Source organism: Pogona vitticeps, chromosome 4 (genome assembly GCF_051106095.1).
Source record: "Pogona vitticeps strain Pit_001003342236 chromosome 4, PviZW2.1, whole genome shotgun sequence".
NCBI lineage: Eukaryota > Metazoa > Chordata > Lepidosauria > Squamata > Agamidae > Pogona > Pogona vitticeps.
In genome coordinates, this window is record NC_135786.1 from 53,487,918 (window position 1) to 53,632,096 (window position 144,179).

The 144,179-nt window shown below is 40.8% G+C and overlaps 3 protein-coding genes and 2 long non-coding RNA genes across 5 annotated transcripts in view; 3 read left to right on the forward strand and 2 right to left on the reverse strand.

Annotated features, from left to right (window-relative positions):
- Positions 1-2,124: 2,124 nt before the first annotated feature.
- On the reverse strand, positions 2,125-2,696 carry LOC140706592 (uncharacterized). The gene is made up of 2 exons (XR_012086324.2): positions 2,559-2,696; positions 2,125-2,177 (listed from the first exon to the last, which is right to left on the reverse strand). It is a non-coding gene; the product is annotated as an uncharacterized LOC140706592 (long non-coding RNA).
- A 996-nt stretch (positions 2,697-3,692) lies between these two features.
- Positions 3,693-12,304, reverse strand: SNRPC (small nuclear ribonucleoprotein polypeptide C). Its single transcript, XM_020796094.3, has 6 exons — positions 12,207-12,304; positions 11,249-11,291; positions 9,783-9,891; positions 7,856-7,945; positions 6,411-6,515; positions 3,693-4,046 (listed from the first exon to the last, which is right to left on the reverse strand). The coding sequence occupies exons 1-6, from the start codon at positions 12,212-12,214 to the stop codon at positions 3,922-3,924; spliced, it is 480 nt and encodes a 159-aa protein (XP_020651753.1). The 5' UTR covers positions 12,215-12,304; the 3' UTR covers positions 3,693-3,921.
- Positions 12,305-16,036: 3,732 nt separating this feature from the next.
- On the forward strand, positions 16,037-74,752 carry ILRUN (inflammation and lipid regulator with UBA-like and NBR1-like domains). The gene is made up of 5 exons (XM_020796082.3): positions 16,037-16,325; positions 44,487-44,641; positions 58,136-58,333; positions 60,085-60,413; positions 72,022-74,752. Exons 1-5 carry the CDS (start codon positions 16,168-16,170, stop codon positions 72,055-72,057), a joined length of 876 nt encoding a protein of 291 aa, XP_020651741.1. The 5' UTR covers positions 16,037-16,167; the 3' UTR covers positions 72,058-74,752.
- On the forward strand, positions 16,570-23,024 carry LOC144588990 (uncharacterized). The gene is made up of 2 exons (XR_013544798.1): positions 16,570-17,263; positions 20,505-23,024. It is a non-coding gene; the product is annotated as an uncharacterized LOC144588990 (long non-coding RNA).
- Positions 74,753-138,141: 63,389 nt separating the features above from the next.
- SPDEF (SAM pointed domain containing ETS transcription factor) overlaps positions 138,142-144,179 on the forward strand; it is a 54,118-nt gene continuing 48,080 nt past the window's right edge. Inside the window, exon 1 of the mRNA XM_072997413.2 lies at positions 138,142-144,179. This exon is cut by the window's right edge and continues 1,890 nt beyond it. The gene's annotated coding sequence lies outside the window, so the exon portion shown is untranslated.

A 144,179-nucleotide genomic window follows, 5' to 3' on the forward strand; every position in this document is an offset into this window, starting at 1 on the left:
TTCTGGCTGTTTTTTTGTTATGTAGAGGTGCGTTCGTACACTGAAGCATTAGTTCCCATAGGAACTAATGCAAAGCTGGTTAATACGTACTCTACCACTAAGGGGAGAATTTTTTTTAACCTAAGATGACCTAAGGTTAAAAAAAGAGCAGGAAAGGGTTTTTTTTCCTGTTCTTATCTAGGATTTCTGTTCTCAAGTAGAAGCAAAATTTAGCAAACGGAGCTGTTCTTAAGTAGAATTGTTCTTAAGTAGGGACGTTCTTAAGTAGAGACCCCACTGTAAATGCTGTCAGGTTGCATCTGGCTATGTGCCCTAATAGGTTTTTCAAGGTAAGTGAGGCATGTAAGGAGTGGTTTTACCAGTTCCATACCATCTCAGTTTCTATGACCAAGTGGAGATTTGAATCCGTATCTCCTGAGTCCTAAGGTAAAGGTTCCCCTTGACATTTAGTCCAGTTGTGTCCGACTCCGGGGCACAGTGCTCATCCCTGTTTCCAAGCCACAGAGCCAGCATTTGTCTGAAGACAGTTTCCGTGGTCACGTGGCCAGCCCGACTAGACACGGAATGCTGTTACCTTCCCACCGAGGTGGTACCTATTTATCTACTGTACTGTACTTGCATTTTCATATGCTTTCAAACTGCTAGGTTGGCAGGAGCTGGGACAAGCGACGAGAGCTCACTCCATCATGTGGATTCAATCTTACGACTGTTGGTCTTCCGACCTTGTAGCACAGATGCTTCTGAGGTTTAACCTGCACCACCACCACATCCCCTGAGTCCTAATCCATCATTATTCACTACACCACACTGGGTACAACAGATTACAGATGGGAGGGGTATGATCACAAAAATTGAACCCAAATAAACTATCAATCAAAAAGGGAGGGGGAAATGAGTTGCAAAATGTCAGAAAATTTGGATATGTAGTATGAAAAATGTAAGATTAAGGGAGACATGTCAGCAGTTTTTCAATATCTGAATATCACATTGGTTTTCTTATTGTGACAGTTGGATGATAATCCATTAATGGGAATTGTCAGGAAGGAAATTTTGGCTAAACATTAAGTAAAGCTTCCTGTTCATAAGGACAGAATATACTGTCTTAGTAGATGGTAGGCTCTCCTTTGATTGAGGTATTTAACAAAATCTGGATGAGCATCTTTCAGGGATGTAGAAAGACAGTTGTTTTTCGTTCAGAATCTTCATGTCAATAGTGGGCAGGGCCAACCTGAGTAGGTTTTCTCTACCTTTCTTTCTCCTTTTCCATCCCACCCAATGGGACGGGACAGTTAAGTCTTGCCAGAGGTTTGAACCTGCAGCAAGGATTTGAAATTAGACCAAGGATTCTAGCTGCCACATACACATGTACATGCCAACACTGTATTTACAACCTAAGCAAGGGCTTGAATAAGTGGCCCCCATATTCTTCCATATCAGTGAATCTAATGAAACTATGCTTCATTCTCACAAATGTATATTTCAAGTCAGCACACAATATTCAATACAACACACATTAACTTCTAACATCCTTATGTAGTTGCGGAATGTTACTATGTAATCTATGTGCTGTGGGCGTAAGAACTACTTCCCAAAAAGTTTAGAAAAATCAGTTAGGTTGACAATAAAGAACTATAAAACAGCATCACACACACACAAGCAATTATGTGGATAGCAAAACTTAATCTATACTCATTTGCTATTTACTGTATATAATTGCTTGTGTGATGCTGTTTTATAGCAGCTACTGTCAACCTCAGTGATTTTCTGAAACTCTTTTAATTATTTTGGGAAAACTGTTGCTAAACTCATAGCACAAATAGGATTCACAAGTCATAAATGTCAAAGATGAAAAGGGGGAAATAAACAGGTAAATCAGTTGCTATTTGGTGCTCTAACTCTTCAAGTGCAGACATTTAGGATTCCTTGAAAAACAAGGCAGTATGCGGGAAAATGCTAGTGGGAACAATAAATTGACAGGACTGAGTGGAAACCTACTTTCCTTATAAGATATAATCAAAGTCAATGCATAAAACTTGCAGTCCTCCCCCTCAAAAAATTCAGAAGTATTCCAACTTCCTAATGGATACTTTTGCTTTTTGATTAATGGTATAACTATCCTACATGGGGGAAGGCAATCAGTTATTGTGTCTTCTGCTGCTTTAGAAACTGCTTATCACCTGCAGAAAAGAAAAATAGAGTTAATACGTCCCTGACAATTGTGACAACAGTCTTCATATACATACTCATTTCTATACACAACTAACATATTGACACAGTTTTGCTGCCTTAGTCAATTAACAGAAATATATATACCAAATCATGCAGGCTGTTGTGCTGAACATTTTCTTGCACAAGTAACCAATAGTTGCATTTCACATTAGGCAAGCTTGGCAGAAATTCTTTAGCAAATACTGAAGGCTACATCTCTGACCACATACTTCAATGCTTAAAGGAAGCAAATGTGACTCATGTTAAAGATAAGTCACATGCTATTTTGATCAAAGTAGGAGATATCCATTATCCATGAACAAGCCTCCACAATGAACAATTATGCATACCTCAGATCAGAGAACATGAAGATTGTACCAAGTTGATTGCTCAACAAATTGTGTTTGTCCATATAAAGATAGGTGGTAGCCATGGAGTCTACCTTTTCCACAATGCATTCCTTTAATCTACAAAAACAGATTATAAACAGTAAAATCAAGCTTGATATTGTAGCTCGTTTTTTAAAAAATGTTTCAAGTGTTATTTTGTTTTAATTGAATTATTTGCTTTTCCACTCCATCTCCAAGTTTGCTGGAAATCAACTTATATATTCATTTATACAAAAAAAAAGTTTTCACGTGTTGTGAAACTGACCCTTTTGAAACCAAACAGGTTTACATGTAAAATACTAACAGTTTCCCCAAAATCATTAAAGGTAACAAAATATCTGCATATACAAAAAACATTTTAAAATCGTGAACCTAAAACTTTTCTGGATGTAAGGAATCTAGTTACCTGGAAAAATGAGAACTTATAAAGAAAATAGAACATAATTATGATACCCAGCACAGCATGAGTCACTAGCCTATGCTAAAAAATTCAACTCCCTGGCATGCTATTTTAAGGAGTTTTGTTGGTAGAAAACTCAGTCTTGCCCTCTATATCCTGCTTGACAGGCCAAAAACACTGCTCACTCCTACACTCACTACAGATTTCGCTTTCTTCTCCTCATCTGCTTTGTACACATGCCCCAAAATAATTTCTGGAGCATCCACCAATTCTCCAGAGCAGTATTCATAGGAGACTGTAGTATGAAAGGGAACCTATTTCAACCGCGCTGGTCACTCTGTGCCAAAAAGATGCTTTTGATATCATTCACAGAAGGGAAATAGCATTAGAGAAAAAAGTTATCCCAGGAACACTTCCTGATGGAAGGAAGCCTCCAAGGCAGTAGATCACTAGAGATAATGGGCCCGAATCTCTAAGGACACAGAGCAAGGTAGGAAAAACAATAGCAATAGATGAGAGAAAAGGAATAAATGTGAGAAAGAAAGGAAAATTAATACCAACACTACCAGAACAAGGTATAGTTTGAAAAGAAGTATAAACTGATGTCTACCCATGGAATCTGTAGCATGAAATTCTTTTAAGGTTTGTCCTACTGCACTTTATACAGAGAATGAATTAGACACCAAGACTGTGTGTAACAAGTATCAATATTTATTCCAACAATGCAAAAGAAAAATGTCTTTGAAATCTACTATAACACATTAGTCTAACACTTCTCCTCTTCCACCTGCCCCCTCTGTGAAGATCATGAGCTGAAAAAGCAACAGTTCATTTGATGTTTTGGCCAATGTATCTCCTAGGATTCTCCGTCACAGACGAGCATATATAAAATCAAGGTGGGATGGTGAGCTGGTCACTTCCGATTTATCTGTCTGGCCGAGCCATTCCTGGCCTAGTTGGCACCATCATGGGTCTGGAAGGAGGTCTCATCATCGGTGGCCCTGGCATCATTGGCATATGTCCTCCCATGGGTGGTCTCATTCCTGGTGCTACAATACGCAGAGCAAATTTAAAGCATAAAGAATGTATCCATCAATTTCTCAATAAATACGTCAAAATTTATATCAGAGATGATTAGAAAAAGATCATCTCCATTGCTTTGGAGAAGATTCAAGGAGCAATCCTTACTAAACAAAAATACATTTTGAAGGAAGCACTTCTGAGAAAGCACTGAAAGTGTTCTGTGACTTGGAAAAATTGATCTTTCTGTCCCTACAGAAATATGACACCAGCTTGAATCCTATGCACTTTGCACAGGAGGATGACTAAGTTCACACAACTCACTCTACATCTGTAACCTCCCAACATGCCTTGCCAATCTCAAGTCCCCCCCCCCCCCCACTCAGTAGGGAGCAGATTTCGGGGACCACAGATGTGTTTCAGAAGAGAGCTCCGAAGCCCCTAAACCATGAAAGAACTCCGTGAAAAAGAAAGTGAGGCCCAATCCATTGTTTTTATCTGTCTACAGACAATATGATTTAGAAGCATTTGTTTCTAAATTAGATTGGATGGTCTCCAGCAACTGGTAATGCCATGAAAGTCTCAGAAGTGGCCAACAATTTAACAACATACCCTTGCAACCTGTTACCTGGTCTTTTCTTTCAAGAGTCACATGTAGCCATTTCAAATCCCCATTGTAGGTCTGGTATTTCAAAAAGGTGGCAAAATAATTACTTAATTCATACTAAATATATAGAAATTGTTTCAGTGTTGGCAAGCAATAATTTTGACTGGGAACTGACATGCTGAAGGAATGCACAGCACGGTCTGTATCAAGATAAAATGGCCAAAACATAATTCAGCATTCATAGGCTTTCTTCAGACTCATGCACTCTTTTTGAGATTCTCTCCTCCTTTCCTGACATTTCCAAAAGTCAGGCCAAACCATGACCAAGGAAAGGGACAGTTTTCAAATGATGACTTAGACATGGCATCTAAACCAGGCTACTGTTGGGTCAGCAGTACTGGAATGAACATAATTATTAATACCATTTATTTTATCTCTGTTCATTGTGTTGCATGGGGAACACATTTTAAGCAATCAGCAAATGGATAAGCAATGTTTACTGATTGACCTGACTTCTGAAACAAAGTTACAGCCAACGAGAAAAGCCTTCCAACCGTGATTTCCCAACACAGTACACTTCAAACTATGGAGGCAGTGGTCAGTAACATATTGAGTAGATCTCACTGTACGTTACAATACAGGAAAATCAATAAAAGAGGAGAGAATCTCCAAGGAAGGAGTGCATGAGTCTGAAGAAAGCTAGTAATCATCAAACATGGTGATCAGCTATCCAGCCAACATCCAGATCTATAACTATACATAAATATGAGTGTTTATAATTAGAAGCTTCTGAAAGATCTATGAAAACATGTAATATCAAAATTTAAATCTGTAGTGATAATAATTTGGCAGGAAGCTTCTTATCTGGGGAGAAAATTTTATTAAATGGTGATTAGAGAGTCTGTGGAATATAAATGTTTTCTGTGTCAGTCAAGGACAGGAAAGGAATGAGCCTGCAGAAGCTATTCAATTGCAGCTCCTATGATCCACACCACTTTCTTTGGCAGCAGTGGTTCAGAAAGATTTCCAGGGCCACATGTTCCCCACCCATGGAGCAAATAAAACATAAGGGAGATGAAGCTGTAGCAAAAAGCCAGCATTTTTAGGGGTAGGTGAGGCAAGCAATATTGCAATTATTATGTATGCATGTAGCATAAATAACTACAACATGGCTATACATTTTACTTCTGACTATGTACGCATGCTTTGAGCCTTAGTCTCACATTAAATTAATTTAAAAATAAATTAACAGTGGAAAGAAATTCTGTATGCCCCAGAATCTGCCAACATTAACACAAAACATATGAATGCCAACTGAAGGTTTTTGAGGTAAAATAAAAAACCTTAAGGCACAATATTTTGGATTTTCACAGATGAAAACACACAGCACCTAAGAATGTATTAGGTATATTTTGGTGTCACTGTCTTTATTATAATACTGGCGAATTCACATAATTCATAAAAAAAGTTCCTATGTTTATAAAGGCATTCTTTGTTTTTGGAGTACTGCTATACACTCTGTAGGGAGTAGAAGTTGCGTCTACACAGAGCATCTTTGGTAGCTGAGGAATGAAGGAATCGCTACATGTGATCATGATTGGGGATTTAGAGGTGGTTAGTCTATTCATTTTATTTTTTTTTCCAAATGATTATCAGTAACATACATGCATACATGCTGTCACTCGCCCCACCCAAAACACAAGAAAAGGTGATGTGCACATACCCCTAAACATTATAGTGCATTTATTAAAATATGAAGTAAGTATTTACATGATTGAGAACTTACCAGGTCCAACTGGCATCATTCCTGGCGGAGGAGGACCCATCATTGGCATCATTGGAGGTCCACCCATATGAGGTGCTGGCATCATACCAGGCCGTGGAGGACCAGCTAAGGCATGACAGGACAAATCAAGTATGTCAAAAGCAGTTTTACATCAGTGCTGTATCATAAGAGACATAGGTACGTAAACTGAAATTTTGTTACATATCACTGTCATACAATCTTTGCAACTACAGTAGTGCCTCACACAGCGAGGTTAATCCGTTCCAGATCAACCCTCGCTGTGTGAAAGCATCGTTGAACGGAACGTAAAATGCCATTGGCCGAATTCGGCCGAATACTCACCGTTCAGCGATGCTTCTTAATGGCCGGCAGCCATTTTCGTGCCCTCCCCTCGCTTAACGAGGGCGTGAAAACGCTGCGCGTGGCCATTTTGGGGCTTCTGGCGGCCATTTTGTAGCCACAGAATAGCTGATTGGCGGGTCGCAAACTGAAGGTCGGTAAGCGAACTGCTTACCAACCTTCGCTCTGCGATTTTCCCCCTATCTAGGCACCGTTTTGCGATTGCATTTGCGATCGCAAAAACGGCATCGTTGCGCGGATTCGTCGCTCTACGGATCGACCGTTGTGCGAGGCACCACTGTATCTTGCTGTTCATGACAAGAAACTATTTCACTCCCTCTGAAAAAAAACCACTGCTTACAAACTTGACATTGTTGTGGCCTGTTCATACTTGTAAGATTTCCATCAATCATGTACCCTAATGGAATAGAAGCAATTTCATCCTACCCAATAAATGGCTGCTGTTACATTTGTAATACTGGCCTACAGAATACATTCCATATTCTTTCTAGGTCACATATACAGTGGTGCCTCGCACAATGATTGCTTCATACAACAATGAATTCACACAGCGATGGGTTTCTTTGAGGAATTTCCCCCATCGTTTAACGATGTTCTCTATGGGGGAATTTCACTTAACAATGTCCCTTTTTCGCTCCTGTAAAGGTGTCTTAAACTGTTAGAAACCTGTTTTAAATGCTTGCAATCGTTAGCCCACCTCCTGAACCCTATGCAACCTTAATTTGGTGTTGTTCTGAGTCGTCATTAATTTTTGGTGATTTTTTTCTCTCTCATTGAAAAGCATTGGACCGTCCGTCCAATGCTTTTCAATGAGAGAGAAAAAAAATCACCAAAAATTAATGACGACTCAGAACAACACCACATTAAGTTTGCATAGGTTTCAGGAGGTGGGCTAATGATTGCAAGCATTAATCTGTTCCAATTGGAACGGATTAACCGGTTTTCAATGCATTCCTATGGGAAATGGTGTTTCACTTAACAATGTTTTCACATAACGATTTTTTTAATGGAACCAATTAACATCGTTAAGCGAGGCACCACTGTATTAAGGAGGACAGAGAGAAGACATCACTATTCACACTTACGGATGTTAGGTGGTGGTGGTATCATAGCTCCTCCTGGAGGTGGAGCAGAGAATGGAGTAGGTGGAATTTTCCCTTGTTGAAATGCAGCAGCTACATCAATGCAAAAGGAAAATACAAGAATTAGTTAAAAGAAGCACAACAAAATTCTTTCATATTTTCTTTTTGATTCATTAGCTAAATTTTAAAGCACCTGTCCTAAGTTGTCTAGTGACACAGTTTTTCTAACTTTGCAAATACTTGCATCTACTTTTTCCAGCCAACATGCCTAATCTCACAAAGTGCCAAACTTGATCAATTCCACTGGACAATATTTTTAAGTCAGCATAAAAATGGAGCAGTCTTTAATAGGCAAAAACATTTTCTATCAGTCAAGTCTATTTATAAACTTTGCAAAATATACAGTGCAATCCTTTGCATGTCTACTCATAAGCAAATCTCATTTGAGTACAACGGAGTTTACTTCTAGTAAGATTCCAATTTTTGCAGTTGGCATACACGTAGGAGCAGTCTTCTCAGTATATAAGAGTGTTGCCTCTCAGATTGCTGGGCAGTGTCCTGCTCAATGACAATGACTGAGGATCAGTGACGAAAAAGAGGACCTTTTCAGTTGTGCCTCCTCATTACGGAATTCCCTACTATTGGAAATGTGTTAGCATCCTCAGTAAGCAGTTTTGCTGATGGTCAAGATGCACCTCTTTGCTGAGGCCTAGTTGAAGCTGTTTGATGAAAAGTTGTGTTTCTTTTAATAATCTATGGCACATGTGTCAAATTCAAGGCCCATGGGCTGAATCCGGCCTGTTTCATGTGGCCCTCGCAGTGTTGCCTGCTCCTATGCAGCACACAATATGTAGATGCTTATTTGGTCACCAATAATGCTCTGCAAGGATGCTGGGAATCCGTCCAGTGGGACTTCTAATGCCAGCATTCCAAGCAGCGAAGAGTCAGAAAGTGATAATTGAACAAGAAGGATTATATTTAATATGCTAAAGAGTAGATACATTTATATAGTCTTACAGATACAACCGGCCCTTTGAGGGCAACCATAATGCCGATGCGACCCATGAAGAAATTGAGTATTACACCTCTGATCTATGGTGTATGCTCATGGCTGAATACAGTAAGTTTTTACAGATCTAACAGTATTCTTTTATAAGAGCACATGACTTCAATGTTTATTTTTATTAACTTAACTGTTTTCTGATCTTTTTTAATGAAAAGTGATACGTAATTTTATAGTAAGTAAACTTCTGAGCTAATAAGTCTCACTGAACATAGTGTGATTTACTCCCAAGCACATATGCATAGGATTGGACTATATGGCAATTCAAGATAATGGACACATGAAATGGAAATGCTTTTAAAAGCTTCAGGGCTAGGGAAGAGCTAAAATAAGTTAACAATCCAAACCTGCTTCCCAAAATCCATCTTCAGGATTGTCCCATCAACTATAGATTTCAATGATATGTAGAACTGGAAAAATTCATGAAGGCAAATTCAAACAAAAATGCCTATGTGCTAAATAAAGTTCAACTTTAAAAAAACAGTTTTACAAATGTTTTAAAACCAACATTTGCATGTATCAATTTAGTGGCAAAAATAATGGATAAACTTAATAAAACATTGCTTTTGACCAGGTTCTGCTGGTGGTTATAAAAGATATATATTCTGAAATTTTCAAATGAAAATTCACAACCACTTCATACATGTCATGGCCTATAAACTTGATGGGTCCAGTTGATCTACAACATTTTAATACAAAAAGCTGATGGAAATTAAACACAATTTCATCTGCAGATATGCAATTTCTATTGCATATCTGCAGATGAAATTGAAATCCTAGGTAACTGCGTACTTTACCAGCAGGCAAAAGAATCAGGCTTAGAAGTGGTAGGTGAAACAGTCATTGTACTGCACTGCTACAACTTACTTGTTTTATCAATCAAGCTCTGAGCTTGTTCTTCCATCCATTTTTGATAGTAGTCTTTTACATTCTCTTTATGCTTCCTTCCACTGCAATGGGTTTTTCTCACAGATGGCTGTAAGACAAAGAAATCTCTTGTTGAAATACTAACCATACCTATAGCCCCAAGATTTACAATATACGAAACTGACTGCAATCCCATATGTTTACATGGGAATAAGTCCCATTAAAGACTCAGGGGCTTTGAGTGGATATGTGCAACATTTATAGACAACGCAGCATGATCAACACATAATACTGTATAAAGCAATGTCAGCTAAGAGACTTCCGGCATTTAAAAGATTAACATATTTAATTTGGCATAGACATTCATGATCTATAGCTTTCTTCTTTGGATGCACAAAGCAGTTACCTCAGTAAATGGACATATATACCATGCAAGGAAACAGGATGTGAAATGTAGTAGAAATACAGGACAGAATGCTGATGGTCTTCATTAAAGGTCAATTAACATTTCTTGAGAGGTTACAACTATGGGTCTTAATAGTAGTCAAGAATCATTCAAAGATCATTGTTGAGTGACAAGTATAACCAAACAGCAGATTAGCAAGTGAACAGTGGAGACCATTCTTTGTCTAAATTAAGTGTTCAACTATCTCCCTTGTCTTGAACAGAGACAGAACTACAACGACACACGAAAATGGCTACCCCTATATATTTTAAATTATTTTTTTTCAAAAGCAGCTGTAATAGATACTTACTGATTCAACAAAATAATTTTCCCAAGCTCACTGTTGGCTCCTACACATTTTCCCAAGGAGTTCTTGTTAATATTCTCCAGTTATGGTCCCTGATTTCATACTCATACACTTTTAACTTCTACTTTTACCTAATTGTTTTAACAGTAATGAGATTAAGTATATGCACATATCTCGATGGCATCCTTCTGTCTCGAAAGACTATGGTATCGTGCTCTGTATCGAGGACTTGAAACAGCATCTAGTGTGGCTGAGAAGGCCAATTCGAGAGTGACAATCCCTTCCACACTGAAGACAAATCCAATCTGTCCCCTGTCCAAGTTCCCTGATTTTGCTGCTTTCGTAACTGCCTCTTTGCCTCAGCCTGCTGGACAAGGGTCTCTTCAAATTATGCACATATGTACACGTCTATATACACACATTTGCAGCAAGAGTATTTAAAACAGCATTTCCCAACCTGATGCCCTCTAAATTGTTGGATTATAACTTCCATCATTACAACCTAATAAGTTCACTGAAATGTTATCAGTGGGCATAAGCTGTAGGAAAGCATTTTGGGAAGGGCAGACTTAAATGATCCAGATTCAGCACCAAGTTTCAGACATATCAAAAGATCAATTAACATACTAGTGTTAATGTATGAAACATTTTCAGCAATAATGTCTGAACAAAAGAAGTTTTAACTTTCACAGCATTGCATAATTTACTACTTACAGAATCATGAGTAAGGTAGGTATCACAGTAGTCACAATAAAACCTAGGAGGTGAGGAAAATATGCATTAGAAGAAGAGTAATGACCACTTGTTTTGTAACATCTGAGTTATAAAAAGTAATAACATGCTTTCCCATCAGTCGAACAATTAGTTCTGCTGCATCTACAACACAAAGCTATTTCCACACAAGACAAGTTGAACTTTCATCTGTGATATGCAAAGCCATTAGTTTTTACTTCAAATATGTAATATTTACTCATCAATATGTTAATGGATGGTTTCTAGCAGTAAACCCGAACACTATTACAAATTGTTTCTTAATCAAAACTGAAAAAAGAAAACATTACTATTATTACTAAGAATTAATGTACCACCAGATGCTGGTTAAGATCATGATACATCAACATCTCCAACAGGCAGGACCTGACATCCTTGGGACAAGCAGCTAACGCCCTGAGCCGCCAACCATTTTAAGGATGATGGGACACAATCTATCCCCAGATCATTATGGGGGCGCCCATCACACCTGGAGCCAGCTCAGCTGCCAAGTAACCGACTCAATCCAAAAACCATGATCAATGAATCTTGGCTCAGGCTATACAGACAGGCAACCTTAAAGTGTCCGTAGAAGCCAGGGAAGTGGGAGAGGACCTGAATGTTCAAAACAGAGCAAACCAATACGGACATCAACTCCTCCAAATAATAATAGGTCCAATTCTCGCTAACGAAGATCCTACACACTCAGAAAAACTCAACGTGGGAAAAGAGAGCAACCTGGGAAAGAAAATATTTTCTATACCAGACTTCTGACTCTTTAGTTTCCCCCCCCCCCCCCCGCCTAGCTCCTTCCATGACACAATTCTCCACCCCATTCAATCTCCACATCCTTGACCCTATACTATCCTACTTTCCATCAGGAATCCAGCGCTTTACACCGCAAAATCCCCCTTTTGCTTACTTCGGCATGATGCACCCAAAGGCACCTCGCGCAAACGTCTACAGGAAATGACGTACAGGTAAGACCCGCTCCTTCTTTGTACCATAGAGATACAAAACAGACGGTATGGACTTCCGTCAAAAACAAAAACGCGCCATTGGCCCTATCTCTGGACGGTCTGGGAAAGCGGCGCTCCAGAGTTTTGGGTGTCTATTGTAAAAGTCCTCTGTACTGTATTTTGCTTCGGAAGGAAGAAGAAACCTCCAGATAATTTTTTACATAGGCGATCCTAACGAGGACAATGATATTACCATTTTATAACAATATACAAACAGAGGAACGACATTTACGATATGCAATTCAATATGCAAAGAAAACATAGAAAAGAGAGGGAAATGGAAGCATGCTGAAGAACGGAATGACTTGTAACATATAAGAATTTAGAAACAAGTGGGTATAACGATTAAAGTTTCTTTTTCTCTGCCCTTATTTGTGTCTTACACATTTCACACCCGTGTTTGAGTTTATATTCCCTAAAGGGATTGTACATGCACCGTTATTCCGGACCAGGATGATTAAAGAATCAATTATTTTTTAAAATCAAACCGATTTCAATCACGATTTAAATAAAAGAATTGGGTTTTTTTAAATCGTCACAAAATCCCAATATTTAAAATTTCAATCGTGATTTAAATCAAATCCATCCTGATCGGACACATACAGTTGGCTCAGCAAGCAAAGTGCAAGCGAGGAAACGTCACACTGGGATTGTTTACCCAAGACGTGGGCGACCCACCTTAGACGAACGCAACTCTTCTCCTCCCAGTATTTAAGTGATCAAAGAAAAGTCTTTGATTCCTTTAGCGGGAAAACTTCCCCAGCAAGAAAGGAGATTTGGGAGAGTAAGCTCTTACAAGATATTTTCCTTCAGTCAGGTAAAACTAATTGTTGTTGGTGATACACACCAGTTTTTGATCTAGCAAATGGATTTATATCATATTAAAATCATGGGCACCTATAGCCTACTCATATCTCACTGCCAATAATTTGTTTGCTTATTTTTTTATGTTTAGTTTCTGGATCTTAGCTCACTGTCCAAATACTGTACAGTACAAATGCACTGCAAACAAACAGCCCAGAGAAAGATGGATTCCTCTATGCTGTATACATTGGTAGACTACAACTGTCCATACATTGCTGATGTACACAGCACACAGCAACATACCATTTTAACTCAAAAGCTTATAATCATTTTAGCTGCACAATGGACCCTATTCTTGTACTGTCCAATTAATTCTACTATGAGAGAATGTTTCCTTGAAATGGCAATTGATTTGCAAAATGAAGTGCAGAATCTAGAGAACTGTAGACTGAAGTGGTACAGCCTAGAAAACGACAGCCACATGATTTTGCTTAATGTATAAGTAGTAATGGTAGTGATCCCTATGAAAAGACAATGATCCACTCATAGTATATACATGACACTGGAGCCCAATTTATTTGTGATAGCCTGGTGAATTTATAGTGAGCAGTAATGTTTAGAGAATCACACTACAATTTAAATGTCTTTACATTAAGTAGAATCACAATGGAAATATGATACAATACAAAGAAGTGAATGGAATTTAGAAGGGAATACTAAAAGCATAGCTATATGCTTTGAGTAAAATATGCGTGATTTGCATTATGGTTTACCTCATATTTGCATCTCTCTTTTTTTAACATAAAGTTGCTTCATCTGTGCAGGGCCTGTGTAAATTGTCCTTTCTGGCAAAACCATACCATTTGCAATTTACAAAAATTCTCATCAAAACTTTCCATCTTCTCTAGTTTTAACAATTAAAGCTTCAATCTTAGGTATACTTTTTTATGGTCAGAAGATATTCCAAAATTAGTGCAGCACATTTCGGAAGAACCATGCATTGTATTATTCGCCTAGAGTGGTCGAAATGACTAGATAGGCAGGGTATAAATAAATAAATAAATAAATAAATAAATAAATAAATAAATAATAAAAGTATGTGTCTCAACCACATCACCATCACAATTTTCAAATTTTATATTAGATACAGGTGAACCGGTGGATATTGTTTATCTGAATTTTCAGAAGGCATTTGACATGGTTCCTCACCAAAGGCTGCTGAGAAAACTCCACAGTCAGGAGATAAGAGGGCAGGTCCTCTTATGGATTGGGAATTGGCTGAGAACCAGGAAACAGAGAGTAGGTGTCAATGAGCAATTTTCACAATGGAGAGAGATGAAGAGCAGTGTGCCCCAGGGATCTGTCCTGGGGCCGGTGCTTTTCAGCTTGTTCATAAATGACCTGGATAAGCCGTGAGGTGGCCAAGTTTGCAGATGACACAAAACTTTTCCGGGTGGTGAAGACCAGAAGGGATTGTGAAGAGCTCCAGAAGGATCTCTCCAGACTGAGAGAATGGGCAGCAAAATGGCAAATGCATTTCAATATAAGAAAATGTAAAGTAATGCACATTGGGGCAAAAAAAAAAAATCAAAACTTTAGTTATTAGCTAATGGTTTCTCAGCTGTCCGTGATGGATCAGGAAAGAGATCTTGGTGTGCTGGTGGACAGCTCAATGAAATTGTCAACCCAGTGTACGGCGGCAGTGAAGAAGGCCAATTCCATGCTAGGTATCATTAAAAAGGGGGTTGAAAATAAAGCAGTCAACATTATAATGCCATTGTACAAAACACTGGTAAGGTTGCACATTACCAGTGTACTGTTCTGGTTGTTGCACCTCAAAAAAGACATAGTGGAACTGGAAAAGATGCAGAAGAGAGCGACTAAAATGATTACAGAGCTGGAGCACCTCCCTTATGAGGAGAGGCTACAGCATTTGGGGCTCTTTAGTCTAGAGAAAAGGCACCTGAGGGGGGAACATGACTGAGATGTATAAAATTATGCAGGGGATGGATCAAGTGGATAGAGGGAAGCTATTTTCCCTCTCATGCAATACTATAACCGAGGGGACATCGACTCCAATTGAGTGTTGGGAGAGTGAGAACTGACAAAAGAAAATATTTCTTTACCCAATGTGTTGTTAGTCTATATAACTCCTTGCCACCGGATGTGGTGATGGCATCTGGCCTAGTTGTCTCATGTGCCCCCAGAGGCATCTGGTGGGGCCACTGTGAGATATAGGAAGCTGGACTAGATGAGCCCTTGGCCTCTTCTTATGTTATGTCAACCACTTCTGAGCACTCTCTAGCTAGAAACCCGTAAAAAGGTCCACCATAAATCACAATGGACTTGGTGGCACACAATTATTATTTTTAAAATAGTTGCCAGTATAAATCACAAAGCAAAATGTCCATGTTCAGTATTTATTTATTAGCACTGCTTGCTATCTATTACCCAAGAATTTCATTTTATTTCATCTATTACCCAACAATTTCAAAAAATTGTTTCAAAGGCGTAAACACACTATAATAATAGAGACAGAAAAACGTGGTAAGGTGAGAGAACGTTAAACCAAAGAAACAGAGAGAAGTACAAATCCTCACGTGGGTTTATGTGGAATCAATAGCCCCCCCCCATCACCCCAGTAAGATTTATTTCCAAATAAACATATGCCGGCTCGTTTGATATAAGCTCAGGTGCCAGATTGGGGGGGGGGGGGGAAACAAACGCACAAAAAAAGCCCTCGCTCTACCTAACCGTACCCTCTTCGTACACAAGTAGTGCTCCTCCTCCTCCTCCTCCCTTTCCTGCATTGGGATGTTTATATTTTGGGCTCCTCCGCTATGACATCACCGCGTCTGTTAGGTCAAGGTGCGTGGCGACGCTGGGGACGTCAGCGTGCCCTGCGTGCTACTCTCTTGCCTTCGCTCGCTCGCTGGCTGGCTGGCTCCCCCCTCCCCCTCCCCCCATGCAGCTTTGAGGAGGCGGCAGTGGCGGCTCACGGGCAGCCCTGGGCCTAGTGGAAGGGGCCGGGCTGGCGCGGGTAGAGAAGCTCCGGTCGCCATGGAGGGGATGGATGTGGACCTGGACCCCGAGCTGATGCAGAAGTTTAGCTGTTTGGGAACCACCGACAAGGACGTGCTCATTGGCGAGTTCCAGCGGCTGCTCGGCTTTCAGCTCAGCCCGGCTGGCTGCGCCTTCTTCCTGGACATGACGAACTGGTACAGCCCGGGGGGGAGCCGGACGGAGAGGGGAAGGCGGAGTGTAACTGAGGCGGGGGCGGCAGCGAGGGGGGGGGGGCGTCCTGCCTTGCCTTGCCTTGCCTGTAGCCTGCTTGGGATGGCTGGACGTAGGCCCCAGGGGCTCACTTAGCCAGGCCCGACTTTCTCTCCCAAATCTCTTCTCTCGCTGGAGAAGTTTTCCCGCTACGAGAGTTCGGCTGAAGTCTTTGGTCACGAAAACAGTGGCGTCTTGGGGGGGGGGGGGGAGTAAAGCAGCGTTCCTCTCGAAGGTGGGTCGCCCACCTCCTGGGTAAACAGTCCCGATGTGACGCTTCCTCACTTGCACAACAAGTTATACAAGTGTCGCCGTCAGTCTCCTCTATCTGTGAAGATGGTCTGCCAGGCGTCCTTGAGGGCAGGTTTTGTCTTGGGTTCAAATTCCAGATCTTGCTGAATACCCTAAAGTCTCCACTTTGTGGCAAGTTATGCCACACTGTGCTTTGTTTTTCTTAGCTCTCCTTTTTGTTTTTCTATGCAGCCCAGGGACAAAATGATGCGTGCAATTCAAAATGTAAAGTTGTTTGTTTAAGACTAGAATAGGGCTTTTCCATAGTGAGAAGCTGAGTGCAGTACGTGGTCTCGGTGTGGACGTTTTCTTTTAATATTATTTTTCATCCTGACAGTTGCAGATAAGTGATTTGCAGTCCGTTATTTGTACACAAAATGCTGTAATTTTGTACTGAAAATATGAATTATTTCCCCCTTCCACAATCTGAAGGGATGACATTGCCATACTCTCTTTGCCTGGTATCACTTCCCAGAATGTTATCATTATCAATGTCAATACCTTCAGGCTTCTAATTGAAAGTTGACAAGATGTGAATATACTGCATCAATTGTCATGGGCTTAATAGTCTTCAGACCTTGGTACCTTTTTGGTTGGATTCGTTTCGTTTAGTCGTTTAGTCGTGTCCGACTCTTCGTGACCCCATGGACCAGAGCACGCCAGGCCCTCCTATCTTCTACTGCCTCCCGGAGTTGTGTCAAATTCATGTTGGTTGCTTCGCAGACACTGTCCAACCATCTCATCCTCGGTCGTCCCCTTCTCCTCTTGCCATCACACTTTCCCAACATCAGGGTCTTTTCCAGGGAGTCTTTTCTTCTCATTAGATGGCCAAAGTACTGGAGCCTCAACTTCAAGATCTGTCCTTCCAGTGAGCACTCGGGGTTGATTTCCTTTAGAATTGATAGGTTTGTTCTCCTTGCAGTCCAGGGGACTCTCAAGAGTCTCCTCCAGCACCACAATTCAAGGCATCAATTCTTCGGCGGTCTGCTTTCTTTATGGTCCAGCTCTCACTTCCATACATCACGACAGGAAAAACCATAGCTTTGACTATTCGGGCTTTTGTTGGCAAGGTGATGTCTCTGCTTTTTAAGATGCTGTCAAGATTTGTCATCGCTTTCCTCCCAAGAAGCAGGCGCCTTTTAATTTCGTGGCTGCTGTCTCCATCTGCAGTGATCATGGAGCCCAGGAAAATAAAATCTGTCACTGCCTCCATATCTTCCCCTTCTATTTCCCAGGAGGTGATGGGACCAGTGGCCATGATCTTAGTTTTTTTGATGTTGAGTTTCAGACCGTTTTTTGAACTCTCCTCTTTCACCCTCATTACAAGGTTCTTTAATTCCTCCTCACTTTCTGCCATCAGAGTGGTGTCATCTGCATATCGGAGGTTGTTGATGTTTCTTCCGGCAATCTTAATTCCGGCTTGGGATTCCTCCAGTCCAGCCTTCCGCATGATGTATTCTGCATATAAGTTGAATAAGCTGGGGGACAATATACAGCCCTGTCGTACTCCTTTCCCAATTTTGAACCAATCAGTTGTTCCATAGCCAGTTCTAACTGTTGCTTCCTGTCCCACGTATAGGTTTCTCAGTAGATAGATAAGGTGGTCAGGCACTCCCATTTCTTTAAGAACTTGCCATAGTCTGTTGTGGTCCACACAGTCAAAGGCTTTTGCATAGTCAATGAAGCAGAAGTAGATATTTTTCTGGAACTCTCTGGCTTTCTCCATAATCCAGCGCAAGTTAGCAATTTGGTCTCGAGTGCCTCTGCCTCTTCGGAATCCAGCTTGTACTTCTGGGAGTTCTCGGTCTACATACTGCTGAAGCCTACCCTGGAGGATTTTGAGCATAACCTTGCTAGCGTGTGAAATGAGTGCAATTGTGCGGTAGTTGGAGCATTCTTTGGCACTGCCTTTCTTTGGGATTGGGATGTAGACTGATCTTTTCCAATCCTCTGGCCACTGTTGGGTTTTCCAAACTTGCTGGCATATTGAATGTAGCACCTTAACAGCATCATCTTTCAAGATTTTAAATAGTTCAACTGGAATTCCATCACCTCCACTGGCCTTGTTGTTAGCCAGGCTTTCTAAGGCCCACTTGACTTCACTCTCCAGGATGTCTGGCTCAAGGTCAGCAGCTGCATTGTCTGGGTTGTCCAGGATAGCCACATCTTTCTGATATAATTCCTCTGTGTATTCTTGCCACCTCTTCTTGATGTCTTCTGCTTCTGTTAGGTCCCTCCCATTTTTGTCCTTTATCATGTCCATCTTTGCGCGAAATGTTCCTCTAATATCTCCAATTTTCCTGAACAGATCTCTGGTTTTTCCTTTTCTGTTATTTTCCTCTATTTCTTTGCATTGTTCATTTAAGAAGGCCCTCTTGTCTCTCCTTGCTATTCTTTGGAAGTCTGCATTCAACTTTCTGTAACTTTCCCTATCTCCCTTGCATTTTGCTTCCCTTCTCCTCTCTGCTATTTCTAAGGCCTCGTTGGACAGCCACTTTGCTTTCTTGCATTTCCTTTTCTTTGGGATGGTTTTTGTTGCTGCCTCCTGGACAATGTTACGAGCCTCTATCCAAAGTTCTTCAGGCACTCTGTCCACCAAATCTAATTCCTTAAATCTGTTCTTTACTTCCACTGTGTACTCATAGGGGATTTGGTTTAGATTATACCTGAGTGGCCCAGTGGTTTTTCCTACTCTCTTCAGTCTAAGCTTGAATTTTGCTATGAGAAGCTGATGATCAGAGCCGCAGTCAGCTCCAGGTCTTGTTTTTGCTGACTGTATAGAGCTTCTCCATCTTTGGCTGCAGAGAATATAATCAATCTGATTTCGATATTGCCCATCTGGTGATTTCCATGTATAGAGTCGCCTCTTGTGTTGTTGGAAAAGAGTGTTTGTGATGACCAGCTTATTCTCTTGACCAAACTCTATTAGCCTTTGTCCTGCTTCGTTCTGAACTCCAAGGCCAAACTTCCCTGTTGTTCCTTTTATCTCTTGGCTCCCTACTTTAGCATTCCAGTCCCCTAGAATGAGAAGAACATCTTTCTTTGGTGTCAGTTCTAGAAGGTGTTGTAAATCTTCATAAAACTGTTCAATTTCAGTCTCCTCAGCAGTGGTCGTTGGTGCATAAACTTGGATTATTGTGATGTTGAAAGGTCTGCCTTGGATTCGTATTGACATCATTCTATCATTTTTGAGATTGTATCCCATTACAGCTTTTCCCACTCGTTTGTTGACTATGAGGGCTACTCCATTCCTTCTACAGGATTCTTGCCCACAATAGTAGATATGGTAATCATCTGAGCTGAATTCACCCATTCCTGTCCACTTTAGTTCACTGATGCCCAGGATGTCGATGTTTATTCTTGCCATCTCCTGTTTGACCACCTCCACCTTCCCAAGGTTCATAGATCTTACATTCCAGGTTCCTATGCAGTATTTTTCTTTGCAGCATCGGATTTTCCTTTCACTTCCAGGCGCATCCACAGCTGAGCGTCCTTTCGGCTTTGGCCCAACCACTTCATTAGCTCTGGAGCTACTTGTACTTGTCCTCCACTCTTCCCCAGTAGCATGTTGGACGCCTTCCGACCTGAGGGTCCCATCTTCCAGCGTCATATCTTTTAGCCTTTTGTTTCTGATCATGGGGCGTTCTTGGCAAAGATACTGGAGTGGCATTGCCAGTTCCTACTCCAGGTGGATTGCGTTTAGTCGGAACTCTCCACTATGTCCTGTCCGTCTTGGGTGTCCCTGCACGGCATAGCCCATAGCTTTTCTGAGTTACTCAAGCCCCTTCGCCACGACAAGGCAGCAATCCATGAAGGGGTAGCAATCCATGAAGGTTGGATTACAAAGTACTTTTCAGTATTTGTATTTCACTTGACACCTATTCTGTGAAGCGATTAACTATTCCCATATTTCTGGTGGGGGTATAAAGTAGGAGGTAGTGAAATAGTGATGCCTCTTGGTTGTGCAATGTCTCTATGGTAGAAATGGCGTATGAAGTTCATGTCCATGCCTATTTCTTTGCCTGTGGGAGTATACTGTCTGATGTCTAAAATTTAGTATGTAGTTCTGAGCCATGGGTTGGGCTCCTCATGGTTGTATACAGTCAAAAGTTTGGAATCATAGAATCTCAACTTTAATTACTACCTGTTAGAGAGTTTCTAGTCACTGGGTTTGTAAACAAAAGCTTTAAAAAAACAACAACAAATCTATGGATGTGGTGTACATAAAAATCTGGTGGTGGTGCTGTGTCAAGGCATGTTTTCAGTAGCAGGCCTTTCTCATATCTTCCAAATCGAATCACTTCTGTTCTTCCAGCCTTAATGACTATATGCATAAATTGTTCTCAATTGCTTAACCTATGAACTCAATTTTAAAAAAATCACAAAGCTGCAACATATTTTAATCGGGCCAAAATAGAAGAAACAAATATGAGTGTTTCTGATATTCACATAGAATTTGGTTATTTTGATCACAAATTAATTACCATTGTTAAGGCAGGTGAAAAATCCATTTTAGCTAAAATTCAAACCTGCTTGGAAATAAATTTAGTTGAGGTTAATGATGCTCCATTCTGCACAAATGATATTAAGATCACACTATTAAAATTAGTGTACTACAGTATATAATTTATTTTATTTTCTGTGAAGTTTATATTCCATCTTTTCTTGAGGCTGTCCGGTTCAAAAGGGGTTTACATTTTCTTGCCAAGAACAATAGGAGGTAGGTATTATTAGCTTTGAGCTTAGTTCTTAACTAATGAGGTAATGTGTATGCAATAAATATCTTCAGAATGTAATTGGGAATACACTTAATTTGTGTGCTTTCCATGGAAGTGATTTCCATGGATTTCCAAAAGAAAGCATGCCAGAAAGAAAACTAGAGAATTTTATCCTGGTACCTACTTTGCTGTGGGGTGGGACTTATTTTGGCACAGAACAGAACTGTTGTTTGAGTGTCCACTTGCAATCTGCAGTTGTATACTCCCAAGGGAGATTTACCACCTTATCTACATTTTGTGAGTACTCTGCCATTCTCGAGATGACTCCACAGGTTTTAGAACCAAATGGTTATTTTTGCCTGGATTTCTTACATACTGTATATATGTGTTACTCCAGCCACCAGACTCTATTGATTCTCTTTAACATATGCATGGTTAAAAGGTCATGTCATCCATAAGTACCTGCCACGAAATGTGAATTGTCCATAGATTTCTTCACTCAGTGACATATAAATTGATTTATTGGTATGTAAGATTTGGTACTTTTGAAAAACAAAATTGTATGGCAACTTGGTGCTGTTGTGTACCATGGATCATGTAATTTATCTACTTGTAATGTTAATTAGGAGTTAAAGTGCTTGAGGATATCTAGCAGAATGAGATGCATGGGATGAGAAGTTCCAGAATCTCATTGGTCTGACATTCTGGGAATTGCAGTGTAGAGGAGTAGTTTTTCCAAACTCTGTGTGACTAAAATATTATGATCATATACATAAACAAACTTGCAGTAATGATTATTTTGGTCTTAATTAGTGTTTCAAGTAAGTGACAATAATGGACATGCCGTACACAAGATGATCATAAGGAAGATACCACATGGAGGGAAGAAAAATTCATCTCTTTGGATGTATGTTTTTTTATTTTGGCGTCTAGGATAATGGAGATGAGTATTTTCATTACCCATGTCATGATAGGAAGCAGTCTTCTGGCCCCTTGGTTTGTGTAGCCTAGCAATTTTGACATAGACTCCAATATTTTGGGCTGGATTCTTTCATAACCCTGACTTGAGATGCTAGAGATTGAACATGAGACTTTTTGAAGACTCCAGCCTGCTTTCTGTTCTTTCAAGCTTAATTTGTTTGTGTTGCCTCTCATCTGCATTCTCATTCTTGTTTGAATAGTTGTACTGTATAATGGAAAAAATACCTTTCAGTAAAATAGTTTGAAAAATTCATTCTGAACTCTTGTCTTAGTCTTAGAGAACAGTGTTATAACCAATCACCAGTAGCAGGAGGAGGCCTGGTAGTTTTCTCTAAGCATTGGTAGAAACATGTTCTTTACCTTTTCTGGACTATGCACAGGTTTTCAGATTTCCTGTCTGTGCCTCTGAGTAGAGCCAGCCTTGGACAAGCTGCACAGTTTCAGGGCACCCCCTGAAAATGGAATGATTAATCATTTCTGAGCATTTACCAGAGAAATGCTGAAAAGGGTCACCGGAAGTCAGAATTGACTTGACGGCACATAAGAACACTGTTTAGGAAGTACTGCCCATAGGTATGACCAAATTCTCAGGCTTAATTCTTACACTTCTTGTTAAAGGATCTAAATTAGATGCCTTCAGAAGGAACCTGTACTTGAGATACCAGATAGCTGATTTAAGTCTGTGTAGCATGTAGTGGGTGAAGTAGTCTTTCTTATACAGGACACATAGGGCCATTTTGACATGTGTAGAATACAAAAGTTTTCACTTTTCATTTTATACTAAGTTACATCTAGTTTTTGCGATTGCTGATAAAACGCTGGTGAGTGAACAAGTTAGAATCATAATCTATGGTTTGAGCCGACCTTATTTGAACGAACCAGAATTCCATGAGTAGAGGTTAATGCAGTGGTTCTCAAACTTTTTCAGTTTACGGTTCTCTTGACTTACTGGCCACTGGCTGCAGCTCCCCAATAAGATACTTTGAGGGAAGGAGGGGAAAATAGATGAAAGGATTCCATGGCGTATGAGAGGATTCTGCAGCACCTCTGGCTGGTTTTGGTGGTACTCTGAGGTGCCATGGCACACAGTTTGGAAACCACTGGGTTTGTAGCTGATGAAGTGAAATCACAGTGTTGATCTCCTCATGGACAGGGCATATATCTCATGGTTAGTAAACAAAAATGTGTTCTGCAAATTGCGTTAAGGAGGGGTAAGGGCTTCTTATATTCAGATTTAAATTGTTCATTGATTATTTAGAACAGTGGTCCCCAACCTTGGGTCACCCAAGTGTTCTTGGGCTGCGACTTTCAGAAGCCTTCACCATCAGCTGTGCTGCCCATGGTTTCTGGGAATTGCAGTCCAAAAACACCTGGGTTACCCAAGGTTGGGAACCACTGATTTAGAATATTCCTTGATCTGTGCTAGTGTGTGCTATGATAGTATCACATTGAAACGCCTTCCATTTTACCCCTCTCTGCCTCTGAAGTGAGAAGGATGCATTATGCATAATGATTTGCATGTGCAAGTTGAAATGTCTTTTAAAGAAAAGACAGAAGGTTTGTGTACACTTGTGATTGGGGCTGAATGTGTCTTTCTGTACTCCACAAGCTTTAGATTCATCTTCTCAGTGAGTGGTACTCGCTTTGATCTTCATTTGAGAGATAATCTATTGAATAGTAGGAGAGTGTTGTGTTTCTTTGTCCAGTGCGGGTTATGAGTTTTAAACCTATTTCCTGGCACTTTTAACCTACTTGTTTCTTAGGTGTATTCTGAAATGGGATAATTGGGCAGAAATAGGTGTTTGGATAGCAGTTCAAATTGGTAAACGTTCCCACAGCGTTCATGCCTGCCCTTTTTAGTTCTCTTCTCAGATGTAAGATAGGTATAACCTTTTGCAGTATTTGCCCGAATAGGCCTCCAGCTGTTCTATGTTTGTATTGTGCGGTGTTTGTTGAAATCACAGCATCTTATTCCCCCCCCCCCCCAATCACTGGTGTTCTGGGGACTTCCTTTGTTTGTTACACTAATTCAGGAAGAGGTACTGGCTGTACATAGGCCAATGGTGACTCCCTGAATATAGTCACACTCTAGCTCTTATGAACCCAAGCCAGTATGATCAAGGATAATGGGAACTGTAGTGTTAATAGTATCTGGTGTGCACTAGGTTTCCCATCTCAATAAAAGTGAACAAAATCAAACTAAGGTGGCCTTATTTCTTACTTATCCCCCCCCAAGCTTTTGAATTTGTAGCTGTCCCAGTTTAGTTGAGCTGATGTGCCTGTTTAGTCTTCACTGTGACGCCTTTCTGTATGTTTGGTATCACATATGCTCCTCCAAGTCCACATGAGAAGTTCCTGCTGCAGCTCCTCAGCTCACCCACTGTCACCATAACGCAGTTTGTTGCCAAACTATATAAAACTGCAGTTTTGTACAGTAAATAGGAGTTGCAATTTTGTTGCTCGTGGTCAAATTTTAGTTTTGTTTCATAACGAAAGCTAACTCTTTCAAAACAAGTTTAAGAGTTTTTTGAAAATATATTGTAGGAGATGCTGTATTTGAGCAGTACAGTTGAATTGCCGCTGTATTATGGTACGTGAATTCTGTCATTCATAAAACATCATGCTTCACTAGTGTTGAATATACATTTCATTTTCTTCCCCATTAGATGTCATGCAATCTAGAAGGCCTGCTGACTTTAAAATAAATCTAGCACCTTACATAAATGTAGTAAGATCAGTGGACTGTCTTTGACCAATTTATTCTTCCTAATTTTCTCTCTCCTTAAATGTATGCTTGAACATGTCTGGGCATATTCTGGTTCTCTAATAGCATGGCTGAACTGAGGGATTTGCTTTCTTTTAAGTGAGATTGATAGTTCATTGTAAAGAGGTAATCAGTGGGTGTTTTTCATATGTTTAAATAGATTACTATACATATATCTATGCACATGAATATTAGGGTGGGTGAATGGAAATACAGTAAAGCAATCTTGCAGTAAAGCTTACTGGTTTTTCAAGATACTGCAGTGGTTATGGGAAAAGACATAGGCTACATTTTCCTTTTCCATTCATGTTGCTTCAGTTGTTTAAGTAATGAAAAAGTTTTCTTTAGAAGTTTTATTGTGAGAAAATTCATTTGTATCCAGATATAGTGTGGTGCAAATTTGAATAGTTTGGATTAAGTGTTACATTAATTCATGAATTGTTCATCAAAAAATTCATCATTAATTTGGTTTTTTTGTTTGTGCTGGGCAGAAGTAATAGGATGTTAAATGACTGAATTTGCTTATTGCATATCTTTCAGTCACCTTGATAAAGGAAGTCACCAAATTCTTTTGGGTTATTTACACTAGTGCAAATACAGTGGCATAAATCACAATGAATAGCAAATAGTTAAAGAGTCACTTCCTTTGTTCTGTATTGCATCCCATTCAAGTGACTTCACGTGCAACATGGAATGGAAGTGGTGACTTGTTTATTTGTGGCAATTTGTTCTGTATGCCATTGCACTTACATCAGCATAAGTAAGCAAAAGGATTCTGGCCACCGGCAAGAATTACTGCATGGACAATGACAATTGCAGAAATGGTTCTTGGCTAATTGATAACTTGCAGATCCCACACCTAGTCATGTGTCTGGCAAGAGATTAGCACTTCACAGCTTAACCAGATCTGGTTCCATGTTTACTGTTGCATGTGCAGTAACACACAATAGGTTACTGACTTACATATTTTGGTACAGTTGTGTGCTATAAAGAATTGAACAAATGAAATGGAAAAATCCATTTCATTCAGTTCTGGGGGAAAAATGGTATTGGCATCATAAAATCTAAAGTATTTGTCCAAACCTGGTGATAACAAAAATGTGATAGTAATTTGAAATAGCATTTGCTGAGGCAAATGTAATGAAGGATTTATATAAATTTGTTTCATCCAATTGTGGGAATGTAAGTTTGCTTAAAGCAGTTGTGTGAAGAAATATCCAAGAACAATTTGTGGATCCACTATTCACATCGGCAAACAAAATGTGTCTGCAATCCATCTCACAATGGGTGTTTTGATTTAATCAAAGTATTATGGTGTCTAGCCCATGTTTATGTCATTGTATTTTTTATGGCAAAATGTATTGCATGACCAGTCTTGCCAAATAAATTATTCTATACATTTGTTCTTAATATTGAAATTGTATCATATTTGTCCTGTTCAATGTATCAACAGAATTTGTGCTGTTGTGCAATATGATTATGTAGTCCAGTGGTTCTTAACCTTTGTTACTCGGATGTTTTTGAACTGCAACTCCCAGAAACCCCAGCCAGCACAGTTGGTGTTGAAGGCTTCTGGGAGCTCCAGTCCAAAACTCCTGAGTAACCCAAGGTTAAGAACCAGTGATGTAGTCTACTGTCTTAAGAATTTCGGGTTACCAATAGTGACAGAAGGGAATCAATGGATATACAGTACTCAGACAGTGAACTTCTAAGAAAAATATAACCTATTTCAGAATAATCTGAACATGACTACCCTGAGCAGATGATTAGCAGTACCTTTCTGTTTCAGCTAAGGTTCCCTCTAAGTTGTGTGTGTGTGCATGACTGCTACTCCCTCCATGCAGCTTTATTCTTCCTCCACATAGTGATCACATCACATTGAGCCCCTTTGGTTCCAGTCACAATGGAACCTTGTGCATGGGGGGTGGAGTTGCGCGCACACAGAGGGGTGAAGTCATGCCCCAGCGGGGCTGAAGATTAAAGGGTACATTGGTTTCAGCACTGAACATAAATTTTCATCCTCATCCAGTATGTCATAGCCTCCTCATTTGTATGACCTTTGCCTTCCGATGATGTCTAAACTGGGAGCCAGGAGTGACAAGACTGATCCCCCACTGTGCTTCCTGGGAGAAGAGCCAGTGTTTCTATCCTTGGGCAAGCTCTACAGTCTTAGAGGGCCACCAAAACGAGGGACTGGTAAACTGCACTGAGTATTTTATTCTTAGGAAGCTCTTGCAAAGTTTTTTTAAGATCTGAATCAACTTGACATCATATCATCATCATCAAAATAGTAGTATTAACCTTATTCAGTAATTCCAGGTAGATCAAGTATAGGTAGGCTCCAATTTTTCACCCACAAAAATCACCGTGGTCCACGGCAGTCATCAACATGTCAAGGAAAGAAAGAAAAATGAAAAATTGAAGTGGCTTTGCATCTTGTTTCTATGCAAACCTGTTGATCCTGAAGGCTTTCACAAGTACAGATTGATATTTTGGATAAAAAAATATTTTTATGGAGGTGTGGGGAACAGATCCAGAGCCTGTAAAAATAATCTCAGGGATCATGTGACACAATTCCAACCCTTCTCTAAGCAACTGAAAAAACAATTGGGTACAGTATTTTTATGACTGCTTTGCATAGCTCAGTAAGATAGCTATCTGACTACAGAGCGTGATGTTGGGAGTGTCCCAGGAGAAGAGCCAGCCTGTGTAACCTTGAATAAGCTGCACAATGACAGGGTGCCTTCCAAAAGAATGATAAACAACTTCTAAGTACTCTATAACTTGAAAACTCTGTAAAGGCTATTTTTTTATATATTTGTGCTGGATGTTCCATATAGGAAGGGATAACTCTTGTTGTGCTCCACCTCTGAAATTTTTATCTAGTTCATGCTGAATTCTCCTCCAGTATGCTCCTTGAGCCTTTATAGATTTCTGCTGAGAGGTGAGATGACTTCATAAGTCAGCCTTATAATGAGAGAAGTAATATTAACTGAAGCAAGATCAGTTGCTGTCCAATGTAAAAGAATGCCCCCTTAAATAACTCTTTTTTATTTTATAAACTAAACATTACGAAATAGTACAAAATTAGGAAAGAAGAAGAAAATACACTAAGCAAAATTGAAACACAACACAAAACATATCTTACGTCCAGTGCATCTTTCCAACCTCAGAATATATCCCATGTTAGATAACAATAAATAGTGTATTGGCTCATAAAGCTTTTAGTATGGTAGTAAGCCAAGTCTGAAGTGATTAAAAATATGCTTCTGTTGTCTTTCTGGGCTGAGTTCAAGATGCTTAAGTTGACATTCAAAGCCTTTTCGGACTTTGCTACTTGTCTGAATGCCTCTTCCTCAGAATGACCTCCCATCTTACCTGCACCTCACAGTCTGGGCTATTACAGGTGGCCACCCTGAGAGAAGCCTGGAAATCAACAACCCGGAACCAGGCCTCCTCTGTAGTGGCCATCTCACTGTGGCATTCCTTGCCAACAGAGATGCGACAGGCCTCTTTCCTCCTTGGCTTCAGAAAACAAGTGAAGACATGGCTATTCATATAGGCCTTCCACAGCTTTACCTCAGATTAGTTTTGTTTTTAGTTATTGATATCCCATTATTTTTTAAACAATCGCCTCAGTTCTGCCTCCATTTTGTATCTTTTGTATCAGCTCTTTGTATATTGTTAGTACAGTATAGATTTGCTTTTCTTTGTCTGAGGTTTTAATTTGTTTATTATGGAAGTTTTATTCTATATTCATGTTGTTATATTGTTAGCCACCCAGAGTAGTGGCTTGGCCAGTAGATGAACGGGCTAAAAATTTAGATACCATGTTTCCCCAAAAATAAAACCTATCCTGAAAATAAGCCCTAGTATGATTTTTCAGGATGCTCGTAATATAAGCCCTACCCCCAAAATAAGCCCCAGTTAAGTGAACCCCCACTCTCCACCATTGTGCAGCAACCAGAACAAGATGACATGACTGTATTTGAATAAATGTAGATTGCTGTACATGAAAAAAATAAAACATCCCCTAAAAATACGCCTTAATGCATTTTTGGAGCAAAAATTAATATAAAACCCTGTCTTATTTATGGGTGGGTGGGTGGGTGGATGGATTGATAGATTTTTTAAAAAAAATGTATTTCAACTGCAGGTTAGAAAATCCCAGGTCTTGTCGCAAGGTGTTCTGAACGTTGAGAGAATTTAAAATACGTACATCTATGCATTTATATAGTTAATGTTGGTTAATATAGCTGTAAACTGTACTTGCCTATTCTGCTTAATGAAGAGTTCTGTGATGCAGAACACAATCACTCCTGTAAATAATACTACCTTATCTGTCTTGTTGTTTTGGTATCAGTATGGCAATATCTGTTTCAAATAATTCCAGCCCTTTCTTGAGAGTCATAGAGATGATTTGTTAAACCTTGTGTGACTGTGAGACAAGTACCTTAATGTGGGTTAATGCTAATGTTCCCTCTAAGCCAGGCTTGTCCCACCATGCGGCCCAGGTCAGCTCGCAATGCGGCCCAGTGCAATTTTTTATTTTTAAAGAAATTCCAATGTTTCAAGTTACACTGCCAGCGCTTGTGGCCAGAATGTGGCTGGGGCATGTCACAACAGTAGAGGGGGAGAAAGGGAAGGAAGGAAGGAGTGGGAGGGTAGGGGACAGGGGGGCTGCGTGACTACATTGTGTCGTCCCCGTCAATAGGTGGACCGCCTCCCGGCCCCATAAAGCCACCGGAGTCGAAGCTGGCAGCCTCTGCTGTCTGAGATCGCAGCTGCTGGTAAGTGCGCTTGGAGCGGGGCTGTGGAGGACGGCTAGGGCTGCCCCCCCATGCGGCCCAAACCAAATGTATGTGTGGCCCAAACCAAATTTTCATCTTCTAATGTGGCCCAGGGAAGGTGAAAGGTTGGACACCCCTGCTCTAAGCCAATGGTCCTCAACCTTGGGCCTCCAGATGTTATTGAACTACAACTCCCAGAAGCCTTCGCCACCACCTCGGCTGGCCAGGATTTCTGGGAGTTGAAGTCCAAGAACATCTGGAGGCCCAAGGTTGAGGACCACTGCTCTAAGCTACGCACACTTGCCCAGCACTCCATCAGGGTTGCATACAGGCAGCCGGTTTCTTTAGGTCCTGTTTCAAATGAAGCCCTGTCCACCCATGCACACAGAGAGTAAGGCTCCTGTGCAGAGAGACAGAAACTTATAGGGAACACTGGTTGGTGGTATCAGTTGCTTTTTTTCATGTGGATGCAAAGCACTGCTTGCCCCCAGAATGTTGAGATCTCTTTATGTTACTCTGTTTGACATGGTATACTACACTGATTTTGTACCACTATCTGAGCTGTTTGTATTGTAATCTGTCATCTTCTGAGATATTGTATGCTATGTTAACACTTAAGTTTCTTTTACTGAAAAATGATTGTTTAAATGTTTCAGAAAATAGTTTCCCATTGGTAACCTGTCTTTTTCCTCATAATTTCTTTTAAGGTATATCAATTTTTTAAAGTAACTGAACAGTCTGATAAAATTGGCTAATTCTCAGTTTTTGCAAAATAAAATTTCTTATTTAAAAATAATAAAACCAATAATGTCTTATTCTGCTCTCTGTTAAATGCATACAGAGTACTGTAGCATTTATCTGTTCATTAACTCCTTTAATTTGTTATAGTTATATTTTACCTATTATTTATATCCCCCATCCAGCATCTTCTTTTTTGTAATTACTATATTGAAATTAAAATTAAAGGCCTAGGACTCAATATCAAGTATCCTAACCAAATTTTCAAAGTGTGTTTTAGGATTATTGTAGCATGTGTTAAGGTTTTTCACTGTTTTTCTATTTCCAAGTTCTTTTTCCACCTAAAGCAGCTTGCCTAAAGAAACTTTGTCAGGTCTTTGGCTTTTAAACTTGTTTTAGAACTTGATGTCCATTCTCCTACTGCTTTCATCACTGGACCTTTTCATCCTTGAAACTTTTTCCCCCTCTCTTATTTGTCTCTCTGTCCTGGTCTCCAGATTGTCTCTTTACATTGCAAAGGATTGATCGTTACTTGTTGTCAGAATTTGGAACATTCCTTTTTAAAAAGAAACTTGTGTAACTCATTAAAAGACCTTCAAAACTACTGTAATTTGCTTCCAGTTTTAATCTCTCTTCCATTTCTGGAAATACAGTGGCGCCTTGCTAGACGATTGCCTCGTGGGACGAAAAACCCGCAAGATGATTGGTTTTTACGATCACTATGGTTCCCCGCAAGACGTTTTTTCTATGACCATGCTTCACAAGACTTTTTTTTATACCAATGCTTTGCAAAAAAAAAATTTAGACTGATGCTTCGCAGTACCTTTTTTTTTTTTTAAGACCGATGCATAGGGAACCTCGCAAGACAATTTTTTCACAAGACAATGATTTTTGCGGAATGAATTCCTAAGGCCATTCCTAAGGCCATCAGATCCCACTTGCAGATATCCTTGTATCACAGCTGTGGTCTCCCTCTGGGGCGATTTCCTTGCACTAATTCTCCATATGGAAAGTGTTAAGCTTCCTCCCCTGCTGTGCACAAAGGGTCCAGGACTCACTGCAGTATAGGAGTGTGCTCAGGACACAGGCTGTATAGACCTGGATCTTGGTGTATGCTGTCAGCTTCTTACTGAGCCGTACTCTCTTTGTGAGTCTAGAGAACATGGTAGCTGCTTTGCCAATGTGTTTCTCCAGCTCGACATCTAGGGAGAGAGTGTCAGAGATCGTTGAGCCAAGGTACACAAAGTCATAAACAACCTCCAATTCTGGCGTGGAGGTAGTAACAGAGCATAGGTCAGGGAACAGGGTAAATTACCTCAAATGGGGTAAAAGTGAAAATCCTGGGGGTAATGAGCAGAGTGCTACCCCCTCCCTCCCTCCCACCCCCACCCTCTGGAGCCAAAACTCTAATTGTAAGCCACCTCTTCCTGATACTTCCTGGTTGCAGCAGGCACTTGTAAATCAGAGATCGGAGATAAGCTTCTTGATTGGTTGCAGCTTTGGATTAGCCCCAGGCAATCAATCAATCAATCAATCAATCTGGGGCTTCTGAATGACATCTTCCTCCGGAAATGACTGCAAAGAAGCAGCAGGAGGGAAAGGATCAAGGAGCAAGCAAGGGAAGAAAGGTGCGAGAGACCTAGGACTTCATCAAGCATATTTAAATAGAGGGAGAAAATAGAGGGAGGGAGGGAGGAAATGGAGGGTGGGTGGGTGGATGGATGGATGTGTGTGTGTGTGTGTGAGTGAAAGAGAGAGTGAGTGAGTGAGTGAGTGAGTGAGACTGACTCAAAACTATGAAAAAGAACAGGCAAGAAAAAGCAAAATATTAAGGCGGGGGGAAGGTGGCTTTTTAAGGTGCTGTCTAGGTTTATCATTGCTTTCCTTCCAAGAAGCAGGCATCTTTGAATTTCGTGGCTGCTGTCACCCTCTGCAGTGATCATTGAGCCCAGGAAAGTAAAATCTGTCACTGCCTCCATATCTGCCCCTTCTATTTGCCAGGAGATGATGGGACCAGTGGCCATGATCTTAGTTTTTTTTATGTTGAGCTTCAGACCATTTTTTGCATTCTCTTCTTTCACCCTCATTAAGAGGTTCTTTAATTCCTCCTCACTTTCTGCCATGCTTTTGCGTAGTCAATGAAGCAGAAGTACTGTAGATGTTTTTATGGAACTCTCAGGCTTTCTCCATAATCCAGCGCATGTTAGCAATTTGGTCTCTAGTTCCTCTGCCCCTTCGGAATCCAGCTTGTACTTCTGGGAGTTCTCGGTCTACATACTGCTGAAGCCTACCTTGGAGGATTTTGAGCATAACCTTGCTCGAATGGGAAATGAGTGCAATTGTACAGTAGTTGGAGCATTCTTTGGCACTGCCCTTCTTTGGGATTGGGATGTAGACTGATCTTTTCCAATCCTCTGGCCACTGCTGAATTTTCCCATGATGATGATTTAAAAAATAGCTCAATTGTCCTTTGATTTTGGGCTGTGGCACCGGGGTGGGTGAGATGGCCTTTAGCCTGGTTTGTTCCTTTTTGCACACCACACATAGAATGATTAAAGTGGTAGGGAAAGCCCCCTCCCCAATTCTGCGGTGGTTGTCTCTAGCAAGCATCTCATTGCTAGCACCACTCTGGTAGCCACTGATGATGATTAAATCCTCTGCGAGCTAGCAAAAATTTAATGCAACTTGCTAGGCACGTTGGACATCTTACTACTCCCTATACCACACCATGGCTGGAGTGCAATGTGTTCCAGCAAAAATAGTGCACATCTTTATCAAATTTGGTGCATCATGCTAGTTCGGTACCCAGCCTGTGTAGATTCAATAATATTTTTAATTCAAATAATGTATGATTTCCTTCCTTTCGAATCAAGGGGGTAATGTCGGCATATATAAATTGTTTGGGGGGTAAAAGGTAAAAAAGTTCCCTGACCCCTGTAATAGCGGGAGGTGAGTCTATATCCTGGCCCATGACTTGTGTTTTCTTCAGGCTGATTGTTAGTCCAAAATATTGGCAGGCCTTGCTAAAATGATTCATGTGTTGTTGGAGGTCTTCAGCAGAGTGGGCAACAACAGCTGCATCATCAGCGAAGAGGAAGTCCCGCGTGCATTTCAGTTAGACTTTGGTCTTCACTCTCAGTCTAGAGAGATTAAAGAGCTTTCCATCTGATCTAGACCAGAGATACCTTCTGTTGCAGTTTCAAAGGCCTGCTTCAGCATGACAGCATGCTACTTGGTCTACTACTTGCCATAATGCATGGCATGCCTCATTAATGGGAGGATGGTTGCTATCTTGTCATGGAAGGGCATGCTTGGAGTTCTCACATGTTATGAGTGGCACTTTCTTTTATTTTTTTCAAAGGCATTCATTTTCTCTAGCTCTGATCAGCAATCCAATGCAAATCTTGGGAGCACATCCAAATTAAAACAAGTCTCATATCTGGACATGTTTAATTTATTTAAAATGTTTTTCCTTTCCCTTTTAAGAGAACCCAAGGCAGCTTACATCATTAAAAGACAATATTTAAAGCTAAAAATATTAAGTACACAAATATTAAAAAAGATCAAACAAATACCCCCCCCCCCACACACACACACCAGTAAGCAGAAGCAACACCAAAAAGAGATTTAAAGCACTGAGGTACAACAATCCATTTAAAATCCCCACTCAGCCAGCCAGTTACTAAGCAAAAGCCTGTCTGAAGAGAAAGGTCTTTGTAGAAGGTCAAAGGCGGAGCCAACATGGCCTTCTGTGGGAGGGACTTCCACAGTCTGGGAGCAGTGACAGAGAAGGCCCTCTCTCATTTTCCATCAAATATATCTGTTAATATGGAGGGGTAATGGGAGATGTGAACAAAATACATATGTAGGCGTACAGTTGACCAGTTGCTGTCAAGTTCACTCCAACTCATGGAGATTCCTTCCAGAGTTTTATTAGTATAAAGCATTCAGAAGTAGTTTACCATTTTCTTCTTCTGGGGGCACTCTGGCTTGTAGATCTCGAATCCTTCTTGATTCTTTGAACTCATTCACAGGTAGATAACTCCTGCTGTCATTTCCTTTGTCTAGTACTTCAGCTGAATCTTCAGGGCTCCTGTCTTTTATGAATATAGAATTACAGACACCTAGGAAGCAGAGTCCTATGCATCCTCATCTGCCATTCATGCTTATCTGAGAAATTCTGTTTTGCCTTATATGCCAAGTTTTTTTTTTTAAATCCAATATTGTGGCTGCAAAATACTGTAGAATGTTCCCTCTGAGCTACTTCATGTTACATAAGATTTGCCCATGTTGATATCGGGGTTCCTAGGTTAAATGTGAAGCATGGAGCACCCTTTTGATATGCATGATTAAGAAAAAAATATTTTCTAAGAGCTTTGGTTTTCATGTGCTTGCTGAAAATAAGCTTGACTTCTGTAGGCAGTAACTGTTGGCTTCTGGCAAGGAGAGGAGAGGTACATGAAGGACTTGGGTCATTGGTAACTGAGATAATACCCAGGGTCATTGGTAACTGAGATAATATCCAGCTTGCAGTTATGGTTTATAGTTTCTTAGAATGATCAACCAAAATACACAGACACTTTTGTTGTGTTGCATGGCATTTATTTGTAGCTTTGCAGCTGTAAATGTCAAGATATTCTGGAGAATATAAAGTTTTTCTTCAATAGTAGATACAGGAATGGTTCTTTAAGACTCTCCATCTCTATGATAAACCCAGGCAGTCTGTCTTGAGACAGAGAGCTGTTCAGTAAGGAATAGAACCTGTCATTAAGAGACCTGCTCATCTCACAAAGAGCAATTGCTTCCTTTATTGAGTCAGTTCAAATATCAGGTCTTCTTCTTTTCCTGCTACCTTCAACTTGCCTAACATCAATGTACAGTACCCTCTAATTTTCAGCCCCGCTGGTTGTGGCTCTGCCTCTCACACGTGCGACTTCACCCTTGCATGAGCACACAACTCTGCCCCCCTGCACACAGGGTTCCATCACGACTGGAACCATAGGGGTTGAACGTGATCATTGCACGGAGGAGGAAGAGAGCTGCGCAGAGGGAGGTGGAGTTGCGCCTACCCGCGTGTGAGCAGAGCTTAAAGGGAACCTCGTTTAACATTATTATGTTTTCTAGTGAGTCTTGTCCTCTTATATGTTTGATGTATAATAGTTTCAATTTGTTGACACTTCTAGTAGAGTTCAGGATTGATTGGATCTAGAATGCACTTGTTTGCTTTCTTGGCAGTCCATGATATCTGTTAAGTGCTGCATTTCAAATTAATCAGTGCTTTCAAAATTGTCTTAATTTATTATCCAACTTTTCCATCTGTACATAATAGTCAAGAATACCATAGTCTGAACAATTTTTTACCTTGTTCTCCATCAAGACATCCTTCTCATAGGAATATTTTCTAGATATAGCTACCATCCAAGTTCCATTCTCCTTTTGAATTCCTAATTATAATCCCTCTTTTAATTAATTAATAAAACTAATAAAACTAATAAAACTAATAATACTAATACTAATAATACTAATAATACTAATACTACTACTACTACTACTACTACTACTAATAATAATAATAATAATAATAATAATAATAATAAGAAGAAGAAGAAGAAGAAGAAGAAGAAGAAGAAGTTTTTAAGGCAACTGGCCACGGGAGGGTGGGCTCTGTGCATGTCCCCACCTCTCAGCTGAGAGTCAGGAACATGCACAGTTGCAGAGATAGCAGGCTCTGCTCCCAGCAGGGAAGCCTGGCTGATGTCTCTCAAGATAGTTGCGGCAGCAAAAGGACAAGGCAGGGGAGCAACTAGGGTAGTGGGAAGGAGGCAGGCTGTGTGTGTGTAAACAAATCAGGAATTTAAACCATGAAAATTCATTGGTTCAGGAAAGTTCACATCCTCCAAGTTTGAATGACCCAAATCAACAAACCAGTGATTTTTGCTGAATTTCCTGGTTTGTTTTTTAATTTGTGCCCATCTGTAATTTCAGTTTTCTTCTTGTCCACAGTAAAGTTATATAATCTTCTGTAGCCATTATTTTTTACTTCTTAATATTCATTTGTAATCCTGCTTTTGCACTTTCTTCTTTGAAATTCATCAGTAATTATGTTAGATTAGAGATGTATGTATTTGAATTTTTGGACTGCAACTCCAAAAACATCCAGGCAAAATGGCCACTAGCCATGTCACATGAGGAATTCTGGGAATTGTAGTCTAAAACACAAATGTACACACTTTGTCAGTGCTACTTTCTGCCAAGAGTGTGGTATTCATCTGCTTATCTTAAACCATTTATGTTTCTTTCTTTGCTCCTCCTTAGCTGTGTCTAACCTGGCTTTCTATATGGTGTGTTCTACATATAAATTGAATATACAAGCCAGTTTTAATATAAGTTTATTAATGCTGCTGCGGTCATAAAATCATTAGCTTACACTCAAGAGGAGATAAAATTTTGACCTTAGGATCAGTAGACATACTAATCAAAGGGCTGTTCCTGATACAATGGACAAGAACAGATATACACCATGAAGGAGTTATTGCAAGTGTACATCATACCTCTCACAAACAGAATGCATGAGGCAATGTTTTTGATGAGGTCTCATATATGGAAAACTGGAGTGGAGATTAGATTCTTTTGGTCCTCTGAATAACTTTCAAACACAAAGTTACTCATTCTGTAGTAATTCAAATTTAATTGTTTTGTGAGGTGTCTTAACGTACGTATGTGCATATGTGTATAAATTTCATTTTCCTGTTATAGACTCATGATATTTGGAAATATTACTCTTTTTCCAGATAAAAATGACTCTGGAAAAATTGTTAAAGATTTATACAGAGGTGTCACATGTTTGTTGGAAGTGTGAAGTGCAAGAGGGAAGCCTTTACCATATGTGGTGGACTTGTAGAGTAGTGAAACAATATTGGATAGCAGTACATACTCTGTTACAAAAAATACTATGTAATGTTCCACTAACTCCAGAATTATTTTTACTGAGTATTATACCAGATAATGTAGTTAAGACAAGTCACTGCAGCCAGAATTCTTTATGCTAAGAACTGGAAGAATCGGAGATACCAAAACAAGAGGAACTCATTGAGAAGATATGGCAAGTGGCAGAAATGGATATTCTATAAGAAGTATTGAAAGACTGTCCAATACAAAAGGCATCTGAACGATTGGATTTATTATATAAATGGCCTGAGTCACCAGATAGTGTTTGAATAACATAGAATTAAACTAAGATGTAACTGTAAGTTGAAACCTGGGGGACAATCAAATTGTAGAAAGGTGAAAAGTCAACTTGATATCGCAACATGAACAAACAGATTGGATGACAGTACATTTTGTGTTCTCCTTTCCCCTCTTTTTCCCCCATATCCCCCTCTACCTTTTGTACTCCTTAACCGTATCCCTAGTTTTTTAAAATAAAAAAATAATTGTTTTTTTAAAAAGGAAATATTACTCTTAGTAGATGCTTATTGTTAACCTGTTTGGAACTACCAGTAGTAGAACAAACAAGATACTCTCATCATTACCCACGTTTCACAAGCAGTTGTTCAAATAAAGATTTGTGTTTGCTGAAAGAGGGTGCAATTATAGTGATGTTTCATTTGACTTCAAGCAAAAAGAAAAGAAAAACACTATCTGATCCATTGCTGGTTCATTATTATACTATGTCTCCCAGTGTTTCTAATATTACTGCTTTCTATTTCAAGTTTCAAATGTACAGACTGTGGGCGTCTCCTTCAAACAGCTCAGTGGCAAAGAGCACTTACTTAGTTGGACTTCAGTCCAACATTTGCTTCGTTATCCTGACTCTGCTGGTGTCTTTCCCCTCTGCTTCCTTTAGTCTAATGCTTCCCTTTTTTATTTCTATGAGTTCATAAATTAGTTACTGAAAAAGGTCAAAGACTGAAACAATAGTGTACTAATTTTTAGCACAACAGTATACAGTAACAGGCTTAAAACGTTAACGAATGAGGTAGCAAGTCTGCTTTTCATCTTGTGTTTCTTTCAGTTAGACTTTAACTAGAGCAGACACTGAAACCATTCCAAGTAGAAAAGCTGGGTGATGAAATATGACACATGGAGGGAAAGAGAATTGGCAGGGAGCCCTGAGGCACAAATAGCCCTTTGCCCCTGAAGCATATTTACAGGATGGAAAATAATGTTAGCAGTGATGTTTCCTTTTATTCTGAGATTTGTTTTGCAGATTCATTCCTTAATGTATATTGTATGGCTGTTATTTCTATATCAAGATGGATTTTTTTTGTTTTCTGTGTGCCACATCTGTTGTATGGTGGGTCTGCAAACTGCTGAATTTTTAACAGGCTGTAGCAAAGTGACAAGGATTTAGTTGGGAAAGGGTGCGGTGCCATCATTTAATCACTATTATCTCTTTTTTCCAGTTTGTATCTCTGGTAAAAAAAAATTAAGTGGATATTTTACAGTGAAATAAATTATCATATGAACTGCTTAATCAGAAACAGGGGTTTCCTGGCACATCCTGGCTGAATTATACCACTCTCATTCTGTCTGCTATTTTCTTTCTCATACTTTTGATCTGCTCAATAACCAAGGTTGTCCAAGAGAAGCAACAAGTAGCTGGTGACATAAAATATTTGTCTCTGCTGAGCAGCTAATGTGATGTATGCCTACCCCATGGTAGTTGACTGAGCTAGCAATTTTATATAAAGTCATCTCATCCTTGTCAAGAATATTGGCAATGTTTTGCAAAAGCTGTGATACAGCTGAAAGCCTAAGATGTTTGATTGTTCCAGCATCTAAGACTGTATTGTCATTGCTGTTATTGAGTGTATTGAATAGGTATAGTGTGTCAGGTCTGTCTATATATGAGCTGTTAATGTGAGTTTTTCAAAGTGGGAAAGTGTGTGTACATGCCCATGGTATATACAATGCATCTATAGATATCTGTTGCTCACTAGCCCTACTCACAGATGGTTGCAATGGATAGCAGGCAATTGCATAATCCTTCCAGTCCATAGCTGAATAGAGGGGAGAGGCTAGGAGCTCAGATACATACTCAGGGGAGTAGCCATTGTTTACAAAAACACCCTTCAGGTTGCTAGGCTCTCTGCTCTGGTGATGCCAAGTCTAGAGCCCCTCCACATGTAGATTGGGGCCAGGGATGGTATAGGGATATTGCTGGGTTACCGCGCTCCCCGTGACCCAGCCATTTCCTTACTGGAGCTGGCGGACTTTGTCTCCACAGCACTGTTGGCGTCCCCAAGACTTTTGGTCTTGGATGACTTCAACATGCATGTGGAGGCAGAGGTTTCTGGTCCAGCTCTTGAGTTCTTGGAGACATGGCCTCCTTGGACATGTCCCAACATGTCAAAGGCCCTGCCCATGTGGATGGCCACACACTGGACCTGGTGTTCTCCACTGAGCAGAGTGAGTGTGCTCCAATGCTGACTGATCTAGTGTCTGTCCCCTTTTCATGGTTGGATCACTGCCTAATTAAATGCAATCTTGCAGTGCCTCTTCCTCCCCCCAGGGAGCAAAGACCTGTTTTAATGGTTCGCCCTCGAAGGTTATTGGATCCTATAGGATTCCAGGACACCATGAGAAGGATTACGGTCAATTTGACTGGTGCTCCTGTTGAGGCCCTTGTTGATGGCTGGCTGGCCACCACCACCACCAGGGCTGTTGACACGATCACACCTAAACGCCCTCTCCAGCACAGAGATCACCTTTCACCCTGATTTAATTCAGAGCTGTGATCAATGAAGTGAAATAGGAGAAGGCTAGAGTGCATATGGAGGCGGAACCTGATGGAAAGTACAGTGGGGTCTTGACTTGAGAACTTAATCCGTATTGGAAGGCGGTTCTCAAGTCAAAAATCTGTAAGTCAAGTCTCCATTGACCTACAGTGCATTGAAAACCGATTAATCCCGTAACAGGCCGTTTTTGTTCCATTTTGGTTTTTTTCTGGTCTGTAAGTCAAATCTCAGTCTGCAAGTCAAACCTAAATTTTGCGGCCAGAGAAGTCTGTAACTCAAAAAGTCTGTAAGTCAAGCCATCTGTAAGTCAAGGGTCCACTGTAATCAAATAGCTGTCAGGATCGTGACTAACCTCTACCAATCTAAGGTGAAGGCTGCTAGCCAATCTTACTTTGCTGCCCGGATAAGCAAAGCCTCCAAACAGCAGGCGGAACTTTTCCGTATAGTTCATGATCTATCCACAGTTGATCATAGTGACTGGCCTCCCATTAACATATCACCTGACCAATTTGCAGCCTTTTTAAAATAAAAAATTGAGGCCATCCGCCGGGATCTTGCCCCCTATTTGAAAACAGTGGATCGAGCTGAGACGTCCAGCACTCCATCTTGCCTGATGAGACTTAACCACTTTCAACCTGTGATGTCAGACATGGTGGACAAAGTGCTTGACTGCTGTTGTGCCACCACCTCCCTTGCCCAGCCTGGCTAATCAGAGCAGCCAGGCCTATAACATCTGAATGGACTATGGCAATAATTAATGGGTCTCTCCAGAAGGGCAAGGTTCCCTTTGCCCTCAAGGAGACACTCATTAGGCCCATTAAGAAGAAACTGAGCTTGGTGGTCGACAATATTGGTAATTATAGGCCTGTCACCAGTGTTTCTTTCCTCTGCAAGGTAGTTGAGAGGGTGGTGGCCAATCAGCTGCAGGCTCTTCTGGAGGAAACCAGTGCCCTGGATCCATTTCAGTTGGGCTTCAGGCCGTGCCATGGCACAGAAACAGCAGTGGTCGCCCTGTTTGATTACCTGCTGAGGGAGGCTGACGGGCAAAATGTCTCTGCTGGTCCTTCTCAGTCTCAGTCACCTTTGATGCTGTCGACCACGGTATTCTCCTGGGGAGGCTCTCTGAGTTGGGAATTGGTGGCTAGGCTCTTGTCTGGCTCCGTTCCTTCTTGGAGGACCGTCCCCAGAGAGTGCAGATTGGAGAGAGTTTCTCGGCCCCGTGGAGCCTCAACTATGGGGTTCCGCAGGGCTTGATTATCCAATGCTGTTTAACGTCTATATGAGGCCGCTGGGAGGGGTCATCAGGGGATACGAGGCTTCATGTCATCAGTATGCTGATGATACTCAGCTCTACATCTCCTTTTTTCCAACAACAGTGGATGCTGTCTCATCCCTTGAGCACTGCCTGGGGGCTGTTCAGCAATGGATGCAGGTGAATGGACTGAGGCTGAATCTGGGCAAGACAGAGGTCCTTCGGGTGGGTGCCCCAGACATCAATGGTCTGGGAAACTCCCTTTCCTTTGGGGGGGGTGACTCTTATCACCAAGAGTGAGGTTTGCGGCTTGGGTGTACATCTGGACCCAGTGCTCACCATGAAGACCCGTGTGTCATAAGTGGTCTGTTCCACACATTTCTACCTCTGGCGGATTGCCCTATCTTGATGTGGGGGGGGCTCACCACTTTGGTCCATGTGCTCGTAGTCTCAAGATTAGACTGCTGTAATGCACTTGACGCGGAAACTTCAGATGGTACAAAATGCAGTGGCCGGACTTCTTACAGGGGTGAAAAGGTACCAACATATTTCCCCCATGCTGGCCGCCTTGCATTGGCTGCCCATTCGTTTCTGCATTGATTTCAAAGTTCTTACGATTATATATAAAGCCCTAAACGGTTTAGGACCTCGATATCTGACAGAGCGCCTTCTCCCACCCAGTTCTGCCAGAGTCACTCATTCCAGCCAGGCTGGGCGGCTGAGGGGCCTAACGCCGAGGGAGGTCCGGAAGGAAAGAATGAGGAACTGGGCCTTCTCGGTAGTGGCCCCTCGCCTCTGGAACAACTTGCCCGTGGACATCCGCCTGGCTCCCTCTCTGGGTGTCTTCAGAAGTAAACTCAAGTCTTGGCTATTTGGGCAGGCTTTCCCTCCTGCTGTATCTTAAATTCACCCTCTTGGATTTATTGCATGTTTATTGGTTTAACTGTTTTTAAATTTGTAATGCCACCCGGAGTAGACCTTTGGTCTAGATGGACAGGTTATACATCTAATAAATAAATAAAATAAATAATACTTTGTTTGAGCTTCATGGTTTTTTTTTTACCTGATCCTGTGCTGTTTTTCATAGCTATATCCTATATACTTTCAGGAGGACTGTCCTGATTTTATAGTTCAACTGTCTCTTGGACTGTTAATAGTAGTCAGAATCCTGTTAAAAATTTACTCTTGAATAAGTGAAAACACATAAATTGTGGCAGCGAATTGCAGATAATTAGCAAGGGGCCAGTTGTCTACCTGTTACACAACAGCACCTTGTTATTTAATGAGTTCTTCTTTCCCTCATCTTTATATATAAAAAAAATCTATTCTACCTAATATTATATTTTTCTTTGTATTCTAAAATTTACCAGACAATTCAGCTTGCAAGAAGTTCAGTATTTTCTGTTGTTGAGAGTTACATTCAGGCAACAGTAGAGTTAACTTGTCTAGGTTGAAATTTATGCTGCAAATTATAGCATAGCCAGAAGCTGAAGACTGTTCATTTAAAAAAAGTTTATAATAGGGTCCAGGGCCATGCATATATTTTGTGAGTAGCACCCGCACCCCCCTCCATTGAGACACCAGAACTATGAGCAGGAACAGGCTCGTTTATTGTAATGGCTTGAACTGAAACAAGGCCAACATGACTTTAACAAGGTACTCAAATGTCTCTATGGCTGCCAGGGAGTTTACATTCTCCCAAACAGCTCTGTTCATGGGAAACAGTTCTCTATAGTCCTTATTGTGGGGTAGAGGATATCCTTGCCTCCTCAGCCAGCTCAAGAAAATACCTCAGGTGTGCCACAGCAAGGGTGCTGAATGCACGTCTGCAGCAGCCCTTGCAGCTTTTGCAGCTGCTGCTGGGTGGTCACCAGCTGCAGCCGTGGGTCCATATGTATGGTCTGTGCAGACACAGGAGGGCTCACCCGGTTGGCAGAGAATAGATGAAAGTTGGATGGGAGGAGGACTGTCTGGCTAGCGAGAGAGATACTACTCAAAGTAATCTGGCGGTAAGGCTATTCACCCGTTTTGCTTCTTCTGACAGTGGCGCACTGTGCACTAGTTTTCTAGCCCTTTCATTTCCCACTGTCCAACTTCATCCTGGCACACTCAGGCTTCCTCCTCTAACAAAGAATTCCTCCCAATGGCCAATTTTGAGATCTTTGTGATAGATCATCTCCCATCCATCAATGGAGCACTCCAATGTCAGCAGCACCTCCGGGCCTCGAACACCTCCCAGTCTTCAGCATATGCCCAGCAGTTCTCCTTCTCTTCCTCACTCTCCTCCAAGGTTCCGTCTAAGCTGGGTGCATGTGTGTGCACGTCTCTGCCTCCCTGCGCACAGTTGTCTTTCTCTGTGCAGCAGTCCTGCTAGATGCTGGTCACAGTGGAACCCAGTGTGTGGGGGGCAGAGTTGCGATAGAGAGAGGGAGGTGGAGTCCCACCCAGTGGGGCTGAAAATTAGAGGGTACGTTGCTCCCCTCCTTTAATTCCTAGCCATCCATGACCACATGTGTGGCTTTTAGGGCGTCATTTGTGGCACTGCCCCAATCCACAGTCCCGGTACTCTTGGAGAGGTGGAAAGCCCCCACTCCCCAGTAGAAAAACAAGACTAGTCTCACATACGCATTCTAGAGAACTACGTTTTCTGAAAGAAGTAGGTTCTATAATTGCACCTGAGCAAATGAAATCACTTCAGTTTTGAGGTAATATTGGGACCTGAGTGATAATACTATCTCATTTAAATATGGCACATAGATACGTATCTCATGAAGAGTTTAGTTTATTCCATTACAGCAATGTAAATGAACAATAGTTTTCTTCTCCTTCCAGGAATTTACAGGCAGCCATTGGAGCTTATTATGATTTTGAGAGTCCAAACATCAATGTACCCTCCATGTCGTTTGTAGAGGATGTGACCATAGGAGAAGGAGAGTCCATCCCTCCGGATACCCAGTTTACAAAAACGTGGCGGATACAAAATACAGGTACATGGGGGGGGGGCATCTTCATGGTTTTTGTCTTCATACTGGTTTCCGATTCTCTTCCCCCCATCATTATGTAAAATTAATTTGTTTTTAGCAGCAGCATTCTTTTTTGAGAAATGATTAAGAGCGATGGTGTTCTCTGTGTTAGGACTTTTAGAAGTTTTAGCCAATGTGCCCACTAGTCAGGAATTCTTGGAGCTGGAGTCTAAAACATCTGGAACACTAAAGGCTGAGAACCACTGATTTAGAAGAATATGTATTTAAAGTCAGTTGGTCACGCAGAAGGATATTTTTATCTGTTTTCAGAACAAAAGTTTTCCTATAACACTCAGTACAGTGTCAAAGGTAGGAATAAGAAGGACTTACTGTTCCATACTTGATGAGAACATCTTTGATTTCTGTGCCACCGCAAGCTTAGTAGAAAGCACAATGATTCCCTGCCTGGCACTTCTTCTGATGCTCAGGTGATCTCTTGCCCTTCTCATAATAGCTGTGCAGCATTTCAGATACCTTCTTGCATGGTGTAATGTGACATAGGCAAATTAATGCCTGTGCTTTCTGAGCTTGGGGATAGTTTAGGCCAGGGTCCATCCATAGTCTCATATGGTGTGCCTTGGAGCTACTCTGAATTAATCGGTTAGAATTAGGCTCATCCTAATCCTGAATGAGGGGAAGTGATGATTTTTATCACCATGACTTTTGACTGGCTAACGGGATCAGTCTAGTGGATTCCTCTACCTAGCACCTTTAACAATTTTTATGCTTGATATCAGATATGATACCAGAGATAAATCCACATATTGCCTTACTTAAGCAGCTGGAATTGATGCAAATTGGCTTTTGCCTCCTCCCCCCCCCCTTTGATTTTCAGTAGGTTCACTTTCTTCGTTTTTGTGACCTGTCCAAAGTATTCTTACTTGGTAAGAGGCAGGAGAACAAATCACAAAAGCCTTCTTAATGTAAGAACAAACCATGGTATGTTACATCTGAGCTGGTCCAAAGTTATTTATTTGTTTGTTCAATTTATATACCACCCATCTGACCAACAGCCACTCTGAGCAGTTCACAGTACAAAAATAGCACAAACAAAATCATAAAATACAAATAAATTCTAAAATAAAACATAACAATATCAGACAATATAAAATGCATTCTAAAACACCTAAACATTGAGAGTGGTGGTAATCATTGGCTTCTGTTTCAATGGGCTCCATGGATGACATAATTTGAAAAGCCTACCAGAATAATCAGGTTTTTAGTTGTTTCTTAAAAGTCCCTGGTGAAGGGGCCAGGCAAATAGTAGATGGCAGTTGATTCCATAGCCAAGGAGCAGCTGCCGAAAAGGCCCCATTTCTTGTTTACTCTTTCTGGGCCTCTCTTGGTGTCAGCATCCTCAGTCATCCTGCCTAGGATGTGCAGGTAGGATGGGCAGTCCCGGTTGGAATAGGCATTCTGTCAGATATTGAGGTTCTAAACCATTTAGAGCTTTTAGGTTAAACTATCACCTTGAAGTTGGGATGGAAGTGGACAGGTGACCAGTGTAAGGCAGCCAAAATCAGAGAGATATGTTGGTATCTATTAGCTCCATTTCAGGAGTCTGGCTGCCATGTTATGGACCTGCTGAAGTTTTTGTTTCAGTCTGATGGGTAGCCCCATATAGAGAGCATTATACTAGCCTTCTCTTGAGACTACCAGTGTGAGAGTGATGAGGGACCTGGTGTCAAGGTAGAGGTGCAGCTGAGCAATCCGCTTGAGGTGAAAATAGGCAGACTGGATCACAGAGGCTATCTGGATGTCCATTGACAGTGCAGGATCTAGTAGGATGCCCAAACTGCGCACCTCATTCTTACCAGAGAGAGTAATCTCTCCAAAGTAAAGGGGGGCACCCAATCTGCAGACAGCAGGGACACCCACCCAAAGGACCTCTATCTTGTCCAGATTCAGTCTCGGTCTCTTATTCCCCCATCCACCCCAGTGCAGTGCCAGAAAGTACTCATTGCACAGCATCCGTTGCAGAAGGATGGAAAGAGAGAGTTGGGCGTCATTCGCATATTGGTGACACAGAACTCCAAATCTTCTGTTGACCTGCCCCAGGGGCCTCACATAGATATTAAATAACATCAGATAGATGATTGATCCCTGAGGAATTCCACAATTGAGAGTCCAAGGGGAGGAGACCATCTTCCCAAGTTGCACCCTCTGGGGATGGTCCTTGAGGAAGGACTGGAGCCAGGACAAAGACATACCACTAATTCCCTAACTCCAAGAGCCTCCCCAGGAAGATACCATTGTCAGTGGTATGAGAAGCTGCTGAGAGATTGAGGAGGACCAGCAGGGACATGTTGCCTCTGTCAGCCTCCCTTCCATAAGTTGAACCCAAGAGGCCTGGGCATTTTCCCAAACTTGCTTTCTTTCCATTCAATTTAATTTCATTGATTTTATATACTGCCCAATTCATGTGAGACGTGTCATCATTAAGTGCAGCTCTTCTCTAACACTAGCTAATGTTTGTTTTTTGTGCTTTGAATATCTGTGTGCATGTAGATTTCACTCTGACAGTACTAAGTAGTTTGAGAGTTCTGGGATGTGTCTGGATATATTATGATTTTTCAAACATTTTTATTTATTTATTTATTTATTTATTTATTTTATTTATTCAATTTATATGCCGCCCAAACTACCCAGAGGTCTCTGGGCGGCTTACAATAATTAAAATTCAATATAGCAAAAGATAAAATAATTAAAATACAATTAAAATACAATTAAAATTGCCATCAGACCCACAGCTAATATAATTTCAATTAAAAGCCTTCTGGAACAGGAAGGTTTTGACCTGGCGCCGAAATGTCATCAGCGTCGGCGCCAGACGAATCTCAGTCGGGAGGGCATTCCATAGTCTGGGGGCAGCTGCCGAAAAGGCCCTTTGTCTACAAGCCGTCCCTCTTACCTCCTTAAGGGACGGCTCTTTCAAAAGGGCCCCCTGGCTAGATCTTAACTGCCGGGTAGGTTCATATGGAAGGAGGCGGTCCTTCAGGTATCCAGGGCCCAAGCCGTTTAGGGCTTTATATGTCAAAACAAGCACTTTGAATTGGGCCCGGGCAGCAACTGGTAGCCAATGTAACTTATACATAATCGGCTTGATATGTTCCGTGGCAGCTGCACCACTCACCAGCCGCGCAGCTCGATTCTGGACCAGTTGCAATCGCCGGACCGTCTTCAAAGGCAGCCCCACGTAAAGCGCATTGCAGTAATCTATGCGGGATGTTACCAGTGCATGTGTGACTGTCATGAGACTCTGCTCGTCCAGGTAGGGCTGTAGCTGGTATAATTTCCGCAGCTGAAGGAAGGCGCCCCTGGCCACCAAGTCCACCTGGGCTTCCAGTGTTAGACTGGGGTCCAGGAGCACCCCCAAGCTGCGGACCCTGTCCCTTAGGGGGAGTGTAACCCCATTCAGGGCGGGGAAATGGCCCTCCAGCCTGTCCGGCGAAGCACCCACTAACAGCACTTCCGTCTTGTCTGGATTGAGTTTCAATTTATTAACCCTCATCCAGTCCATTATCAGGTCCAGACACGAGTTCAGCACAGAAACTGCCTCACCTGGATTGGTGGAAAACGAGAGGTAGAGCTGAGTATCGTCAGCATATTGCTGACTCCTCAGCCCAAACCTCCTGATGACCTCTCCCAGCGGTTTCATGTAGATGTTGAACAGCATGGGGGACAGTATTGAGCCCTGAGGAACCCCATGACATAACTGCCATGGGGCAGAGCAACTGTCCCCCAGCACCACCCTCTGGACACGGTCAGCCAGGAAGGAGCGGAACCACTGTAAAACAGTGCCCCCAACTCCCAACCCAGCCAGCCTATCCAGAAGGACACCATGGTCGATGGTGTCGAAAGCCGCTGAGAGGTCCAGGAGTATCAACAGGGTCACACTCCCCCTGTCTCTCTCCCGGCAAAGGTCATCGTACAGGGTGACCAAGGCAGTCTCTGTACCAAAACCCGGCCTGAAACCCGATTGAAATGGATCCAGAAAATCCGTTTCATCCAGCAGCGCCTGGAGTTGCCCGGCCACAACCCGCTCCAACACCTTGCCCAAATAAGGGAGGTTCGCCACTGGTCGGTAGTTGACCACCAGCCTTGGGTCCAGGTTAGGCTTTTTAAGGAGTGGTCGAATCACCGCCTCTTTCAAGGCGGTAGGGACCACTCCCTCTCTCAGAGAGGCATTCACGGCCTCCTGGACCCAGGTGCGAACCCCCCTGGCTGATCTTCCAATTAGCCAGGATGGGCAAGGGTCGAGCGGAGTGGTGGTAGAACGGACAGATCCAAGCACCCTGTCCACATCATCAGGTCTCAACAATTGAAACTCATCCATTAATACTGGACCTAAGCACGGCGCACTGGACACATCCTCTGATTCTGCAGTAACTGTGGAGTCCAACCCACTGCGAATCTGAGCGATTTTTCCCTCAAAATGTATAGCAAACTCATCACAGCGAGCTGATGAGCAGTCCGGGACCTCCACCGGATTTCCCGGTTGAAGAAGATCCCGGACCACCCGAAACAGCTCTGCTGGACGACATTCTGAGGAAGCAATACGGCTGGAGAAATATTGCCGTTTCGCCAGCCGTATTGCCACGAAATAGGCCCGATAATGGGCTCTAAGTCGTGTTCGATCGGACTCCCAGCGGGATTTCCTCCACCTGCGCTCCAGCCGTCTCCCCTCTCGCTTCATCGCCCGCAGTTCAGAAGTATACCAAGGAGCTGTCTGGGCTCGGCGAGCAGGGAGAGGACGCTTAGGCGCAATCGTGTCAACTGCCCGGGTCATCTCCCTATTCCATAGGGTGACCTGAGCTTCGACAGGAGCGCCGACCATATCAGACGGATAATCCCCCAGAGCATTCAGGAATCCATCTGGATCCATTAGTCTCCGAGGGCGGATCATCTTAATAGATCCCCCACCCTTGCAGAGGGAAGAAGACGCTAATAGACTGAACTTGACCAGGAAGTGGTCTGACCATGACAATGGGGTCACGACCAGCCCCTCCACATCCAAACCACCATCTTCCAGTCCCGTTGAGAAAACCAGGTCCAAGGTGTGGCCCTTCTCATGCGTCGGACCGATGACACATTGAGACAGCCCCATGGTTGTCATGGTGGCCATGAAGTCCTGAGCCGCCCCAGTCAAGGCAGCCTCGGCATGGATGTTGAAGTCCCCCAGCACCAACAGCCTGGGAGTCCTCAACATCAGGTCCGAGACTACCTCTGTCAGCTCAGGCAGGGAGACTGTTGGTACGCAGCAGGGTGGGCGGTACACCAACAGAATCCCTAACCTGTCTCGCGAGCCCAACACACAATACAGGCCCTCGAGACCTCCTCTCAAAGGGACAGGAAGCCTGGTCAAGGAGATAGAACTCCTATAGACTATAGCAACTCCCCCTCCCCGACCCTCTGAGCGACCCTGGTGCTGGACTGAGTACCCAGGCGGACATAGCTGGGAGAGGGGAACACCACCCTCCTCTCCCACCCAGGTCTCAGTAATGCACGCCAGGTCAGACCCCTCATCCAGAATTACATCATGGATGAGGGCAGTTTTATGTTGTACTGACCTGGCGTTCATCAACAGCACCGTGTGGCTCGAGGGTTTGCTGATATGGTCGCCTGATACCATCTGGTTGGGGGTAGAACTAGAAGAGGGGATAGATGTAAGATATCTAACCTCTCTTCTCCTACGCGGGCATGTCCTACCCCCACCGCCATTCCTTCCCCTACCCAGCACCACCTCAATGGCTGCCCCCTCCAACACCCTCCCCCCTTCCTGTTCCATTAGATCCACTGTGGGTCTCTTCTTCATTGACAGCAATTAATAACAATTTAAAAACATTTAAAACATATATAAAATATATGAGTCGTCACATACTGAAAACAATACTTTGCTGCAGATGTGACAACGCTTCAGAGTTAGAAAAGTAATAAAACTTTATTATGTTTCAGAAATACCTTATACTTTAATGTAAATCTGGTTATAAAATTTGGTTTCATGCATCTACATGAGAGAGGATGGGGGTTTGTCCTTTTCTGAAAGAAATGAGGATTATTAGCTTTAGGTTGATTTAGTTGAGTTACCTGATTCAACGTCCCCATAAGGCAATAAAGTGGCATTGGATCAGCAGATTCAAAACTGGCTCAGTCTACCCTATTTTGGAGCCTTTTGTTTTTACCAGCATTGGAAAACTGAAGCCTCTCTGGAGGTAGAGCTCCTATCTGCTGGGAGGAAACCCTCTGCCTCATCTTACCTTTTCCTTCTTTCAGTGGACCTGGTGGTCAAGTCTGCTTTGCTCCAACATAAATATTCCATCAGATCTTCTGTAGAAACAGTATAACAGATTTTGATGCACGCTGAAAGTTAATATAGTTGGCAGCAGGAGTAGATTACATGAACAGTTGGATAAATATAAAATCTCAGGTTTGTACATATATTGTAAACAAATTCCTTTAAAAGAGAAGAATAAAGGCATAGATTGAAGGATATTGTTTCTCTGGTATGTTGAGAAAGCATGCCACAGAGGTGTTACCGGCCAGATTTGGGTTTCAGTTTTCCGGCAAGGAATCAGGCATAGACGCAACAGCTGAACCAAAGGTCTGATTTTATTTTAAAGAGCAAAGAATAAGAAAGGTCACCTGGGACTTCCCTTAAAAGACCCCGAACATATAGTGTACATACATTTTATAATGATACAGGCAAAGAGCCGTAAAATGCTATGATTCTATTGGTCAATTGTACCCCAACTTTGTATCCAGTCCCTCATTGGGTAATTGATGCCAGCTGCGCTAATCTATTGGTTACATGTAGATATGCATATTGTGCCCCCATCTCTCCTTGACCTGAAAGTCTGGGGACAAGAGTATCCGTTTCTCTATCTATTGGTATGTTTATGTGTTTTCTTCATGGGCCATGATATATGGCCTTCAATACTCTGAATCACTTGTGAATGTTACTTGCTGGCTTCCTCCTACAAGCATTCCAATGGTGGGCCATCTGTTACATTAAAACCGTGGATAGGCAGAGAAGAAGAGTTACATTTTTATTCTGTGTCAGCCATAAATACTTTTGAGCTAGGCGTGAATGTTTCAGGGTTATTTTTTTTCTGAGGCCTGGTCTTTCTCTCAGTGTGTTATCAGTTCTAAAATGTAGTTTCATCTTTTCTCGGTATCAGAGGAAAATCTCAAAAGGGGGAAAGGATTCTTAAAACACGTAAGCTAAAATAGACCTTGTGCTTTAGTAATTTCCCTTTTTAAAAAAATCTGGAGATAATGCCATGATGAAACGTGGAGAAGGAATGAAATGAGATGAACACTCACTAATTAGCACTAATCTACTGGGATGTAATTATGAGAGGGAAATGTGATCTGATGCAAGGGAAATAACTCTGTTTGCAGGACTTCTCTGCTTCTGCTTTTACTGTACACAAGAGTTTTGTGTAGAGAAACTGGAATTTTAAAAAAGGTAGTTTTCTACTTCAGATAAACTGTCATCCCAAGATGGCCATAGCTGTGCTTAAGTTTGATAGAGTAGAAGTAGGCTGATACATCTCTCATAGGTATTTGGATACAATCACAGATGTGGGAACCAGAGTTACACAACAGTTTTTGGATGCAAAATGGATGACCAATTATGAGATTTCCGTTATCCAGATATATGTTGGGAGGTAAATTCTGCCAAGTATGGCCCTTCCAAGAAATTCCTGGCTTGTGTGGTTGATAATTTTCTCCTACAAAAAGTGGAGAAAGAAACTAGAGGATTTGCCATCCTTGATTTGATTCTGACCAACAGAGATGACTTGGTGAGGGAAGTGACAGTAAGGGGAACTCTAGGCAAGAGTGACCGTGTCCTTCTAGAATTCTTGATTTCAAAGGAATCGAAAGCAGAGTGTAGCCACACACTTCTGCTGGATTTTTAAAAAGACAATTTTAATAATCTCAGAACAAGGATAAGTAAGGTCCCATGGCAGCAGATCCTAACAAGAGAAGGAGTCCAAGAAGGGTGAGAGCTTTTTAAAAAAGAAATTCTAAAAGCATAACTACAGACAGTTCCAACAAGACAAAAAGGGGGGAGTGGCAAAAAAGGCCAGTGTGGCTTCACAAAAAGCTCAGGGAGGGCCTAAAAACCAAAAAAGACAGACATGTACAGGAAATGGAGTGAGTAGCAAAAAAACAGACATACTGGCACAGCTCAGGAATGGAGATGGAAAATGATAACAGAGGACAAAGAAAAGGCAGAGGTGCTCAATTCCTATTTTAGTTTCAGCCACAAGGACAGGGGATCACTACACACAAAAGACCAGCTAATGACACCCATCAACCACAGGAACAGATAATCTCTTCTCCTTAGCACAACAATACACCCACAACAATACACACTAATCACCCATCTACAGAAAAAGACAAAAGACTATCTCACAGCCATAAATACTGCACTCCCAAGCCAAACTACACCAGAGCACAGAGTGCTGTCCTCTGAAGATGCCGGCCACAGAGACTGGCGAAACGTTAGGAAGAACAACCTTCAGAACACGGCCAAGGAGCCCTAAAAACCCACAACAACCATGGGGGATATGGCTCAGCAAAACTACAAGCAAGAAGGATCTTGGAATTGTCGTAGATCACAAGCTAAATATGAGCCAAGTGTGATGTGGCCTTTAAAAAAAAGGCAAATGCAATATTAGGCTGCATTAATAGAAGTCTAGTTGCCAAATTCTGTGAGGTTCTAGTCCCCCTCTATTCAGCACTGGTTAGGCCTCACCTTGTGTGTTGTGTTCAGTTCTGGACACCACACTTCAAGAAGGATGCTAACAAATTGGAACAGGTTCAGAGGAGGGCGACAAGGATGATCAGGGGGCGGGAAACAAAGCCTTATGAGGAAAGGCTGAAAGAATTGGACATGTTTAGCCTTGAGAAAAGAAGACTGAGGGGTGATATGATAACACTTTTCAAATATTTGAAAGGCTGTCATACAGCGGAGGGGCAAGATCTGTTATCAATCATCCCAGAGTGCAGGACACGTAACAATGGGCTCAAGTTACAGGAAGACAGATTTCAATTGAATATCAGGAAAAACTTCCTAACTGTTAGAGCAGTACGAGAGTGGAACCAGTTACCTTGGGAGTTGGTGAGTGCTCCAACATTGGAGGCATTCATGAAAAACTTAGATAATCACCTGGCAGATATGCTTTGATTGTATTCTTGCATTGAGTAGGGGGTTGGACTTGATGGCCTTGTAGGCCCCTTCCAACTTTGCTTTTCTATGATTCTATGAGTGATATGGATCTTAAATCTTTTGCCATCTATTTCTGTACAGTATGAACATGAGACTATGAAAAGAAACACCTGCTTTTTGTAGTGATTAGACATCACCTTTTTTTTGCAACTTGATTGCTTTAAAAAATCTGCCCACATGTTAATCCCAGTGATCTGAAACCTTTTCAGTAGGTGCCACAATTTTTCTGTTGATTAATTGCAAGGGTTAATTAAATGTGTGAAAGTAATAAAGTGGTGTTCAGGATAATATTCAGGTAAATGCTGAAGTGATGCAACGAATCTTAATGTCACTTGAATAACTTTTGATTGAATGAGTTTTTTCTGGGTATGAATTAATTAATTCAAGGGTTATTTTTAGGCTTCTTGATCACTTAGAGCAAACTGTTTTTCTACCATTTGATGATCAAGTAATTTTTAATGTTAGAAGTAAATACTTCTGGTAGATATCTTTTTTCACAAACTGAGTAACATACAGAAGTAGATTATCCGGTCATATTTTATAATATTAAAAATGGTTGTGGTAGAAAATGTCTTTTCTTGTGTACTTTTAAAGCAACATTTGTTGTCCCTTGCAGAGACTTGTGTTCAGAGACAAAGTTTCTTTCTTAATCTATATAGCCCTAAACAAACTTTCCAGGAAGTTAGCCTGGTTTCTAAAAAAACCAGAAGTTGGGGGGACGGAAGCCCCTCTGATAGACCAAAAAAAACCCTGAATTTTAACTATGATGTTTTGCTTCTTGATCTGAAAATACGATGGGTTTTTAAGCAACATTATTCATAATTTATTTAAAATGAATTAGGAACCTACAGTCAACCCTCGACTTACAAACTTAATCCGTTCTGGAAGGACGTTCGTACGTCAAAAAATTCGTAAGTTGAAGTACCATTTCCCATTGAAATGCATGGGAACGGAATTAATCTGTTCCAACATTTTTTAAAAAATACCAAAATAAAAATAAAAAGAGCAAGTCCCACGCTGGGACTGCAAAACACACACACACACACACACACACACACACACACACACACACACACACACACACACACACACACACACACACACACACACAAAAACCACAGAAACATAAACCCCCCCAGTCCAAACCCACCCTCCAAAACCCACACAGAAAAGTTTTTTTAAAAAGGACTTACCAGTCCGAAGCCTGCCGGTGCTCCGCTGCCTTCGCCACAGCCGGGGGAGAGCGGACAAGCGCCCGGCCATCTCTACCTTCCGGTGTTCCACTGCCTCCGCCGTGGCCAAGGGCGAACGGACAAGCATCCGGCCAGCTCTAGCCTCCCGGAGCTGGGTGAGCGCTGCCTCCAATTGTGGTGGCAGGGGACACCGGGGAGGTCTCCGATGGCAGTGGGGAAGCTCCCAGGGCTTCTCCACTGCCATTGGAGACCTCCTGGGGGGGGCCACCACCGCGATTGGCGCCTTCAGGTTTTCCTGGGGAGTAGACCAGGCCTACCAGGGGAGGGCTTCCCCGGTAGGCCTGGTCTACCAGGCTTTCCCAGGGAGTAGACCGGGCCTACCGGGGGAAGCCCTCAGGAGGGCTTCCCCTGATAGGCCTGGTCTATTCCCTGGGAAAGCCTGAAGGCACTGATCACGGTGGCGGGGGAATCCCCGGAGGTCTCCGATGGCGGCAGAGAAGCCCTGAGACCTTCCCCGCTGCCATCAGAGACCTCCCTGGTGGTCCCCACCACTGTGATCGGTGCCTTTGGAGGTCTCAAAGGGCTTTCCCCTGACATCGGAGGAAGCCGTTTGAGAGCTCCGAAGGCAAAAAGGCAGGGAATAAGGGGGGGGGGGGAATTCGGATCTCCAGCCCTTTTGCCCTGCCTTTTTACCTTTGGAGCTCTCAAACTGCTTCTTCTGATGTTGGGGGGGGGGAAGCCCTTTGAGACCTCCAAAGGCACCGATTGTGGCAGCGGGGACCCCCAGGGAGGTCTCCCAGGACTTGCCCGCCACCATGGGAGATCTCCCTGGGGGTCCCTGCCACCGCAATCGGCGCCTTCAGAGCTCTGATAGGGCTTCCTCCGATGTTGGGGGGGGGGAAGCCGTTTGAAACCTCTGAAGCCAGAAAGGGCGGGAATTCGAATTTCCAGCCCTTTCGCCCTGCCTTTTTGGCTTCAGAAGTCTCAAACGGCTTTCCCCCCGACATTGGAGGAAGCCCTTTGAGAGCTCCGAAGGTGCCGATCGCTCCGTTGGCATCGACTTGCGAATGGAGCCTCGTTCATAGGTCAAGGCTCCGTTCACAAGTCGATGCCAAATTTTTCCAACGGAGCGGTTCATAAGTTGAAATGTTCATAACTAGGGCCGTTCGTAAATCGAGGGTTGACTGTATTTATGAAAAGTTTCAGATGACATTTTCCTGCTGAATTTTCCTGCTTCATCACACTGAATACTGAAAGCATAGATTACACATATTTTCCTTCCTTATTTCTCTTGCCTGATATCTATAGAGCAATAAAGGGCTACAATTTCTCTTTCCTAGGAACTGTTCTTAATGAACATTGTGAAAGCTTCATATGTTATCTGTCTCATAGTGAGAGCTGGGGGTTATCTGTAATGAAAGACCTTACAGGCACATCAGTAAATAAGAAATTCTTGAATATACAGTACATTATTACTCACTAGGCTAGAGGAATATACAGATTGACACAGGCTTTCAGTAACCCATGTTGTTTTTCTTTATATTTTAGATCTGTAGTGTATTTTGTATCCTGAGTGGGATGAACAGCTGTTGGCATTTCAATATCTTGCTGATGCCATCTTCCCATCCCTTTTATAGCTTTATTAAAACCATTGTCAAAATTAGTTCAAACAATCATTCTCAGTTCTATAGTCATGGGTGGTGTTGTATTGGTGCTGCTATGAATTTAGCCTATAGATATTGCTATATACTTTTTTGTGTGAAGTTGCTCTTTAAAGTTCACTCTTTAACCAACAGTTGGAGAAAACACAAGTAGAGGAAAAACCAAACAATATGAAGTCTTGATTTAAAATACTGAATTAATACTTCTGCAGATCTATAAACCTGTTGTTTGATAGACTTAATGCAGATGAGTATTTTAGTTACCTTTCGTGCATATTCAATTTTTTCTGCTTAGCCACTTCATAGTTTGTCATGGCATCTAATTTTCAGCTAATTGTTAGGCATGACCAGTTGATCATTACTGTGAACCAGAATTGCCTTCAAATTATGGTTTTGTAAACTTACTTCAACTCATGGCCTTAAACCACACTGGTAATCTCCAACGGCATGATCATGTTCTCCAAACAAAGAGAACATGCAAGATCGGAAAGTAACCCTGGACTAAACTGTAGTGCTGACTTTTAAACCACTGTTTTCCATGGATTGATGACTGTTTTAACAACAATAAAATAAATAAATTGCTCATCAGAAACAACCCTCCTGGTGCAATGAAACCCAGGTGAAACCTTCAGACACTACCAAGACCCCACCACATTCCAGTATTTGGAAAGAGTTAATTTGATAAGAGAGAGAGAGGGTTTTGGCTCTATCGTCTGCCTGTCGCAATCTGCATATGAAGAACAGTCTTCAGGAGGAAGTACTCTGTCACACATTGAACATTACTGAGAACCCTGATATTTCAGCATCCACAGTTGCACAGAGCTCTTCAGGCAGAGAAAGTGCAAGAGGTGGGATGGGACTAGAATTATCCCTGCTTGTGCTTTCAATTAATCCTGCATGTGTAGGTGCACGATTCTTGGCCCTGCTGCATACTGCCATGTGTGTTTCATCATGTGGCATAAGTAATTGAAACAGGATTCTGGAATATGTTGTCAAAAGCTGTGCTGTCTGATTTGTCAGAGACATATTAGCTTGATGGATGTGTGTATCATTTCATTGTCAAACCAGGAGTCACTCCACACAAAATATGCAAAGAACTGCGTTTGAACCTGTTTGCTTCCTAATGAATCGAAATGTGCAAGACAAATTGTCCAGATTTCTCCTTTTAAGAGCCAACAAGATTAAATTGTCTTAAATAATCAAATAAATAACTGGGCATTCACTAACATTTCCCTCAGCTGCTTAAGAGAAAGGACCATATATGTTAATAAATGTATAATCCATTAGTGAATGTTTTTAACATATTTTGCATAAATATAGCCTCTCCATTGACAAATGCTTTAATGCATTCTTTGCTGAATCTCAGGGACAGAAGCATGGCCCCCAGGTGTTTGTCTTAAGTATGTTGGGGGAGACCAGTTCGGTCATGTGAATATGGTGATGGTCCGGTCACTGGAGCCTCAGGAGATTGCAGATGTCAGTGTGCAGATGTGCAGCCCTAGTACTGCTGGAATGTATCAAGGACAATGGCGAATGTGCACTGCCACAGGACTCTACTATGGAGGTAAATATTAGCTTCTTGTTCACTTACAGTGTTTAAGCAACCTTCAGTGCTTCTAGGACTATGTTAGTTCATGTTAAAATTATAACCGTACTTCATAAAAGTATTATAGACCAGGAGTTCAAATAAATATTTTTATACATACTTTTTTGCATCTTGCAAAAAGGCAGTTCCTTGTATGTATTTTTCAGTGCAGCTATGAATGAATTAAACTGGCAACTGACACTTAAAAAGAAGCTTGTTTGCAGTGCTCATAGCGCAGCCTTTTTCTGCACTAGGCAAGTGTAAGACAAAGGATCTTGCTGAGCAATTTCTAAAGATTATATTCTTTACTTAGGCTGCTGTTTCCACTTCATGGGAAGCAATTCACAATGTGATTCTTTCCTTTCTCTTGGCAAATGCAGTTCCATGAGAAAGAAATTGTGTGATTTGATTGTAAAAGCAATGTTTCATCTCTAGAGAATGCTTTTCTTTTGGATAAGACTTTGCATAACCCCATTAAGTTATATTTCTCTACCACCAATATTTTTTTAAATTAAAAAAAATCTATATAATCCCAGTTGAGGCATATGCTATTAGACACAGACACAGCCATTTCATGTACTTGAGAATGACACTTCAACATAAAATATTTGTTCAGGACTGGATAAATCGTTATAACAGTTATTACAACAGTTGTTTTAGGGTTCCATTTATACTGTTCTTTGATGCTGGGTCCTGAGGTCACTTTGAGCACATATTAGTGTTCACTCTCTCTTTGAAAATATGGGCATTTTAATGCTTTATTTGAAAGACACATAGGATATCTGGATTGCAATTTTAGCCAGCCTTTTTAGATCACACACACAAAGATAGAATGAAACAATCCTTTTGTACAGAAGTATTACAGAATACATTTGTATTCAGGTATCTTTAGAAGTGAAATGTTATTCTGTTGTTTTCTGTTGGTAGGTTGCAACTCTCATCATATTAACATTTACCCATTAGAAATACAGATTTTCCTACAATCTTTCTCCACTGTTCCGTTGAACATTGCATTGTTTTTCCTGATTCTTATGTAGTTGGTGGACTAACACCACCAACACATGTACAAACTCAGTTCTCCTGGTGTTGATCTTTATGTCACCAAAATATTGCCACACACATCCAAAGATAAAATACACAGTGGCCATAGAATATTATCTTACTGCCAAGGTGCAAAAATGAGAAGACCAAATGAGGCAAAGAGTAGAGCAGGGTATCAAGAGCATCAATTACGAGCAGGCTACATAACAATACTTAGTCTCACATTCTGCTTTTAGGATTTGATTGCCCATTTTTCAGTTCATTTTTGTCAGTTGGCTGGCACATTCAGCAACATTCACACCAAATCATACTGTTCTCCCCTGCCGCGTTCCCCCCCCCAAGCTGGAGCATGAGATCAGTATTTTAATAGGTGCTCACTTTGTCTATCTGGAGGCTCTTGGTATAGCCCGTAGCATACCAGAGATGGGCTTAGATCTGAATACTATGATTAACAGCAGATGGCAGTATTTACTAGCTTCAAAGTTTCAAACTACTAAATTGTTTAGTACATTTTGGCACCTTGTTTCAGTGCCTCTCAATACCAATCTGAAAACGAAATCAAATTGATATTAAATGGAATTGTAGTTTGGTGGTGTTGGTGCTTGCACATACTTGTTTATAAGCAGCATGCTGACTTCTGGGAAGTACTAAAATTATACCTTCTGCTAACACAAGTTTCTCTTTCATAGACATCATCTGGGTGATTCTCAGTGTGGAAGTTGGAGGACTTTTAGGAGTAACACAACAGCTGTCATCATTTGAAACAGAGTTCAACACACAACCACATCGCAAGGTAGAAGGAAATTTTAACCCGTTCGCCTCTCCACAGAAGAACAGGCAACCAGATGAAAACAACTTAAAAGACCCTGGGGGTTCCGAGCTAGACACAATCAGCAAAAACACGTGGGGTTCTGCTCCTGACCAAATTGAACAAGATCAGACTGAACTGTCACAAAACTCTGTAAATCTCTCCCCCAGCAGTCACTCGAACAACTTATCAGTAGTGACATACAGTAAGGTAGGTGTTTTGGGGATACAGGAGAACCAGATGATCATGAGTCCATGGTCTTTACTGTAGCATTCTCTACAGTTTTGAGTACTCCTTCCCCACTCCTCTTTACAATGTCTTTGTCTGATTTATTTTAAATGGCTTATAGTTCACTGTTCAATTTTTCGGATCCTCTCATTTACTTAAAAGCAAGTGAGAACATAATTATCAAGTGTTTTAAACGTTTTGTTAAATTAATATTCTCTGCTTGCTGTATGTCAGGGTTCAAAAGGTAACAGGTTACAAAGTTACATTTTAGGATGCACTTAAAATTGAAGTATATTAGGTGGTAAGAAATCTAAAGATTATTTAGCTGGACTTGGAAGCTAAAATATATGGGTAGAAGGTGCTCACCAGAATGCTCTCTCCTAGTATTACTTTAAATTGGTCTTTGTTGTTTTTGTGTCCAAATGTTATTTAAAACTTTCACTGCCTTATACCCAAAAATGAAGGACAACATGTGGAATTCTCCCATCACAATTTAAAGTGATACAGACTGTTATTCTGGACAATAGGATAATTGTCATTTGGTGTACATTTGAAAACAAGATGAATAAAATGTGTTGGGCAGTTCATATGGAAGGAAGGCAAGTGAAGCAGGTAGTGTACTAGCGGATTGCAGTCATCTTCAGATTGTTGTTTAAATGAAAATTAGTCATGATAGACACATTTCTAAATAGCAATCATGACTGTGGTTTGGAATGGTAAGTCATAGAACCAACAAGAGAGACAGCAGTGTCCATGTTCATGTTTTGTAAGTACTCCCAAAATGCTGTACTCACCATTTGTTGTTATTTAGTGGTTAACAAATCAAACTCAATGGAAAATAGCTTTGACATTCCAAGATATGTAGTTGTATTTAATTTCACATGGGAAAATTGCTGGATTAGTTATGAAAGTTTGAATGCTATCAGAAGATCAAACCTCTTCATGTGGCTTGGGTATTGAGGAAGTAAGTTTGGTGAAAATCACTATCATAGATGTGTACTGCCCATCATGTAACTCTTGTGATAGAATGCTCATCTATAACAGATCAATTAAAACCTAACAGGTCACAAGATTTTGATAGTATTCACTGAGGAATGTTTAGATAACGCAAATGTTAAATAATTGAAATGAAATAATCAGCTCTTCCTCAAAATTTGCACTTAAAATTGAAGTATATTAGGTGGTAAGAAATCTAAAGATTATTTAGCTAGTAAAATATTAAAAATAGTAGTAATAGTCCAGGATAAATTAGTATTAGAATAATTAAAATAGAGTGTCTGAGGGAAAATGTATATGACTTAGCCAAAGTAAGTAGTGTTTCTGTAACTTGTAGAATTTTTTTGAGACTACAGAGGTAAGACTGATTAAGTGAAGTTACATAAAGCTTTGGGTAAATGTTCTTAACAAAATCATCTAAAGAAGCTTGGACACCTTTGTGACATCCACCCTCGTGCCCCTTGCTTGACCGTCAAGCCTCAGAGCACACAAAAGCAAACACTCTCTTCTTTTACACTTGCTGCCACCAGGTGATCTCTAAATCACCATTTACTTCAGGAAGATTCAGGTACACACTTCAATAAAACTTTGGTTTATTGATTACATAGATTGATTCATGAATATCTTCAGTAGCTAATCATTCCTCAGAATTTCCCCAAATTACACACTCTATTACACTGTCTGGCTTTTCTCTCCTGCCTGATTCTCTTACATTTTTCTTATTTATTTATTTATTTTATTTTATTTTATTTTATTTTATTTTATTTATTTATTTATTTATTTATTTATTTATTTATTTATTTATTTATTTATTTATTTATTTATTTATTTATATCCCGCCTATCTGGTCGTGTCAGGACCACTCTAGGCGGCTAACAACATTAAAAGATAATACAATAAATATACGTATAAAAACAATTTACATAACAGAAATACTGAGCAGAATAGGAAAGCTAAAGGAGAGGGGGGAAAAAAAGGGCATCAGGAATTATCTGATGGGAAGGCCTGCCTAAACATCCATGTTTTTAATTGATTCTTAAAAAATCTGACTCAATCTCACTTTAATCTCTCCCTCTGACTCTCTGACCCCACCTCTTATAGCATCTCTCTTGATTCCACCTCTCAGCAACATGAATATTCATAAACCATTACATAATACAACAAGAACCATAGATCTAATAAAAGGAGAATGCTACAACCTTTTTATAGAGAAAGACGCAAATAAGGATTGAATTTTAGTCAAAAAATTTTGAAAATTAGGTGGGTAGTTAAGACTGAAATCCACACTTTTTGCAATAGACAAGCAAGCACCAGTATCTCCCTAGTATTCATACTGAGATTGGTGCTGCTTTATTTGTTCATAAATAAAGAACTGGATGATGAGGGGTTGTTGAAGATGATGTAATCTCAAACAGCAGGAAGATTTCCAGAAACAGAATGTTCAAGAGAATAGCAACTGCGAATATTATGTGAGCACTTAATGATGTAAATTGCTAATTTAGAATTCTGGAAGATAAACTGGCAGAACTTAATATGCCAACATCATAGATGTACTGGTAGGATCTAAATTGCTTGTATTTATTTAGAGAGTTTAGTTATACTAAAAAACTCAGTTAAGACATTGGATTGGTGTGCTACAGTTGTCAACAGAGCCAATCCAGTGTTAACAGTTGAAATGAGGCTGAAAATAAAACAGCATAATGAGTAACGTAAATGCATTGTGTACCTCCGTTTAAAATGGGAGGAAAGCATCATGTGACTCATGGACTACATATACGTCCAAGCTGATTTTTGTAGCCCCTAAATAATCCTTTTTAAAAAATGCTTAAAGTCTTTGGTATGAAAAATTGATTGTTACTTCCCAGCCAGTCACTGCTTCTCTGTTCCTCTTTGGTTTATTTCATAATAAATATCTTATTTATCTTAAATAAATAAATAAATAAATATCTTAAATATCTTATAAATATCTTTTCATAATAATATCTTATTTAGTGATTAAACATATTTCCTTCTTCATGTTCTCTCTGAGTCACACACATGGATTTTGTGCCTATACAGAACGCACACGGAACCCCCCAGACCAAAGTAGTCTAAAGAGAAAAAATCCTTTCTTTTATCACAGCACATAAGCTCCAAATGTCACTAATGGTTCCCTCAGCCCTTTTCTATCTGCTGCTGAAGCAGTACATGTGAGATCACTCCAGAGATTTATTTTATATTCTTTTTGTTAAAAAAAAAAATTAAGTAGCTAACCTTATGCTTCTCTGCCATGGAAAAGAGGTTAGTATTCCCTCAGGCATATGACCTTTTATTGGCCTGTTTAAAAAGTGTACAGTATGTTGAGGCCAACAAATTAGTCACTTCATCTCTGAAGGTTACAATTGGCCATCTTCTGGTTCTACGTATGGGGATTGCTGGTTATGCAGACAGCTCTTCTGATACTGAAGCCATCCTCAGATCTGAAGGCTCTCATAGAGCCAAGACTATCTTCAGATCTTACAGCTGTTCCTAACCGTTGGTAACTTCCTGCAGAGAAGGGCTGCAGAAACTTCTGATTATTCCAACCTCTTGGAATTGGAGGGTAATTGGACATCTTTGCCTTTGCTACTGTTCCTTTTGGTTTCCTTGCCAGATTCCATGGTGGGAGATAGAGCTCCACTTCAGGAATATCTGAAGATTCTAGGTCAAGGACCTTTCCTTCATTGACAAATGGTCATTCATTAGCACAGAGGTCCCCAACACCTAGTCCGTGGCCTGGTGCTAGTCCATGGCCTGAGCCGGACGGCGCTGCAGAGACAGACCTCCCACCCCGACCCCCGCAGACACTCCTCCCCACAGACTGTTTGTGCCTGCGCCCACATGAGCACTCCCCCATCCCTTTGCGCATGCACACAAGTGACCCCTGAGCAACGCACCGCCCTTTGCACATGCGCATGAGCACAGGGGGGGCCCGCCTTCCCCAGCCAGTCCGCGGGGCTAAAAAGGTTGGGGACCGCTGCATTAGCAGGACTGATAAGATAATAGAAGACCTAGCAAAGACATTTCTGTAGCCAAGCACATGGAATCTTCACACACACAATTCCGTTACAGACAAACAGTATAAAACACCATGAAAATGTTCCTATTCTTATTCCAGGAACTGATCAGCTACAAATAAGGAGAGTTTTTTTTTCTTATGCTGTGAAAGGTTCTATATAGTCTTCTGTGCAGGGACAAAATCCATGTGTGTGAATTCATAACCACTTGAAGAACTACAGTTACAGAGAAGTAACCACTCATAGCTCTTTTTTGTATAAAATGCAGAGTTGATTCCAGAGTTAATTTCTATCATTGGCTGAACTCCTTTCAGGGGAGTTCATTAGAGGATATCAGGGCCAAAAGGAGAGGGTGAAGCATTTTCTACTTATTCTCTTTCCTAAGTGCCACCTCCCACTCTGTTGAATCCCACAATCCTTGATAATGCATATTGGGACATTATTAAGGAGGCTACAGGAGAGAAAGGAAGACAAGTCAAATTAATTTCCTATTCCAACAAATGTTCCACTGGATCTTTCAATATACAGAAAGAGTTAATTTGTTCAGGGAGGCAAGATCTGTATCTAATACATTTTTATAGAGTCACCCATTTCAAAAACTGTCTGGAAAAAAGAGTTACAGTCAAAATAATTACCACATTCAAGCACATTCCATATTGGGGCCTATTGCATTAAGAACAAGGTATCAGTATTGTAAGGGACGTAGTGGCGCTGCAGGTTAAACCGGAGACACCTCTGCGCTGCAAGGTCAGAAGACCTGCAGTCGTAAGATTGAATCCACATGACGGAGTGAGTTCCCGTCGCTTGTCCCAGCTCCTGCCAACCTAGGGGTTCGAAAGCATGCAAAATGTGAGTAGATAAATAGGTACCACCACAGTGGGAAGGTAACAGCATTCTGTGTCTAGTCGCGCTGGCCACGTGACCACGGAAGATTGTTAAGATTGTTCTATGGATTGGAAACTGAGATGATCACTGCCCCCTAGAGTCAGACACGACTGGACAAATTGTCAAGTGGAACCTTTACCTTTACTATCAGTATTGTAAGATATTAAAATTTACATGACTGTACCCAGTGTGGGATGTGGTGGCACCGCAGGTTAAACCGCAAAGCCTCTGGGCTGCAAGGTCAAAAGATCAGCAGTTCAAATCCACATAATGGAGTGAGCTCCCGTCGCTTGTCCCATCTCCTCCCAACCTAGCCGTTCGAAAACATGTACAATGCAAGTAGACAAATAGGTACGACCACAGTGGGAAGGTAATGGTTTTCTGTGTCTAGTCACATTGGCCATATGACCACGGAAACTGTCTATGGACAAACGCTGACTCTATGGCTTGGAAACGGAGATGAGCACCACCCCCTAGAGTCGGACACAACTGGGCAGTTGTCAAGGGGAACCTTTACCTTTTTTACCCAGTGAAGCATGCTTTATGCATGAGACACTTTCAAAAACTCCTACTGCAGAACAGTATAAACAGTAGCTTTTGTATAGAATTTAAAAGGGATGATTTGTATCTGTAGAATTAGTTAGACTGTTGTATGTACAATTTGGATTGTATTGCATAACACGAAGTTACATTAGAGGGTAGGATCTAGAAATTGGCACGAACCTTGGTTTGGAGGTTTATACCAGTTCATACACATGGCACTTAGGTGGCAAGCATTTCCTTCCACCACCTAACTGGTTGGATCCCTCCCTCACCAGCCGGCACATGCTCATCTCCTCCTCTTTAGTTGTTCAGCCAGTCTCTGGCAGGAGCACAGGCTTCCCTGACCTCTTTCCTTTGCTGATTGCCCACTCGAACAAGGAGGCAGCACAGGCAAACCCATGTTCCTTCTGGGGACTGGACGAACAGCTGAAGAAGAGGAGGAAAGGGTCGTACTCCAGCTGGTGAGTGGGAAATTGGCAGGGGAGGTGGGGGAAGGAAACACAGAGCACCTGTAATGCCGTGTGTACGAACCAGCACAAACCTCCAAACTCAGGCTCATGCCCATGTCTAGTATAGTCAATCCCTCTAAGAGAGGGATGCAAATGCATGTGCCTCAGCCTGTTTTTGTAGCCCCCAAATATAACCACTCTGCTAAAGACAAAAACTCTTGGAACCTTCAGGAGCTACAGTTGCCCTCTAAAGCTCATGACTTTTCTTTATTGAATATGCGAGAAGGGTGGCTTTTTCTGTGGGGTTTCTGAGGTTTCAACTTCTGACCTTGAAAAAGAAATTCTAAAGATAACAGTTTTAGAACCTGCTTTAAGGTAAGGTTCCTGTGATAAGGACTTAGAAAAGGAAAGGAAATTTGGTCAATGCAAGCATAACTGGAAATACATACCATATTTTTCCATGTATAAAATGACACTTTTTCCTAAAATCATTAGAGGAAAAATTATACATGGAAGGAGGTGGAGGAGCAGCTGCACTCGGCCGCCTCTTGCAGCTGCCCACTCACCTCCTCCAGCGCCACTGCCGGGACTCACCTCCAGCTCACGCCACCACCTTGTCCTCTGCCCAAAGGGAGCCCATGAGTGGTGCTGGAGGAGGCAATCCGGTGGAGGAGCAGCTGTGCTTGGCTGCCCCTCGCAGCTGCCCATTGACTGCTGCTGCCTCTGCCACCTGATCACCTCCTCCAGCACCACTCGCGGGGGCTCACATCCAGCTCACACTGCCACCTTGTCCCCTGCCTGAAGAGAGCCCCCAAGTGGCACTGGAGGAGGTGATCGTGTGGCAGCAGCAGTCAGTGGGCAGTCACGAGGGGTGGCCAAGCGCAGCTGCTCTTTCTCCTCTGCCTCCAGCAAGTGTCAAAATTGAGGGTTGTCTTATACATTGGGGGTCTTATACATGGAAAAATATGGTACTAGGTATAGAAAAATAAATAAAACTAGTTTACGTATTCTGTGTTAAATAAACATTTACATGTATGAACAATTACATTCTCATCATTGGAATGATGTAGAATAGTCACATGATCTAATCTTAGATTTCAGATAGTATAAAATTATTGTATGTTTATAACATTTTATAACATGTTTATAACATTATTATGGGAATTGAATGAAGAACAAGACTTGTCGTAAGTACAAGACAGACCAACAACCACAACATTGAATGGGAGATTCCAGAGCCCCTGTCTGAACTCACTTCTTCAGGAAGGACTGGAGCCACTATAAAAAACAGTGCTTCAAAGTTCTGTTCCAGACAAGAAGGATGTTAAGGCAAGTGGTATCTGAAGTGGCTGAGAACCCAGCAAAACTATCAAACTCCTTTGTCTGCCTTGCTTTGTAGATTATCCACCGACAAAGCAGCTTCTCTCCCATAACAAGAACCCAGTTCAAAATGGATCAAGATAATCAGTCTTATTAAAGCTGATGGACTAGTAGTCTTTCTACCCATTAGACTGCATATTAGGGGCCTCTCAAAAACACTGCCAGTCTCATAGCAACCTGCAGTTCCTCTGAAGCTATCTATGCCCCCTTCCATCAGCTTCCTTCATCTTCACAGCAACATTGTGGCTTAGAGGGAGATGCTAAATGGAACTAATGAAAAACTCCTTTTTAGCAAAAGTTCCCAGAATTCAGGCTGGCGAAATTCCTAGAAAATTCTGAAACTTGTAATCAAAAAGATATGAAAGTCCCATGCTTGGCATTAGCCATTATATTAACCCACTAGGTCTCCAAACCTTTACTTCTATATGCTGGTTTTATAAACTGCTAAGAGAAGTTTTAGATCAGTGGACTTCATGAGTCATTATGATGAAAAACAAGTTCCATGTGTATATAAATGCAATTATCAGTCAGTTCTCAGACATCATCTTCATAAAGTAAATGTTTGCTACCCATTCCCCCTTTTTACCAAGAAGCTTAATTTGGAATGGCTTTGCTTTATATAACCTTGCTTAAACTATCATTTGTGTTCCTGTTGTTGCCAAATTTCTTGGCAAAACATTTTGATATTAAAGCTTGTTCTTGTATGACATAATAGCTGGATATCAGAACCCAAATCTAATCCCTGGAGCAGGAATAGAACTAGATTAAAGTTTGTCTGAATCTTAATTAATAATGTGATTTACATGAAAGCTAAAAGCTAACATATGATGGAGAGGATACCTATTTTATTCTTTTTCAGCAAAAACAATAAGGAGTCTTATAGAATCTTGAAGATCAATTTTTTAAAAAATTTCATTTTAGGAAAAGCTTTTGCAAACGGTTGCACTTTTCTTCAAATATAGTTAAAGTAGTCATTGTGTTTCTGAAAAATTATGACTGGAGGTCATTTTAATTATTTGGATATTCCTCACTTATGCTGTGTGGCAAGTGTAAAACTTTTTACATTGAAAGCTGTTTACATGCAGCATAGATATTTGTTTAGGGGGAACATTTTTTGAAATATGATGACCCCCTCTTCCTCACATTCCAAACTGATAAGTAGTAAGAAGCCAGTACTATTTTTTCCTGAGACTCTAGATCACTCTCAACTAAGTAGAGTGAACAGATGAATTGTGGGAGACTGCTTAAAGCAACTGCGTTATATTTGTGTTGTACTCTTTGAACAAAATATAGTACAAAATGCTCTGTTCTGTTTGTGTTCAAAAGAGCCTAAGGTAGTTTAGAGAAGCATTGACCAGGAACAGCCTAGGAAGTGATGAAAAAAAGAGAATGATTGAGTAGTACTGTCTGAGGCTACCATCAGTGTAATCCAGGAGATCTCTGTTTTGTTTTGCAGCCATGCGTTAAAAGCTAATATCTTTTTTACAAAAAAATTAAATAATACTTCTATTTGTTCAAGCTCCTTGACAATCTAATGTGAAATAAAGCCATGCTGCTGTTCCTTTCCAATCCTTTCTGTTTTCTAGGGTGATACCTGCACTGGGGGGTGGGGTGGGGAATAACTGTGTCAAAGTGGGATAGGAGAGCAAACACCCCTGTTCAAAGCCCTGCATGGGAGGTGTTAACTTTAAACACAATGAGTTGTATTGGAGACAAACAGCTTGGTCTGTGTGTGTTACTTAAATTTGCCTAGAAGTACGCATGTTCCCTTGTATTGAGTGAGTCTTCTCTCCCATGTACGTTTTGGTAAATTTGTGTTCAATCTGAATTATAATTTTGGTGGCCTGGTTTAGTAATAGTGCTAGGAAAAGTAATTATATATTTTCTTGACAATTAAAAATTTGATACATTGCATAAAGATTGACTACTCTGTTGGCTAAAAGTAAAATTGTTGTATATAGACTTTAAAAAGGGAGATGTCTGTGAATCAATAAGAAAACTTCTGGGATGATTCTGATTATAATCAAATAATTTTTAAATAGTGTGAATATACTACAATGTGTGTTACAGTAAAAAAGCTAAAGAGCATTATTTTCGAAAGCAGTATTTTCATGTACTGTTAGCATTGAAGTACAAATTTCCTTAAGATTTATAGAAGTCATGTCTTGGAGCAAATGAAATTATGTATGATAACTACCACAGCCAAAAGCGCTGGGTAAGGAGCAGCATAATAGACATAATGTTGTCTCAGTTATTAGCATTACAGTGGTGCGCCACTTCAAGATTACCCTGGTACACGACGAATTCGCTTGACGATGAGGTTTTTGCAATCACTATTGCGATCACAAAACAGTGTTTCAATGGGGAAAATCCGCTTCACGATGATCGGTTCGGGAACCGATTTTTCGCTTAACGACGATTTTTCACTTAACGACAATCAAAAATAGCTGATCGTTGGGTTTTCAAAATGGCCACCCACTGTTTTCTGGACGTATTTCCGGAAGACAGTGATCGAAAATGGCTTCCCCTATGGACGATCTTTGCTTTACGATGAGGTATTTCACCCATTGGAACGCATTGAACCGGTTTTCAAAGCATTTCAATGGTTTTTTTTTCTTTCACTTGACGACGATATTGCTTAACAGCGATTTTAACGGAACGGATTAACATCGTCAAGCAGGGTACCACTGTATTTCTTGTGTCTCTTGTAAATGTGTTATTTTTAACATGTAACAGAACTGATTCCCAGATTATGTGATTCTGTATAATGTGATAAATAGCTGACTGTGTGTTAGCATCAGAAAGGTTGTAAGACTAAGCTAGAATACATAGTGGGTTGTACCTTATTTTTAAAAAAAGTTATCATAGCTTCTTCCCTTGTATTAATGAGGGCTTGTTATTAGGGTGTGCGTAGGTAAAATAAAAAGTTCAGTAGTTGCTATTAGGTACTAAATTGCAGTTAATGAAAGAAGTATTTGTAAAGTGTTTGCTTGCTTTGGTGCCTATAAATATGTTTTCACTTTTCTGTTGTACTATAGCTCCCCACAATTAAAATCAGAAATTAGAAATCTTTAAAATTAATTTATGCCAAAGCATTTGAGGTGAGGTGAAGCAGAAAAGAAACATGATTATGTCACACTGTGGAAGAGATTTATTTCAAGAATATGCCATTTTGCAAGGCTTTATTGAGGAGTATTCATTTATTTATTATTTATTTAAAATATTTATAGACCATTTTATATCAGGTATGAAATGATTTTAAAACATATGATTTTTAAAAACAGTTTAAAATCAGTTTAAAACACAAAATTGAAGCCATTAAAACCATTTGCATCAAAACCTGCACAGACCGGGATCCTCTATCCCCAAAGACTCAAGTATATTTTGACTTGGTGCTGGAATTATGCCCATGTTGGCACCAATCAAGTCTCCAAGGAGAGAACATTCAACAGTTGGAATGGATGAAAACAGGAAGAAAATAGTAGCATACTGAGAGATATTTAAAGACACTTTTTTTTCATTTTGTTTATTTATAGTGTGTAGCTATTAAATAGTTAAAACAGAAAGCTGACAGGTTTATGGTTTATTCTGATGCTGCTTACCTTGGCATATATTGGGGGATTTGAGTCATTGTAAATAAAGGTTGTGGAAATATATTATTTCCTCCTCCTGCTATTTGATCAGAGTTGGCCATGCTCATAGTGCCAGTGTCTGCTTGCTACAAAACGTACATGCAGACGGCAACTCCAAGTGTTATGCCTAGCTGAAGATGGAGAATGAGCCTTCATGCCCTAGTGAGCAGCTTTGTATGCTTATATGTAAACTACCGGGACTGTTCCGAGCTTATGAACATGGACGTATCAAGACTTTCAGTCACATATAAGGGATGTAACACTTCACATATAAGGGATGTAACACTTTGTGAAGGTAGACCAAGACTTCAGTGTATCAAAACACCTGAATGTACAAAACATCCTAAACTGGAACTATGGTTCAGAGGCTTTTGTCAGCACTACTGTAGGTGTCTGAGTGGAGCAGATCACCTAAATAAGTATTACAGTTGCTAAAGAAATAGCACTTGTAGATATTTTGCCTTAGATGTTGAAGTGAAGCATGAACATGAAGAAATGAATAGGTTAGGCTGAAATGTATGCACCAATGTAAAAAGTGCAAAATTACCTTTGAACAAGCTATAGCAGATTTCATGCACTTGTGGAGCTGAGTAGGGAGCATACAGATGCCAATAATGTTTAGCTTATTCTGCCTGTTGAAATTACTTTTTTGTGTTTAATTCTCTTCCAGGGTTTTCATGGTCCTTATCCCTTTGGACAGTCTTAAAAACAAAAAACGGGTATCGTCGAGAAGAAATTTGCAAAGAACGGACTTGAGAGGGAAGGGGAGTTCTTGTGGCTTATAGAAGATACAGCATGAACCCCCTTCTTGGTCTCCATATCCTGGGATAAGAAGAAAACAATAACTTAAGACTAGCTGTTTCCAGAAAAAAAAAACTAAAAAACTAAAAGTATGCATGTGTGAATGCTGAATTTCAAGAGTGCTGTTCAGTGCTATGAGAGAGAAAAATACACCAATGTTTTTGTTTAGAAGTCATTGTCACAGTTAATTAGGTAGCTGAAAAGAAATTTTAAGAAAAAAATTAAAATGAAAAAGCCATCTCTTTTTAAAAAGAAAAAATTATTTTGCCTACAGAGTGATTGTAGTCTGAGCAAATGTTTTTTTTTTTTGGTTTTGTTTTGTTTCTTGTTCACTTTTCAAAAAGGGACAGCGTGCATTTTTACAGAGATATGCTTGCTATGAAATGGAAGCTTGCTTGGCATTTCTTGATTAGTGCAGTCGCTGCTTCTATGTCTGGTAGTATTAATTTCTAGCAGGATCAATATCGAGACCCATAAATGTTAGTTGTTTTTAAAAAAATCTGCTGTTGGCTTCATTCTTCACGGCATGAAATGCATTTGTCATGTGCTAGTTGTCTTATCGCTGATAAAGTTACTTAGACTCAGTTTTACCATTCATGAATGAGGTAAGTTGATGCAGAGAACAGGAGGACTGAAATGATGGAGGCTCCCCATGTGCTATGAATGTGCACATGCTCTGTTAGATTTCCAGTTTTCTCTGGGTGGTTTAGCATAGCCTCGTGTTCATTAATGTACAGTAACGGTCTTTGAGACAGTTATGCATGTATATGTCAGTTTTGTGCCAAGAAGAAAATTTTATTTTTAGAATTGTAGAGTGCTGATGATTAAACATCATGTCACTTCTTTGTAAATTTAACATTTTCATTTTTATGTTAGGGTTACCAGTTTATCAGGGATAAAGAAACTAAATTGCTTTGCATATATGAGAGAAAGAATGGTCACCTGCCACTCACAATAATTTCTTCTTTATCAGCTCTTTTTTTTTGTAATATTGATTTTCTTGCCTGGGCTCTTTGTGTGTTTGTATGTGTGTCTCAAAGGTAAAGCTGTTCTAGGGTCTAGCTATGTGGAGCCCATGAAGAATGATAGCCATATTTAACTGAGGCCAAGCAGTCCAATTTCATTGGAAAAAGTAGCAGAGCCTGGTCTCTTGAAATTCCTGGGTTCTGCATCAGTGTAAGGCTTTGAAAGAAGAGGGGATACAGGAGGGGGGTTCTGTCTAATTCAGAAACTTGAACTAGGCCATAGCAGCCATCTGCCAAAGATAGAACAATATGCAATGCCCCCTTCCTTTTTTCTCACTCAAAAGACCAAACTGCCTACTCTGTTTGTGTGAGAGAGTAATGGATGTGTGAATATGTATTGATGGGAGTAATACAGAATGCTGTAGGGCCCATAGTAACATACTTCAAGGTACCTTGTTTTACTGGTTGATAGAAAGGCCCTGTTTAATATTTGTGTTGATCACAGTGTTCCTCCCCACTATAACATATGGATAGCACCGGTAAAGTCTAAACAGATGTGGCTGGGATCCTCCAGGCTAGCACTTGGGTATTTAGTTTTCTAGGCTCAATTGAGCATCTGATTTTGTGTTTTCGATTTTGGAAAGTATGTATAATTTAATTTTGTGTTGCTAGTCTCCTTTGAACTGCACATCAATATAATTATAAACTTCAGACATACTACTTTAAGGCACTAATCCTGAAGGAATAATTCATGATTTTGTAAGAATTAGGAAGCACCTTCCTTTGCTTTTTGAGCTTTTTTCCAGCTTGGCTTTGGGAACTTTAATCTTCTTAAGCACTATTCTCCAAATGCAAAAGATGATATAGAACCTGATTATGTGTAGCATTATTCATGATTATTGGTTTTAATTACTTTTAATTTTTCTTCCTGCTCTAGGCAAGCCACATCCTTAGGGGTCAAGTAGAAGGATGGATAAATGTGATTTTCTGTCAGAGAGTGTATATTCTGATAGCAACATTAACAGTTTTAAAGTGGTGACAACTGGCAACTGCCAAACAGAGTCAAAATAGCTTCAGTTTTATATGCAGATCCGTTACTCAGACTTCATCCCTCCAAGCTGCCAGCTCTTGTGGAGTCTGCAAGGAGAGAGCTGTTAACCTACTTCTACCTACCATTCCCTTATAGTACCAAAAGCTAACTTGTAACCCTCCAGTGGCTGTGAGTTTGCAGCTTGACATCAGCCTGAGGCAATGTTGCCAAATGTGAGGGATGATGGAAGTTGCTGTTCCAAACCCTCTGGAGGGCCACATATTTCCCATAAATGTTTCCCATAAGCATGTGGAGGTATGCATTCTTTAGAAGTCACTGTAGATGCTGTCGTCTCCCTTGAGTGCTACTCAACGAAAGAGTCCAACAGTACAGCCATTGCTCAGGCAGATTGCATTAAACAGTTGTCCTTTTATTGTCATTAGTTCCTGAGGTGTTTCAAAGGACAAACATTGTTTTTTTCTCTTTGGGGATGATCTCTATAAATAATTACATAGGGCTCATACAAGTATGTTGGTATTTTGATAAAAGTAATAATCCTTTCATTGATGAAAATGGAAAAATGTTTATATTGCTCATTGCTCTGCCTCTTGTTTCTTTTTCAAATATTCTTCCTATGATAACAAAATATATTTTATTACTTACTGTACTCGTTAGGACATAGATTTAAATTCATTAATTTTTGAACTATTTCATGATGATTTTTGAGCTACAGAAATGGATGATGACAAAACTATGTTAACTGATTAGGATTATCACTTTCAAATGTGGAAAGGTAAGGACATCTTTGTGACTAGGCACAATGACTTTTTTCAGACACACGTATTACGTATCTTACAACTATCAGGAAAACTGATGGTACTGGATGCCACTCCCACCCCCTTCAAGTGGAGATATTGTGACTTTTACAGTTTGCAGCAGATGGAAACTCAGTAGATGTAGCTTTACAGAGCGTGGATGTGCAATACAGTAATGAGGGATAACTGCACTTGTAAAATTGCTGCATGTCAAAGAATTTTAAAGGTACAAGCCTTTAAGATGGCAATACAAACTGGTGCTTAGGTTTACATCCCTTTTTAAGCTGGCATCACTCAACACCTTTTCCACTACAGTCATGAAGGGGAAAACTATCCTGTCAAATATGGAATTACATGCATGCTTAGATTGTCACTATTAGGTACATTTGAAGGTTGTGAGTGGCTCTCAGATTCTTGCAATTATAACAAAGCAAACAGTCCATCCATCTTTTAAAATGGTGTATGTGCGTCAACTTCTATCTACACAGTTATTAAGAAAATGATATTAATAAAACAATCCTTAACTCCCTTTACCAATGTAATACATCCTGCTTGGTCACGAAAAGATGCTAAATACTGCTTGATCTGTGACCCTCTTCCTGATCTTAGTAGTATAGTAAACTACCTTCACTCTCCCAGACTTAGCCTCATACAGCAAGTGCAGTTGGCTCTGTCTCCTCATGTATTTAGTGATTTGTTCTGGAAGAAAATATGATGGATTTCCAGGGGGACAAAGTAACTGTAAATTTAACAAGGGGAAGTTTTAGTTTATCTTTCATAGTGTTTTATTTGCAAAGTTTTTAAAAATGTAAACTTAACCATAGCTCATGTTATTGGAAAATGTGCTGGTACACCTCTGTATTTGATAATACGACTTATAAAAGAGTGTCCACTCTTCCCACTGGAAAACTGAGCTGATTTGAGCCCTCTGGCTGAAAATAAACTCTGTCTCTGTTTGCAGATGGGTATCAAGTATGCACGAGCAGGTAAAGCCTACGCTTTTGTGTTGATTTGGGGCAGGGGAAGGTGAAGAGTGTATCCTGAGGCCTCAAGGATTTGTACTCATCCCTCCCCCAGCTGCAGCTGAACACATTCTAAATTGCTATAGGTACAAATATAGGTCAAGTTTTCTTAGGCTAAGAAATGCACGCTGTCCCATGTCTGGGTTTCCATAGTTTTTTCTCTTGTATGAATGAGTGGTTGATTCTGCAGCCTGTCTTTATTCTCTCTGGGGGGAGTGCATGTGTAGAGCAGGATGGTGTGTTGCTTTATTGAGTCTGGGAAGAATCTGTGATAGCACATTGTGGGGGAAAATAAAGATGCTTTTTCCTTAATGTATAAATGAATATTTGTATGATTAAATTAACACAAAACAATCCTACAGTTGCATTTTTATTGAATGAGCAAAGATTGATTCTGCAATATCATCTCATAGTTTAAGTGTCTTCCATTTCATTCTCTTTCTTTTTGGTTGGGTGCATTGTGCAAACCAGACTTAGTTGAAAATTAATATTTTGTAATTGCTTAGTTTCAATGCTTTCCTGTAACTCTGATTTGACTCCTTCCTCATAAAGTCCTTTTGTTAATGTCAATTAACAAGTAAGATCCAGCAGTCATTTGAATAGCTTTGCAGGAGGTTATTATTATCACTAGCAGTTACTGAAACAGGTCATAAAAATAGACAGAAGAGAATTAAATTTTCTCGAAGAGCAGCTTTCTGCCACTGTATTTCAGCTAGGCTACTAAGAGATTAAAACTCTCTAAGGGCAGTTTGAGCCTTCCACAGAGAGTGATCTGATTAGCTCAGTGGTTATCTTAATATTCTTCACACTCCCATGTCTGCTTCCAAGACAGTACAGAGTATAGTAGAGTTTACTGTGTAATGACAATGGTATTTCCCACACTTACCTATAAAACCAATGAGACAGGCTAGTGTTGCAGTAAAATCCCCAATATTTTTGGTTTTCTGCCAGGAATGTACAATGTACATTGAAATTTTTATGTATTGGATGTTTGTGAATGTTTCTCCATTGTGCACAGTTATTGTCTTTTGCAACTCTGTTGGGCTTGAACAACTTCGGCCAATCCTCCAACAAAGGCTCTGTGCAGCAAGGTTTTATTGATTTACATGAACTCAGTATCCTGCACTAGACATGTGCTTGATTTATTTACCACCACCAAGCTGAATAGCAGCAGCAGTAAACAAGAGGACAACTTTATTCATTCAGGTGGATACAGAGCAATGAAACAGAATATGCCCCCCAATGTACTTTCTGTGGTACAGTTATCACTCCTGTTTTGTACTTTCTGCTGCTTACTATAGAACACTACAGGTTCTTCATCCTCATTGCCCCTGTGTCTCCATCTCAGTTACCAAGAGAAGAGAATAGTATCCTTCAAGTCTGTTTATTGATGGTCCAATGACATTGCAAGAGAAAGGGCAGCCCTTTGCTGTTAAGTGAGAGCAATATGTATACAACAAAGACAAGTATTGTGGCACCTTAAAAATTAATGAATTTATTTCATTGTGAGCTTTTGTGTAGGGTAAAAAAAAATAGCATGGGAATTATAAAGAGAAGTTTGAGAGGGAAACTGTAAAGTAGGTTGTGAGTATAAATTCCTGTTTGCATCTAGAAGCTTAAATAAAGGCCTGGGCTTTTTAACATAATATATATTCCCTGTTTTCCCAAAAATAGGATCTAGCCTGAAAATAAGCCCTAATATGATTTTTCAGGATGCTCGTAATATAAGCCCTACCCCAAAATTAAGCCCCTCCACCATTGTGCAGCAACCAGAAGAATATGACATTGCTGTATTTGAATAAATATATGTTGTACATGAAAAAAATAAATAAAACATCCCCTGAAAATAAGCCCTAATGCGTTTTTGGATCAAAATTAATATAAGACCCTGTCTTATTTTTGGGGAAACATGGTGTTGATAAGCTATCTCTACAGTTTTGTTTATAGCCAGACATTTTCTTTTGCAAAACTGTGGATTCAGAATGAGAATTTAAGAAGAAATCAGCTTCTTCCTGAAAATAAAAATATTTGCACTTTACAAACAGCTATCATACCAATCAATAGACAGTTTGTATGAGGTGATCACTGTGTTAGGATGTTTATAGAACCAGCACTTTGAAAGTTCAGCACCTGTGCTGTTACTACTTTGAGAGTTCATTACCTCTGTTTTGTATCCCACTACACTAAGTTCCCATCCCCACGATTATGTTTCCTTTCTATATAAATTTGTGAGATATACAGTGATGCCTCACAAGACGAATTTAATTCGTTCCGCAGTTAATGTCATCTTGCAAAAAATTTGTCTTGCAAAACGCATTTCTCCGTAGGAATGCGTTGAAATCTAATTAATGTGTTCCTATGGGCAAAAAAAGTCAGAACAAAGTCAAATTTAGTTTACAAAGGGTTTATTAAGTGCTCTTTAAAGCCATACATACAGTATTGTGCAGATGATTTCAAAAATTTCAATCAAAATTTAACTTTTTAAACATCATAGAAAAACATTTAAAAATCAGTAAACATGAGGCAGGAACAAAAAAAAGGGAAACATTCGTCTTGCAAAGCACGGCAACAGGAACATTCGTCTTGCGAGTCATCAACCCCATCACCAAAACCATCTTGTGAGTTTTTTGTCCCGCAAGGCATTCGTCTTGCAAGGCACCACTGTATATACAGTAGTAACTCCATGCAACTCAGAAAGGGAATTGTAATCCAGTAAAGCTCACACCAAAATAAATTGGCCAATTTTAAGGATACCACAATACTTTTGGTTTGGTTTCTCTTGCTGAAACATTAACATGGCTGCCTCTGTGGAAACAATAATATCCAAACCCAAACAATATGTGTTTGCCACCATATGGATGGGCTAAGGAAACCACATGGGTGGGCTAAGGAGACATATACTGTACATATGTATATGTATCTACATATTTTAAAAATCCAGCTGGAAAAACATTTGCCACAGTATATTAATTATACTTTTATGAGTATAAATAAACATGGCATGCATCCTTATAAAAAGCATGCTAAATATTTGTTACACTTTCAGTAGATATTTATGTATTTAAAATATTTTTACCCTGCCTTTCGCTTAAAAAGGACCCAAGGCAGCTTACATCATTGAAAGACAATATTTAAAATTGAAAACAATGAGTATATTACAGTGGTTTACATCATTAAAAGACAATATTTAAAGCTAAGAACAATGAGTATAAAGAGGCAGCTTACATCATAAAAAGACAATATTAAAGCTAAAACACGTATACAAATATTTAAAAGGAACAAACAAATAACACTGTGAGATGGTAAACGCAAGTACTACTAAAGACCCAGTCAGGGCAGTAATGCATAACAATCCATCTAAAAATCACACTCTCATGTAGTCCGTCACAGAGGGAAACCTTGCCTGAAGAGAAACGTCTTTGCCTGCTTGCAGAAGGACAGTAAAAATGGGGCCAATCTGGCCTCCTGTGGAAGGAAGTTCCGAAGTCTGGAAGCAGTAATAGAGAAGGCCCTTTCCTTTGTTCCCACCAAACACACCTGTGAGAATGGTGGGGCCAAGAGAAAAGCCTCTCCTGATGATCTTAATAACTGAGCCAGATCATAATACAAGACATGGTCTTTGAGATAGCTTGGACCCAGGCCATTTACGGCTTTATAAGTTAAAATCAGTATGCCCAGAAACTGATTAGCAGCCAGTGTAGCTGCTTTAACGGAGTTTATGTGATCCATGTGGCCAGCCCCCTTCAGCAATCTAGCTGCTGTATTGTAGACTTGCTGAAGTTTCTTGACATTATCCATCAGCTGAGCCCCACATAGATCATGTTACAGTAATCCAGTTGGGAAGTAACTAAGGTGTGTGTCACAGTGGCCAGATCAGATCTCTCCAGAAATGGATGTAGCTGACATACTAGTTTTAATTGTGCAAATGCACTCCTGGCCTCTGGCCGAAACCTGGGTGTCCAGGCTCAGAGATTAATCCAGGAGCACCCCCAAACTGCACACCTGTGTTTTCAGGGAAAGTGCAACCCCATCCAGTACAGGCTGCATTCCTATTCCTTGGTCTCCCTTTTGACTGACCAGAAGTACCTCTGATAGATATCAACCAGTATTTTTAAAACATTTCCAGCTATGTTCCAACTCACACCATTCTTCTTCCATTAGGTTATTACTACTTCTTAATTTTAAAGGCCTAATCTTTTTAGATTTGCTTTTTCTTGACAGGCTCCATTTGTATTTTCTAATTAAAGCAGAAAGAAGTTATATTTCAAGAAGAAAGTTGGGTTTCTGTATTAGGAATCTTTGACTGGCAATACTACCTTTAATGGTGGATTGTACATTCTTGTACAAAAACCTTTTTATACATTTAAAAAAAATCAAGGAGATAATCATGTGAATTTTTAAAGCAGAAACCATAAGGAATCTTGTGGCATCTTTACATACACACACAGTACATTTTATTTGATATGAGCTTTTATGGACATTGCCTTCTTCAGATGTTTGAAGTACAATATTCAAGCTTCAGGTTTATATGCACATTGAATGTAGTTTTGATGGCTGGACAGAATGAAATGTGATACAGAAAATGGCCATTGTATTATTAATTCTGGTATTAAATTTTCAAAGAGCTAGCATAGCTTGTTGAAAGTTTATGACCAGTGTTATCGTAGAGATCCTCTCATTTGTGAGGTACGTTATGCAAGTCAAAGGTATTAATGCACTTCTTTCAGAAAAATGTTTTATCTGAAACTAGAATGAACCTGTTTTGTCTCATAATTACGTTGGGAAAAAACATTTATGCTACGTCTGGCATGGTAGTAATATAGAAAAACCTGAATCACAGAACTGATTAATACATATGTAATGAGAGAAAAAGCCCTTGGCTATTCAAGCTAAGAGAGATGCTGTTGAACCTCTTGATGTTTTCTTGTTCAGCTTTTTCAGCTGTTTTCTTGTGCAATTTGTCCTGTAAGAACCATATTAACAAAGTATCCAAGAAAGTGTTCTAACATTTCCATTCTGTTTCTAATATCGGTTTGGTATCAATCTGTGTATTGCAGAAATGATTTTTCCAACAAGACTATGATACAAAACAGGTCATTTTAGCTAAGACATATAGTCTCTTAAATATGGGTACCTTTGCTTTAATACGTTACAGGGTAATTAACTTGTGTATTTGAGCTTATTGTTGCCAGGATGTTTATATCAGCTATCCCTTTGAAAGTTTATGACCACTATTAATGGTATGATTGCATATTCTTTATCCCATTTCATTCTGTTCCACCCCATGACCATAACAACTTTGCATATCAACTTATGGCTTGAATATTGTATTCCACACATGTGAGAATATGAGCTGAGTTGTTAGTCGTGAAGATGTCACAAGACTCTTCATTGTTTTTAGATTTCAACATAAAACAGGGTTGGCACTCTCATCGCAATGTATGATAAAAACTAAAATTTTGAAATGCCCTCTTTTTTTTAAAAAAAAGGGCAGCTTTGAAAATTACATTGAAACAAATAACTCAGACTAAGCAGAATACCCCTGAATAATCAATGCTCTAAAACTATTTGATAAGAAGCATTGTTATTTGGAGTATACAGCTTGGGGTGAAGGGGAAATCCTGTCCATTTTGGCACAATTTGTTCATGTTAAATTTCAAATTCTACAAAATCTGTTTGACTCAGAGTGACTGTCCAGTCTCCATATGTTCTACTTTGAATGCTCTGAGTAATTGTCAGTGGATAAATGACTCTCTACAGGTCAAAATGCTCCCAACTTTTTTTTTTTCTTTCATGTTTAGTGGTTGGATTATTTAAGTTTTTGCTTTCTTTTCCTCCCTTAACATTTACTTGTTTGCTTTCAGGATTGTTTGTCTTTGGGGCTGCAACCTGTCAGAAGCTCATCAAGGCCAAGCAATCAGATCACACCTTCATTATAATGCTCTCTTTGGAATAGGCAAATAAATGGTGCCATCAATATGATGCACACATTTTAAATGAAGCAATCTGCCATGACTTTTACGTGGTACGTGCCATGGGTGTGGTGCAAGAGACAAAGTCCAAGTCAAATAATTATAGAGCAGAACAATATAAGAAATCCTTCAAAGAACAGAATTAAAATATTAAAATATAGTTAATATATTGTTCCTCTTTCAACAATATAACTATTCATGCCACCCATGGACAGGAAGGCATTTCTTGTAATGTTGCTTTATTTCTCTTCCTGGAGTTACCAGAACTTTGGGTCAATATATCAAATTATAAATCCTCCAATTTCTCTCAAAAATTTTTGCAGAAAGTTGAAATATATATTAAGAAGTGCAGTTCTAAAGTTAAATTCTTGTTTTCACTCAAAACAGTTTCTCCTCTAAGAACCATGTAAGTAATTTTTAATTTTTTTATTTTTTTATTTATTAAACTTATATGCTGCCCATCTAGACATAGTCTACTCTGGGTGGCTCACAAAACAGAGTAAAAACAATATTAATTAAAAGTAATTCTCAGTTGCTAATTTTGACTGTTGCTGTTTCTGTTGCTGAGATTGAGCACTTTACCCAAGGTTACTCACTAAACTTTGTGCATAAGCAAGGTTTTGAATCATGATTTGCATCTAAAACTCAGCACTAATTTCTCCATGAAATAAGGTACATTTGCCCAATATTACACCTTGCACTAAGCAGTTCTCTGATGTTCACTGCTGTCTTCACCTCGAAACCATTATATTTCTAATCCAAACTAAAGATATAGGCCATTGAATCTGAATGCAGTGGAAGACTGTGTGGAGTCAAAAGTGCTCAGCTTTTGTTTTTTCCACTTAGCTTTGGAATAGCATTGTGACTGTTACTCCTTAGGCAAAAGTTTCCTAATAAAGTCATTTCCAGGGTTGGCTATGCAATGCACAATCACACTGCCTCTTTCACTGGCCCAAATCCTGTTGCTTGGGTAGTAAATTGCATTAGAGTAGGCCTGTTGAATTGATGGAGATTTTGTAAGTCAATTCCTCCATAATTTCCATTGATTCAAAGAGACCTAACTGCAACTTACTATGATAAAGTAAGTTGCATTAGAGGATGCCCATTTGAATCAGTGGAACTACTTGGTACCTTCTGGAAGGAAAGGAGTTCATTCACCAAACCCCCATTGATTCAATGAGCCTACTCTGGTGCCATTTACTACACTGAGCAACAGGATTTGGCCACTGCTTCTTACAAGGAATGCAGGTGACATCACTTCTCATTCTTCAAAGAGGTAGTCATGTGAGTCTGTTTAAACGTGTCGTAACAACAGACCAAAAGCACTGTGCTGCCTTTAAGACCAAAAAAAATATTTCAGTGTGATATTTTTGGATAAAAATGTAATATGCATCTGCAAAAGTGGATTGTAATCTACAAAAGTGACATGTCTGTGTATCAGAAATCACCAAATCACAGAGAGGACATACTGTGAAAAAGAAGAACTAACAACTTCTCGTCACACAACCTGACATGAACAACAAGCTGGTTGCATACCTCCCCTTCTGGTAAGTTTACAAGCAGGCACAATGTGCAATTATTCTCCCCATCACAAGAGTTGTATAAACCCACAAACTTTTAATTATGTAAGTTTACTGATGGATGAAACCAAATCAATTCTAATATTCCTTTGAGCCTAGTAAGAGTTCTGAAACGACGTAGATACCATGAAAAAAAATTAAGTTGGGCAATTGTGACATGCTATGCCAATATACTTGGTGCCTTCTAGCTGGAAGAGCAAAACAGTTTCAAACTGAGTATAACAATCTAATGGTGTAATTTAGATCATGCATGGAAGATTATGTTGAACATCTATTATGTGTGATTCATTTTATCCATAGCTGATCCATGTACAATAATTTGTGCCATCAAGTAATTTATGACTTACAGTGACCCTTTGCAGGGTTTTGCTTTTTTTAAAGTAGAGAATACACAGAAGTAATTTACCATCCCCTTCTTCTGTGGGCATCTGGAACTATAGCGCTTGCCCATGGCTACACAGGCTGGCTCTTCTCCAAGGAGGCACAGTGGAGAACTGAACTTCCAACCTCTGGCTCCACAGCCAGATACATAAGCCACCATGCAATCCAAGCATTTTAGCTGATCCATGTATATTTGACGAGAAAGAGCTGAATATTATATCCCTGTGAGGGTGGCAGGACTGAAAGAAGGAGCTCTCTATGGTTTCAGAGTCAATTTGTAATGTTAAAACACTATTGGGTTTAATTTTTGTAAACATGACCAATTTGGTTAGAAGTCCCTTTTTTTAGCAGCCAGTCAATGGCTTGAGGTGGACTTGAAGAAAACAGCACATGGCTGTTGGCAGGGAAGAGGCCAGGCCAGCCTCAACTGAAGGGAGCTTTACAGCTTGGGTATTGACATTAAGAAGTGTATCTTTCTTGTGTTGCTACCAAACATCCTTTCAGGAGCTGAGGCTAAGAAAAGGGCCTCCATCAAACCTTGGAGCTCTGGCAGATATATAAAAGAATAAAGGCATTCGGATAGCCTACAGAAGCCATACAGGACAATATAGGTCATAACCAGCATTTTCAATTATGCCTAGAAATAGACCCACAGACAGTGAAGTTATAAAAATGTGGATTGCGTGTTTCCTGTATCTGGGCCCAGTTAACAAACTTGCCAAAGTCCTTTGGACTAGATGAGGTTTCCAGATACTTTTCGAAGGCAATCCCATATATAGCATATGACAAAAATCCAAATAGAATGTAACTAAGACATGAGAACATCTCCAAGAACAAGTGCAACTGGGATTGTAGTTTAAGCATATCTCTTAGATGCATCAGGAAACTATCAGCCTCCTTGGATTGACAATCTTAATCTGTGTTCCATCTTGCAGAGACTCTTGAGTCCAAGTAAGTTTAAACCCCACCAGGATTTGGATGTGACAGTACATCATCATCATCTCACCCCAACCTTCCTAGCAAAATGCACCCATAGTGCACTCTACAGCATTACTTTCACCAGATACCACTGGAGACGGATCCATGGTTGCCACGATTTGAGCCACTCTTGTCAGGATGGTTTTGGTATGGGGATGAGAACTCTACAACAAAAAGGAATAAGATTTTTTTTTCTGGACCCAGCTTTTGCATGCTTTCACAAGCACAGTTTGAAGTGGGGGGGAAGTTGTTTTGTTTCTCCAGTTTACTCATATCACCTTACAATAGTATCAGCTGTGATGAAGAAAACATATAGGAGTCACAGTCATAGTAGAAGAATGGCATGCATGTGTAAGGTTATGTAAATGATCGAGACCCTCATAGAGTTGATAAATCCCATGAAAATGTATTCCAGCCCCAAATTTTTCCCACAACACAAGACACCAAACAAAGATTCGTAATGACTTTTTAAAATAAGGGTGATTGTAGCACACCAGACTTCCTATTTTGTTGTGAGTTCATCCCAGGGGCTGGGATAGCAGATACACAATCTGTCACTGGGGCCATATTAAAACACAGTTCACTTTCTAATTTGTACAAACCACAACTGTGAAATTTAGTTTCTTTTCCTTTTGCCAAATGTGCACAGGCAAATCTCAGTTTTTAAAAATGTCTTCAGCAATAGATTGTGTAGACATGACCCCACAACAGCTTGAAGCAGGGAATTTCAAACATTGTTGGCTAAACAACATTTAGTTGCATCGAGGCACAGTTGTGCTTAGAGCATACTGGTTGAAATCAGTCAGTGTTAGTCATGACTGAAAATCTATTATGCAGAGCCCTCTTCATTTTTACTGTGCATGCAGCGGCCTCTTATGTGTGCAGTTGTTTTTCCTTGGTGTGTCAGCACGTGTGTGTATTATTCACCACCCCTCTTCAGTCAGGGATTCACTGCTTTCAACAGGGACATCTTCAGCTCAGACACCACATGACATGTTACGTTCCATATTTCTTCCCTAGGATTTTGCCCAATTATTTTATTGAATGTAGTCTAAGCATGCCTAGGTCAGGATCCAAGCCAGTTTTAATCTTGGCATTCATTAGTCTTTTAATGAAAATGAAGCAGTTTTTAAACTAGTACTATGTATTGTTCTCGGCAGGAAGATTTATTTATTTATTTAAAATATTTTTACCCTACATTTCTCCATAAAAGGACCCAAGATAGTTTAACATAATTTGAAAATATATCTAAAACAATAAATTATTCAAATTTTTTAAAAGAATTAAATATTGGATTAAAAATGTTAAATGAAAGCATTATTAAAACAGGTTAAAAGCACCAAAATACTAACTATTCTAAAAATCTTAAGATAGCCAGTCACTAAGGGAAAGATATTCACCTGCCAGGACATCAAAGACAGAGACAGCCTGGCCTTCTATGGGAGGGAGTTCCAGTGCCTGGGGGCAGCGACAGAGTAGGCCCTCTCTCGTGTTCCCACCAAGGGCACCTGTGAAGGTGGTGGGACCAAGAGAAAGGGCTCTCCTGATTATCTTAACACCCAGGCAGGCTCATAAAGGGAGATGATCTCTCTGTTAAAATAATTGGTCTCTTGTAATATAATTGCAATATTATTAGGGACGCGGTGGCGCTGTGGGTTAAACCGCAGAAGCCTCTGTGCTGCAAGGTCGGAAGACCAGCAGTCATAAGATCAAATCCATGCGATGGAGTGAGCTCCCGTCACTTCTCCTAGCTCTTGCCAACCTAGCAGTTCAAAAGCATGCAAATGCAAGTAGATAAATAGGTACTACTTCGGTGGGAAGTTTCTGTGTCTAGTCGCACTGGCCACATGACCATGGAAACTGTCTACAGACAAACACTGGCTCTACGGCTTGGAAATGGGGATGAACACCGCCCCCTAGAGTTGGACACGACCAGACTAAATTTCAAGGGGAACCTTTACCTTTACCTAATATAATTGCAAGTACTCTTTGCTTGACATCTTCAACACCATGATAAACAATTTAAATTCAACAATATACATGTCCCACTGTTTAAACAAATGTTTAATGCTATCTCATTTTATAAGCAAACAATATTATGTTTACATTAACTGAGGTTAGAGAAATGTCAAAAAAATTCATAAAAGTCACTTTTTCCCTTGGGTGATTAGAATATATAGCTCATCACCGCATGCATTTTTGTGACAATTAGGCTCAATTAAGCTATTCCTGAAAGTTATGTCTATATTAGTGTCTTAAGTATCCTAGAGTCTTATATCTTCTTAAACACTGTGTGATATGTGGGAAGTTGTACCATTGTATTGGTCTTCTGGATGTGGCCAAAGACAACCCAGCTTGTGGTTCTTCATAGAAAGCCAGAGAACCCTTTGCTCAGCCACCACCAAATAATTCCCTCTAGCACAAGGGTCCCCAACCTTGGGTCCACAGATGTTCTTGGACTGTAACTCCCAGAATTCCTGGCCAGCCCAGCTAGTGGCGAAGGCTTCTGGGAGCTATAGTCCAATAACGTCTGAGGACCCAAGCTTGGGAACCACTGCTCTAGCATGAATCTGTAAACAAATATTTTAAAAACCACCAGGGGGAGTCAGAAGCATTTTGCAGACTGGATATATTTACTATGAAAAATCATCCATAGTAGGATATAGATAATTTTTTTATAATGAAATCCAATATTAGTCTGATATAGCACATTAACAGAAATTCCTGTTGACTCTTTCCTTCTCCAAGGAAGTTGTAAATGGTGGATCACTCTCGGTTTGAATAACTATCAAATGATGGCAAAAAATATTGTAAAAGCAGTGTGCACCTACTGATTCCAATTATTTCCATACATTTCTCTGTTAAGAATATCTTGTTTCTAGAGCATAGAGCAAAAGACTCTATGAACATATTTCACTTCATTCTTTGTAATTCCATTAAGACATGTTGGTTGGTAGAAAAATTGTTGGGAAAAGGAAACAGGATGGGGAAAGCAGATCTACAAGTCTTTTGATTTCCTCAGAGGGTATCTGTAGGGCCGCAGCATATGTGTCAGGTTCTGGCATCCCTGTGTTTACATTTAAGGAATGCAACAGTTGTAACAGTTATTTTTTTTTTTTTTTTAAAGCAATTCTTAATCCAAAATTAACCTGACCCAATGATTTCAGAATTTACAAAGCTGATAATCATTGACCAACTTACAGGCCTGATGTCATCAGGCTGAGTAGTCTCTCTTTCACTGCATATTGCAGCTCCTCCACATTGGTGTGTTCATAGTTCCTGTAGCCAATTCATTACCTGGTGACCAAGCTTCTGTTGCTGAGCCAGTTTGTACTTAGCTAGGGGCTGGGATGGCAGATACACAATCTGTCACTGGGGCCATATTAAAAACCATGCCTCTTGGTAGATACTATGAGAGCTTGTATTGTGCTGACTTAACCTTCAAGAGCTCAGGGTCACTTCTATGTCACAACGCAGCAGCAGCAGCGTAGGATTTTATGTAGGCTTTTTATATTTACATGCAAGCAATAAAAACTACAGAGGAATGGAGAGGAGGGATCACTGGATATTGACAATTCAAGGCTTGGATTTATGTCTCCTAAATGTGTGGCTATGGGCCATCTGCTGTCCTTCAGCATTCGATAGAGTTCCCTAGTATAAGATAGGCAATTTGGACTCAGTTCAGCTTTGTCCTGTCTGTACTCTTGGATAGGAAAAAAAGGCAGAGGAATCTACAGTATACTTCTGCCCTAGATCAATACATTTTCATGATCACCTTACATTCTGAAAGCAGAAGTTCCTTATTTGCTGCATCATCAGTTGTCTCCTGCCTAACTGAGGGAGATTAACTGTTGAGAGGGGGCAGAAAATTCGGGCCTACAAATTAATACCAGATTTTTGTACCTCTCTGTCCTTTTTTAATTGTTTTAAATTGTAGGCAAAACCATGATTAATAAATTACCACAGTAGCAATTTTCAGATAGATAGATGTATTAAGGTGCCATCAGACAGTTAGTGCTTTTAAGAATGCTGACAGCATACTTTGCTTCACTCCTTTGTTGTTTAGTCATTAAGTCATGTCTGACTCTTCGTGACCCCATGGACCAGAGCACTCCATGCCCTCCTGTCTTCCACTGCCTCCCGGAGCTGGGTCAAATTCATGTTGGTAGCTTCGATGACACTATCCAACCATCTCATTCGATGACACTGTCCAACCTCTGTCGTCTACTTCTTCTCTTGTCTTCACATTTTCCCAACATCTGGAGCTTTTCCAGGGAGTCTTTTTGTGAGATGACCAAAGTATTGGAGCCTCAGCTTCAGGATCTGTCCTTCCAGTGAGCACACAGGGTTGATTTCCTTCAGAATTGATGGGTTTGATCTCCCTGCAGTCCAGGGGACTCTCAAGAGTCTCCTCCAGCACCACAATTCAAAAGCATCAATTCTTCAGCTGTCAGCCTTCTTTATGGTCTAGCTCTCACTTCCATACATCTCTTCACTTTATTCATTGGCAACTAGATGATGTATCCAAGATCGCAAACCAGCCCAACTTTGTTCTGTGCTCTCCTCAAAGCTTTTTGGTCCAGTATCAGGGCTACTCTTTTTCTGGAGTCACTTGGACCAGATAACATTTGGATGGAATGTTTGCTTTAAAGATTGTACCCTCAAAGTGACACTTTCCAACATGATTGAGTGTGAATTTTTGTGTTATTATCTGACTCCACCATTAGTTTGTTTCCACAAAGACAAAGCATCTCTTGCTCTGGGAAGCTCACTGAATGTGGAAATCCCTTCCATAAATTAGAAAGCAAGAGAACTGAAGGAGGTCCGCTGATCGTTTGAAAGTGTAGTTTGTTCTCTCTCGTTTAGCAGAATTTGAAAGCAATGGCTTTGGTTAGAATATAATTTTCTCTGCATCACCCATTGTGCTTGGATATCTTTATTACAGACTTGCCAGTGATTTATATCATCACCATCCCTGCTCTGTATATGCACAAATGTGTGAATAGGATAACTAGATTAAAAAGATGGCAGGGTCCCTATACCTTTAATAACTGTATGGAGGAGGACATTTCAACATGTGTGGCTTGCACTAAAATTTTTACCTGCTGAAATGTCTTTTTCTGAGAAACTCATAAAGCTCCAGGAACCCTGTCCTCTTTTTATATGTTCACCCTAGGTGTGACTAGAGGATGGCTCACTAGAAAGCATAAATACACAGTTACACTATGCTCCAAATAGAGAAGGGCACAAACCACCAATTCTGCGTGTTGGTCTGTTTATTGGCGAAACAGGTGTTTGGTGCTTCAAAGCCCTGTTTCCTCCAGTGGATGCCCACTTGGAGGCATTGGCCTGGTTTCCTTGCCCCACTTCCTCCAAGTGCTGCCTTTGTGCGGGCGCCCACCAGAGGAGGTGAGGCTTTGTAGCACGGAACACCTGTTCGGCCAGTAAACAAACTGGCAGGAACTGTTCATCTCTACTCCCAACTAACTTGCCAAATCAGGTTTTCTGCTACTTGGCCAGTAAAGCAGCCAACAGTTTATTGCAACCAGTGTTGGTTGCTTTACTAGCCAAGCAGCAGAAAACCTGATTTGGCAAGTTGGAAGCTGGCAACTGCTGCTAACTGGTAATTAATTGCTCAGTAATTACCAGTTAGGAGCAGTTGCCAACAATGCCATTTCCTGTGCATGTTATCTATTAAGAGCAATGGAAGAACTAGAAGCCAATTTTACTGTTTAAACAAAACAGAGCTCTAGAGCAGTGGTTCTTAACCTTTCTTACTCGGATGCTTTTGAACTGCAACTCCCAGAAACCCCAGTCAGGACAGCTGGTGGTGAAGGCTTCTGGGAGTTGCAGTCCAAAACTCCTGAGTAACCCAAGGTTAAGAACCAGTGCTCTAGAGTATAAGCTGTTAAAATGAGCCAAAGCAAAAACAACAACAACCAAACATTAACCTCTTCCAATATACTTCCAATATATCAGTCTATGTGCAGCATATCTTGCTTGTCAATATAATGGAAAGAACCATAGGTTGGTATTGGGGAACTTAGGAAGGTTTGGAAGACTCCTCGCTATATTTCTGCATAGGAGGAGGATTGTATTGTATACTTTGAGCATTATGGCAGGTATGCTCTACTCTACTGAATTCAAATAAGGAAAGGTGGGCAACTCCAGCAGCACTATTCAGGATACTAAGATGATGGATGAAGAGAGCAGTATCTGGATAACACCCAGTTTCTCAGTTTTCAACAAATGCCAGGGGAAACAAACTATTGTTCATGTAAAGGTAAAGGTAAAGGTTCCCCTTGACAATTTTTGTCCAGTCGTGTTCGACTCTAGGGGGCGGTGCTCATCCCCGTTTCCAAGCCATAGAGCCAGCGTTTTGTCCGAAGACAATCTTCCGTGGTCACATGGCCAGTGCAACTTAGACACGGAACGCTGTTACCTTCCCACCAAGGTGGTCCCTATTTATCTACTTGCATTTGCATGCTTTCAAACCGCTAGGTTGGCGAGAGCTGGGACAAAGCAACGGGAGCTCACTCTGTCGCGTGGATTCGATCTTACGACTGCTTGGTCTTCTGACCCTGCAGCACAGGCTTCTGCAGTTTAGCCCGCAGCGCCACCACATAAAAGACCAAAATTAATAAAATCTACTAGAACTGGTTAAATGCAGCAGCCGATGAGAATACTAGAAACTAGGAATACTATCAAATTACCTCAGGAAGCCAAAAGCTCATCTAAATATGGCTGATCAAAAGGCTAAGTCATTTGCCCCAGTATCTTAAGTCACCTCAGATGAAGGCAAAACAGAGATATGGGAGAAGGTGGCCCTTGTTGCTATAGTAAGAATTTAACTGAAGACCCAGTTAACATGGATAACTTAATACATTCATTCACTTCTTTTTCTTTTTCTAAAAAAGAAGAAGGCTAGTACCAAGAAATGCCCAGGTTAAAAAAAAAATTATAGACATGAGTAGTGTTTCCTGTTCTCTTGTAAGTAGCATGTCAGGATTTGTTTTTAGCTTCCAGTGAGAACAGAGGGAGCACCTAAGCAAGTAACATCTATAATAATAATGTGCCGTCAAGTTGACTTCAGCTTATGGTGACTCTGCTACTATTTTCTAGGGATAAAGGACACAAAAGTGTTTGAGATGGTACCTTGCAATGGTGCATCTTGCCCTAGCCTGCACAGGTGGCAGGGCACAACTTCATCAGCCACAAATCTGGGTTGGCCCTTCTCCCAGTAGGCAAACTGGAAATTCAATGTCCTCCCTTGGCTTTATAACCAGTCTCTCCATCTGATCACACATTTCTGACCAAAAAAGAGAAAGAGAGGAACTGCAGAAGTGCACTTTAGAAGAAATCAGGTATGTTTGTTATCAGGGACAATATCTCAAATGTAAGGTTTAGTTCAAAAGTGTCACAGAATATTTTTTTCCTGCAGTGCCCAGAAGACCTGCAGGTGAGATGTGTCTCCCAGTGCAACAATAAAACACTTCCTTGTTATCTAATCTGCTTCCTTTCCCTTCTCAATTGTATTTACTGTGGCCTAGTTTCCTCAATAATTCTGACAGCTGCAGGCTGGGCTGTGACGTCAAACTTAAAATGATTAAGTTCAAGAGGTGTTCCAATGAAAACTAATCAGTCTGTATTCTAAATTTAATTCAAATGTTAGAAATGTGTGTGTGCACATATGCGCATGTGCGTGTGTGTGTGTGTGCGCGAGCTAGTTTTTCTGCAGAGGAGTATATCCACCTTAGGAATGTCTTTTTGGAAAATGACTGAGTAAATCTTTGTGAAATGTGCTGAGATATAGTGCTCGTAGAACCTGAGTTAGTTTGGATAACGGAAACAAGCACAAGCAGAAGAAATGTTCCATGCATCCCAAACAATGGCAGCTAACTCTGAAATAGCCAAAGATGAGTCCAATTCAAAAACCTCCACAGAGCTCTTGTCTCTGAACTGTTTAGGCAAGTTGTTGCTGCAGACTGTATTTACTTAGACAATTCAAGACATGGCAATGCTAGTTAGTTTTTTCTCCTACTCTCATTGGAACCCCAGACTTGAGGGTTCTGTTTTTCTTTCGCCAGATTAACAATGAAGCAATTTCCTTCAACTGCAATTCTTTGTCTTTGTCCGCTGCTTTTTACATTATTTCTTTTTTCAGTTTTCTGCTCCACTTTTGAGGCCTACAAGACACACACAGTATGAGTTGCATTCATGGGTACATGATTTGGTCCTCTCAATTGCTATTTCCTCCCTCCTTCTCTGCACTCTTCCCCTTTCCTTCCCCTCCACTTGTATTAGGCTCCACTAGCCAGCAGATATTTGTAATATAGTCTCCAGTGCTTCTTCCTTTTCATAGTGTAGCTTGAACATCAGGCATTTTCAGACCATGTAAAAGTCTTTGTTGCAACAACTTGAGCATTACTATGCATGCATGAGAAGTAACAGCAATGGTCCTATAGTTACTGCAATCCTTGGCATCACTTTTCTTGGAAATTGGAACATATATTGAACACAATGGCCTGTGGCCATTTCTTCATTTTCCATATTTGTTGGCATATTTGGATTTTGACAGATTCTCTCTCTGTGACTTGCAATAGCTCCATTGGTATTCCATCTACTCCTGGCGATTTACTTCTTCCTAGTGCTTTCAGAGCAGTTTTCACTTGACTTTCTAAAATGTAGGTTCGTGATCCTTCATCATAGAATTCCTCTTCAAAGGAGTGTGTTTTCCTTTTATCTCTTCTGTAGAGGTATTCAGTATACTGTTTCCACTTTCTCTTTCTTTCTTTTTTATTGATTAGGTAGTGTGCTTCCCTGTTACCCATTTACCATTCCTAATCTAGGCTTACATTTCCCTTAGATTTCTTGGATCTTCTGGAAGAGATAAGTTATTTTCCTCCTCTAGTTGTTCTCCTTTATTTCTTTCACTGGTTATTGTAATAGTTCTCTTTGTCTCTAAGGGACAGTCACTAAAAAACTGCATTCAGGGTTTTGACCCTATTTCTGCCACCTTTTATTTCTTATTCTTGCCTGACCTTGACAATTATGTTTATTTCATCACCCATTTTCTTTCCTTTTTTTAAAACTACATAAATTGTATTTTTGCATTTTTCCTTAATAATATCTCTGGTTTAAATCCATAGTTCTTCTGCTTCATGGTCAATTGAATTTAGTCATGCAGATCTGTTTATGTGGACCTCAAGTTCACCAGGAATGTTGTTTAAGTTATGTTTTGGCACTGCAATTCTTTTAGTGTGTGTTTTCAGCTTTACTCTAATGTTGGATACTAACAGTTCATGATCAGTACTACCATCCACTCCTGGTATTGTTTTGGCAGAGAGATTACAGCTTCTCTGCCTCCTACTTCCAATTACCTTGTCTGTTTTGTTTCTATATTGACCCTCTGGTGATGTCCACATGTGCAGCCATCTATTTGGTTGTTTGAAGCATGTATTCACAGATTGTTGACTTTACAGAACTCTGAGTTGTTCTCCTGTTTCATTTCTGTCCCCTAGGCCAAATTTTCAACAACATTTGGTTCTGCTTTGTTCCCTACTTTTGTGTTCCAGTCACTTATGGTTATAAGCATGTTTTGTTTTAGTGTGTGAGCCCGGATACTTGCATAAAAGTTTTCAGTTTCAGCTCCTTCAGCTTCAGTAACTGGAGCACAGACTTGAATGATGGTTATGTTCCACGGAATCTGACTGATATTATTCAGTCAAAGTTTACATTATAATCCCTAAGCGTCTGTGCTACATCTTGCCTCAATATTAGACCCACTCTATTTCTTCTGGATTTGTCATTTCCAGAGTAGAACATTCTATAGCTGTCTGACTGAAAACATCCTGTTCCAGGTCACTTTCCTTCACTGACACTAAGCACTGCAATGTGTATATGTTCAATTGCTTGGTTTACTACTAGTTTAGCTTGATTCATACTTCTCAAATTCCATGTTCCAATTGTATGTATTGTGTATCACTGGGCTTTCCTTTCACTTCTGTGCATGTCATTCACTAGATATCCTTTCGGCTTTAATCTAGTTGCATCATTAGCAACAGAGCCATTTCTGCTTGTTCTTTGCTCTTCCTCAGTAGTTGATTGAGTGCTTTCTGACCTAGGAGTCTCATCTTACAGCATTATCTCTTGTTGGATTTTGGATTGCTTCATCATAGGACTTTCATGGTAAGGAAAGTTCATCAGGAGTTTATCAATGACATCTTCTGCACAGTATTAACAACTTTAGTGTCACTGCCATTGCCTCCTAAGCCTGTGTCACTTTCAGCTGCCTTGAAAAGCCTGGTATTTCAGCTACGTCTGGTATCTCAGTCTGATGTCTATGCTGTGACCATTCCACCTTTGGTGACCTTTCTAGGAATCCAGGATTATAATGGCATTGCTCTCAGTTTCACTGACAAACTCAAACCCCTTTGCCACATTAAAGTGTGAATTCAAGAAGGATCAGTAGTCCTAATATTATCAAAGTGGAAAAAGGGAAAAAACAACAACCAGAATTTGGGATGTTAGTACAACAGGCCTAATTAGCCAACATTGTATCAAGACAACAAAGAAGCCTGCTTTAGTTTAACTTGAATGGGTAATGTTTTTATTTCATTGGCCAGAATTGGTGATTAGGGGCAAACTATGTATGTAGTTGTGTCACAATCTACATCCCAAATGTGCAACCAGTAATGTAAATGGTGCCTTGTTGGTTTGTGCTGTGAGTTACACAATTGAATATGTGCATCTACAAGTCACCAATAGAATTCAGGCCAGTAAATTAAACTTTAAGGTATTTGTTTTAAAGAAAATGCTAGGAAAACATGAGATTTATTACTTAGGTCAACAACTTGACATCATTACCTGGTAGCATTTTGCTGATTATCGTTTCAGAATGGGTTTTTTTTTACAGTTTAAGTTTCCTTTCCCAATCTGGCATCTTCTAGATGTGTTGACTGCAACATACAGTAGGCAACAATGGGAAGGAAAGTGTTAAGGTCTCAGTATGTGCTTCTGTAGACTCCTGGCTTCAGATTGGGTGTAGGTCAATGCATTCAATGCATGCAAAATAGGCCTATACTATAAATGTTATATTATTGTTGCCCTGTTGAAAGTATCCCAGAATTATTGCTCTACCATAATTCTAGGCTTATGATAATACTGCATTTTATAATACAGTACTGCATCCCTATGAATGATACAATTTTAATTGCCGCAAATCAGATAGAAGTATACATGTGTTTTTCTGTGCTTTATGCCACATTCTTCCATGTCCCTAAATTAGACTGGATAGTGGAGACAATATGTTAGTATTGAGTTGTTCTGACTTTGTGACAAGATGGCTGTCCTTCATCAAGTATGTCAGTTCTGCACCTTTCATCAACACAAAGTTTGCATGCAGAGCTGAGTAAATAGACAGGTGTGAGATTTATATTTAAAGCACAAAGGATGAAATCAGGAATTGCTGCTGGAGAATTTACACACAGAACAGGGTTTGGCTGTGAGACAGAGAGAAAGTGATGATGGCTTTTGATAACATTCTCCAGGAAGTAACTGTTTCCTTGCCAAAGAGCAAGTTAGGTAACTTTGCTTATACAACTAGTAGAGTACCAGTACAACAGATGACTAGGAAGGAAATAATAACGAGGGAAGTCAGCCCTGGGCCTTGGGGGTCAGTATCTCATTGAGTTCACATTGGATTTATTGCCCTACATTACTACCAAAATGAGTAAAGCAGGTAGAGTAAAAACTGCACATTTTTATTATCCTTGTAAGAGAGTCTTAAGCAGCAGTCCAGACAAAAGGTTTCAGTGCATCAGCTTCTTTCTAGCTCTCCAATTTTGAGGATTTTAGAGAGCTACCACCATTAAATTATTATCTAAAAGGCAAAACACAGAAGACAGATTTTCCACAGAGAGATGGACTGTGAGCAAAATTATACATTATAGATAACCTTATCTCTAAAAGATGGAATTTCTTGAATACTGATTGTGGATGATTGACTCAGCCTTTCATCTCCTATAATTTTCAGATCAGCTCACTTTATTTTGTGATGAGTCTTCAAACCAAAAATACATTCATTATTTTAACGTTTAATTTCTCAGATATGCAATACTGTTTTGGTACCAATAGGATTACAGCACTAATGACGTATAAGGTAAAGGTTCCCCTTGACATTTAGTCCAGTCATGTCTGACTCTAGGGGGCGGTACTCATCCCCATTTCCAAGCCATAGAGCCAGCATTTGTCCGTAGACAGTTTCCATGGTCACGTGGCCAGCACGACTAGAAATGCCGTTACCCTCCCACCGAGGTGGTACCTATTTATCTACTCACATTCTACATGTTTTCAAACTTCTAGGTTGACACGAGCTGGGACAAGCAACGGGAGTTCACTCCATTGCATGGATTCAAACTGTTGATCTTTTGACCTTGCAGCCCAGAGGCTTTGTGGTTTAACTCACAGCGCCACCACATCCCTATGATGTATACTTTGGTGCTATACTGGAACTAGGTCTGTAGCATTGCTCAGCTCTTCTCCAGGCACCTGTATGTAGCAATTACTGCTGAACTGCAGAGAAAAGACTTTCTGCAAAAATCCATACTGTTCAATGGGCATCTTAAATCTTTGTGTGTTCCATCTAAAATGTTTTTGATATAACGACTTTTATAATAGTAAGTAGTGCCCACATTTGTCCCAAAGCAGTAATAGTAATATTAGCCACAGAAGTAGTAGTGGACAGAATTGTCCAGTTTTCAAAAAATTGACTTCTGACTCCCTTGATCAATACGAAACACACAGTGGCAGTACAAAGTAGCATGGCTAGATCAAGAATGGAAACAAGACCACTAAAGAAAGTGGGATAACAACAATGGAGCAAATTTTTCATTTCAAAACCATACTTTCTCCTCTGTTTGCATTCAAATAAGTGTGCAGAATGACACAATGCTTATAGGTACAGAAGTGGGCATCCTTCCACTCCTTTACCAATCTGATATGTGAATCAGATCATCTAAATCATTTGTCTCCTGATGTATAAAGTTGTCAGCGTTAGTCAATGTGGAAAAGATATGTCACAAGATCAATTACTCGGGTGTGCAATATTATGACTTTTTCAGCAATCACGATAGAAATAACATGGCAGTTTCTAATGTACTGAGCAATATATATTCACAACTTAAGAGCCTCGTGGCACAGTGGCTAAATTGCAGTACTGCACAAAATACTCTGCTCACGACCAGGTTCAATCCCAAGTAGCCAGCTCAAGGTTCACTCAGCCTTCCATCCTTCCAAGGTCAGTAAATTGAATACCCAGTTTGCTGGGAATGAGCAATGTGTAGCCTGCCTAATTAAACTTGTAAATCACCCAGAGAGTGCTTTAAGTGTTATGGAGCAATATGTAAGCAGCACACTCTTTGCTTTAATCTATGTGATGACAGTCAGTGCATTGATTCAGTGAGTTGATGGGAACAGTGGGGTTAGAGGAACATAGATAACTGAGCAGCTATCTAGTGCACTGTCTTTGACATTGACTCACAATGATTCTGCTGGGTTTCAGGGCAGCAGACCTGCTATCTAAGGCAGCTTCCTGCATTCTGAAGCTCAGATCATTCATTCTTATTCTTGTCCTTGTTATGCACATATAACTATTATGTTGGGTCGTGGTGGCAAGCTACTTTGTGTTTTTGCAAAATGTGTATGTGTGTACACACACAGAGAGAGAGAGAGAGAGAGAGAGAGAGAGAGAGAGAGAGAGTATACATGTTGTCAGGGAGCCTGTGGGGGAAAATCATGGTTCTGGGTTGTATATAATTATATACATATTGATACTGCAGATATACACATAAATATATGTAAGGAAGTGAACAATTGCTGTTTCTCATCATAAGTGCATTCCCCTTAGTGCATTTGGACTAGGCAATGGTGTACGATGGATGTAGAGAAATCTAAGGCAAAGGCTGCAGGAAGTGACCACAGTCTGCCAGACCAGTAAGTCCTTTGTTGGTATTATTTAAATGCTGTGCTTGATTTTTTTATTTGTTAAACTTACTTGTAAAGTTCTGTCTCAGGGGAGTACAGTATAGGAAAGATTTTCTGTACATTTGAGTTTAAACAAAAGAGTCCCTGAATGTATTATCTTCTCAGTGACTAAATTGCTGGGCTTCTCCTGTTTCACAAACAACTTTATTTTTAAAAAATAATTCTGCTGTGACATTGGTTTTAGATATGTCTGGTAATGGTAGTTATAAACCTGCAGTGATTTTTAAGAATATTTGTTTGTTTTTGTTATGGATATGCTACAAATGAAACAGAGCAGCATATGTTCTGCCATTGATGTAAACTTCCATGGTGATCCTATTTGCATTTAGGAAGTTGCTTCTTGTATTTAAATAAGCAGCAGTAACCTGTAAATAGAATGAAACCTTGTGTGCTATTGTTTTGTAATTTTTCTTATTTCTCCCAGTCTTTAAATGTTACAGAACCATCAGGTCTCTTTCAAATAAAAATGTGTCCCAAAGCTTTCCCCATGAGGAAGATTGCATGTTAATGTTAGTTTTAGTTAGACAGCATATTTGAACGGGGTCATAATCCAGCCCACAGGAAGTAATTTATTATTATTTCTTTGATCTAACCGTAGTGGTGGCAAAGACCATACAGCTTCAATGATGATGTTACATGATGAATTATGTATTTTATGAGGGACTGCTTTGCTATTGCCAGTGTCTTAACTAAAGTTTGGTGCCATCCATTCCTGTTTCCTCTGTTTTAGCTAGATCTCTTCAAAGGTTTTAGTATTGATTTCCTCATGAATATATTGCCAATCTCTTATTGAGAGTTCATCAGCAATTCCACAGGTTTTTAAATTTTTCCTCAGACTTTCTAATGTACACATGTCTGTAGAAAATAATCTTTATAGTTCCACAGACCTCTTTCTTTTGTGTGTTTATTGCCCTGTACCCATAATGACTTCTCAACAACATGTTCTTTTGGGTTTGAACTGCAGAATCTGAATAAACTCTTCAACTCTGACAGTACTCAGGAAGCCCATATACTCCACCAGCTCACATTATCTTGAGACAATCCACAAAACATACAATATCAAGCTGCTATTCTGAAGGGCCTCTTTATAAGAAGCTCTTCAGCTATATTTAAAGGTTAACCTATTCCCATCCTTCACTCCATTTTAATAGAGTTTGTAGGCTTGGGATTAGGCCTGTGTTGACAGAGGAAACATATTACAGTCCTGCTCTCCACCAGTACAAATGAAAGTCAAAACCTTACAGCTTGTTTGTGCTGCCAACATTAACTGAAAAACTGAACAGGCAGAAGACTTGGAGAGGAAGTAAACAAGTTGGCTGCTATTGGAACAAATAGAGTTTAGGGAGGTGGGGTGGGGTTTGCAAAATATCTGTACATCTCAAGGAAAGAAGCTCAGCCACCTGCTATGTTGCTTACTGCTTATAGAGAGCCTCCCACCCACCCACCTTCCCCTGCTTATATAGAGGGGTGAAATCAAAACTGCTTTTGCTGTCTGAAGTAGGCTCCATTTTCCTTTGAGGGCTGAATAAGTCATTAATAACTAATAGTGACTGCGTGTGGTCAAATAAATTCTGACTTATTGCAACCCTTTCCAGAGTTTTCTAGTAGAGACTACTCAGAAGTGGTTTCCCCTTCCCTCCTTCTGGGGGCACCCTGGGACAGTGCAGCTTGCCCAAAGCCACACAGGCTGGTTCTACTCATAGGAGGCACAGTGGGGAATTAGACTCTCAACCTCTGGCTCTACAGCCAGGTACCTAAACCACTGAGCTATCCAGCCGGCTTGAAGAAGTAATTACTCTCCCAAACCTCTCATGCTGTGTGCCGTTCAGTTCAGCCATGATTGCTGTTGTGAGACTACGATTTGCTTTGCCAAGGCACAATACTGCACACACCTTAAATATGACAAAGTGCATGCAGCAGCACCATGGTGAATAAAAATGATGATTTATTTGTGGAGCCATCCATCTGCTCCTCAAATGCTGCAAGAGTAGATGGCTGGTTTTAGTTACAGACAGATTCAGCTGTATTGCACTGTAGAACAAACAGTTACATTACTTCCTAATAATGTGTATCTATAATTAGAGGAAGATAAAGAACATCAGTGAAACCTCTATAGCAGCAATAAGAGCCCTGTTCAGGTGTTAAAATATCTAGCTGAAATAAGTATGAATGAGGAAGTGTGATAGCTCCACCCTATTCCAACTTTGCTGTTCTTATGTAAGGAGTGACTTGAAGAGGAGATACCCAGCTATGCATGGGGGGATAATGACATAGTCGGGATGGGGCCTACATACTCCTTTTATTTTTCATCTTACCTAGATACATAACACCTAAGATATCTATAAATACAGCCATGGGGAGAAACCATTGGCCATGGCTGATATGGACACTGAGACCTTTGGAAGAGAAGGCAGGTGGTCCATGAAAGTCCAATTCACTTGGTTGGGTTGGAATATGTTCTCATGCTAACAAATGTGATGTTGTTGTAAAATAAAAATAAAGCAGAAATAAACTGGATTGATTGTGCTGGCAAAATGCTTTAACTGATAGATTCTGAAACATAGCAGTTCAGGGGGAAAAAAACCTGGAAGGCCATGATATTTGAAAGTGAGTAATAGAACCTGGTGTTATTTTTAAAGAATTAGACTTCCGTCAAGGAAACCCAAGTTCACATCTTCACTCAAGCACAAAGGCTAATGGGTGACTTTGCTCAAGCAGATGTGTCACATAATTTACCTCATAGAACTGTTGTAAGGTTAAAATGGTTGGATTATTGGGCGAGTCTCTGGCATACCACCTTCAAGGAAAGGCCAAAATAAACAGGCAAAAAACAGGATGAAGGGTTACTGAAAATTGTACAGTGATACATTCCCTCTTTATTTTCAAACCCAGGTTGAATTTAGAAAAATAACACTTAGTGTTTAGATACCTTAGTGTGTTTGCTTGTTTTCTCCTTTGTTACGTCATTACTCCACCCTTCTTGGGAGGAGCTCAGAACAAATTAGTGGATGAAAGGTTTCTGAAGAATTGTATAGTGAGAAATAGTGGCAGGGGAATACAGCATGCATGGATGTTACTACCTTAGACAAAGAAAAAAGCTCTCATAGCAGGGCCCTGAGCCAAGCAAGAAGGGGGAAGAAATAGCATATTTTTATCTGACTCATTCTTCATTCAGAGCTTTAATAACGTCATACTGACCTGTCATCCTCTCCTTATTTGTCTTCTAGCTTCATATGATAGGTGCTGGAATGTGTGACATGACCCTTTGGCCCATGACCTGACCCTTTCACCATGCCATCTACAGTTACTCTCAAACACTGTAAAGATGTAGCCCTATTTGTATGTGCACAAGAATATGTATTAGATTTCCTTGGAACTAAAAGGAGAGCTACCTTAATAATAATTGTGTGCAGTCAAGTCAGTTCCGACTTATGACAACCCTTTCCAGAGTTTTCTGCTTAAAGCATAGTCACAAATGGTTTACCATTCCCTTCTGAGGAGGGCAGCCTGGGAATGTGCAGCTTGTCCAAAGCTACACAATTTGGCTTTCCTGGAATGCATTGTGGAGAACTGAACTCCCAGCCACATACCTGATTCACGCCATGGTCAAACTAGCAAAATGTCCTCCTATTTTCTTGCATCTTTTACTCCCTGATCAGTCAGACATTGTGGTCACATGACATATACACTGGGGTGTGCATTCTGATGTGTTTTTGAATTACCACAACATTTCCTAAATTTGATGTGATGTGACCGGCTACACTTTGGTACTGGAATAGTTCCTCTGGGTTTTTGTGTCTCCGGGGCCCTTTTTTTTTCCTTTGAAAAAATCACTGAGAAACTTGTAGTTGGGCTTTGTTTTCATTGCAGCTCTATCATGAGGTCCCCAGGAGGAAAACACGAAAGAGCTCAGGGGAAGGAGCACCACCTGGTAGAAGGATCCACAACTAAGTGAAGCACAGAGGCTGATGACATAAGTTTTCCAATGCACCAACACTCCGCTATTTTTTTTCTTAAATAAAGGGACATGCAGGCAAACAACATCACTGGCAGAAGCAACTCAAGGCGGCTTGCCAAGAAAAGTATTCATACAGCCGTGCACAGAGGTCACCACTGTAATTGTTTCACAATGAATCCCAAAACAGAAAAAGTAGAAGCCTTCTGGTGGGTGGGAGGGGAGGGGAGGAAAAGAATCAATAATGGCCGTACATTGTCTGAGCCCAAAAGAAAGGGTTGAAATTCACAAAGAGTAACTCAGAAACATTTTGCTGGTGTGACTGCAGCCTTACTGAGCTGTACAGTCAGGCAGCATCCTCTGTAGCAGATGAAATTAGGTACTTTCTAGAGATACTGCCAGGGATCAAGGAATAACACTGTCCTTCTATAAAGTCATGATGCTCAGCAAAAAAGTTATGCATAGGTAGCACTGAAAGCTATGTCACCCCCTAGCTGCCCCAGCCCTGTGCTATAGTTGATGGTTAGTAATATATGCCTTGCCAACATTAGAAAAGTGCGGTAAAATGTGGATATGGAAGAGATGCAGTGGCCACATGAGTGCTGGGCTTGGCTATGAGATGAAGGAAGCTGATAGTGCATAGAAGAGAATGCAGGTAATTTCTGGAACATGGTGTTATGTCAAACACTAAGCGGTACTGCAGTTCCATATTAACCCCACTTTTTAGAAAATTATTCTTGTCTGGTTGGTTATTTCAATTTGTAAAACAGATTAGCGCCGTACTGCCCTTCCACAAACTGTAGTTTCCTTCCATATCTGATAAAATATGATGAGTTTGAGACAGACAACCATCAATATTTTCAAATCTCAACAAATAACTATTAAAGCAAATGAGTAGACATTGTCTAGAGGGGCGGGGTAAAAATCAAATAAATAAATAAATAAATAAATAAATAAATAAATAAATAAAATAAACTTTGCTTTAGTGATATTATCTCTTTGCCCAAAGTTTTATGAGGTTATAAGCCCCCACCCCTTCTCAGCAAGAGGGGCATGCATGCCTAAAGACAGCACACATCTAGGCTGTCAAAAGCATCAGTTTCCTATTTGACAGAGATACTTCATGTTTCCTGTCAAATTGCTTCCCTTTTAATTTTTTCATTAGTGGTATAGTACTGGTGACAAAAAGTTAATTTTGAGACTTCTGTGCTCCTTTCTGTATGTCATGCTTGAGTTGCACTTCTCAGAGGTATGTCAGACACTTTTTAATATATTAAGGATTTAAAAACAATCCATGTTATATTAAGGGGAGATAAAATACTTCTAGGTGTCTAAAGCTGTGGTAAGATGGATGAAACTGGAACTAATCATAAGCTCTTACACTTATATCTATGAGCGGTGTAATAAAAAGAGTTTCCCGGGCCCCACCCCTGCACCTTTTCTTCTTGTTAATGTAAAATAAGTAGATACCCTGTCTGTCTTTCCTTCTTGTTGTTGTTATATACTGTCAAATCACCTCCAACTTATGGCAACCTTATGAATGAGTGATCTTCAAAATGTCCTGTCCTCAGCAGCCCTGCTCAGCTCTTGTAAGCTCAAGCCTGTGATTCTTTTAGGGAGTCAGTCTATCTCATATTTAGTCTTCTTTTCCTGCTGCCTTCAACCTTTCCTAACATTTTTTTCAAGGAATCCTGTCTTTTCATGATGTGCCCAAAGTAGGAGAGCTTCAGTTTCAACATTTTTTTGTCTCTAGAGATAGTTCAGACTTGGTTTGATTTAGGAGCTTAATAAACTATTTTTTAAAAAACTGAATAGTTTATCATTACACTATCATTTGCAGTGTCTGTAATACATTAGTTTCTGGTTTTCATTCTACTGATCCTTGCTTTTTCCAGATTGTGATAGTGAACTGTGCTAGGTTATTGAAGGTCGATGACCATCATGAGACCAATGATAGTCAAAAACATTTCCACAACAATAAACAATATCATGCACATTGTTGAAGAAGAAAGTAGAAGAATGGGCTCCAGGGATCATAAACTGAAAATTTCAGAGAGGTGGGTGTGTTAGACTGTTTCAGCAATAATAATAAAAAACAGAAACAAAGGAATTGTGACAGTTTCAAAACAGTGTCTGAAGAAGTGTGTTGTATTTGTGAAAGCTCACCCTGAATTAAATTTAACTCAAAGGTACCTGGATACTTTTGACAGTAAGTAAGGCCTTTGACATCTGGGCCTCCATAAAATTCTGTGAACCAGGGCATGACAATTTGTCTCAACTGACAGCCCACCCCACCCGCTCTCCCTCACAGGCACCCACCCAGAGAAATTCTCTCCTAGGGCAAACGATCTTGGAGAGAATAATTTGCATGTGTGGTGGAATTTGCATTTCTCCAAGGAAAGTACTGTGGGAACTGAAGCAGCAGTGAGTCAGGCTGTGTTTTAGTGAGATTCCACAATGACTGTTGTGTGAAAAGACAACATGACTTCCTTTGACACTTGTCATTTCTGGTTTCACCTGGTTGGGTGTGTATGCCTGGGAACTACTAGGTTACAATGGCCTATGGCTGAGGAGGTGTGGGTGAACAAGGGCAGGCTGCTTGCCCCACATCTGACCCTGCTCCTGCTAGGAGCTGGGAAAGAAATGTTAAAAGAAAATAAAGTTCCATAGCTACCTGTGCTTCACTGCCAGTGATATCCACATTTCACATTCCTAAACAGAAGCCAGAGCTTCACATACAGCAAAAGATTGGGGAACATTGCTCATTATTATTTAGGATGAGATTAGTAGGATATAAAATTTATTCAAGAGTCTTAACTGCTGTTACAGTCAGCTGTTTTGAACTCTTAATGCTGTACACTGAAGGTGTGCTTATTTGTATTTTTGAACTACAGCTCCTAAAATTCATCAGCCAGCACACTGGGAGTTGTAGTCCGAAACACATATCTATATACCTCTACTGCACAATATGGCAAAAATCCCCCCTGAGAGAAGGTGGCTGTAAGCCCAGGGCAAGTGTTGACCTTGAGGCCTTCCACATCTGTGTGTGGCATCCTTTGCCAAGGCACTACTTGAGACGGAATGAGCCCTCATTGGAGGAGGCTCATCAGCGGCTGCTCTAAACCCAGAAGTTCCCAGAAGTGGGAAAGCCAGAGAACCTTTAGGAAGGGGAGGAAGGGGCAGTATAAAAGAGAAAAGGGCTGTAGATAAGCGGGAGAACAGCAGAGCAAAAGAGAAAGGGAAGACATATGAAGTGATGCTTGAGAATAGCTTGAAGTTCTGGGCTGCCCAATGGTCCTTTCACACTGTGGTTATACAGTTTCTTGCCCCAGAGTTTTCTTCCCTGAGTCTTAACAGCCATTGATCCCACTGCAGCTAGGCAGGAATGTTACTAGACAAGCAAGATAAGAGTGGGGCAGAGTCAGCCTGCTTCAGTGGCATCTAGCACAACCTCACCCATTCCAACCTAATTCCAATGCAACTCTTGATTCTGGCAGCAGGAAAGACAATTCTAGTGGCTATGGAAGCTCACACAAGACCTCCATGCCAACGAACAGCATGAGAGAGAGAGAGCAAGGACGTTAAAGAACTGGGGGTGAAGACAACCATCTAGAGCAGTGGCTCCCAACCTTTTCTGAACTATGAACCAGTTGGGGATAGGGTCAGTGCATGGGGGGCGGGGCACCCCGGTGCTCATAGGTGGGCAGGGCATGCTCACGTGCATGCATGAGTGGGTGGGGTGCACTCACGGGGGCATGCTCACATGCATGCATGGATGGGCGGGACACCCGTGCATGTGGGTGGGTGTCCCATGTGTGCGGGTGGGCGTACATGGGAGAGTGTGCCCGGGGGAGAGATCTGTCTCTGTAGCCTTGTCCTGCCAAGGCCACGGACCGGCACTGGGCCGTAGACTGGAGGTTGAGGACCCCTGATCTAAAGAACTGGAGATTGAGGTAGCTGGGGTAGTGAAGCTGAACTTCTCTCCATAAATAAGTAACAATCTGGATAAGGTGTGGGTCTGGGAAGTAGAAACCCAGTGGACATTAACTAGTCTGCTATGTATAGATCCTCAATAAAGTTCTTAGGTTGCTATTGACTGCTCTCTTGTCCAATGATTACCAAACACACAGGCAATGTCCCTATCAATGCTCCTGGTCCTTTCAAAATGGAATGCCCACTCGCTGCTGTGTAAAAAAGGTAAAGTTTTATTATGCAGTCATAGACCTGATTATACAAAGAGAAATACATAGAATAAATACATAGTATAATTCTCAATGCTGAAAAAAAAACTTAGCCGCTAACTGTGTTATTATTTGATTCTCTCAGAACAACAGAAACTTCAGATAGCCTGTGGGACGTAGACCAGTACATTTACTTATGATTAAACCAAGCTATCGAATACGTATGGTGCAACATAAGCTACATTCTAAAATGATGTGCGCCAAGGTCTCAATAATTTCTTTCCCGCAGGGACAAATCCTTTCACCATTTGGAGTGTTATTAAAATGACCTTTTAAAAGGGCTGAGGGCAAGCAGTTAAATTTAGCCCTTGAAAAGGCAAAGCGATATCTTGGTTCTGTGAAATTATTGCATGGTAATTTGTGTACTGTTGGAGAGGCTGTTCTAGGATGGACATGTCTTGTATTAGCAGAAAAGAAAACATAAATTCCACCACCACCACTGTACCCAAGGTTTGATTGCAAGAAGACTGCAACTTAACATATGAATCTTCTAAAATAAAAATCAAATGTGATCTTTTAAACATATGTCTCCATAGGTAACTTTAGTGAAGACAGATAATCGAGCTTTTTGACACTACATCTCCCAGAATCCTTCTGCCAGCATGGCAATTAGCCATGCTGACTGGGAGATTATGGGAGTTGTAGCCCAGAAAATAGCCTTTCTGAACTCTGATAGAAAGTACATATGAAGCACCTTTAACATCTCAGACAAAAGGTTAGAAAGAAAAAGAACTTTTGGCTGAAACTACCATCTCTGTGTGCACAGCCTTTGCTTTCATGGTTGGGAATAGATCCCAGTTAATAGATATGGCTATTGAAAACCATATGACATGGGGCTGTCACATAGCTGGAGAACATGGTACCTCTCCTCTCTAACAGTTGTTGCTTTCCTGCTGTGGAAAGCCTTTCCCAAGAATCTCTTTCTTTAACTTGTGGGCAGGGAAGCTGTTTGGTTGTGAACTGAGGGATTACTTGGCTGAACCACACCTACTGCAATCTCTTATACAAGACCAGTACAGAGCAGCTATTAGTGAGAAAGACACAGGTCACACAATGATGAACAGAATATGTGAGGGAAACGGCGAGTGAGCCCTGTTTTTATGAAACACGTGTATTGATCTGGTTGCAAATGTTTTCCAACTCAATGACAGGAACCAAAAGCAAAGTCAGAGGCACAAGTCACACAAAGAAAATGGGAGACCTCCAAGTGCACAGAGAACACTTTTAAAGGCAAGCAGCTCAGAATAAATCTTTCTTCAGGGCACCCTCAAATAACAATGTCAACCTTTTTAGTAAGCCACTGTTCTAGCTTGTTTCAAGTCAGGGCAAAAAAAAGAAACATTTATTTTTTGCTGTTTCTTTTGTGTGTCCTGTATGCCTTATACTTCCCTGTCTCTAAATAAAGTTTGCAGTCAACATGACTGGACAGCCCACAATCAAGTCTTGAAATGGTCTCAAACGACAACAGGATTTGATGCTGCAGTGCTGGTTGCTGTGGCAGCCATTGAAGCAGGCAAGCAAAAGTAATGGGGGACCTGAGAGTTAAAGAGCTGAGTTGGTGACATAGCTGCCTGGTTTACCTCTTTAGAACCTTTGTATCACAGGAGGGCCCACAATGTGTCAGTGGTACATATAGAAGTGCTAGTGGTCCTCATGGCAGTCTCCATAGTCCAGTGGATCCTCCCAGAGAGTAAGAAATATTTTTTTAAAAAAATACTGTTGTCGTTTGAGACCATTTCAAGACTTGATTGCTAAAAATACATGACCTGTCATATATTTTCCATGCCCATATCTGACTATCAGGTCAAAACATGAGTATCAGGAGTGATGATTGTGGTCCTTTCTTGAGAGGGAGACAGAAAAGGTTTTGAGGGACAACTGGTTTCATTGACCTTTGGGGCACTTCAGAGTTCCACCCTGTTGTCCATCCACTCTATATTTCAAGAAATTCTAATCTTGTAACTAGATAAGTTATACATCAGCATGATAACTTCTTACTGGCTCTAAATTAGCATGACTCCTATTGAATAAGTGAACAGTAAGTGTACAGGTCACTAACCCTGGAAAAGGCATGTGGAAGGATCTCAGCACCACTTTCTAGCCTCCATTTTAGTCAGAAAAAAAAAGAAAGAAAGAAAGAAAGAAAGAAAGAAAGAAAGAAAGAAAGAAAGAAAGAAAGAAAGAAAGAAAGAAAGAAAGAAAGAAAGAAAGAAAGAAAGAAAAAGGGGGAGGCACATTTTGGAGCATGATGCATGTACGTGAAGAAAAGGACTGAAGCTGCTTGCAAAGTAATTTGCTGAGGAGGATACTTCTCTGTATCTATGATTCATGAAACAAAACCCATAACAACACAGCAGAAAGACCTCAATGCTAGGCTGCTGCCCATCATAGCTTCTGAAACACATATAAAACTCATAAAGAGCTTTTATGGCACCATATGGGAGATGGAACATCAAGTGATAATACATATGAAGGGCTTCTAATCTACCTTTTGCTACTTTGTCCAGGAAACAGACATGAGGAAAGCATTTATTGGGACTCGCCTAGTTCACCATCTGGCAAAATCCCAAGTGGATAATTCATTATCAGCTATAGAGCCAGGTGTAATCGGCGGAATTTCCAGTTTATGTAATGAGGTGAGTCAAATTAGACATCATAATTGTACCATTTGGCTTTAGAATCAACAAACTACTCATAATAAACCTGCTAAACATTCTTGCATTGCTAAAGTTACAATACTATACATAGTTACCAGGAGTAAGCCCATATAGATATGCAACAAATCTACAAGTAGAACTAACATGCATAGGAATGGGATGCATACTTAATTCAAGAGGTAGCTTTTGACAATTATAGGATCTAGGCTCTTCAAAGTTTTAACCCTTTCCCACTTCTTTTCCAATCACTTTTCTTTAACAACATGTATTGATATATTAGTCATTTGCATTCAGTTAGAAAAATTTAAAATTTCCATATTTCTTGTTGGAAGCATTTATGTTTATCAGGGAAATAGAATACCCTTTATGTTAACCAGGCTGAACAGGAAGTTATATTAAATGACAAAAGCCATCAAGTTAACTCTTGTGTTTTCCACTGCAAAGCTGACATAAGGGGACATTCATGGGGACACAACCCATCCCTTAATCATAAATGGATCAGCCATGGAAACCTTCCTGATGTGAACCTTCTGGTGTACCAAATTTTCTGGGGTTGACAGAATTCTTCAGTGAAGCCTTGGAAAGAATATATGCCCTTGCTTACAGTGGTACCCTGTTCTGAAACAGCTATTTAACAGCTGTAAGCTGGATCACTTAACACAGAAAAGACAACAAACCAAACCATGTACCAGCCCTATTGTAGCAACAATATTGCTAGCCCTAACAGTACCTGCAGTACTATTGAGTCAACAGCCACTTGTTATAGATGCTGCCAACAGTCATCTTCAGATAAACTATACAGAATGGAACAAGGCACTGAAAAATAAATATACAGAAATTAATAGGAAAACACTTCAGTTTCCCAGGATATTACACCCTGGAAGTGTGAAACATTCAGAGCACTCTTGGGCTCTGTCACTGGAAATGTTGCTTATTTTATGTATCCATTTACCATCTTGCTTGCAAATATATCCCAGATCAGTTCACAATAAACAGTTACAATAAAAAGAATTACATAATTAAAGTACTACTGAAAGTGATGCTAGCACAAAAACATATTACAAATTCATGGTTACAGACCAAATCTGAGAAACGCAATCCTATCCATGATTGCTGCTTGAACATGAGTCCTGTTTGGTTGAATGAGACAGGGTCAATGTAAACATCAGAACTGTAGCTTCAGTGATGGTTTCTAAAATATAGGTTGCTCTCTGTTATATTTAAGAAGTTAATTAAAAATGCCTGAACAAATAAGAGACTTGGAGTTTAAGAAACAGCAATGGAAGTGCTAGATCAGCCTTGCCAAAACTGGCACTCTCCAAATGAGTTGAATTACAGCTCTCACCATGCCTGACTAGCATAACCAGCCGTTCTTTTACTGCATTTTCTATTGTCAGCTGTAAGGAAGGAATAATGCCCATTATGCTTTTGCTGTTACTCTAAAAACTAAGCAGATCAGAACCAGATCACAGTGAGATCAGTTCCACATTTCTGATTGCTTCAGGATGTAGTCCTCTTCTTGTGTGCAATAGTATTTCTGGAGTAGAGGAATCTTTTTGCTGGGTTTTTGAAAGTTGGAATAGTTCTGCAACAAGTGAATGTCATGTCATGAATGCTCAGACCAAGCGAGCACAGGACCTGAATTTCCTGTCATCTGTGCCAACGGGAAGGCATTATCAGATCTTGTGTCTAGACCATTGCAACAGCACTGCAATCCTTGATGGCTTTGCACAGGTTAATGCCCAGTGACTTGCCAAAAACCCCAAAGGAAATGAAAAGGACAGGGCATGTGACATTTACAAATTGCAACAGTGCGGAAGTGATAGCTATAGTACTTTAATCTCTGGCAGCTATGGGGCATTGCATTTGTATGAGTCTGTTTATAAAGCCCTGCCTCTCTCTGAGCCTCTAGTATATTTTTGCTCATGGTCTTCTCACAACTGTCAGTATTCAAGGTGGTTGGCTAATCATGCTCATGTACCAGGAGGAAGTCATTTTGCTGCCTGAGGTAAAGAGCAAGATGACACCCCCTCCATTTCAGATAGAAGCCATTCCATGTGTCAAAGCTGATAGGAACTGCAGTGAAATCTTGCTTCAAAATGGCAAAGGGGCAACATCCTCCATATCCAACAGACTAGTTAGGGGGCAGTAGGCTAACTGACCCACAGAACCTGGTTCTTCAAGAAAGCGTGCTGCTTAGGAGCATGTTCCTTCCAATCCTCCACCTGAGGTAGTTTTCCCACTCTGCCTAATGGGTAGGACTGACCCTGAATGTATTGCATACTGTCTAGGCTCACTTCTGAAACACATAACAAATACAACCCAAAACGTTACATGTGAGGAAGCATCCACTTTTCTTCGAATTGTAAATACTTAGGAATGCAAGTATGTTCTCCAGAAGTGTTCACTTTATGTCTATCTAGCATGCTAACTTTGTTGTATGACTCTTACTGAATTTAGGGCAATTGCACAGATTTCCATAACTTTATGTAGAGGTCTTTTTTTTACAGCTATTTGCAGTGCTGACTGCCTTATCAACAGTTTTGCTAGTTTGGAACCACTTTGTATGTGGAATCCCAGTTTATGTACTTGACCACACATGTACCTGGTTTCCCTGTGGAGCCAAACTTTGTGCAAGGAGGATGCCATATATAAAATCGTCATTGATTTAATTGGGGCTGCTACTTGTACAAATGGATCTTCCATCTGTCAGGGAAGCTTTGGGTGAACACTTCCAGCAACGTGTGTGTAGATGTCAATGTTTTGTTAAGTCTTACTCCTCTCCTACCATAAAAGCATATAAAAAGGTGTGCTCCTAGGAGCTCTGATAACACAGCAAATGTGTATGTCTCATCAAAAGAACAACCTATCCCCACCATTGCTGCTGTTCTTTTGTCCTCATATAAAAGACCTACCTTGTTTCCCTGAAAATAAGACCTAACCTGAAAATAAGCCCTAGTATGATTTTTCAAAGTGGCTGTCCAACGAGGCCTTACAAATAGCAGATAAGAGGACAAAATGCAAGGGAGATAGGAAAAGTTACAGAAAATTGAATGCAGACTTCCAAAGAATAGCAAGGAGAGACAAGTGGGCCTTCTTAAATGAACAGTGCAAAGAAATGCAGGAAAAGAATAGAAAGGGAAAAACCAGATATCTCTTCAAAAAAAAATATTGGAGATATTAAAGGTACCTTTTGTGCAAAGATGGACATGATAAAGGCCAAAAGTGGTAGGGACCTCACAGAAGCAAAAGACATTAAGAAGAAGTGGCAAGAATACACCGAAGAATTATATCAGAAAGATCTGGACATCCCGGACAACCCAGATAGTGTGGCTGCTGACCTTGAGCCAGATATCCTGGAGAGTGAAGTCAAGTGGGCCTTAGAAAGCATGGCTAACAACAAGGCCAGTGGAGGTGATGGCACTCCAGCTGAACCATTTAAAATCTTAAAAGATGGTGTTGTTAAGGTGCTACACTCAATATGCCAGAAAGTTTGGAAAACTCAGCAGTGGCCAGAGGATTGGAAAAGATCAGTCTACATACCAATCCCAAAGAAGGGCAGTGCCAAAGAATGTTCCAGCTACCATACAATTGCACTAATTTCACACGCTAGCAAGGTTATGCTCAAAATCCTCCAAGATAGACTTCAGCATTACGCTGGATTATTGAGACAGCCAGAGAGTTCCAGAAAAACATCTACTTCTGCTTCATTGACTATGCAAAAGCCTTTGACTGTGTGAATCACAACAAACTATAGCAAGATCTTCAAGAAATGGGAGTGCCTGGCCACCTGATCTATCTCCTGAGAAATCTGTATGTGGGACAGGAAGCAACAGTTAGAACTGGATATGGAACAACTGATTGGTTCAAAATTGGGAAAGGAGTACGACAAGGCTGTATATTGTCCCCTGCTTATTTAACTTATATGCAGAATACATCATGTGAAAAGGCAGGACTGGATGAATCCCAAGACAGAATTAAGATTGCTGGAAGAAATATCAACAACCTCAGATATGCAGATGATACCACTGTGATGGCAGAAAGTGAGGAGGAATTAAAGGACCTCTTAATGAGGGTGAAAGAGGAGAGCGCAAAAAATTGTCTGAAGCTCAACATCAGAAAAACCTAAGATCATGGCCACTGGAGGCAGTGACAGATTTTACTTCCTTGGCCTCCATGATCACAGCAGATGGTGAAAGCAGCTACAAAATTAAAAGATGCCTGCTTCTTGGGAGGAAAGCAATGACAAACCTTGACAGCATCTTAAAAAGCAGAGACATCACCTTGCCAACAAAGGTCCACGTAGTCAAAGCTATGGTTTTTCCAGCAGCAATGCATGGAAGTGAGAGCAGGACCATAAAAAAGGCTGACTGCCGAAGAATTGATGCTTTTGAATTGTGGTGTTGGAGGAGACTCTTGAGAGTCCCCTGGACTGCAAAGAAAACAAACTTATCCATTTTGAAGGAAATCAACCCCAAGTGCTCACTGGAAGGACAGTTCCTGAAGCTGAGGCTCCAATATTTTGGCCATCTCATGAGAAGAGAAGACTCCCTGGAAAAGACCCTGATGTTGGGAAAGTGTGAAGGCAAGAGGAGAAGGGGACGGCAGAGGACGAGATGGTTGGACAATGCCACTGAAGATATCAACATGAATTTGACCCAACTGCGGGAGGCAGTGGAAGACAGGAGGGCCTGGCATGCTCTGATCCATGGGGTCACAAAGAGTCGGAAACGACTTAACAACTAAACAACAACATGATTTTTAGGATGCTTGTAATATAAGCCCTATACCAAAAATAAGCCCCACTTAAGTACTTAAGTGAAACCCTGCCCTCCACTACTGTGCAGCAACCAGAAGATGACATGACTGTATTTGAATACATGTAGATTGTCATATATGAAAAAAATAAAACATCCCCTGAAAATATGCCCTAATGCATTTTTGGAGCAAAAATTAATATAAGACCCTGTCTTATTTTCGGGGAAACATGGTATCTTATTTTTACATCTAATGGTCTGCAACATGCATTTTAAAAAGTCACCTGTGTATGGCAGCCATTCATCCCTGGTCACACTTGGCATAAAATGAATTAGAACCATGGAGTTTTTCTCACACATTGGCTGAAATCCTGTTGCAGTTACACCAATGGTATAGTTTTTAGATGAGAATTGCACACATTGCGAAATCTCAGTAGACCATACTTTATTGCACTTCAAGATGTGTCATTCATTTTGGGAAACAATGTGTGCACAATTTAATGTATTCCATTAAATTGGGGTTTGTATGTGAAAGGTTGTTCCTACTGGAAAAGTTCATCCTAACATCTTAGCCAACATGTGTACAAAACTCTGCACTGCTTTGTGGTCCAGACACCAGACAGCTAAACATTGCTTTTGAAGTCTTTATTTCTTCCCAGGACCAATTGCTGACCTTTGCGAGGCTCATGTTTTCAGCTTCAGTTTCCCAGGTATAAAATGAGAATATTCTTAACACCACATTTCAGGATTTCAGATTAAATATTGTAAGAAACACATCTTAAGATACTATATACACGATTAATGAGCAAGTTAACTATTAACCTGTCACTGCTCCTTTCTTTGAAAGAGGATTTGTTTGGTTGTTTCTTTGTTTGGTGGATCAGGGAATATAATTGAAGGCTGGTGTAAAATACCTAAATAAGCCACTTAGTTCTCTAATTTTCACACCGGCATTTGATGCAATAAGAGGTTGCTGAGTGTATCTTGGTGCTTATGAAAGCAGCTGACAATCTCTGCCTGCTTCAAACATTCCCAGGCATCTCTGTGCAACAGTGCCAGATATGATGGAATAAAAATATCAGCCATTTGGCAGAAGTATCAAAGCTCCAGCAACAAATGGAGCTGAAATGGATTGGTATTGCAATAGAAGCAGAAGCAATCCCTTGTCAGTTTCATCTCTGCAGTTAATTCAGAAAGAAGAAGAATCTCAGAGCAACATCTGATGTCGGTTTCCTTTGGTACTGTACTGTATTTGTGTATGCGCATACACACATGCATGCACAAGAAGTATAGCTCAGTTATAGAGCTCATACTTTGCACGCAAAGGTCCCAGGTGCTGTCACCAGCATCTCCTGGCAAGACTGAGAAATAGCCCTGTCTGAATTCCTGGAGAGTTATGACAGACATAATGATGCAGGTGGCAGATGCATGTACAGAGAGGAAGGAGATGGAAAGGAGTCTTACTGGCAAAAATAGAGCTAGCAAGGTTTTACTCCTTCATGGGACATATGTCTCAGGGAAAATTTATGTTCTATTTTGTGTTTGAGCCTTTGGCTTTTCTTGCTTGTTAGATTTAGCTGTGGCTTGGAAAACATTTTGGGGGGGGTGCATATGGGTTCAGTGTTCTGTGATTCAGAGCCTACTCAGGATTATATGCAAAGATGGGGAAAGAGTTTTCTTAAAAGCCATTGCTCTCAGAATCCCCCAGGCCGCAGGGCCAGTGGCCTTGTTGGCCTGAGATTTGTGAAGTACATTCTTTAAAAGTAATATGCCCTATCTCTGGATTCAGCCAACAAGGCCACTAACAAGCAAGAAAAGCCAAAGGCTCAAACACAAAATAGAACATAAATATATTCAGAGATGGGAGAAGTTATTTATTTGTACTGCAGTTCCCAGAATACCCCTGTTGCCCTAGGCACTGGCTTTCCTCATTTCTGGTGTATGTCTGGATGTTGGTGTGTGCTGCAAAGTAGAGGGAAGTTCTTAAAACCAGCTATCTCAGTGATGCAACCAGAATGTGGTTTTTGAAGACGTGAAGTCTCATACCAGGAAATTCCACCTGACGTTGAAGACCAGTAATTCAAGGATGCCGTGTCTGTAGTTTATTTGATTATATGTGAAACTTCATGTATCATTTGGTTGGATGACAATTATTCTTGTGGTTAAACCTGAGAATAGCTAAATATGAAGGGAGATTCCTTTAGACTAGCTTATTTCCTTTCTTATCCTTTGTCAATGGAATCGTACAAATATGATCTGTATACATGCATCCAACCATATCCGTTTCCAGGAAAGACAAAGACCCCCACCACCACAAAAAAGAAACATCATCCTTTGTTTATTTGCCATTTAATTGTATATTGTCATTTTTCCTGGTTCTCTATCCTATCCTTTAATCCCATTGTTTTGTCTGTGTAACCAGATCTATTTTGAATAGCAGTTTTGGCAGATCTGTGGTTGTGAAATGCTGGGTTTTCTCATTCAGAAAATTGTGTATGTATAGGACTCTATTATCTAGCATCAGAAGCAGAGGAACCTGAAATGGGCAGGTAGGTGGGAACCAAAAGGATCCAATTTGGTAAAGGGGCATATTAACTCAACACATAAATGGATATTCTCTGGTTACAATGGGTCAATATGTCATTTTCACTTTTTTTTCCACATTATGCTTTTTGTAATCTCACATTCATTTTTTGGAATGAATGTGAAGAATTTAGTCAACTGTTATGAAAAATAAATGAAATGAAATGATTGTCTTCTGCATCGGCTAGACTCAACAGGTGCAACTATTCCAAGCATGGAGAAGGTTTTATTATGCCTCCTAGGGAAGGCTCTAGGACTAGATGGGATCCCGGCTGATTTAATTAAAAACAATCCTCATTGGTGGGCAAAACCTCTGGTCGTTTTTTCACGCTAATTGACCATTTTGGTATTTTTTTTGATTCTTGGTTAACATCTACTATTATTCCAGTGTTTAAAAAGGTCAATCCAAGTATACCAGCTAATTACCGCCCTATCAGCTTAGGCAGCCCATCTAGGAGAAGGAAAACTCTGACTTCAAACCTCCACTGCCTTGTGGTTATATCCACTGATGGAAAAGGCTTCAGGAGATAACCTCGAGGCAAAATCCGGAGCCGGAGTCCCGGAGGCAGTACATGTCGTTCTGGCAACTCCTGCGACGTTGCTGGAACCAGTTGTATTGGCTCTTGCCTTTCCATTGGACTATTTCAGCGATGTGCAGAGGGGGGATTTGCTGACTGGGTAACAGCCTATCCTCCATATTATTTTACCCAGGCTTCGTGCTCTGGAGAGGACACTCTCCAAGTCCTCCATACAGAGCATGTTACCATAGTCTCTCGAGACTGAAGGATGCCATTCTCTCCAAAACATATGCTAAGCATCTAGCGAAACGTCTCTTGGAGTGGATGACTGATCTTAGCCTTCCTGGTAAGGATTCCGAGCGGGATCCTCAAAGCTCAATGACTCACTCACTCACTCACTCACTCACACATTTCTAGCTGAGAAATATTATCTTCATTTCCATGGTAAGCTTTTTGTTGCCTTTATTGACCTTTGAGGAGCATTTGACTCCATCCATCAATCTCTGCTTTGGAATAAACTGGCCAGCAAAGGAATAGACCCTCACCTGCTGTTCTTGGTATGTAAACTTCACTCTGACAATAGTTGCCAAGTTCAGGTCAGTAATGAAGGTCTCCTGACCAAATATATCTCAATCTCTAAAGGAGTTAAACAAGGCTGTGTCTTGCTCTTTTTAATGTATTCATGTCAGATCTACCAGACCATATTGCCATAACTGAACATTGTGCTCCTACGTTGAACTCATCTTCTGTTCCATTGGTATTGTATGCCGACGATACTGTTCATTTATCTACCACTAAGTCAGGCCTTATACAATTACTCTCAGCTTTTGCTGAGTTCTGCTCCAAGAATGATATAGCCAAATCAAAGATCTTGATATTCTCCAAATGTTGGAAACCTACCATCTTTAAAATAAATGGGAAGCCAATAGAACAAGTGAAATCTTTTCAATATTTAGGCTTATTGTTTCATTACAAATTAAACTGGTCTTGCCATTGTAAGGTGGTGGTTTCTTTCTCTATGGATCAACTTTCTACATTGGCCTGCTTCCATTTCCATAGTGGACATCAATACGTCCCTGCTGCTCTTCAAGTTTTCCAGGCAAAAATCACTAACCAGCTCCTCTTTGGAGTCCCTGTTTGGATTACGGCAACCAACTACAAGATAGATTGCATAGATGCCCTCTTTCTGCTCCACATTGTACCATAGGTATTAACCTGAACTCCCTGACAAATTGTGGAGAAACTCAACTTTATCATATTATTCACCAAAGATATTGGGACATTGAACTTCAGACTCTGGCAGCTGATTTGAATTTAATTTGCTCTCCTTGTTTTTATGGTTTGCTCCCCTTGTCTGTAACTGGTGCCAATTATTTCACCAGTCTCATTAACCCACTGTGGCACTGGGCATTTATGCTGGCCAGATTTAATATATTTTCCTCAGCTCTTCTTTCCGGCAGATATCATAACATCCCCTTTAATAACCGCTGGGGTAAGCACTGCTTAGCAGAACTGGATCCCATTTTACATATTCTTATTAACTGCCCTAAATTTAGCAAGCTCCGTCAATTACTACTTAGCTCTGTTATTTCAAATTTCTCTGGCTCCCCTGAGAGCTTCATCCAAATGATGTTAGCAGATAAACAACCTGATTTAACTGAGCGTGTAGCTGAATATCTTGCTATTGTAATAAATAAGGCTGACTGCTTCAAGGAGCTTTGACATAACTTGACTATATTTATCTTATTGCAGTGGAAAGTATAATCTTGATTGTACCATTACTGGTTTTAATACCAATAAAGGTTTTTGATTTGATTTGTATCTGTTGACTCATTAGGTGTTAAACATGGAGGGTGTCTGAGGGAAAAAATGGCAATTCTAATTCACAGCTAACACAATTGAATGTGTCAGGATCCAATCCTAGATTTCTAAGTTCTAATCATTAAAGGCTTTGGATCTGGATGCACAGATCTATTCATTCATGTTCCAGCATGTGAAAATTTAAATTCCAAATTCCTCCACTCCTCTTCATTGTGGTTTTGAGAGAATGGGTTTAATCTGTTAGCTCTCTTAGCCTTTATGAGTCAGTCCCCATACTGTGCAGAAAAGATAAAGAGAGGGAAGCAATTTCAAATCTGTCACTCCTTGCCTGGTTAAATGCTCATGACAGTCTAGAAGTAAATGCTAAAAATAAAAATATCTAGAATGCATTTCTTTTGGGGGATGACAAAGTGATAATAGTCCATTTATTATGGTTTAACATAAGCACCAACTTGTTTCATGTGTGTGTAATCAATGTAAGGACTCCTTATTCTTACCTTCCATCCATCCTTTCTTTATTTTTTGCCTCCCCCATTTTCTTGTATTTTAGGGCAGTGGTCTCCAACCTTGGGCCTCAAAATGTTCTTGGACTTCAACCTCCAGAAATCCTGGCCAGCAGAGGTGGTGGTGAAGGCTTCTGGGAATTGTAGTCCAAGAACATCTGGAGGCCCGAGGTTGGAGACCACTGTTTTAAAGTATATTATAGGGCAATTTAAAAGTAACATTGCAGCAAGTAACAAAATGTTTTAATTTGTCATCCAGGTAGTAACAATTCATGAGAATGTATTCCTTAAAAAAAAGTTGGAGAGGGATGAAATAACGAGAACACTTTAGTTTCTAGAAATATCTCTCTGATTCTTGTACACATGTAATTAACAAAAACAAAACTAGATATGCAGATGGTGCTGGATACTTGCTACATATTTACAGAATGTCCTCTTTGGGCCTCCAATATCTGACTCCTGCCTCAGCTATTGTCTTGTACTTTGGATCCTCTGCAACACACAAGATTTTCTTTTGGTTTTGTTGTTGCAATAGATACTGAAACCAACTAACACAAGTAGCTATTTGAATGTTATAAGCAGCTTTGTTGTTCGGTTTGTTAAAACTAATCTTTGTGATCTGGTAAGAGTAACATGGCCCAGTCTCACGATACTGCTGTGTGCTTCTTACTCAAGCTACAAGAAAACTGAATGCTCTAAGGCAGTGGTCCCCAACCTTTTTCAGTCTGAGGATCAGCTGGGGAAGGTGGCGCACCACCTGCGCCCGTGCGTGAACAAGCATGGAACTCTCTTGCACAAGCGTGAGCATGCCCTTGTGCAAACAGCGGTGTGGCGCATGTCTGGGTGCGCACATGCTCATGCACATGCACAAACGGCGGAGCGGCACTTGCATGGGCGTGCTGGAGTGCACACGCAGGCACAAATGGGCTGTGTGGGTGTGAATGCGTGCGGGGGTGGGGTGGGGTGGGAGGTCTGTGTCAGTGGCCTGGTCTGGCTCAGGCCACAGACTGGCACTGGGCTGTGGACTGGGGGTTGGGGACTGGCAGCTGATTGGGTGGAGACTTGGTACCCAAAGGAGAACTTCATTTTGAAATACAGGATAGCCACAGTGCTCTAACTTAGTAGGCAGTGGCAGCAGTTGATTTGGGGGCTATTTCAGAATGCATGTAGGCCCTGTGTTAAAAATAGGGAAGCTCTATGGGAGCAGAAGATAAGGACTCTATCCCAAGTATGTGGAACCAAACTAAGATGAACCAAACTAAGATAACTGATAGAGGAAATTTACATCAATCCAGAGTTTTGTATTCCAGCTGTTAAGGCAGGAAGAATACAGCTTTTCCTACCTTACCATAAGGTTGCAGTGGGTTGGTTGGCTCCCAAAGCAGCATTTGGGTTGATGCACCATAAACCCTATTGTTACAGTTCTCCTTCAGGCACAAAGAGAAAGTAAACAGTTCTTGGGATTAATTAAATGGTGCTGGAACTGAACATTTTTAAACCCTACAAATGCAACCTGGCCTGGGACCATTATTGCTATTTTTAAAAATCCAGTTAGAAAACATTGAAAAAGTAAATGAAAGAATTTTAAATCCTAAACAAAAGAACTAGGTGTAGGTTAACTACTTAATGAGAAATTAATGCTTTAATATAACAACAAGATTATGAAAGTGCCACAGGCACTTTGGGATAAAGAATGTGAGAATATACTAAAAGTTTGCTGATATACATATCATATCAAACAAGGAATACTTCCTGCCACTGATGCTTAGGGAAATGTCCATCTCAAGAATAATAGCAGGTATTAGTTTGGGACTGTGACATGAGAGAAAAGCCTTAATCTCCACTTTGTAATGGTTTGGATTCTTGTCTCCCCTTTCATTTACTATGTGTACTTCAAAAATCATGAAAGTTTGCAGAGTGTATGCGTGAAGAAGAGTCAGAGAGTGAGCCGTCCCCTCAAGCCCCTAGAGTAGAACAAACAAGGGAAATACAGAAGTCAGAATGGGAAATAGAAAGAGAAAAAGGGAAAGAGCAAGAGAACAAGGGAAAGAGCAAGAGACAGAGACACACGCTGGAGAAAAGGAAGATGATCGCGCGGAAGAGATAGGGTTGGCACGAGAAAGAGAAAGCCACGAGAGGAGAGGACGGTTGGTTCCATTAGAAACAGTCAAGGCAGGAGAGAAGGAGGAGTTAGGAGGTGTGAGGGAAAAGATTGACATCTTTCTAACAACCGAAGAATGTGCTGAGTCTAAAGAGACTGAGAAAGTAACTGTGTTTAAGGAAGACAAAACAAAGAAACTAGACAAAGGAGTTCAAGTGTTTTCTGTACCTATGAAAAGAGCCGCAACAAACACAGATGAAGAAGATGAGGGGCAACTAATTAAAGATAAAGTGAGACCCATAATACCAGGATTGAGCCCGGAAGAATGGATGGTCCTGGTGTACCCCAAGGGCAGGGGTCTGGAGCGGCTGGTACACCAAGTAGATCCAGCCATAGTGAAAGAGAAGCTGACAGAGGGAGAATGGGCCCATCACTTGTGTTGTGGGACCCTATGTGTGGTTCGCAGCAGGTAGCTGAGACCTCCAACCAAACAGGAGAAGTCGGCAAAAATTTATTACTGAAAGATAATAGCAACGAAAAGTCCCTTATCTGGTTTTGGGAGAGTTCTCCTCCCCAATTGTCGTTACACAGTTCTATTGAGTTAAATAAGGAAGAAACTACAAGTTATGTTAATAAAAGTTCTTTTATTAATAATTCTGACTCATCTTTTGTATTGCCAGAAGATGAACAGCCAAAGGTAAACACCGAAACTGCTTACAGTATGATATTTTTAGTAGTCTATAAAGTTATCACCTACTCTTGCGTTTTCATTGACCACACATATTCCTTTTATTTCAAAAACTAAGTATTTGTAGTTTGGCCCTAGATTGGTTAGTAGTCTACACGGTACATACTAGGCTGAATTCAAGAAATGCTTTTATGGACAGAAAGTCTCTACTTGTTGATGGTGTCTCTACCTCATCGGACCTCTTTCCCTGTACCACAGCTCATCCATCAGGCTCTCCCGCTCCTCTGATAGAAGGGCTGTCATGATGCCAAGCAGGAGCCAGGAAGTCCACTTCCACAGCCCCACTGCATGAACCCACAACTTGATCCCAATCAAGGATGTTAAATGACAGGAAGGTACATGGATTTTTAAAACATCTATTTCCCAAAGTACAGTATAACAAAATGTAAAGTGGAAACACAATAGTGAAATTCTAAAATATAGTAGCGCAGTGGTTAAACTGCTGTACTGCAGCCAAAACTGTGCTCACGGCCCGGGGTTCAATCCCAGATAGCCGGCTCAAGGTTGACTCAGCTTTCTATCCTTCGGAAGTCGGTAAAATGAGTACCCAGCTCGCGGGGGGAGGCAATGTGTAGCCTGCATAATTAACTTGTAAACCGCCCAGAGAGTGCTTGAAGCGCTATGGGGCGGTATATAAGTAGCACGCTTTGCTTTTTTTTTTTTTAGTAGTAAGAATGAAAGGGAAAAAAATGGACAGTTGCAAAAAGATAACAATGTGTATGCAGTGGCACCCTATCCCATTCTAACTCATTTACAGGCTATCAATCGATGTGAAATCTTCAGCAATGAAGCACATTCTGAAGTAGGCAACTGTGACAGATGCCCCATGTCATGCCTACCACTCATTGTCATCGTTCAGTCGTTTAGTCATGTCTGACTCTTCGTGACCCCATGGACCAGAGCACGCCAGGCCCTCCTGTCTTCCACTGCTTCCCGTAGTTGTGTCAAATTCATCTTGGTTGCTTTGATGACACTGTACAGCCATCTCATCCTCTGTCGTTCCCTTCTCCTTTTGCCGTCACACTTTCCTAACATCAAGGTCTTTTCCAAGAAGTCTTCTCTTCTCATGAGATGGCCAAAGTACTGGAGCCTCAGCTTCAGGATCTGTCCTTCCAGTGAGCATTCAGGGTTGATTTCCTTTAGAATTGATAGGTTTGTTCTCCTTGCAGTCCAGGGGACTCTCAAGAGCCTCCTCCAGCACCACAATTCAAGGGCATCAATTCTTCGCTGGTCTGCTTTCTTTATGGTCCAGCTCTCACTTCCATACATCACAACAGGAAAAACCATAGCTTTGACTATTCGGACTTTTGTTGGCAAGGTGATATCTCTGTTTTTTAAGATGCTGTCGAGGTTTGTCATCGCTTTCCTCCCAAGAAGCAGGCGTCTTTTAATTTCGTGGCTGCTGTCTCCATCTGCAGTGATCATGGAGCCCAAGAAAGTAAAATCTGTCATACCACTCATAGCTGGAGCTTATTTGCATAAGCCTATGAGAGGACAGGAGGGGCAGAGGCAGAGAGTTAGTTAAGTCACTTAGAGAGAGAGAGTGAGGGAGAAGAGAAGGAGAGAGATTTGCAGAGAGAGAGAGATAGTCAGAAAAAGAGTGAGAACTGTAAATAATAAAGATAAGCTGGTTAAATTGAATAAATGAAACAGGAGGTGACTGAATGTGTGGCAGAATATATGATATTTCAATGCTTTGATTCTATGAAATGAATAAAGAACAACTGTGATCCTGAATTACCCTAATAGCCTTTAATAAACAAGTTCTGTTGTCGGCAGCCAGTGTCAGACTAAAGTCCTTTACAGCGTGGAAAAAGAAATCCACTGGTGGCAGCGAAAGAAAGAGGGAACGTCACCAACCTGAGCCCTTTGGGTTGAGAAAAAAAACAGGGGCACCAGGTGAATGTAACAGCAACAAATTCTTTTCCCCTTCTATTTCACTGTCATGAATAGCATACTATCATTATGAAATTGTCAGTTTGCCTTACAACACGATGCCAAGTGAGGTGACTTTTGGGACAATACTAGGATTGTGCTCAAAGGCCATAGGTTTTATAGTATTCTGTTTGCCTGTGTTCCCCCTGCAACCCTTTCCTTATGTCAGGCTTGATTGTGATAATTACAGTAGGAAAGCTTCCAGCAGCAATTTACAAAGGTAGCCAGGGAAGGGGTGTTTATTTTATGTAGTAGCTTTCTCCCATTATACCATATCTTAAATTTCCACATTTAAAGACACACCTGCTTTTCTATTCATAAACTATGATAAAGTTATCTTTGCTTAGACAGGGTGCAAGCGGAGGAGTTGAGCACTTAGGCTCAAGAATGCTGCTTCCACATTCGTACATATTGACCTTTGCTGCAAATACTAGGCATCATAGCAGCAACATTCACATCGCTTTTCTTTGCATTTCTTCTGGCAGCTTTGCACAGACCTTTAGAACATCACTATATTGTCCCAGCCAAATTGCATTTCTTGTTCATTTTGCTAGCACCATTGTCTTTTTCAGTGGAAAATAGGGATGGTAAAGTTTGGTTTCTGTACCCAGTGTTGTGTACCGGATAGAGTGATGGGCCAGGACTCTGGATATCAGGGTTCGATTCTCCGCTCTGCCATGGAAACTCACTGAGAGAGAGGAACTGGTAAAACGACTCCTTAAATACCATACTTACCTTGAAAGCCCTGTCAGGGTTGCTGTTCGTCGGTTTCAATTTGACAGCACATAACAACAACAAGGTTCAGTTCCGATCCCAATTCAGTACTTCTGAAAATGGCCCACTTTTTATTCAGACTGATTTGTAGCCAATCTACTTCGACTGAGCCTCTGAACCCGAGCTGAGATTTGGAAATCCAAAGTTCTGTCTCTCCTGTTGTCTATTTTTATAAAGTCAAAGACAGCTGATTTCTTTTTGCCAGAAGCTGATGAAACTATCTAGGACTATCCACTTAAAAATGGATCATGCTTGTCACTTGCAGGCATATATGTAGGGGTTTTTTCTGCTCTATGCATCTAGAGTTGTGGTCTCTGTGAATACACACTAATAGGTTTAATCTGTGCTTGTACAGAGATCTCCGGAATATTCTAGAGCTCAGATATACATTCACCAAGAAGGGCCACTTTGCACGTGTGGCCCGCCCATCCTGGCAATTGCCTCAGTTCCTTTTTTCCACCACTGAGGTATCATCCTATGACAAGCTCTCCATTCGTGCTTCTTGGTTCTTTAATCTCTAAAAAGAAACAGTACAAATGCAGGAAATAATTCTTATAGAAAATAGACTGAAAATTCTTTAGATTTGTGAGAGACTTTGATTCTTCCCCCCCCCTTTTCCAACCGCCCTCCTTCCCCCTTCCTGCCTTTTACAGCCCCCGCAGGGCTGTTTAAGAGGTGCACTCTGTGCCCAAACACAGACGGCTACAATTCTTGTTTATTTTGCCTGGAAGAATCTCATTAACCAGCCTCTTGTCATTTTTGTAAAAATTTCACTAAACGAGCCCTCAAGCTTTGTCAGCAACGACTTAAGTCTTTTCTGTGGGAGTAATCCCTACATCCACCACCTACCATGGATGAGGCACAAGGTTCACAGCCACCTCCAGTCCCTACTGACACTAACTCTCCATTTCTGACAACTGCCAAAACTAAGTCAAAATTGCCTAAACAAAGTCCTTGGGATCGACATCTCCATCAACTCCAACACTGAAAGCTGTTTCGAAACCGATTGGTTCCAAACCAAGGAAATCCAAAAAAGCTTCCATTGAGTCCTAGCTTCCTGCTCAACAACCTTCTATTCAGGATCAATCTACCATAGATCTAGATACCGAGCCTCTGAGTCCATCCATTTCCCCGTGCTTCTACACCTTCTCACTCAGCACCAGGGACAAACTTACCATCCCGACCTCTAATCCCTTCACCTCACAGCCTGGAGGATCCACCCTCTTTGAACACTATTCTAGCTCCTGCAAGAAAACCTGCCACCAATCAACTTTATGTGTATAAGTGGTCTTCTTTTCAAAGGTTTGCACATCAGAAGAACCTCCCTATGATTCCAACTACTCTCCAAGCATTATTGGCTTTCTTTTCTTATCTCTTCAACTGCCATCTCTCATTATCCACACTTAAAGTCTACATTTCAGCAATTGTCGCATACCAACCAAAGGACTCTGCTGCTGCCTTGTTATTCAGACATCCTACTCTAAAGCAGTTTCTATGAGGTGCAACCATCCAGACCCTTCCCACCACCACAGTGGTCCTTACACACCATTCTCCGATGCCTTACCTTGCCACCCTTTGAACCTCTTGCAACCTCATCTGAATGTCTGCTTTCACTTAAAGTTTTATTTCTGGTGGCTATTACATTGGCCCGTAGAGCAACTGAACTTGCAGCTCTATGAGTGGACCCTCCGTTTCTTCAATTTCACCCAGAAAAAGCTACTCTATCCTGATACCTCCTTTCTCCCTAAAATTGTTTCTGAGTTTCATTTCTGTCAACCTATCATCTTACCTACCTTCTTCTCATTACCAACGATGGATCTTGAGCATTCCCTCCATCTCCTAGATGTGAGGAGAGCTCTAGCATTTTATGTTAAAAGAACAGCTTCTTTTTGTAAGTCTAAGAGACTCTTTGTTTCTCCACATCTGCCACATAGGGGAACACATGTCTTTCCTTAAACTATTTCACAATGGATTGTCTAAATCAACTTGCAAAAAAGCCTTTGCCTACTGAGAATTTGACCCAACTCCGGGAGGCAGTGGAAGATAGGAGGGCCTGGCGTGCTCTGGTCCATGGGGTCACGAAGAGTGGGACATGACTAAACAACTAAACAACGACGACTGAGATTAAGGCACATTTCACCAGAGCAATGGCTACTTCCACGGCTTTTCTTAAAGGCGTACCTATTCCTGATATATGCAAAGCTGCTACTTGGTCCACTCTATCAACTTTTGCATCTCGTTATCAATTGGCTGTCAGGGCCAAGTCAGTTGCTGCCTTCGGATGAGCGGTTTTATCTTCTGTTCTTCGATGACATCCCTCCTCCTGCAAGGTAAGCTTGTTAATCACCCATCAGTGTGCATTCACAGAGACCATGAAGAAGAGAGAGAGGTTACTTACCTGTAACTCTGGTTCTTCAAGTGGTCATCTGTGAATTCACACTTCCCACCCATCCTCCCCTCTGTCTGTCACATCTGTTTTATTCTATACAGCGGCAGGCTGTTTGGGAACCGAGGCAATCGCCAGGATGGGTGGACCATGTGTGCTGGGGGGGGCGGTCCTGGCGAACGCATATTTGAGCTCTAGAATATTCCAGAGACCTCTGTGCAAGTGCAGATTAAACCCATTAGTCTGAATTCACAGATGACCACTCGAAGAACCAGAGTTACAGGTAAGTCACCTCTCTTTTTTTAAAAGGAAAAATACAGTAGCCCTTTTTAAAATTTCATGTCAGAAGTTAAAGAAACCTGCAGGCACAGTTGATTCTTGAGAGGCAATCAAAATTGCCAAATTACTAATGAACAGGTGCTAGTATTTTATTAAAGAGGAGCCCTTTCCTTTTGTAGGGTATCAAAAAAGGGGGATGCTCTTATCACTTTAGATTCCTTGTGGACCATTGTCCTCAATTGACAAACACCATAGCAGTAGCCCTAAAGCATTTTAGGAAAAAAGGTCCAGGGGTTTATATGAGAGTTCAAAATATAGGCGGAAGTCATTTGCTTCCCTTCCTTCCTTTGCTTATTTTTGGGTAGGGGGAGCACTTAGTGTGAAAATGACTGTGAGGGTTCGATTAAGGTCTCAGGCTGGTTGGACACAAACACGATCAGCTCAGTTTTCTTGAAATCAGAATGATGGTTTATTGGAACATTAAACAAAGAATTCTCAACATTAAACTTGTCTGTCGCTTTGTCTCTCGCCCCCAACGGGTCAAACGAGGGCGTCCATAAATCTTGTAAAAACGGGTTGTAACCAGATACATACCAAGGACCTTTAACAAAAGGGTTCATGTCCTCATGGTCCCGGTTCTCCAAACCAGTGTCTATTAAGGGAAGGGTCTCCTCATTCCTTCCCTCCAAGTCGAAGGGGTCATTCCCTTCAGCGTAGGGGTCCCAGGGTCCAGTAAATACCTCCTCCAGTCAGCCTCCTCCAGACGCCATGCCCGTCTCTCACGTTCTTTCCTCTCTACAGCCTCTTTCTCCTTCCTTAGATGCCTCCGCCACTCTCTGGCTTCAGATTCTCCCCAGTAAGAAGGTTTTGGGGGTAGACCGCATCTCCTTTGGTAGTCTGCCTCTTCCCGAGGCACCCGAACCTTTTCACATCTCCCTGTCCAGGGATCTTCCACCCATATCAGTTCCCAACCCCCTGGTATGGTGTCTCATTCCCCTTTTATATCTCCAATTCCCACCTCAACTAACGGTCTACCTCTCTCTTCCGTTCCCGCCTTTTCTACTCCAGTCTGGGTAGCTACTGGCAGTTTTGCCATACCCCATTCTAGATCCCGGGTGTCCACTCCCTGTTGTATTTTTGTGACACGGGGAGTTGTTGTCTTTGTCTGGGTCTCTTGCTCTTTCTTAGAGGACGACACTCCGGCGAGGGCTTCAATCTCCTTGCCTCTGGTCTCACAATGACACACATCACAGAGGAAGTACCAGGCAAGAAGACTGCAGAACCTTGGAAGAACCCAGGAGCCATAGATTTATGAAAGCTGAAAATCAGTTTAAAGCTATTAAAATAGACAAGTATGGTGGTGAGGTAGAACACTCATCATATGGTTCTTATCCCATTCCATCTCATCTGTCATAGGTCATCTATAGGAAGATGGCTATTTGTCATAGGTCATCTATAGGAAGTAGCTTCTGTAAAGCAAATTGCTCTGGCAGAGCAACAGAATGGCTTCACCACATTGCCCGCATCTGGCATGGAACCTGGCTATGGAACATATGCCTGTTTCTTGTGTTTGCAGAAAATGAGGATCTTCTCATATTCTTCCCAATGGGCTTTGCCAGAATTCATGCAATACTTGCATGACTCTGACCCAACTTGAGGCTGAATTGATTTCAATTGTCCCTGGGTCCGGAACACCTAGTCAAATATTTCAACTCCAATGCCTCTCCCCCCCACTTTCATTTATTAGCATCTGGACTAATGAAGATTTCTAAAGAAATTGAGAACTTCCGTATTTTGAGTGTATGCTTAACATTTACAGCCACTAGAACTGTCTATCAGAGGACAGTCATCAAAGGACCATCATATATTTGAATGTGTCTTCTATTTATTTGAACAGCTATCTAGTCCAAGTACCGTACAGCAGAAAGATAAAGAACCATAAAGAGAAAAACTAAGGATCTTAAGGCTGCATATTGTAAGGACAACAGACCAAGCCGTTGTCCCCAGTGCAGGAAGATGTGCTGAACTACTTAAATTGTATTTAAATTATGATAAATTAATTTTTTTTTTAAAAAAAGAATCAGATACAGACTATTGTGAAATGTAGTTTAAATTTGCGCCTCTGTTGGTTAGTCTAGTAAATTGCACCAGAGTAATCCCACTGAAAGAATGAAATTTGATGAGTTGTCGCCTCTGTACATTCCATTGATTCAAATGGGCCTGCTCCAACTTACTTTAGCATAGTAGGTAACAATTAGAGAAAGCCTATTTGAATCAATGGAACTTATAAAGAATTTGACTCACTAAAACCCCATTGATCAATTGTCCTACTCTAAGGTGATTTACCACATTTAGCAACAGGATTTTGGCCTATATAACTGACAGGTACATATACATTTCATACAAATCTGTACTATACAGTATTTAGTCCTTTTGTTTGTCAGTACCTTTTATTGAGGGCAACAATCTGCAAGTGCTTAGTTTATGGCAGCCTGAAGATTTTTCTTTTTTTAAAGATAGAATAACTTGAGAACAGAGAAAACCAATTTGAGCTGAAGGATTGGAAGTCCAGTGACCAAACCTCTGACATAATCAGAACAAGAAATAATCAATGAATATGAATAAGTTTCTTAGAGTTAGCTGGTGTCTATGTGTATAAAATTTACTACATTGTGAGAACTGAGGGGGAAATGACTAAATTGCCTACATAGCCGAGAAAAGAAAGACAAAGATAATGTCTGGACTCTTATCTTCCTGAGAAAACTAAAGGATGGTGTTTTATTTGCTTGCTTGTTTTGTTTTGTTTAGGGCATTTATATTCTGATGTTTTATCAACAAGATCTAATGATGTTGCTGATAGAAAGCAAAGACACTCAATTAACAAAAAGTTGCATGGCTCTAGTATATATAAGTCCAGTGCCTTTCTTACCTCCTGCCACGTGTGTAAAGCCTGGCTTGGATTATAATTATAAAACACTCCTCAATGAGAAAAGAAAAAAGCAACTTGCAGTAGCAGAGGCAATATAGAGAAAAAATGTTCCTCCTTGATAAGATAACATTGAGACTTTTCAAAAGGGAGGCTTAAAACCCCTTTAAGTTACTGATAGCATGAGAATGTACCTGGAGTGCTTATGCCAAGGCTTGTGAAACTTTAATGTGTAGGCATTCTTTAATTTTAGCGGCAAAACAGTGTTTTGATTGTACGCTTATCTACCTTGTGGTTTTCCTGAGACAAGAAACTAGTAAAGAACGTAGGGACCTTTCCTGGCAAGCTCAACCACAATCTTGAACGATTGATGGGGAAAAATGTTTTTCTGTACAAATCTTGGATTGCTAAGTGGCACTTTAACATTTTTGAACAAACAAAGATTGCCATTTTCTCTCTGATAACAAAACAGTTTTTGAGCACTATGCTGGCTTTTTTAACAGAGTCCTTAAATCTGCTCTGCTGGAAGGCTAAAGATTCTCAGCTGCCTTTTTTGATGACATAAAGTATAGACTTGTTGACTGTTTAGGAAATCTGTCCTTAGAGATACAGCAAGATCTGATTTTGCCTGGCTCTAACAGATATGTATCTGCTGTATGAGTGGCATGTTTCAGTGGAGTGTAACTGTTTTATAAGTGGAGCAGTTCATAACTTTTCCAATCATCCCCAGCTTGCATTTACACAAGGCGGAGATCTCCCACTGAAAACAATGTACGTGCAAAAGATCTCCCATTGAAAATAATGGCTTATGTACGTGCAAGAGGGTTAATAATGCTCCTTTGTGCAATTAAAAAAAGTGTGCAATGTGATGTTGTAAGTGCTGGGGGGAAAACAACAGAACTATAGCCCTAAATTCCTAAAATGTGCAGGTACTCCCCCTTTACCCACCCTAGCTCTTGTGGGTGGGTGAAAAACAAAAAAAAAACACTAAAAAAAGAACTCAGGGTTAGGGTCCCTCTATTCTTTTAAAAGTTGTTTTTGCCAGAAGTTACCACAATATTCTGCAACAATTAATTCATAGGCTATATTATCTAAACATGTATTCTTTCCATGCGATCCTCCAACCTATGTGATTCTGTCATACATTAATGTGTTTAATCACTTTTTTCTTTTTATTCTTTTCCCTCATAATTTTATATATCTGCCACTTCCTCTTCCACAGCGATTTTTACCTCAGACCTTAAAAATGTAATGGTGTAGGTCTTTCTTTGTATCAAATATTATCTATCTCCTAGTCATCCTGGCTGGCTTTTTTCCCCTGGTGAATGGAATCAACTTATTTTTAGGCAGGTCTGGCCTTCCCATCATGTGCAGGGTGGGATAAGAACAGTGTCACAGGTCTTGAGTCTGGAAGGCTAGAGGATGACGTGCCTTTACTGCTGAGAGAGATGCCTGCCTTCTTCCCTGGTGTCACTGTTCTCTGAGGACAGTAGAGTGCTCCAGAAATGCCCATTGTGTTATTACAAGAAATAGAGGTTTAGGAATTATGATATAGTATACCATATATGATGTTATAAATATATGATTGAGTGATTGATTGCCTGATTTACAGGAGGTTTTCAAAATTTAAAAAAGGGAAGGTGAAAAAAATGTGGCACCTTAAAGATTAACTGCTATCTTTTAAAGTGAACTTCCATGGATCAAGTCCACTTTCGCAAACATAAGAGTGAGACTATATGGCAATCATTTATACATGATCCAGTGGAGATATAGAGGTCAAAGTGACAGTGGTTGGTTAGTATAGTTGACAGAAGTTGCAAATTGTGTGAATCAATGTGGCATTTCACACTTGGAAATGATGTAAGATTTAATTATATTCAGTTTAAGTAGATTTATTTCCCTTTGAAAACTTGTTCTGTAAAAAGTGACAATGGTTTGTTGATAAAGGAACATCAGGCTATGGATAACAACCACTAGATAACAATAGCATCACTGTAACATTTCACACTTGATAATGACTTAAGAACCCTTATCTGATTGCCACTCCTGATACATAATTTAAGTCCATTGATTCTTTTGCATAGAGATTGCCCTGTTTGATCTATGTAGAGTTACAGAGGAGCATTGTTGGCAAAAGATGGCATAGATCACCAAGTAAATGTGCCCTTGGTGTCATTTGTGACATTGTTGGGGCCTGTAATCATGTTGCCACTGTAGATGTAGGGGCAGAGGTGGCATTTGAGTTTGTAGCAGCTTAGTCTCCATCTCTTTGTCATTGTTGTGTAGGCTGTTGTGTGTCTACAGCTGCTTGAGATTGGGGAGCAAGGGTTGTCTGTCAGCAAGTATAGGCCTGCCACCAAGGGCTCAGGACAATGAAATATTCTTGTCAAGCATGGGTTGAATATAATATATGATGCATGTGAGTGGTCCGAGTTGTGGGCTGAAGATGATAACCTATCAGTGTTCTGTCATTTTCTCTTCTGGAATCTGTCTTGCAGTTGGTTGCTTCTGGGTATTCATCTTGCCTGTGTAATTTGTTCTTTAACCATATTGGATGGGTACTGTTGTTTGAGAAATGTGTTTTGTAGCCTCTGTCTTGTCTGAGCAGATGTTACTATTATACATAAGGGCTTGGCTGTAAACAACAGATTTTGTGGTGTACTCAGGATGGAAGCTGGTGGTGTGCAAGTATGTACTTTGATTGGTCAGTTCTTGGTACAGCACAATGCTAAGATGTCCATGTTGTAGCTTCACAGTAATGTCAGGAAAATGCAACTGTTGGGTATATTGCTCCACGCCAAGGTTGATGTTAGAAAGGAAGTTACTGAAATCCTGGTGGAATTTCTCCAGGACTTCCTTTCAGTGAGTCAAGATTTACAGAAAGGTACTGTAGTTGTATTAGACTATTGTAAAACAACAAAGAGGCTTGAGGTGTCTTAGGACTGATATGTTTTATTTGGCATAAGCTTTTGTAAATTGCAGCCCATTTCCTCATCCATCTGATGAAATGGATAACAGACTACAGCCCATGGATATTTATGCCAAAATCCTTATGAAGCTGCAAGGTTCTTTGTTTTACTTATTCATTTATTTCATTTATCTTACCCTGCTGCCAAAAAAGATTAAAGTAAAACAAAAAAACAGGTTGGCACTGCAATTCAGACTTGAACTATATGAAAACTGTAAGATGTTAGGAATAAGCAGAAGCTTTTTTTGCCAGTAGAAATCCCCTTCTGGTGCCTGAAAAGCCCTTGTGCTGAAAGAACCCCCCTCTGCTAGCTAATCTCTGGGATCTGTCAGCCAAGAGATATGCTGGGAACACTGCGCTGATGACTATGATCTACTAGTAGAAAAGCTGAAAGAGAGTTGAAGAGCAAAATACAGAGACAAGAAATAGTAGTTCAGCTACTCAATCAGGATGGAAATATGAAAACAGACAGCAAAGAAAAGGCAGAAATTCCCCATTCCTACCTTAACTCAGTTTTGTCCCAAAGGTCTTTGAGCCTATGACCTACCTGTCAAATGTGAAATACAAGTAGAGTGGATAGAGTTGCTGCTTGAGACTGATAAACAAATAGTCAAGGAATAATTCATTAGTTTTGATGAGTTCATATCTCCAGACCTGATGGACTACATCCAAGAATAATGAAAGTACTAGCTGAAGAACTCTCAGAACCTCTCTCTATTATTTTCTTGAAATCATGGATGATGGGTGAAGTGCCGGAGGATAGGAGGAGGGCTAATGTTGTCTCTATCTTCAAAAAAGGGCAGGGGGGAAGAACCTGTGCTTGAGTGACCTAGTCGGGCGTTGGTGCCCACCAAGGTTGTCTTAACACCCGCTGTGCTGGGGGTGTCTCAACGCCTGCTTCTTGACCTCCGTTTCCACCACTGCGAGGTGAAGACCAAGCTCTACAGATGGTTGGAGTTGTATTTCATCTGGGAGTGTGTACTGGCCTCACATTGCCACCTGAGGCCCTGTGCTCCTCAGCGAGGAAGACCACCATTTGGCACTTAATGTCCAAATGTGTTACAGCGAATGTGGACGCACCGAGTTTGTGATCATCTGGTCTCCCAAGCACTCCCACTGGACACCTATATGCTTGTGCGCAGACGCTCAGTCAGCTGCAACAACAGGGTGACCCTTAAGATCTGGAAGTCGAGCAAACTCAACATGGAGCTGGCTTTTGGCCACAATGACTCTAAGCAGCCGCTGGCCTATTTCAAGGTTTCCTGTACCTATGACAATTACAATTGGATCTGGACCTTGCAGTATCTAATATCTCGGCATGGGTTGGGAGTTGTTTGGGCAGGGGCAGAAATTTTCTGTGTTTTTTTTGTTGTTGTTTATTTTATTTTTTCTTTCTCCATTGTTTTATTTTTTCCTTATTTTCTTTTTCTTTTTCTGAGTGTGACAGGGGGTGGTTTGGGGGGAGTGGTTCCCTGTTTGTATTCCTTTTCTTTTAAAGTTTTTAATTTCAAAATTTCAAAATTTCATTTAAATTTTATTTAAATTGTTTAATTTGATAAATTGCCTAACTTGATCATTGTTTAATTTGATAAAGTATAATCACTTAAGTTTGTATTATTGTTAATGTTGTGTTGATTTTTGTTAATTTTGTTATTACTGATTTACTGTATTAATTTGGTGCATCTTTTGTGCTTTCTTTTCTTTCTTTTGACATGGAGTGGAAGGCTTGCCCCCCCCAGCGAGGGCCCTAACATCCAAGTGATTACAGGTAGAGGAAGATATGGCGTTGGCACAGTTCCCACTTGTTTCAGAAGAATGGTGAACAGATGTTTGAAGGCTGTTCACTGTGATCACCTGCCAGTCTTGAGGTAGTCTGATCAGCCAGCCCTCCACTCTAAAACTGGTGCTCTTGATTGCCAGGTCTGTGTCCAATAAATCCCAGATTATTCATAACCTTATTCTGGAGGACGATGCAGACCTGGCGTGCATAACCGAAACCTGGATGGGTGGGGAAGTTGGAATTCCCTTGAATCTTGCCTGTCCTTCTGGTTATGCTGTCCAGCACCAGGGTAGACTGGAGTGGCAGGGGGAGAGTAGCCATTGTTTATAGAAATACTCTGGAGGTTATTAGGTGCTCCTTGGTGGTGAAGCCAGGTCTGGAGGCCCTCCACATATTGATTGGGGCCAGGGATGCTGGGTTACCATGCTCACCACAACCCAGCCATCTCCTTACCGGAGCTGGCGGACTTTGTCTCCGCAGCACTGTTGGAGTCCCCGAGATTTTTGTTCCTGGGTGACTTCAACATTCATGCAGAGGCAGAGATTTCTGGTCCAGGTCTTGAGTTCTTGGAAACCATGGCTTCCTTGGATATTTACCAACATGTCAACGCCTCCACACACATGGGCAGTCATACGCTAGACCTGGTGTTCTCCACTGAGCGGAGTGAGTGTGGTCTGATGGTGATGGACCTCGGTTCAGTTCCCTTGTCATGGCCAGATCACCACCTAATAAAATGTAACCTCGCAGTGGCTCTCCCTCTCCGCAAGGAACATGGACCTATTTTAATGGTCTGCCCTCGAAGGTTACTTGATCAGTCACGATTCCAAGATACCATGAGAGGGATTCCAGCTGATCTCTCTGGCGCTAGGTGACGGTCCTCTTGGTCTAGGTGACGGTCCTCCTACTAATATCTCACCTGACCAATTTGCAGCACTTTTTAAATCTAAAGTGGAGGCTATCTGCCAAGATCGCTCTCTTTTTTTAAATACAGCAGATCGAGCAGAAATGTCCAGCGCTCCGCCTTGCCCGGTGAGTCTTGAATTTTTTCAGCCTGTGATGCCAGATATGGTGGGCAAAGCACTTGATCGCTGCCAGGCCACCACCTCCTCTCTTTACCCTTGCCCGGCCTGGCTAATCAAAGTAGCCAGGCCTGTAACAATGGAATGGGCTACTGCGATAATTAATGGGTTTCCCCAGGAGGGCAAGGTTCCTCTTGCCCTCAAGGAGACACTCATTAGGCCCATTAGAAAGAAAACAAATTTGGTGGTGGACTATATTGGCAATTATAGGCCCGTCGCCAATGTTTCTTTCCTTAGTAAAGTGGTCGAAAGGGTGGTGGCTGATCAGCTTCAGGCTCTTTTGGATGAAACCAATGCCCTGGATCCATTCCAGTCAGGCTTCAAGCCACACCACGGCATAGAAACAACACTGGTCGCACTGTTGGATGACCTGTTGAGGGAGGCTGATGGGGGCAAAATGTCCTTGTTGGTCCTCCTTGATATCTCAGCTGCCTTTGATACCATCAACCATGGTATCTTCCTGGGAAGGCTCTCTGAGTTGGGAATCAGTGGCCTGGCACTTGCCTGGCTCCGATCCTACTTGGAGGACCATCCTCAGAGAATTCAGCTTGGGGAGAATGTCTTGGCCCCGTGGAGTCTCAATTGTGGGATTCAGCGGGGCTCGATCATCTTCCCAATACTGTTTAACATCTATATCAGACCGCTGGGTGGGGTCATCAGGGGGTGTGGAACCTTGTGCCATCAGTATGCTGATGACACGCAGCTCTACATCTTCTTTTCATTTACTTCAGTGGATGCCATTTTGTCCCGGACAGGACGCAGGTCCCGAGGATGGGTGGTCCCTCCATTGGTGGCTTGGGAACTCTCTCTCTTTTTTTGGGGGGGGGGTGAGGTTCGCAGCTTGGGAGTACATCTGGACCTGGCACTCACCATGGAAACCCAGATGGCGTCAGTGGTCTGCTCCGCCAATTACCATATGTGGCGGATTGCCCAGCTGCATTCCTATCTTGATGGTGGGGCCCTCACCACTCTGGTCCATGCACTTGTAATCTCGAGATTAGACCACTGTAATGTGCTCTACATGGGGCTATCTTTGAGATTGATGCGGAAGCTTCAAATGGTGCAGAATGCAGCAGCCAGATTACTTAGTGGAATGAGAAAATTCCAGCATATTTCTCCCATTCTGGCTGCTTTGCATTGGCTGCCCATTCGTTTCCGCATTGACTTCAAAGTACTAATGATGACATTATCTTCCCATCTTGATTATATTATTATTGTAGATTTTAATTGTTGTTTTTAAATCCATTTTGTGCACAATATATTGTGAGCCGCCCTGAGTAGACTCCTGTCTAGAAGGGTGGGATAAAAATCTAATAATAAATAAAATAAATAAAATAAATTAACCTGGGAATTATAGACCAGTCAGCCTGATATCGATGCTAGAGAAAATTCTGGAGCAGATTATAAAGTAGTTAGTCTGTGAGCACTTTGAAAATAATGCAATGATAACTGGAAGGGACGTGGTGGCGCTGCGGGTTAAACCACAGAAGCCTCTCTGCTGCAAGGTCAGAAGACCAGCAGTCATAAGATTGAATACACGCGACCAAGTGAGCTCCCGTCGCTTGTCCCAGCTCCTGCCAAATTAGCAGTTCAAAAGCATGCAAATGCAAGTAGATAAATAGGTACCACCGCAGTGGGAAGGCAAGAGTGTTCGGTGTCTAGGCGTGCAGGCCACGTGACCATGGAAACTGTCTTCGGACAAATGCTGGCTCTATGACTTGGAAACAGGGATGAGCACCGCCCCCTAGTGCTTCAATGACAGTGTCCAACCATCTCATCCCCTGTTGTCCCCTTTTCCTCTTGCCTTCACACTTTCCCAACATCAGAGTCTTTTCCAGGGAGCTTTCTCTTCTCATGAGATGGCCAGAGTATTGGAGCCTCAGTTTCAGGATCTGTCCTTCCAGTGAACACTCAGGGTTGATTTCCTTCAGAATGGATAGGTTTGTTCTCTTTGCAGTCCAGGGCACTCTCAAGAGTCTCCTCCAGCACCACAATTCAAAAGCATCAGTTCTTTGCCAGTCAGCCTTCTTTATGGTCCAGCTCTCACTTCCATGCCTCGCTACTAGAAAAACCATAGCTTTGACTATGCGGACCTTTGTTGGCAAGGTGATGTCTCTGCTTTTTAAGATGCTGTCGAGGTTTGTCATCGCTTCCCTCCAAAGAAGCAGGTGTCTTTTAATTTTATGGCTGCTGTCACCATCTGCAGTGATCATGGATCCCAAGAAGGTAAAATCTGTCACTGTCTCCATATCTTCCTCTTCTATTTGCCAGGAGGTGATGGGACCAGTGGTCATGATCTTAGGTTTTTTTTATGTTGAGCTTCAGACCATTTTTGGGCTCTCCTCTTTCACCCTTTAATTCCTCCTCATGTTCGGCCATCAGAGTGGTATCATCTGCACATCTGAGGTTGTTGATATTTCTTCCGGCAATCTTAATTCCGGTTTGGGATTCATCCAGTCCTGCCTTTCGCATGATGTATTCTGCTTATAAGTTAAAGAAGCAGGGAGACAATATACAGCCTTGTTGTACTTCTTTCCCCATTTTGAACCAATCAGTCGTTCCATATCCAGTTCTAACTGTTGCTTCCTGTCCCACATATAGATTTCTCAGGAGATAGATAAGGTGGCCAGGCACTCCCTATTCTTTAAGAGCTTGCCATAGTTTGTTGTGGTCCACACAGTCAAAGGCTTTTGCGTAGTCAATGAAGCAGAAGTAGATTTTTTTCTGGAACTCTCTGGCTTTCTCCATAATCCAGTGCATTTTAGCAATTTGGTCTCTAGTTCCTCTGGCCCTTTGAAATACAGCTTGTACTTCTGGGAGTTCTCAGTCCACATACTGCTGAAGCCTACCCTGTAGGATTTTGAGCATAACCTTGCTAGCATGTGAAATGAGTGCAATTGTATGATAGTTGAAGCATTCTTTGGCACTGCCCTTCATTGGGATTGGTATGTAGACTGATCTTTTCCAATCCTCTGGCCACTGCTGAGTTTTTCAAACTTGCTGGCATATTGAGTGTAGCACCTTAACAGCGTCATCTTTTAAGAATAACATCTATACCTGTATTATTTGCCCTTGACAACCGTTCTTTCGATATTAATATGTAATCTATTGTATAAATTTTGTGCACCGATGAGTAATCGGAGTATCTTCTTTCTTCCCTTTTAATTCTCTCCACACATCTTTTAAATCTGTGTTTCTAATTAAATTATATAGTATAGTACTTTTATTTTGTTTATCCACGTTCTGTACTTTTGATTTATCTTTTAATGTATTCATAGTCATTTTAAAGACCCCTGCCAGTATAAGAAATCCTTTCCTTACTTTATCTAATCTGCTTAGTACGTTTACATAAAATTCCTTCTGTTTCTCATTCGGTGCATATATATTCATCAAAGTACATTCTTCTCCTCTTAATTTACCTTGTATTATTAAATATCTTCCTTGTGTGTCTTTTTCCACTTTTCCTTTCCTAAAATCACATCTTTTAAAAATCAAAATTGCTACACCTCTTGACCTTGATGAACCAAAAGATTTTTCATATACTGTATTTCCCTGAAAATTAGACAGGGTCTTATATAATTTTTTGCTCCAAAGAACGCATTAGGGCTTATTTTCAGGGGATTTTTTTTTCATGTGCAACAATCTACATTTATTCAAATGCAGTCATGTCATCTTCTTCTGGTTGCTGCACAGTGGTGGAGGGCAGGGTTTCACTTAACTGGAGCTTATTTTTGGAGTAGGGCTTATATTATGAGCATCCTGAAAGATCATACAAGGGCTTATTTTCAGGTTAGGTCTTATTTTTGGGGAAACAGGGTATATCACACCAGTTACATTTAAATTCATTCAAACCCTCTTTTTTCTGATGGGTTTCTTGTAAAAATACTATATGCACATTACTCTTTTTCAATACATTTTGTATCTTTGCCCTTTTCACAGTCATTCTGAGGCCTTTCACATTCGAAGTACAGTGGTACCTCGACTTACGAACGTCCTGACTTACAACCATTTCGAATTACAACCAGCTCCAGCCGCAAAATTTTGCTTCGACTTGCAGTCGGAGCTTCCAGTTATGAACAAAAAAGGTGGGAAATTCAAATTGCTAACCATTGGTAGGCAAAGAGGCTGCTTCTTTGTAGCTCTTTTGCCCCAGCAGTTAGAGTGAGTGAGATTGGAGGAGGCTTTGGACTACCTGGTAAGGTAAGGTGCTGTTTCCTGCTTTTTAAAAACTGTTCTGGGTGGATTTTGCAGCATGGCTTTGGGCTGGGAGGGTTATGTTTTTGTGCTGTGATGAGTCTTGAGGGGTTGGTTTCTCTTTTTTTGGGTTTCCTCCCCATTTCCAATGGGTCTTGGGTGGTTGGTTTGCTTTTGGTTTTTCCCCTCCATTTCCGATGGTTCTTGGGTGTTTGGTTGCTTTTTGTCCCCCCCATTTCTGATAGGTCTTGGGGGTTTGCTTGCTTTTTGCTGCCCCCCATTTCCGATGGTCTTGCGGGGTTTGGTTGCTTTTTGTGTCCCCCCCATTTCTGATGGGTCTTGCATGATCTGCTTGCTTTTTGTTTTGTTTTCTTTGCATTTCCGATGGGTCTTGCACACTCTGTCTGCTTTCTGCTTTGTTTGTTTGTTTGTTTGCATTTCTGATGGGTCTTGCATGCTTCGCTTGCTTCCTCCCCCTTCCGATCACTCCTATGGGCTTCCAGTGTTTTTTATTACACTTTTGCTTCTCTCCAACTGACCCTGGGTAATGATATTTCATATCACATACAGTTTTACTCATCTATGAGTCACTGAACTGTCTTTTTTCTGCCTTCTTTTTCCTCTATGCAGGAGCTCTCTGGAGTTTAACCTTTCACCATTTTGTTCCAGGCCACACCGCCAATGCCTATTTAGAACTGAAAACAGTTCAATGTTGTAGAGAGGTGACTAAGGCAGTCCTTCCCTGTTTGTGAAATCAGACTTCAAGCAAATCTTATGTTTAAATCCTGATCCTGAAGGCCAATCCGTTCAAAAGCAAGAGCTAGGAGAATGCTGTTCTGTGATACTTGGGTGCTCACATTTGTTAAGAATTCCAGTCATTAGCGATTTCTAAAATGTTTCTAGCCTAACTGGTCTTGCGATCAATTTAGGTGCGAATGATAATGTACTAACCCACACAGCTGTAACGACAGCAATTCTGATTTTTTTTCTCCAGATGTCTAGGTATTCACAGGTTTCGTTGTTGCTAGTATTAGCAAATTCATAGATGGTCAAAGGTTGTATAACAAGAAGACTAATGCATCAAACAGGAATCATAGAATAGAATCATAGAATACCTGAGTTGGAAGGGGTCTACAAAGCCATTGAGTTCAACTCCTTACTCAAAGCACGAATCTGCATCAATGCAGATCTAACAGATGGTTGTCCAATTTTCTCTTGAATGCCTCCAGGTTAAAGTGTTAACCACTTCCTGAGGTAATTGGTTCCAACATCATACTTCTCTAACAGTTAATATGTTTATCCTAATATTCAGCCTAAATCTCAGCCCATGGATACATGTCCTGTACTCTGAGGTGATCGAGAACAGAATGGTACAAGACAACCAGAGAAAACAATATTTTTTCTGCTCAGTATTGACAAGTCACTACCAGAGGGCACTGAAGCTGTGTGCCTCCATAGATAACACTAAATCCTTCTCTTACCAAGCTTCTAAGTTTCTCTTTTTCTGCTTTATATATTATTTATTTATTTATTTGGCCTTTACCCCGCCCATCTAGATTCTAAATGAATCTAATCTGGGCGTCATACAGTCTGAGCAATAAAACCAAGAATTAAAACAGACAAGATGGAAAAACACAGAGAACTAAGTGATGGAAGGGGGAAAGGCCTGCCTGAAGAGCCAAGTCTTCAGCTTGTTCTTGAAAACTCCCAGTGAGGGTGCCAGGCGAATCTCAGGGGGCAAGATGTTCCAGAGGCAAGGGGCCACCACCAGCTAGGCCCGGTTTCTAGTTCTCTTCTTCTGGGCCTCTCTCAGGGTCAAGCCCCTCAGCCATACAGCCTGGCTAGATCGAGTGACACAAGTAGAGCTAGGTGGGAGCAGGCGCTCTGCTAGGTATTGAGGTCCTAAAACGTTTAGGATTTTATATGTAAGCATTAATACCTTGTAATCAATGTGGAAATGAATGGTCAACCAGAGTGGGGAAAATATGATGATATTTTTTCACCCTGGTCAATAGTCTGGCAGCCATGTTCTAGACCATTTGTAGTTTCTGCATCAATCTCAAGGGCAGTCCCACATAGAGCACATTACAGTAGTCTAATCTCGAGGCTACAAGTGCATGTACCAGAGTGGTGAGTGCCCCAGCATCAAGATAGGAGCACAGCTGGGCAATCTGCTGAAAATGTAGATAGGCAGTGTGGACCACAGACACTACCTGGGATTCCGTGGTAAACGCTGGGTCAACACTCTTTGTGGTGAGAGTCAACACCCCCCAAAGAGAGGGAGCTTCCCAAACCATTGATACAAGGGTTGCCCATCCTCAAGACCTCCGTCTTGTCTAGTTCAGCCTCAGTCCATTCTCCTGCATCCACTGCAGTCCAGCCCTCAGGCAGCGCTCAAGGGACATAATGGCATCCACTGCTGTTGGAAAATAGGAGGTGTAAATATGAGTGCCATCAACATACTGATGACATGAAGCTCCACACCCCCGGATGACCCCTCCCAGTGGCCTCATATAGATATTAAACAGCGCTGGAGAGATGATCGAGCCCTGCGGCACCACACAATTGAGGAGCCATGGGGCCGATACATTCTCTCCAAGCTGAACTCTCTGGGAACTATCCTCCAAGAAGTACCAGAGCCAGGCCACCTATCCCCAACTCGGAAAGCCATCCCAGGAGGATACCGTGGCCAATGGTATCAAAGGCGGCTGAGATATCAAGGAGAACCAACAAGGACATTTTGCCCCTATCGGCCTCCTTCAGGAGGTCATCAAGCAGGGCAACCAATGTCATTTCCATACCGTGACACAGCCTGAAGCCTGACTGGAACGGATCCATGGCACTGGTTTCATCCAAGAGAGCCTGAAGCTTATCGGCCACCACCCTCTCTACAACCTTGCTACGGATGGAAACATTGGCGACGGGCCTATAATTGCCAATGTTGTCTGCCGCCAAGCTCGGTTTCTTCCTAATGAGCCTAATGCGTGTCTTCTTGAGGGCAAGTTGAACCCTGCTCTCCTGGTGAGACCCATTAAT

Excerpts from the sequence above, each read along its gene's own strand:
- ILRUN (XM_020796082.3), top strand. The coding sequence starts at position 16,168 with ATGGAGGGGATGGATGTGGACCTGGACCCCGAGCTGATGCAGAAGTTT. Across the intron at positions 16,326-44,486 it reads TTCCTGGACATGACGAACTG|GAATTTACAGGCAGCCATTG; the intron begins GTACAGCCCGGG and ends TTCTCCTTCCAG. Across the intron at positions 58,334-60,084 it reads CACAGGACTCTACTATGGAG|ACATCATCTGGGTGATTCTC; the intron begins GTAAATATTAGC and ends TCTCTTTCATAG.
- SNRPC (XM_020796094.3), bottom strand. Across the intron at positions 6,516-7,855 it reads ACCACCACCACCTAACATCC|CTGGTCCTCCACGGCCTGGT; the intron begins GTAAGTGTGAAT and ends GTCATGCCTTAG. Across the intron at positions 4,047-6,410 it reads AATGATGCCAGTTGGACCTG|CACCAGGAATGAGACCACCC; the intron begins GTAAGTTCTCAA and ends TGCGTATTGTAG.